The sequence below is a fragment of the Oncorhynchus clarkii genome, unplaced genomic scaffold, assembly GCF_045791955.1.
Source record: "Oncorhynchus clarkii lewisi isolate Uvic-CL-2024 unplaced genomic scaffold, UVic_Ocla_1.0 unplaced_contig_14070_pilon_pilon, whole genome shotgun sequence".
NCBI lineage: Eukaryota > Metazoa > Chordata > Actinopteri > Salmoniformes > Salmonidae > Oncorhynchus > Oncorhynchus clarkii.
The window spans coordinates 30,001-142,604 of record NW_027258094.1 but is presented as its reverse complement, the minus strand read 5'-3'; the positions used below and the strand labels follow the sequence as shown (position 1 = coordinate 142,604).

Here is a 112,604-nt window from a genome sequence, read left to right as displayed (position 1 = left end):
TCTGCAGTTCCCACTGTCTCTAGCCTTTATCTCTCTGCAGTTCCCACTGTCTCTGGATCTTCAGATCCATTTAATCCCAGCAGCAGCCCTGACTGGTCCGGGATCCCTGCTCTGCCTGGTCCGGGATCCCTCTCTGCCTGGTCCGGGATCCCCTCTCTGCCTGGTCCGGGGTCCCCTCTCTGCCTGGTCCGGGATCCCCTCTCTGCCTGGTCCGGGATCCCCTCTCTGCCTGGTCCGGGATCCCCTGCTCTGCCTGGTCCGGGATCCCTCTCTGCCTGGTCCGGGATCCCCTCTCTGCCTGGTCCGGGATCCCCTCTCTGCCTGGTCCGGGATCCCCTCTCTGCCTGGTCCGGGATCCCCTCTCTGCCTGGTCCGGGAGCCCCTCTCTGCCTGGTCCGGGAGCCCCTCTCTGCCTGGTCCGGGTTCCCCGCTCTGCCTGGTCCGGGAGCCCCTCTCTGCCTGGTCCGGGTTCCCCGCTCTGCCTGGTCCGGGAGCCCCTCTCTGCCTGTTCCTATTTCTGTCCAGCTGTTCCAGCAGAGTAGCAGGAAGCTCTCTCATTTGTCCTAGTATGGCCTTTAACAAGCATTTTCCCTCCTTTTTTCTCTCTCTGTCTCTCTCTCCTTCCTCACCCCTCTGCCCTGGCCCCATTCCCTCTATTCAGCAGGCCAACAGATGCTATTCTTCTATTCAAATCACTTATATGGAAGTAGCGGTTCTATAGTTGTCCCTATACACAGTCTCTGGGTAGGGGGATGGGGACAGAGAGGGGGGTTGACCCCAAAATATCCCCCGCCTGAAGTGCCATCACTCTTTTGTTTTGTGTATTATTTGAAAGCAGCGTGTCCCAGAAACCCCTGAGCCAACAACACCAACATGTAGCTGTCTGGGGTAGACAACACCAACATGTATCTGTCTGGGGTAGACAACACCAACATGTATCTGTCTGGGGTAGACAACACCAACATGTAGCTGTCTGGGGTAGACAACACCAACATGTAGCTGTCTGGGGTAGACAACACCAACATGTAGCTGTCTGGGGTAGACAACACCAACATGTAGCTGTCTGGGGTAGACAACACCAACATGTAGCTGTCTGGGGTAGACAACACCAACATGTATCTGTCTGGGGTAGACAACACCAACATGTAGCTGTCTGGGGTAGACAACACCAACATGTAGCTGTCTGGGGTAGACAACACCAACATGTAGCTGTCTGGGGTAGACAACACCAACATGTAGCTGTCTGGGGTAGACAACACCAACATGTAGCCGTCTGGGGTAGACAACACCAACATGTAGCTGTCTGGGTAGACAACACCAACATGTATCTGTCTGGGGTAGACAACACCAACATGTAGCCGTCTGGGGTAGACAACACCAACATGTAGCTGTCTGGGTAAGCAACACCAACATGTAGCTGTCTGGGGTAGACAACACCAACATGTAGCCGTCTGGGGTAGACAACACCAACATGTAGCCGTCTGGGGTAGAAAAACACCAACATGTAGCCGTCTGGGGTAGACAACACCAACATGTATCTGTCTGGGGTAGACAACACCAACATGTAGCTGTCTGTAGCCGTCTGTAGACAACACCAACATGTATCTGTCTGGGGTAGACAACACCAACATGTATCTGTCTGGGGTAGACAACACCAACATGTAGCTGTCTGGGGTAGACAACACCAACATGTAGCTGTCTGGGGTAGACAACACCAACATGTAGCTGTCTGGGTTAGACAACACGTAGCTGTCTGGGGTAGACAACACCAACATGTATCTGTCTGGGGTAGACAACACCAACATGTAGCTGTCTGGGGTAGACAACACCAACATGTAGCTGTCTGGGGTAGACAACATGTAGCTGTCTGGGGTAGACAACACCAACATGTAGCTGTCTGGGGTAGACAACACCAACATGTAGCTGTCTGGGGTAGACATCACCAACATGTATCTGTCTGGGGTAACATGTAGCTGTCTGGGGTAGACAACACCAACATGTAGCTGTCTGGGGTAGACAACACCAACATGTATCTGTCTGGGGTAGACAACACCAACATGTATCTGTCTGGGGTAGACAACACCAACATGTATCTGTCTGGGGTAGACAACATGTAGCTGTCTGGGGTAGACAACACCAACATGTAGCTGTCTGGGGTAGACAACACCAACATGTATCTGTCTGGGGTAGACAACACCAACATGTAGCTGTCTGGGGTAGACAACATGTATCTGTCTGGGGTAGACAACACCAACATGTATCTGTCTGGGGTAGACAACACCAACATGTAGCTGTCTGGGGTAGACAACACCAACATGTATCTGTCTGGGGTAGACAACACCAACATGTAGCTGTCTGGGGTAGACAACACCAACATGTAGCTGTCTGGGGTAGACAACATGTAGCTGTCTGGGGTAGACAACACCAACATGTATCTGTCTGGGGTAGACAACACCAACATGTAGCTGTCTGGGGTAGACAACACCAACATGTAGCTGTCTGGGGTAGACAACACCAACATGTAGCTGTCTGGGGTAGACAACACCAACATGTAGCTGTCTGGGGTAGACACCACCAACATGTAGCTGTCTGGGGTAGACAACACCAACATGTAGCTGTCTGGGGTAGACAACACCAACATGTAGCTGTCTGGGGTAGACAACACCAACATGTAGCTGTCTGGGGTAGACAACACCAACATGTAGCTGTCTGGGGTAGACAACACCAACATGTAGCTGTCTGGGGTAGACAACACCAACATGTAGCTGTCTGGGGTAGACAACACCAACATGTAGCTGTCTGGGGTAGACAACACCAACATGTAGCTGTCTGGGGTAGACAACACCAACATGTAGCTGTCTGGGGTAGACAACACCAACATGTAGCTGTCTGGGGTAGACAACACCAACATGTATCTGTCTGGGGTAGACAACACCAACATGTAGCTGTCTGGGGTAGACAACACCAACATGTAGCTGTCTGGGGTAGACAACACCAACATGTAGCTGTCTGGGGTAGACAACACCAACATGTAGCTGTCTGGGGTAGACAACACCAACATGTAGCTGTCTGGGGTAGACAACACCAACATGTAGCTGTCTGGGGTAGACAACACCAACATGTAGCTGTCTGGGGTAGACAACACCAACATGTAGCTGTCTGGGGTAGACAACACCAACATGTAGCTGTCTGGGTTAGACAACACCAACATGTAGCTGTCTGGGGTAGACAACACCAACATGTAGCTGTCTGGGGTAGACAACACCAACATGTAGCTGTCTGGGGTAGACAACACCAACATGTAGCTGTCTGGGGTAGACAACACCAACATGTAGCTGTCTGGGGTAGACAACACCAACATGTAGCTGTCTGGGGTAGACAACACCAACATGTATCTGTCTGGGGTAGACAACACCAACATGTAGCTGTCTGGGTTAGACAACACCAACATGTAGCTGTCTGGGGTAGACAACACCAACATGTAGCTGTCTGGGGTAGACAACACCAACATGTATCTGTCTGGGGTAGACAACACCAACATGTAGCTGTCTGGGGTAGACAACACCAACATGTAGCTGTCTGGGGTAGACAACACCAACATGTAGCTGTCTGGGGTAGACAACACCAACATGTAGCTGTCTGGGGTAGACAACACCAACATGTAGCTGTCTGGGGTAGACAACACCAACATGTAGCTGTCTGGGGTAGACAACACCAACATGTAGCTGTCTGGGGTAGACAACACCAACATGTAGCTGTCTGGGGTAGACAACACCAACATGTAGCTGTCTGGGGTAGACAACACCAACATGTAGCTGTCTGGTGTAGACAACACCAACATGTAGCTGTCTGGGGTAGACAACACCAACATGTAGCTGTCTGGGGTAGACAACACCAACATGTAGCTGTCTGGGGTAGACAACACCAACATGTAGCTGTCTGGGGTAGACAACACCAACATGTATCTGTCTGGGGTAGACAACACCAACATGTAGCTGTCTGGGGTAGACAACACCAACATGTAGCTGTCTGGGGTAGACAACACCAACATGTAGCTGTCTGGGGTAGACAACACCAACATGTAGCTGTCTGGGGTAGACAACATGTAGCTGTCTGGGGTAGACAACATGTAGCTGTCTGGGGTAGACAACACCAACATGTAGCTGTCTGGGGTAGACAACATGTAGCTGTCCCAGGACCAGACCAGTGTCTGGCAGCAGTACCTCTACATGAACAGTGTTGGGCTGTAGTTCAGGCATGTCCCAGGACCAGACCAGTGTCTGGCAGCAGTACCTCTACATGAACAGTGTTGGGCTGTAGTTCAGGCATGTCCCAGGACCAGACCAGTGTCTGGCAGCAGTACCTCTACATGAACAGTGTTGGGCTGTAGTTCAGGCATGTCCCAGGACCAGACCAGTGTCTGGCAGCAGTACCTCTACATGAACAGTGTTGGGCTGTAGTTCAGGCATGTCCCAGGACCAGACCAGTGTCTGGCAGCAGTACCTCTACATGAACAGTGTTGGGCTGTAGTTCAGGCATGTCCCAGGACCAGACCAGTGTCTGGCAGCAGTACCTCTACATGAACAGTGTTGGGCTGTAGTTCAGGCATGTCCCAGGACCAGACCAGTGTCTGGCAGCAGTACCTCTACATGAACAGTGTTGGGCTGTAGTTCAGGCATGTCCCAGGACCAGACCAGTGTCTGGCAGCAGTACCTCTACATGAACAGTGTTGGGCTGTAGTTCAGGCATGTCCCAGGACCAGACCAGTGTCTGGCAGCAGTACCTCTACATGAACAGTGTTGGGCTGTAGTTCAGGCATGTCCCAGGACCAGACCAGTGTCTGGCAGCAGTACCTCTACATGAACAGTGTTGGGCTGTAGTTCAGGCATGTCCCAGGACCAGACCAGTGTCTGGCAGCAGTACCTCTACATGAACAGTGTTGGGCTGTAGTTCAGGCATGTCCCAGGACCAGACCAGTGTCTGGCAGCAGTACCTCTACATGAACAGTGTTGGGCTGTAGTTCAGGCATGTCCCAGGACCAGACCAGTGTCTGGCAGCAGTACCTCTACATGAACAGTGTTGGGCTGTAGTTCAGGCATGTCCCAGGACCAGACCAGTGTCTGGCAGCAGTACCTCTACATGAACAGTGTTGGGCTGTAGTTCAGGCATGTCCCAGGACCAGACCAGTGTCTGGCAGCAGTACCTCTACATGAACAGTGTTGGGCTGTAGTTCAGGCATGTCCCAGGACCAGACCAGTGTCTGGCAGCAGTATCTCTACATGAACAGTGTTGGGTCTGTAGTTCAGGCATGTCCCGACCCCTCACCAGTAGTTAGCCTAGAAGATCAGACTGCGTGTGGTTCAGTAGTTAGCTGAGAAGATCAGACTGCGTGTGGTTCAGTAGTTAGCCGAGAAGATCAGACTGCGTGTGGTTCAGTAGTTAGCTGAGAAGATCAGACTGCGTGTGGTTCAGTAGTTAGCCGAGAAGATCAGACTGCGTGTGGTTCAGTAGTTAGCCGAGAAGATCAGACTGCGTGTGCTTCAGTAGTTAGCCGAGAAGATCAGACTGCGTGTGGTTCAGTAGTTAGCCGAGAAGATCAGACTGCGTGTGGTTCAGTAGTTAGCCGAGAAGATCAGACTGCGTGTGGTTCAGTAGTTAGCCGAGAAGATCAGACTGCGTGTGGTTCAGTAGTTAGCCGAGAAGATCAGACTGCGTGTGCTTCAGTAGTGCGTGTGCTTCAGCCGAGAAGATCAGACTGCGTGTGGTTCAGTAGTTAGCCGAGAAGATCAGACTGCGTGTGGTTCAGTAGTTAGCCGAGAAGATCAGACTGCGTGTGCTTCAGTAGTTAGCCGAGAAGATCAGACTGCATGTAGTATGGAAAATGGAGTGACCTAAACCCAAACCCCCTTCCCTCTTTTTCCAGGTGACTCAGCTCTGTTGTCCAGTTTAAAAGGAGACCTTTGAAACTCTGCAGGGTTGATGTTAACACGTGTCTGTCGTCTCTCTGTGCTGCTGACAAGACTTGTAGAGTGTATTTCCCAGCCCTGGCTGCTGCTGTGTTATAGACGACCTATTGAAAACGCTTTCAGCAGTAGCTCCCGCCCCTCCCTGTGTTCTACTGTTACCAGGGCAACGCCTTTCATAGAACCGTGTCATGTGACCCCACCGGGGGTTTGACGTCAGAGAGGAGAGGAGGCAGAGTTTGGGTGAACAGCTTTGCTCAGACATTTCAGTTAGCAGCTGTGGGGGCTTGTGAGAGAGTCTCTTCTTCTTCTTGGGTGTTGGGAAGTCGCTAGTTGTTGTCACTTCTGCCTGGTGTCTAGTCGAGCCTCTTTCTCTGTTCTGTCAGCTAGATCCTCTCCTGTTGTCACTGCTGCCTGTAGCTGACACTCTGCAAACATAGGACCTGTTGGATTATGGACTGTTAACAGACCTACGTTACTACACACCAGGTGAGGTAAGATCTCTGGTCTCGTCTTTTTGTGAAACCGGTTGTTTCTGTTTAAATGATTTGCTATATTATTTTAATCTCGGCAACACGCGCTTCTCTTATGGCTTTTGCAATGTTGTGAGAGCTGCAGGATTGACCACAGGCAACAGGCGGCAGAACATTTGCATTGTGTTGGTTTGAGTAAGGAACTGTGAAGGGTTATGAAATGTTACTTTCCCATGAGTCCAGAGACTGAGGAGTTAGAATACTGTTAGAGGGGGTTAGAATACTGTTAGAGGGGGTTAGAATACTGTTAGAGGGGGTTAGAGTACTGTTGGTTAGAGGGTTGTAGAATACTGTTGGATAGAGGGGGTTAGAATACTGTTAGAGGGGGTTAGAATACTGTTAGAGGGGGTTAGAATACTGTTAGAGGGGGTTAGAATACTGTTAGAGGGGGTTAGAGTACTGTTAGAGGGGGTTAGAGTACTGTTGGTTAGAGGGTTGTAGAATACTGTTGGATAGAGGGGATTAGAATACTGTTAGAGGGGGTTAGAATACTGTTAGAGGGGGTTAGAATACTGTTAGAGGGGGTTAGAATACTGTTAGAGGGTTGTAGAATACTGTTGGTTAGAGGGGATTAGAATACTGTTGGTTAGAGGGGGTTAGAATACTGTTGGATAGAGGGGGTTAGGGTTAGAATACTGTTGGTTAGAGGGGATTAGAATACTGTTGGTTAGAGGGGGTTAGAATACTGTTGGATAGAGGGGGTTAGAATACTGTTGGATAGAGGGGGTTAGAATACTGTTGGTTAGAGGGGGTTAGAATACTGTTGGTTAGAGGGGGTTAGAATACTGTTGGTTCGAGGGAGGTTAGAATACTGTTAGAGGGTGTTAGAATACTGTTGGTTAGAGGGGGTTAGAATACTGTTGGATAGAGGGGATTAGATTACTGTTGGATAGAGGGGGTTAGAATACTGTTGGAGAGAGGGGGTTAGAATACTGTTGGATAGAGGGGGTTAGAATAATGTTGGATAGAGGGGGTTAGAATAATGTTGGATAGAGGGGGTTAGAATACTGTTGGATAGAGGGGGTTAGAATACTGTTGGATAGAGGGGGTTAGAATACTGTTGGTTAGAGGGGGTTAGAATACTGTTGGTTAGAGGGGGTTAGAATACTGTTGGTTCGAGGGAGGTTAGAATACTGTTAGAGGGTGTTAGAATACTGTTGGTTAGAGGGGGTTAGAATACTGTTGGATAGAGGGGATTAGATTACTGTTGGATAGAGGGGGTTAGAATACTGTTGGAGAGAGGGGGTTAGAATACTGTTGGATAGAGGGGGTTAGAATACTGTTGGATAGAGGGGGTTAGAATAATGTTGGATAGAGGGGGTTAGAATAATGTTGGATAGAGGGGGTTAGAATACTGTTGGATAGAGGGGGTTAGAATACTGTTGGAGAGAGGGGGTTAGGGTTAGAATACTGTTGGATAGAGGGGGTTAGAATACTGTTGGTTAGAGGGGGTTAGAATACTGTTGGATAGAAAGAGGTTAGAATACTGTTGGATAGAGGGGGTTAGAATACTGTTGGATAGAGGGGGTTAGAATACTGTTGGTTAGAGGGGGTTAGAATACTGTTGGTTAGAGGGGGTTAGAATACTGTTGGAGAGAGGGGGTTAGGGTTAGAAGTAATGTAGGAGTGTAATGCTGTGGTGTATGAGTAAAATGCTGTGGTGTATGAGTAATGCTCCTGGAGGACTGTAGTGTAGGAGTAATGCTCCTGGAGGACTGTGGTGTAGGAGTAATGCTCCTGGAGGACTGTGGTGTAGGAGTAATGCTCCTGGAGGACTGTGGTGTAGGAGTAATGCTCCTGGAGGACTGTGGTGTAGGAGTAATGCTCCTGGAGGACTGTGGTGTAGGAGTAAATGCTCCTGGAGGACTGTGGTGTAGAAGTAATGCTCCTGGAGGACTGTGGTGTAGGAGTAATGCTCCTGGAGGACTGTGGTGTAGGAGTAATGCTCCCGGAGGACTGTGGTGTAGGAGTAAGGCTCCCGGAGGACTGTGGTGTAGGAGTAATGCTCCCGGAGGACTGTGGTGTAGGAGTAATGCTCCCGGAGGACTGTGGTGTAGGAGTAATGCTCCCGGAGGACTGTGGTGTAGGAGTAATGCTCCCGGAGGACTGTGGTGTAGGAGTAATGCTCCCGGAGGACTGTGGTGTAGGAGTAATGCTCCCGGAGGACTGTGGTGTAGGAGTAATGCTCCCGGAGGACTGTGGTGTAGGAGTAATGCTCCCGGAGGACTGTGGTGTAGGAGTAATGCTCCTGGAGGACTGTGGTGTAGGAGTAATGCTCCTGGAGTCATTTCAAGCTCCATGCGGCTCCCGAAGCCTTCTAATGTCAGTGGGCTGGAGGGATTGAGGTTGGGGCTGCAGGGATTGAGGTTGGTGCTGGAGGGATTGAGGTTGGGGCTGGAGGGATTGAGGTTGGGGCTGGAGGGATTGAGGTTGGGGCTGCAGGGATTGAGGTTGGGGCTGCAGGGATTGAGGTTGGGGCTGGAGGGATTGAGGTTGGGGCTGGAGGGATTGAGGTTGGGGCTGGAGGGATTGAGGTTGGGGCTGGAGGGATTGAGGTTGGGGCTGGAGGGCTGCGGTTAGAGGGGGGAGTACAGGGGGCAAGCAGCTGCCTCAGAGGAGGGAATGGGGTTTTAAGTGGGTGTGTGGAGGAAGAGAGGGAGGGAGGGAGAGAATCCAACAGCCTGTGGGGACCAGAGATAAAGAGGGGGGGGGGGGGGTTACATATCTCCTCTACAGACACGATATGGGGCTGGGGTTAGAGAGAGAGGGAGGGAGAATCCAACAGCCTGTAAGGACCAGAGATAAAGAGGGGCGGGGGTTACATATCTCCTCTACAGACACGATATGGGGCTGGGGTTAGAGAGAGAGGGAGGGAGAATCCAACAGCCTGTAGGGACAAGAGATAAAGAGGGGGGGGGGTTACATATCTCCTCTACAGACACGACATGTTCTCTTCTCCCTCGCTTTATATTTTCCTCTTGTTCTCCCTCTCTGTTGTAGTCAACTTAATACAGCAGTTTAGGATGTAGACTGATGAGCTGGGTCCATTACTCTGATGATGAGGTAGTTTAGGATGTAGACTGATGAGCTGGGTCCATTACTCTGATGATGAGGTAGTTTAGGATGTAGACTGATGAGCTGGGTCCATTACTCTGATGATGAGGTAGTTTAGGATGTAGACTGATGAGCTGGGTCCATTCCTCTATGATGAGGTAGTTTAGGATGTAGACTGATGAGCTGGGTCCATTCCTCTATGATGAGGTAGTTTAGGATGTAGACTGATGAGCTGGGTCCATTACTCTGATGATGTAGTTTTGGATGTAGACTGATGAACTGGGTCCATTACTCTGATGATGTAGTTTTGGATGTAGACTGATGAGCTGGGTCCATTACTCTGATGATGTAGTTTTGGATGTAGACTGATGAACTGGGTCCATTACTCTGATGAGGTAGTTTAGGATATAGACTGATGAGCTGGGTCCATTACTCTGATGATGAGGTAGTTTAGGATGTAGACTGGGTCCATTACTCTGATGATGAGGTAGTTTAGGATGTAGACTGATGAGCTGGGACCATTACTCTGATGAGGTAGTTTAGGATATAGACTGATGAGCTGGGTCCATTACTCTGACGATGAGGTAGATTAGGATGTAGACTGATGAGCTGGGTCCATTCCTCTATGATGATGAGGTAGTTTAGGATGTAGACTGATGAGCTGGGTCCATTCCTCTATGATGATGAGGTAGTTTAGGATGTAGACTGATGAGCTGGGTCCATTCCTCTATGATGATGAGGTAGTTTAGGATGTAGACTGATGAGCTGGGTCCATTCCTCTATGACGATGAGGTAGTTTAGGATGTAGACTGATGAGCTGGGTCCATTCCTCTATGATGATGAGGTAGTTTAGGATGTAGACTGATGAGCTGGGTCCATTCCTCTATGATGATGAGGTAGTTTAGGATGTAGACTGATGAGCAGGGTCCATTACTCTGATGAGGTAGTTTAGGATACAGACTGGGTCCATTACTCTGATGATGTAGTTTTGGATGTAGACTGATGAGCTGGGTCCATTACTCTGATGATGAGGTAGTTTAGGATGTAGACTGATGAGCTGGGTCCATTACTCTGATGAGGTAGTTTAGGATATAGACTGGGTCCATTACTCTGATGATGTAGTTTTGGATGTAGACTGATGAACTGGGTCCATTACTCTGATGATGAGGTAGTTTAGGATGTAGACTGATGAGCTGGGTCCATTACTCTGATGATGAGGTAGTTTAGGATGTAGACTGATGAACTGGGTCCATTACTCTGATGAGGTAGTTTAGGATGTAGACTGATGAGCTGGGTCCATTCCTCTATGATGATGAGGTAGTTTAGGATGTAGACTGATGAGCTGGGTCCATTCCTCTATGATGATGAGGTAGTTTAGGATGTAGACTGATGAGCTGGGTCCATTCCTCTATGATGATGAGGTAGTTTAGGATGTAGACTGGGTCCATTACTCTGATGAGGTAGTTTAGGATGTAGACTGATGAGCTGGGTCCATTACTCTGATGATGAGGTAGTTTAGGATGTAGACTGGGTCCATTCCTCTATGATGAGGTAGTTTAGAATGTAGACTGATGAACTGGGTCCATTACTCTGATGATGAGGTAGTTTAGGATGTAGACTGATGAGCTGGGTCCATTCCTCTATGATGTTGAGGTAGTTTAGGATGTAGACTGTTGACCTGGGGTCTAATCCTCTGAGATGATATTGAGGTCATTTAGGATGTAGACTGATGAGCTGGGTCCATTCCTCTATGATGTTGAGGTAGTTTAGGATGTAGACTGATGAGCTGGGTCCATTCCTCTATGATGATGAGGTAGTTTAGGATGTAGACTGATGAGCTGGGTCCATTCCTCTATGATGAGGTAGTTTAGGATGTAGACTGTTGACCTGTGGTCTAATCCTCTGAGATGATGTTGAGGTAGTTGAGGATGTAGACTGTTGACCTGGGGTCTATTCCTCTGAGATGATATTGAGGTAGTTTAGGATGTAGACTGTTGACCTGGGGTCTAATCCTCCTCTATGATGTTGAGGTAGTTTAGGATGTAGACTGTTGACCTGGGGTCTAATCCTCCTCTATGATATTGAGGTAGTTTAGGATGTAGACTGTTGACCTGGGGTCTAATCCTCCTCTATGATATTGAGGTAGTTTAGGATGTAGACTAATGACCTGGGTCCATTACTCTGATGATGAGGTAGTTTAGGATATAGACTGATGAACTGGGTCCATTACTCTGATGATGAGGTAGTTTAGGATGTAGACTGGGTCCATTACTCTGATGATGAGGTAGTTTAGGATGTAGACTGATGAACTGGGTCCATTACTCTGATGATGAGGTAGTTTAGGATGTAGACTGATGAGCTGGGACCATTACTCTGATGATGAGGTAGTTTAGGATGTAGACTGATGAGCTGGGTCCATTCCTCTGATGAGGTAGTTAAGGATGTAGACTGATGAGCTGGGTCCATTCCTCTATGATGTTGAGGTAGTTTAGGATGTAGACTGTTGACCTGGGGTCTAATCCTCCTCTATGATGTTGAGGTAGTTTAGGATGTAGACTGATGAGCTGGGTCCATTACTCTGATGATGAGGTAGTTTAGGATGTAGACTGATGAGCTGGGTCCATTACTCTGATGATGAGGTAGTTTAGGATGTAGACTGATGAGCTGGGTCCATTCCTCTATGATGTTGAGGTAGTTTAGGATGTAGACTGGTGACCTGGGGTCTAATCCTCCTCTATGATGTTGAGGTAGTTTAGGATGTAGACTGGTGACCTGGGGTCTAATCCTCTGAGATGATATTGAGGTAGTTTAGGATGTAGACTGTTGACCTGGGGTCTAATCCTCTGAGATGATATTGAGGTAGTTTAGGATGTAGACTGTTGACCTGGGGTCTAATCCTCTGAGATGATATTGAGGTAGTTTAGGATGTAGACTGTTGACCTGGGGTCTATTCCTCTGAGATGATGTTGAGGTAGTTTAGGATGTAGACTGGTGACCTGGGGTCTAATCCTCAGAGATGATATTGAGGTAGTTTAGGATATAGACTGATGAACTGGGTCCATTACTCTGATGAGGTAGTTTAGGATATATACTGATGAACTGGGTCCATTACTCTGATGAGGTAGTTTAGGATATATACTGATGAGCTGGGTCCATTACTCTGATGAGGTAGTTTAGGATGTAGACTGATGAACTGGGTCCATTACTCTGATGAGGTAGTTTAGGATGTAGACTGATGAGCTGGGTCCATTACTCTGATGATGAGGTAGTTTAGGATATAGACTGATGAACTGGGTCCATTACTCTGATGAGGTAGTTTAGGATGTAGACTGATGAGCTGGGTCCATTACTCTGATGAGGTAGTTTACGATGTAGACTGATGAGCTGGGTCCATTACTCTGATGATGAGGTAGTTTAGGATGTAGACTGATGAACTGGGTCCATTACTCTGAGGTAGTTTAGGATGTAGACTGATGAGCTGGGTCCATTACTCTGATGATGATGTAGTTTAGGATGTAGACTGGGTCCATTCCTCTATGATGAGGTAGTTTAGGATGTAGACTGATGAGCTGGGTCCATTACTCTGATGAGGTAGTTTAGGATGTAGACTGATGAGCTGGGTCCATTACTCTGATGATGAGGTAGTTTAGGATGTAGACTGATGAGCTGGGTCCATTACTCTGATGAGGTAGTTTAGGATGTAGACTGATGAACTGGGTCCATTACTCTGATGAGGTAGTTTAGGATGTAGACTGATGAGCTGGGTCCATTACTCTGATGATTAGGTAGTTTAGGATATAGACTGATGAACTGGGTCCATTACTCTGATGAGGTAGTTTAGGATGTAGACTGATGAGCTGGGTCCATTACTCTGATGAGGTAGTTTAGGATGTAGACTGATGAGCTGGGTCCATTACTCTGATGAGGTAGTTTAGGATGTAGACTGATGAGCTGGGTCCATTACTCTGGTGAGGTAGTTTAGGATATAGACTGATGAGCTGGGTCCATTCCTCTATGATATTGAGGTAGTTTAGGATGTAGACTGGTGACCTGGGGTCTAATCCTCCTCTATGATATTGAGGTAGTTTATGATGTAGACTGTTGACCTGGGGTCTAATCCTCCTCTATGATATTGAGGTAGTTTATGATGTAGACTGTTGACCTGGGGTCTAATCCTCTGAGATGATGTTTAGGTAGTTTGAGATGATAATGATGATACTCCTCTGAGATGATATTGAGGTAGTTTGAGATGATAATGATGGTAATCCTCTGAGATGATATTGAAGTAGTTTGAGATGATAATGATGCTAATCCTCTGAGATGATGTTTAGGTAGTTTGAGATGATAATGATGATAATCCTCAGCTAAAAGCCCTCATCTCCCAGTGGAATGTAACGCTGCTGTTTCTCTATGGGTAATGCACGTTCGTGATGATGACAGTGGTCCAGCTGTCTGTGTGTCGCTGTCTGGACGACACAGGAACGTGTGAGCTCACCTCATTGAAGTGTTTGTTTCCCACAATACGTTTTTAAAGAGGGTTACTTAGATGGACAGTAAACAACGGTTGACTAACGAGGGGAGAAACAAGTGACACTTCTGGTCGGTTCATCTCTTTCACTCCAGTTTAACCAGCTCCAAATGTGTCGATTTGAAACGGGCCACTCACTGCAGTCACAACGGAGCCTCTTCCTGTTGTGAAACCGGGCTGTGGAAATACAAGCTCTCTGTCTCTGCACAGGCATGAAGAGGCCCTTTGGAGGGAGAAGCAAAGGGGTTAACTTGGAGATTGATCTCTCTCTATCTGTCTCTCTGTATGTATCTCTGTCTGTCTGTATCTCTGTCTCTCTGTATGTATCTCTGTCTCTGCACGGGCATGAAAAGGCCATTTGGAGGGAGAAGCAGAGGGGTTAACTTGGAGATTGATCTCTCTCTATCTCAGTCTCTCTGTATGCATCTCTTTCTCTGTATGTATCTCTCTCTGTATCTGGGGCGGCAGGTAGCCTAGTGGTTAGAGCGTTGGACTTGTAACCGAAAGGTTGCTAGATCAAATCCCCGAGCTGACAAGGTAAAAATCTGTTGTTCTGCCCCTGAACAAGGCAGTTAACCCACTGTTCCTAGACCAGTTAACCCACTGTTCCTAGACCAGTTAACCCCACTGTTCCTAGACCAGTTAACCCACTGTTCCTAGACCAGTTAACCCACTGTTCCTAGACCAGTTAACCCACTGTTCCTAGACCAGTTAGTTAACCCACTGTTCCTAGACCAGTTAGTTACCCCACTGTTCCTAGGCCGTCATTGAAAATAAGAATTTGTCCTTAACTGACTTGCCTTGTTAAATAAAGGTAAATGTTTTTTTTTTTTTATCTCTGTCTCTCTGTCTGTCACTCAATTGAATTAAGTTCCATTCAATTAACTTTATTGGCACACCATTCAAGGGTTTTTCTTTATTTTCACTATTTTCTACGTTGTAGAATAATAGTAAAGACATCAAAACTATGAAATAACACATGTAGTAACCAAAAAAGTTCAACAATTCAAAAATATCTGTTTATACTTGAGATTCTTCAAAGGAGCCACCCTTTGCCTTGATGTCAGCTTTGCACACTCTTGGCGTTCTCTCAACCAGGCTTAACCTGGAATGCTTTTCCAACAGTCTTGAAGGGAGTTCCCACATTCGCTGAGCACTTGTTGGCTGCTTTTCCTTCACGCTGCGGTCCAACTCAACCCAATTGAGATGGTTTGGGTTGAAGTCGGGTGATTGTGGAGGCCAGGTCATCTGATGCAGCACTCCATCACTCTCCTTCTTGGTCAAATAGTCCTTACACAGCCTGGAGGTGTGTTGGATCATTGTCCTGTTGAAAAACAAATGATCGTCCCACTAAGCTCAAACTAGATGGGATGACATATCGCTGTTTTAGCCATGCTGGTTAAGTGTGCCTTGAATTCTAAATAAATCCCAGTGTCATCAGCAAAACACCCCCAAACCATCACACCACCACCTCCATGCTTCACGGTTGGAACCACACATGCAGAGATCATCCGTCCACCTACTCTGCGTCTCACAAAGACACAGCGGTTGGAACCAAACATATCAAATTTGGCCAAAGGACAGATTTCCACCGGTATAATGTCAGTTGCTCGTGTTTCTTGGCCCAAGCAAGTCTCTTCTTATTGATGTCCTTTAGCAGTGGTTTCTTTGCAGCAATTCAACAATGAAGGCCTGATTCACACAGTCTCCTCTGAACAGTTGATGTTGAGATGTGTCTGTTACTTGAACTCTGATGTGCAGTTAACTCTAATGAGCTTATCCTCTGCAGCAGAGGTAACTCTGGGTCTTCCTTTCCTGTAGCAGTCCTCGTGAGAGCCAGTTAACTCTAATGAACTTATCCTCTGCAGCAGAGGTAACTCTGGGTCTTCCTTTCCTGTGGCGGTCCTCATGAGAGCCAGGTAACTCTAATGAACTTATCCTCTGCAGCAGAGGTAACTCTGGGTCTTCCTTTAATGGGGTGGTCCTCATGAGAGACAGTTAACTCTAATGAACTTATCCTCTGCAGCAGAGGTAACTCTGGGTCTTCCTTTCCTGTGGCGGTCCTCATGAGAGCCAGTTAACTCTAATGAACTTATCCTCTGCAGCAGAGGTAACTCTGGGTCTTCCTTTCCTGTGGCGGTCCTCATGAGAGCCAGTTAACTCTAATGAACTTATCCTCTGCAGCAGAGGTAACTCTGGGTCTTCCTTTCCTGTGGCGGTCCTCGTGAGAGCCAGTTAACTCTAATGAACTTATCCTCTGCAGCAGAGGTCACTCTGGGTCTTCCATTCCTGTGGCGGTCCTCATGAGAGCGAATTTCATCACAGCGCTTGATGGTTTTTGTGACTGCACTTGGACAAACTTTCAAAGTTCTCCGCATTGACTGACCTTCGTGTCTTAAAGTAATGCTGGCCTGTCGTTTCTCTTTGCTTATTTGAGTTGTTCTTGCCCTAATATGGACTTGGTCTTTTACCAAACAGGGCCATCTTCTGTATACCACCCCTACCTTGTCACAACACAACTGATTTGCTCAAACGCATTAAGGGAAGAAATTCCACAAATAACATTTTAACAAGGCACACCTGTTAATTGAAATGCAGGTGACTACCTCATGAAGCTGGTTGAGAGAACGCCAAGAGTGTGCAAAGCTGTCGTCAAAGCTGTCGTCAAGACAAAGGGTGGCTACAGAGGACATGGTTGGTCTGTCAGACACTGTAGTGCTCTGCCAACCCACACAGAGGACATGGTTGGTCTGTCAGACACTTTAGTGCTCTGCCAACCCACACAGAGGACATGGTTGGTCTGTCAGACACTGTAGTGCTCTGCCAACCCACACAGAGGACATGGTTGGTCTGTCAGACACTGTAGTGCTCTGCCAACCCACACAGAGGACATGGTTGGTCTGTCAGACACTGTAGTGCTCTGCCAACCCACACAGAGGACATGGTTGGTCTGTCAGACACTGTAGTGCTCTGCCAACCCACACAGAGGACATGGTTGGTCTGTCAGACACTGTAGTGCTCTGCCAACCCACACAGAGGACATGGTTGGTCTGTCAGACACTGTAGTGCTCTGCCAACCCACACAGAGGACATGGTTGGTCTGTCAGACACTGTAGTGCTCTGCCAACCCACACAGAGGACATGGTTGGTCTGTCAGACACTGTAGTGCTCTGCCAACCCACACAGAGGACATGGTTGGTCTGTCAGACACTGTAGTGCTCTGCCAACCCACACAGAGGACATGGTTGGTCTGTCAGACACTGTAGTGCTCTGCCAACCCACACAGAGGACATGGTTGGTCTATCAGACACTGTAGTGCTCTGCCAACCCACATAGAGGACATGGTTGGTCTGTCAGACACTGTTCCTCATCCTATGACAGGCAGCAATGTAGTGCTCTGCCAACCCACATAGAGGACATGGTTGGTCTGTCAGACACTGTCCCTCATCCTATAGCAGGCAGCAATGTAGTGCTCTGCCAACCCACATAGAGGACATGGTTGGTCTGTCAGACACTGTCCCTCATCCTATAGCAGGCAGCAATGTAGTGCTCTGCCAACCCACATAGAGGACATGGTTGGTCTGTCAGACACTGTCCCTCATCCTATGACAGGCAGCAATGGTATGTCAGACACTGTCCCTCATCCTATGGCAGGCAGCAATGTAGTGCTCTGCCAACCCACATAGAGGACATGGTTGGTCTGTCAGACACTGTCCCTCATCCTATGACAGGCAGCAATGGTCTGTCAGACACTGTCCCTCATCCTATGACAGGCAGCAATGGTCTGTCAGACACTGTCCCTCATCCTATGGCAGTCAGCAATGGTCTGTCAGACACTGTCCCTCATCCTATGGCAGGCAGCAATGGTCTGTCAGACACTGTCCCTCATCCTATGGCAGTCAGCAATGGTCTGTCAGACACTGTCCCTCATCCTATGGCAGGCAGCAATGGTCTGTCAGACACTGTCCCTCATCCTATGGCAGGCAGCAATGGTCTGTCAGACACTGTCCCTCATCCTATGGCAGGCAGCAATGGTCTGTCAGACACTGTCCCTCATCCTATGGTAGGCAGCAATGGTCTGTCAGACACTGTCCCTCATCCTATGGCAGGCAGCAATGGTCTGTCAGACACTGTCCCTCATCCTATGGCAGGCAGCAATGGTCTGTCAGACACTGTTCCTCATCCTATAGCAGGCAGCAATGTAGTGCTCTGCCAACCCACATAGAGGACATGGTTGGTCTGTCAGACACTGTCCATCTTATGACAGTCAGCTATGTAGTGCTCTGCCAACCCACAGCTCTGTGTGTCCTCCCCCAACAGGACGGGTATCCTATCTTCATTCATCAAGGTCTTTGAAACCTTGAGGAAGGGTTTCAAATTTGGGGAAATTACACTCTAATTGATTCATTTAAAAAATAAAAAAAAACATTTTGTCAGGAAATGCATCTCTGTCTCGGGTTGTGCTGTGGTTACACAGCCTTTCCTCTACAGGGAGCCAGGTTCTGCTGTTGTGCTGTGGTTACACAGCCTTTCCTCTACAGGGAGCCAGGTTATGCTGTTGTGCTGTGGTTACACAGCCTTTCCTCTACAGGGAGCCAGGTTCTGCTGTTGTGCTGTGGTTACACATGCTTTCTTCTCCAGTTTAGTTTAACATGACAGTCACAGTCCCCAGAGGAGGAGTACTGATCCCCTCTGATACGCCTCTGTGTGTCCGGCGCTGTACTAAGACTGGATGTAAAGACATTGACCATCTCTCCTAATGGTGTCAGTTGACCATCTCTCCTAATGCTGTCAGTTTATCATCTCTCCTAATGGTGTCAGTTTACCATCTCTCCTAATGGTGTCAGTTTACCATCTCTCCTAATGGTGTCAGTTGACCATCTCTCCTAATGGTGTCAGTTTACCATCTCTCCTAATGGTGTCAGTTGACCATCTCTCCTAATGGTGTCAGTTTACCATCTCTCCTAATGGTGTCAGTTGACCATCTCTCCTAATGGTGTCAGTTTACCATCTCTCCTAATGGTGTCAGTTGACCATCTCTCCTAATGGTGTCAGTTGACCATCTCTCCTAATGGTGTCAGTTTACCATCTCTCCTAATGGTGTCAGTTTACCATCTCTCCTAATGGTAGCATCCAGCGTTGTATCACCGCAGAAAGACATTCACAACACCAACCCTGACCGCTCTTCAGCTCAACTTGAGCTGAAACTAAGACAGGTTTATGGGAAATACTGATTTTAGGTTGTTTTGAGGTTCACCAGAGGCACTCTGTGAATCACCCACTCTCTCTGAAAACACTCTCCCATGATTGGACCTGAAATAATGGCAGCTTTTTTCGCGGCCGCGGGTTCGGTCCAGAATGCCGCCCTTGTGGGGCCCTGGTCAGAATACATGCAGTAAATGACATATAAGGATGCAGCCTCACAGAGTTGAACCTTGCAGCACTATCAGTGGAAGCAGCTGTTGTTTGGGGGGTGATATGGAAGAGGGGTTTATTTGTTCAGCAGAGAGAGGACTCTGGCTGTGCTACATGTCTGAATGCTGTTGTCTGGGGGGTGATATGGAAGAGGGGTTATCTGGCTGTGCTACATGTCTGAATGTCAAGCTGTTGTTTGGGGGGTGATATGGAAGAGGGGTTATCTGGCTGTGCTACATGTCTGAATGTCAAGCTGTTGTTTGGGGGGTGATATGGAAGAGGGGTTATCTGGCTGTGCTACATGTCTGAATGTCAAGCTGTTGTTTGGGGGGTGATATGGAAGAGGGGTTATCTGGCTGTGCTACATGTCTGAATGCTGTTGTCTGCTCTGCTTTCTGTGTTCTGAAAAGCAGCTCTCGCTGTCACGATGACTAGCGGCTTTAGATGGTTCCTTCTGAACGGAACCACTTCCACTGTTCCCTCCAGAATTATTATTCTGAACCGGTTCCTTCTGAACGGGAACCACTTCCACTGTTCCTACCATAATTATTTTTCTGAACCGGTTCCTTCTGAACAGAACCATTTCCACTGTTCCCTCCAGAATTATTATTCTGAACCGGTTCCTTCTGAATGGAACCACATCCACTGTTCCCTCCAGAATTATTATTCTGAACCGGTTCCTTCTGAACAGAACCACTGCCACTGTTCCCTCCAGAATTATTATTCTGAACCGGTTCCTTCTGAACAGAACCACTTCCACTGTTCCCTCCAGAATTATTATTCTGAACAGAACCACTTCTACTGTTCCCTCCAGAATTATTATTCTGAACCGGTTCCTTCTGAACAGAACCACTTCCACCGTTCCCTCCAGAATTATTATTCTGAACCGGTTCCTTCTGAACGGAACCACTTCCACTGTTCCCACCAGAAAAATAAAGTTCTTGACCGGTTTGGAAACCAGGGTGTTCTGTCTGCTACAACACAGAGACTACAGCTGTAGAGTCTGACCTCAGCCTATCCTCAGCCTCAGCCTAGCCTCAGCCTATCCTCAGACTCAGCCTAGCCTCAGCCTCAGCCTATTCTCAGCCTCAGCCTAGCCTCAGCCTATCCTCAGCCTATCCTCAGCCTAGCCTCAGCCTATCCTCAGCCTATCCTCAGCCTCAGCCTATCCTCAGCCTATCCTCAGCCTAGCCTCAGCCTAGCCTCAGCCTATCCTCAGCCTCAGCCTATCCTCAGCCTCAGCCTATCCTCAGCCTCAGCCTATCCTCAGCCTCAGCCTATCCTCAGCCTCAGCCTATCCTCAGCCTCAGCCTATCCTCAGCCTATCCTCAGCCTATCCTCAGCCTATCCTCAGCCTCAGCCTATCCTCAGCCTATCCTCAGCCTATCCTCAGCCTATCCTCAGCCTCAGCCTATCCTCAGCCTCAGCCTATCCTCAGCCTATCCTCAGCCTATCCTCAGCCTCAGCCTATCCTCAGCCTCAGCCTATCCTCAGCCTCAGCCTATCCTCAGCCTCAGCCTATCCTCAGCCTATCCTCAGCCTAGCCTCAGCCTATCCTCAGCCTAGCCTCAGCCTATCCTCAGCCTCAGCCTATCCTCAGCCTATCCTCAGCCTATCCTCAGCCTGGCCTCAGATAATCCATTATATTGACCAGACACTCCATTGGCCGCTCTAACAATGCAAAGTAATGGAAGGCAGTCAGGAGGAGGCCAGGTCAGGTGGGACCGTTCCAGCCAATGAGGCTGATTACGCGTGTGATGGCAGGAACAACTCCCAGATAGTGTTGGGATGTCACGTGTCCTACGTATATCAGTACACTGATAACAACCTAATCACTACAGAACAACTCCCAGATAGTGTTGGGATGCCACGTGTCCTACGTATATCAGTACACTGATAACAACCTAATCACTACAGAACAACTCCCAGATAGTGTTGGGATGTCACGTGTCCTACGTATATCAGTACACTGATAACAACCTAATCACTACAGAACAACTCCCAGATAGTGTTGGGATGTCACGTGTCCTACGTATGTATATCAGTACACTGATAACAACCTAATCACTATGGACCTTCTATTCCATCAGAGAAGGTCACACATCCCAAATTAACCTTTTCTTTTGTTAAGTAAATTCGACACTCATTGATCTCCATAGAAAAACTCCTTGCTTGGTGAGCGTTGATGACCTGTGACCTCTCTGGGGTTGTTTCACTTCCCCCGGACTCATAGACTGTCACGTGTTTTAGTATAATGTTTGCATAGAACCATGGGAACCTCATTTAGCCTCTGTGGAAGGACTTGAGTTTGCATAGAACCATAGGAACCTCTGCATAGAACCATAGGAACCTCATTTAGCCTCTGTGGAAGGACTTGAGTTTGCATAGAACCATAGGAACCTCTGCATAGAACCATAGGAACCTCTGCATAGAACCATAGGAACCTCTGCATAGAACCATAGGAACCTCATTTAGCCTCTGTGGAGGGTCTTTCTCTGTTCCTGTTCTCATCAGTGAAGGAAGGGCACATCACCATCAAACACACAGTGTTACCCAGGTCCTAACACTGCTTATCAAACACACTGCTTATCAAACACACTGCTTATCAAACACACTGCTTATCAAACACACTGCTTATCAAACACACTGCTTATCAAACACACAGTGTTACCCAGGTCCTAACACTGCTTATCAAACACACTGCTTATCAAACACACTGCTTATCAAACACACTGCTTATCAAACACACTGCTTATCCAACACACGGTGTTACCCAGGTCCTAACACTGCTTATTAAACACACTGCTTATCAAACACACTGCTTATCAAACACACTGCTTATCAAACACACTGCTTATCAAACACACTGCTTATCAAACACACGGTGTTACCCAGGTCCTAACGCTGCTTATCAAACACCCTGCTTATCAAACACACTGCTTATCAAACACACTGCTTATCAAACACACTGCTTATCATACACACTGCTTATCAAACACACTGCTTATCAAACACACTGCTTATCAAACACACTGCTTATCAAACACACTGCTTATCAAACACACTGCTTATCAAACACACAGTGTTACCCAGGTCCTAACACTGCTTATCAAACACACTGCTTATCAAACACACTGCTTATCAAACACACTGCTTATCAAACACACAGTGTTACCCAGGTCCTAACACTGCTTATCAAACACACAGTGTTACCCAGGTCCTAACACTGCTTATCAAACACACAGTGTTACCCAGGTCCTAACACTGCCTCTGACAGGACTGACATTCATTACTAAACATTCTCACTCTTATTGTCTTATTGTTGGAAATTAACAAACAGCTACCAGGAAGTGAACTCCCCTGAGGGAATTATCAGGCGTGCTGATTGGATCCCAGTCAGCTCCCCTGAGGGAATTATCAGGCGTGCTGATTGGATCCCCAGTCAGCTTCCCTGAGGGAATTATCAGGCGTGTTGATTGGATCCCAGTCAGCTCCCCTGAGGGAATTATCAGGCGTGCTGATTGGATCCCAGTCAGCTCCCCTGAGGGAATTATCAGGTGTGCTGATTGGATCCTAGTCAGCTCCCCTGAGAGAATTATCAGGCGTGCTGATTGGATCCCAGTCAGCTCCCCTGAGGGAATTATCAGGCGTGCTGATTGGATCCCAGTCAGCTCCCCTGAGGGAATTATCAGGCGTGCTGATTGGATCCTAGTCAGCTCCCCTGAGGGAATTATCAGGCGTGCTGATTGGATCCCAGTCAGCTCCCCTGAGGGAATTATCAGGCATGCTGATTGGATCCCAGTCAGCTCCCCTGAGGGAATTATCAGGCGTGCTGATTGGATCCCAGTCAGCTCCCCTGAGGGAATTATCAGGCGTGCTGATTGGATCCTAGTCAGCTCCCCTGAGGGAATTATCACCACTCAGAGTGGGTCATCGTGCTGGGTCATCCGTTCTGTCTTAACCTGCTGGGAAGCCCTGAGAGAGTGGTGTGAATAATTATCAGGGTGGCAGTCTGGTCAGAGTTAAACAACTGTCTGTTACTATGAGGCATTGTGTTGAGAGAGAACCATGCCGGTCCCAGTCTGTGTCTGTGTCTACGAGGCATTGTGTTGAGAGAGAACCATGCCAGTCTCTGTCTGTTACTACGAGGCATTGTGTTGAGAGAGAACCATGCCAGTCCCTGTCTGTGTCTGTTACTACGAGGCATTGTGTTGAGAGAGAACCATGGCAGTCCCCGTCTGTTACTACGAGGCATTGTGTTGAGAGAGAACCATGCCAGTCCCTGTCTGTTACTACGAGGCATTGTGTTGAGAGAGAACCATGTGTTGAGAGAGAACCATGCCAGTCTCTGTCTGTTACTACGAGGCATTGTGTTGAGAGAGAACCATGCCAGTCCCTGTCTGTGTCTGTTACTACGAGGCATTGTGTTGAGAGAACCATGCCAGTCCCTGTCTGTGTCTGTTACTACGAGGCATTGTGTTGAGAGAACCATGCCGGTCCCTGTCTGTGTCTACAGCTGATTGTCCACATTAAGCCTGTCCTGCTCCTCCAGAGTTACTGTATCAGGAAGTCAGAGGACGATGAAGACCTGATGAAGACATCTGACTGCTGCTCTGTTTCAGAGGAGGATGAAGACCTGATGAAGACATCTGCTTCTCTGTTTCAGAGGAGGATGAAGAGGATGAAGACCTGATGAAGACATCTGCTGCTCTGTTTCAGAGGAGGATGAAGAGGATGAAGACCTGATGAAGACATCTGCTGCTCTGTTTCAGAGGAGGATGAAGACCTGGTGAAGATCTCTGCTGCTCTGTTTCAGAGGAGGATGAAGATGAAGACCTGATGAAGACATCTACTGCTCTGTTTCAGAGGACGATGAAGAGGATGAAGACCTGATGAAGACATCTGCTGCTCTGTTTCAGAGGAGGATGAAGACCTGGTGAAGATCTCTGCTGCTCTGTTTCAGAGGAGGATGAAGATGAAGACCTGATGAAGACATCTACTGCTCTGTTTCAGAGGACGATGAAGAGGATGAAGACCTGATGAAGACATCTGCTGCTCTGTTTCAGAGGAGGATGAAGACCTGACCTGATGAAGACATCTGACTGCTCTGTTTCAGAGGGTGAAGACATCTGACTGCTGCTCTGTTTCAGAGGAGGATGAAGACCTGATGAAGACATCTGACTGCTGCTCTGTCATGGAAACATTTCAGGAGCCATGTTTGAATGTTTCCCTCCGTTTCAGAAAGGAGTGGTCTGTGGCTGTATTCAGATGGTATGATAACAGCGGTAGACGAGTCAGCTCGACCCCTGACTTCCTGTTTCCTTGTCCTGATGCTACTTTCTCTTTGTTTGTTATTTTCCATTATGTCATATCCTGTTGCTATATTTCTGTTTGACCACAGGAAGTGGGGCTGTGTTCGTTTGGACCCCAGGGCTGCAGGGCATGTCCCTGGAGCCCCTCTTTATACCAGCATGGGTATGCTGCTGCAGTACACTCAACTAATGAGTTGGAGAGGGCTGGCTGTCTGTCCTGACGAGTTGGAGAGGGCTGTCTGTCTGTCCTGGTGAGTTGGAGAGGGCTGTCTGTCTGTCCTGATGAGTTGGAGAGGGCTGTCTGTCTGTCCTGATGAGTTGGAGAGGGCTGGCTGTCTGTCCTGATGAGTTGGAGAGGGCTGTCTGTCTGTCCTGATGAGTTGGAGAGGGCTGGCTGTCTGTCCTGATGAGTTGGAAAGGGCTGTTTGTCTGTCCTGATGAGTTGGAGAGGGCTGTCTGGCTGTCCCTCTCCTCTCCTCTCTGACGAGCCCTGGGAGGGGTTAGACATTCCTCCTTCCTGCCAATTGCCTGCTGATGGATTTAAGGAACCTCACAAGGGAACCAACACATTAGTCACGCCCCCCTCCACCCCTGCTGTAGACTGCAGAGGCTCCTCCAAACACACTGACCCCCAGCCCTCCTGTAGACTGCAGAGGCTCCTCCAAACACACTGACCCCCAGCCCTCCTGTAGACTGCAGAGGCTCCTCCAAACACACTGACACCCATCCCTCCTGTAGACTGCAGAGGCTCCTCCAAACACACTGACCCCCAGCCCTCCTGTAGACTGCAGAGGCTCCTGCAGGCACACTGACCCCCAGCCCTCCTGCAGGCACACTGATCCCCAACCCTCCTGTAGACTGCAGAGGCTCCTCCAAACACACTGACCTCCTCCTACATGATGCAGCCACTAGTCTGACCAGTACAGTGATTTCCTGCATGTGAGGGGGGGGGGGGGACCTCGTGTATTTGAAAGTGGTAACACGTGTATTTGACTCAGGACTGGTACAGAACCTCCTGCAAAACTGTTGCTCTTTACGCTCCAGAAATAGCTACTTTGGTCAACAAATACCTTGTGGTCTAATCTGGCAGTAATCCAGCGACAACGTTGTGAGGTTTTTAGTTTTAGTTGGATGACTTTTTTATGAAAATGTCTTTCTTTTGATATTTTCTTTTCTCATTTGATTTATTGTTGTTCCTCTTCTTCTGTATCAATAACAGGCTGGTTGTGCGTGCCGAGTCTGTTGCCGCGGCAACGTGATGAAGGAGCAGGCCCCTTTTTAAAGACACGGCTGAACGGAACGCCGTTAGAACCTGTAGCGGGTTCATCGAGCAGAAGCTGTTCTAGGAGAGGCATCAAACCGAACATGTTGTTAGACAATAGGCTGAAGCCATGTTGGAGTGAGTGAGTGGTGGGACTCCTTTTCAACACTGAATCAGATCCTCTAGTTGTTGACTCCTTTTAAACACTGATTCAGATCCTCTAGTTGTTGACTCCTTTTCAACACTGAATCAGATCCTCTAGTTGTTGACTCCTTTTAAACACTGATTCAGATCCTCTAGTTGTTGACTCCTTTTCAACACTGATTCAGATCCTCTAGTTGTTGACTCCTTTTCAACACTGATTCAGATCCTCTAGTTGTTGACTCCTTTTCAACACTGATTCAGATCCTCTAGTTGTTGACTCCTTTTCAACACTGATTCAGATCCTCTAGTTGTTGACTCCTTTTCAACACTGAATCAGATCCTCTAGTTGTTGACTCCTTTTAAACACTGATTCAGATCCTCTAGTTGTTGACTCCTCTTCAACACTGATTCAGATCCTCTAGTTGTTGGCTCCTTTTAAACACTGATTCAGATCCTCTAGTTGTTGACTCCTTTTAAACACTGATTCAGATCCTCTAGTTGTTGACTCCTTTTAAACACTGATTCAGATCCTCTAGTTGTTGACTCCTTTTAAACACTGATTCAGGTCCTCTAGTTGTTGACTCCTTTTAAACACTGATTCAGGTCCTCTAGTTGTTGACTCCTTTTACACACTGATTCAGATCCTCTAGTTGTTGACTCCTTTCTCCTTTTAAACACTGATTCAGATCCTCTAGTTGTTGACTCCTTTTACACACTGATTCAGATCCTCTAGTTGTTGACTCCTTTTCAACACTGATTCAGATCCTCTAGTTGTTGACTCCTTTCTCTTTTTAAACAGTCAGATCCTTTAGTTGTTCAACCCCTCCCAATGGGCCAGTCTCTGGCAAACACCCAACTCAGGCTACTTACCTGCTAGTGGCAGGGGATTGTCAGGCCACTTACCTGCTAGTGGCAGGGGATTGTCAGGCCACTTACCTGCTAGTGGCAGGGGATTGTCAGGCCACTTACCTGCTAGTGGCAGGGGATTGTCAGGCTACTTACCTGCTAGTGGCAGGGGATTGTCAGGCCACTTACCTGCTAGTGGCAGGGGATTGTCAGGCCACTTACCTGCTAGTGGCAGGGGATTGTCAGGCCACTTACCTGCTAGTGGCAGGGGATTGTCAGGCTACTTACCTGCTAGTGGCAGGGGATTGTCAGGCTACTTACCTGCTAGTGGCAGGGGATTGTCAGGCTACTTACCTGCTAGTGGCAGGGGATTGTCAGGCTACTTACCTGCTAGTGGCAGGGGATTGTCAGGCTACTTACCTGCTAGTGGCAGGGGATTGTCAGGCTACTTACCTCCTGGTGGCAGGGGATTGTCAGGCTACTTACCTGCTAGTGGCAGGGGATTGTCAGGCCACTTACCTGCTAGTGGCAGGGGATTGTCAGGCCACTTACCTGCTAGTGGCAGGGGATTGTCAGGCCACTTACCTGCTAGTGGCAGGGGATTGTCAGGCTACTTACCTGCTAGTGGCAGGGGATTGTCAGGCTACTTACCTGCTAGTGGCAGGGGATTGTCAGGCTACTTACCTGCTAGTGGCAGGGGATTGTCAGGCTACTTACCTGCTAGTGGCGGGATTGTCAGGCTACTTACCTGCTAGTGGCAGGGGATTGTCAGGCTACTTACCTGCTAGTGGCAGGGGATTGTCAGGCTACTTACCTGCTAGTGGCAGGGGATTGTCAGGCTACTTACCTGCTAGTGGCAGGGGATTGTCAGGCTACTTACCTGCTAGTGGCAGGGGATTGTCAGGCTACTTACCTGCTAGTGGCAGGGGATTGTCAGGCTACTTACCTGCTAGTGGCAGGGGATTGTCAGGCTACTTACCTGCTAGTGGCAGGGGATTGTCAGGCTACTTACCTGCTAGTGGCAGGGGATTGTCAGGCTACTTACCTGCTAGTGGCAGGGGATTGTCAGGCTACTTACCCCCTAGTGGCAGGGGATTGTCAGGCTACTTACCCCCTAGTGGCAGGGGATTGTCAGGCTACTTACCCGCTAGTGGCAGGGGATTGTCAGGCTACTTACCCCCTAGTGGCAGGGGATTGTCAGGCTACTTACCTGCTAGTGGCAGGGGATTGTCAGGCTACTAAAAGTGAAATGCTTGTGTTTCTAGCTCCAACAGTGCAGTAGTATCTAACTAAATGCTTGTGTTTCTAGCTCCAACAGTGCAGTAGTATCTAACTAAATGCTTGTGTTCCTAGCTCCAACAGTACAGTAGTATCTATCTAAATGCTTGTGTTCCTAGCTCCAACAGTGCAGTAATATCTATCTAAATGCTTGTGTTCCTAGCTCCAACAGTACAGTAATATCTAACTAAATGCTTGTGTTCCTAGCTCCAACAGTGCAGTAATATCTAACTAAATGCTTGTGTTCCTAGCTCCAACAGTGCAGTAGTATCTAACTAAATGCTTGTGTTCCTAGCTCCAACAGTGCAGTAGTATCTAACTAAATGCTTGTGTTCCTAGCTCCAACAGTGCAGTAGTATCTAACCCTTCACAACAATTCACAGGGTGGGTTAGGCTGGGTGGTTTAGGCAGGGTTGTTTAGGCAGGGTGGTTTAGGCAGGGTGGGTTATGCGGGATGGTTTAGGCAGGGTGGGTTAGGCAGGGTGGTTTAGGCAGGGTTGTTTAGGCAGGATGGTATAAGCAGGGTGGTTTAGGCAGGGTGGTTTAGGCAGGGTGGTTTAGGCAGGGTGGTTTAGGCAGGGTGGGTTAGGCAGGGTGGGTTAGGCAGGGTGGGTTAGGCAGGGTGGGTTAGGCAGGGTGGTTTAGGCAGGGTGGGTTAGGCAGGGTGGTTTAGGCAGGATGGTTTAGGCAGGGTGGTTTAGGCAGGGTGGTTTAGGCGGGATGGTTTAGGCAGGGTGGGTTAGGCAGGGTGGTTTAGGCAGGGTTGTTTAGGCAGGATGGTATAAGCAGGGTGGTTTAGGCAGGGTGGTTTAGGCAGGGTGGGTTAGGCAGGGTGGGTTAGGCAGGGTGGGTTAGGCAGGGTGGTTTAGGCAGGGTGGTTTAGGCAGGGTGGTTTAGGCGGGATGGTTTAGGCAGGGTGGGTTAGGCGGGATGGTTTAGGCAGGGTGGTTTAGGCAGGGTTGTTTAGGCAGGGTGGTTTAGGCGGGATGGTTTAGGCAGGGTGGGTTAGGCGGGATGGTTTAGGCAGGGTGGTTTAGGCAGGGTTGTTTAGGCAGGATGGTATAAGCAGGGTGGTTTAGGCAGGGTGGTTTAGGCAGGGTGGTTTAGACAGGGTGGTTTAGGCAGGGTGGTTTAGGCAGGGTGGTTTAGGCAGGGTGGGTTAGGCAGGGTGGTTTAGGCTGGGTGGTTTAGGCGGGATGGTTTAGGCAGGGTGGTTTAGGCAGGATGATTTAGGCAGGGTGGTTTAGGCAGTGTGGGTTAGGCAGGGTTGTTTAGGCAGGATGGCATAAGCAGGGTGGTTTAGGCAGGATGGTTTAGGCAGGATGGTTTAGGCAGGATGGTTTAGGCAGGATGGTTTAGGCAGGATGATTTAGGCAGGGTGGTTTAGGCAGGGTGGTTTAGGCGTGATGGTTTAGGCAGGGTGGTTTAGGCGGGATGATTTAGGCAGGGTGGTTTAGGCAGGGTGGGTTAGGCAGGGTGGTTTAGGCAGGGTGGTTTAGGCAGGGTGGTTTAGACAGGGTGGTTTAGGCAGGGTGGTTTAGGCAGGGTGGGTTAGACAGGGTGGTTTAGGCAGGGTGGTTTAGGCAGGCTTGGGGTACAGTAGTCTGTAATACAGTGGTTTAGGCAGGGTGGTTTAGGCTGGGTGGTTTAGGCAGGGTGGTTTAGGCAGGATGGTTTAGGCAGGTTGGTTTAGGCAGGATGGTTTAGGCAGGGTGGTTTAGGCAGGGTGGTTTAGGCGGGATGGTTTAGGCAGGGTGGTTTAGGCTGGGTGGTTTAGGCAGGGTTGTTTAGGCAGGATGGTATAAGCAGGGTGGTTTAGGCAGGGTGGTTTAGGCAGGGTGGTTTAGGCAGGGTGGTTTAGGCAGGGTGGTTTAGGCAGGGTGGTTTAGGCAGGGTGGTTTAGGCAGGGTGGTTTAGGCAGGATGGTTTAGGCAGGGTGGTTTAAGCAGGGTGGTCTAGGCAGGGTTTGGGCAGGGTGGTTTAGGCAGGGTTGGGGTACAGTAGACTGTAATACAGTGGTTTAGGCAGGGTGGTTTAGGCAGGGTTGGGGTACAGTAGAGTGGGCCTGGGGAGTGTCTTGCTCCTCCTCCCTCTCCTACTCCTCCTTTTCTTCCCTCTCCTCTTCCTCCTGCTCCTCCTCTTCGTCCTCCCTCTCCTACTCCCTCTCCTCTTCCCTCTCCTCGTCCTCTTCCTCCTCCTCTTCGTCCTCCTCCTCTTTCTCCTGCTCCTCCTCTTCCTCCTGCTTGTCCTCCTCTTTCACCTCCTCCCTCTCGTCCTCTTCGTCCTCCCTCTCTTCGTCCTCCTCCCTCTCGTCCTCTTTCTCCTCCTCCCTCTCGTCCTCTTTCTCCTCCCTCTCCTCCTCTTTCTCCTCCTCCCTCTCATCCTCTTTCTCCTCCTCCCTCCTCTTTCTCCTCCTCTTTCTCCTCCTCCCTCTCCTCCTCTTTCTCCTCCTCCCTCTCCTCTTCTTTATCCTCCTCTTTCTCCTCCTCCCTCTCCTCCTCTTTCTCCTCCTCCCTCTCCTCCTCTTTCTCTTCCTCCCTCTCGTCCTCTTCGTCCTTTCCCCTCTCCTCCTCATCATCTTCTATGTGAGTGTTTACAGCTTATCCCAGAGTGGCAGGCATAACAGAAACCCCTAAGCGGAGTCCCCACATCCGGTTTTCAGGGGAAACGGAAGCTGAAGATACCGTCCCTGAAAACCAGATACATCCGGTCTTAAGGGAGCAGAACATTCCCCCACAGAGCAGCTGTCGTAGTAGGGGAGGGGGAGGTGGGGGGGGAGCAGGACATTCCCCCACAGAGCAGCTGTCGTAGTAGGGGGGGGGCAGGTCATTCCCCTACAGAGCAGCTGTCGTAGTGGGGGGGGGGCAGGTCATTCCCCCACAGAGCAGCTGTCGTAGTAGGGGAGGGGGGGGGGGGGGGGGGGGAGCAGGTCATTCCCCCACAGAGCAGCTGTCGTAGTAGGGGGGGGGGGGGGGTGTGTGTGAGTGTCTGGAGCTTTGTTGTCTCAATTGATTTCACTCCTCTAAGCTGGAAATATGAGGTATGAGGTTGTCACCGTGCTGTTGTCACCATGTCACCGTGCTGTTGTCACCATGCTGTTGTCACCGTGCTGTTGTCACCATGTCACCGTGCTGTTGTCATCGTGCTGTTTCCTACCTGGACATGTCGACCCCTGTATCATCCTCTCCTCAGCTGTGGAGGCAGTGTTGTGGCTTGGGCCCTTCATGTGATCTATAGGCTATCCTTTTAGCCAGGCTAAAACCAGCTAGCTTGCCATGTTTTTAGCCAGGCTAAAGCCAGCTAGCTTGCCATGGTTTTTAGCCAGGCTAAAACCAGCTATCCCCACTAACCACCAGCCCCCCCCCCCCCCCCCCTCTCAGGTCAATCACACACACCCCACTAACCACCAGGCCCCCTCCTCTCTCAGGTCAATCACACACACCCCACTAACCACAAGCCCCCCCCCCCCTCTCAGGTCAATCACACACACCCCACTAACCACCAGCCCCCCCCCCCTCTCAGGTCAATCACACACACCCCACTAACCACAAGCCCTCACTCTTCTCCCCTCACTCACTCAGGTCAATCACACACACACACACCACTAACCACCATCCCTCACTCTTCTCCCCTAACTCTCTCAGGTCAATCACACACACACACACACACACACACACACACACACACACACACACCCCACTAACCACAAGCCCCCCCCCCCCTCTCAGGTCAATCACACACACACACACCTCACTAACCACCAGCCCTCACTCTTCTCCCCCTCTCAGGTCAATCACACACACACACCCCACTAACCACAAGCCCCCCCCCCCCCCCCTCTCAGGTCAATCACACACACACACACACACACACACACACCTCACTAACCACCAGCCCTCACTCTTCTCCCCCCTCACTCTTCTCCCCCCTCCCTCTCTCAGGTCAATCACACACACACACACACCTCACTAACCACCAGCCCTCACTCTTCTCCCCCCTCACTCTCTCAGGTCACACACACACACCCCACTAACCACCAGCCCTCACTCTTCTCCCCCCTCACTCTCTCAGTTCATCAGTGAGTCACTACGAGGGTAAGTTAAGGAAGTACTATCCCCTCCCTACATATCTCCTCCGTTCCCTACATATCTCCTCCGTTCCCTACATATCTCCTTCCATATCCCCTCCCATACCCCCTCCCTACATATCTCCTCCGTTCCCTACATATCTCCTCCGTTCCCTACATATCTCCTTCCATATCCCCTCCCATACCCCCTCCCTACATATCTCCTCCGTTCCCTACATATCTCCTCCGTTCCCTACATATCTCCTTCCATATCCCCTCCCATACCCCCTCCCTACATATCTCCTCCGTTCCCTACATATCTCCTTCCATATCCCCTCCCATACCCCCTCCCTACATATCTCCTCCGTTCCCTACATATCTCCTTCCATTTCCCCTCCCATACCCCCTCCCTACATATCTCCTCCGTTCCCTACATATCTCCTCCCTCCCTCCAGATCTCCTTCCATATCCCCTCCCATATCCCCTCCCTACATATCTCCTCCGTTCCCTACATATCTCCTCCGTTCCCTACATATCTCCTTCCATATCCCCTCCCATACCCCCTCCCTACATATCTCCTCCGTTCCCTACATATTTCCTCCGTTCCCTACATATCTCCTTCCATATCCCCTCCCATACCCCCTCCCTACATATCTCCTCCGTTCCCTACATATCTCCTCCGTTCCCTACATATCTCCTTCCATATCCCCTCCCATACCCCCTCCCTACATATCTCCTCCGTTCCCTACATATCTCCTTCCATATCCCCTCCCATACCCCCTCCCTACATATCTCCTCCGTTCCCTACATATCTCCTTCCATATCCCCTCCCATACCCCCTCCCTACATATCTCCTCCGTTCCCTACATATCTCCTTCCATATCCCCTCCCATACCCCCTCCCTACATATCTCCTCCGTTCCCTACATATCTCCTCCCTCCCTCCAGATCTCCTTCCATATCCCCTCCCATACCCCCTCCCTACATATCTCCTCCGTTCCCTACATATCTCCTCCCTCCCTCCAGATCTCCTTCCATATCCCCTCCCATACCCCCTCCCTACATATCTCCTCCGTTCCCTACATATCTCCTCCCTCCCTCCAGATCTCCTTCCATATCCCCTCCCTACATATCTCCTCCGTTCCCTACATATCTCCTCCCTCCCTCCAGATCTCCTTCCATATCCCCTCCCATACCCCCTCCCTACATATCTCCTCCGTTCCCTACATATCTCCTCCCTCCCTCCAGATCTCCTTCCATATCCCCTCCCATATCCACTCCCTACATATCTCCTCCGTTCCCTACATATCTCCTCCCTCCCTCCAGATCTCCTTCCATATCCCCTCCCGTACCCCCTCCCTACATATCTCCTCCGTTCCCTACATATCTCCTCCCTCCCTCCAGATCTCCTTCCATATCCCCTCCCTTACCCCCTCCCTACATATCTCCTCCGTTCCCTACATATCTCCTCCCTCCCTCCAGATCTCCTTCCATATCCCCTCCCTACATATCTCCTCCGTTCCCTACATATCTCCTCCCTCCCTCCAGATCTCCTTCCATATCCCCTCCCATACCCCCTCCCTACATATCTCCTCCGTTCCCTACATATCTCCTCCCTCCCTCCAGATCTCCTTCCATATCCCCTCCCATACCCCCTCCCTACATATCTCCTCCGTTCCCTACATATCCCCTCCCTCCCTCCAGATCTCCTTCCATATCCCCTCCCATATCCCCTCCCTACATATCTCCTCCGTTCCCTACATATCTCCTCCCTCCCTCCAGATCTCCTTCCATATCCCCTCCCATACCCCCTCCCTACATATCTCCTCCGTTCCCTACATATCTCCTCCCTCCCTCCAGATCTCCTTCCATATCCCCTCCCGTACCCCCTCCCTACATATCTCCTCCGTTCCCTACATATCTCCTCCCTCCCTCCAGATCTCCTTCCATATCCCCTCCCATACCCCCTCCCTACATATCTCCTCCGTTCCCTACATATCTCCTCCCTCCCTCCAGATCTCCTTCCATATCCCCTCCCATACCCCCTCCCTACATATCTCCTCCGTTCCCTACATATCTCCTCCCTCCCTCCAGATCTCCTTCCATATCCCCTCCCATACCCCCTCCCTACATATCTCCTCCGTTCCCTACATATCTCCTCCCTCCCTCCAGATCTCCTTCCATATCCCCTCCCATACCCCCTCCCTACATATCTCCTCCGTTCCCTACATATCTCCTCCCTCCCTCCAGATCTCCTTCCATATCCCCTCCCATATCCCCTCCCTACATATCTCCTCCGTTCCCTACATATCTCCTCCCTCCCTCCAGATCTCCTTTCATATCCCCTCCCATACCCCCTCCCTCCATATCTCCTCCGTTCCTTCCATATCCCCTCCCATATCCCCTCCCTCCATATCTCCTCCGTTCCTTCCATATCCCCTCCCATATCCCCTCCCTCCATATCTCCTCCGTTCCCTACATATCTCCTCCCTCCCTCCAGATCTCCTTCCATATCCCCTCCCATATCCCCTCCCTACATATCTCCTCCGTTCCCTACATATCTCCTCCCTCCCTCCAGATCTCCTTCCATATCCCCTCCCATACCCCCTCCCTACATATCTCCTCCGTTCCCTACATATCTCCTCCCTCCCTCCAGATCTCCTTCCATATCCCCTCCCATAACCCCTCCCTACATATCTCCTCCGTTCCCTACATATCTCCTCCCTCCCTCCAGATCTCCTTCCATATCCCCTCCCATACCCCCTCCCTCCATATCTCCTCCGTTCCTTCCATATCCCCTCCCATATCCCCTCCCTCCATATCTCCTCCGTTCCATACATATCTCCTCCCATATCCCCTCCCTCCATATCTCCTCCGTTCCCTACATATCTCCTTCCATATCCCCTCCCTCCATATCTCCTCCGTTCCCTACATATCTCCTTCCATACCCCCTCCCTCCATATCTCCTCCCTTCCTTCTCTCCATTTTTCCTCCCTCCATCTCCCCTCACTCTCAGGGTGTTTTTACAGCTTATCAATGGTCTCTAGTCTGTGCTGGAGGTTTCCATGGCAACTACTGAGAGAACCAGGCGGCAGTTTAAAGGTCTCCAGAATGCTGAGTGTCTCTCTCTAGGGGAGGTGGAGAGATCCTAACGGGTGTCCTGTCTCTCTAGGGGAGGTGGAGAGATCCTAACGGGTGTCCTGTCTCTCTAGGGGAGGTGGAGAGATCCTAACGGGTGTCTCCTGTCTCTGTCCATGTCTCCTCTCCTGTCTCTGTCCATGTCTCCTCTCCCTGTCCATGTCTCCTCTCCCTGTCCATGTCTCCTCTCCTGTCTCTGTCCATGGGTTTGGCCCAGCGTCGTCCGGGGTTAGGGGAGGGTTTGGCCCAGCGTCGTCCGGGTTAGGGGAGGGTTTGGCCCAGTGTCGTCCGGGTTAGGGGAGGGTTTGGCTCAGTGTCGTCCGGGTTAGGGGAGGGTTTGGCCCAGCGTCGTCTGGGTTAGGGGAGGGTTTGGCCCAGCGTCGTCTGGGTTAGGGGAGGGTTTGGCCGGCAGGAATGTCCTTTTCCCATCGCGCACTAACTAGCGACTCCTGTTGGCGGGCCGGGCACGCTGACACGGTCGCCAGGTGTACGGTATTTCCTCCGACACATTGGTGCGGCTGGCTTCCGGGTTAAGTGGGCATTGTGTCAAGAAGCTTGGTTCGGTGGTGATTCGGAGAACGCACGGCTCTCGACTTTCGCCTCTCCCGAGTCCGTACTGGAGTTGCAGCGATGAGACAAGACTGTAACTACTACCAATTGGATACCACGAAAAAGGGTCTATTTTTTTTTTTAAAGTAGGAAACGTCAGAGACGTTGTGATATGAGACAGACTTTCCGGCCGCTGAGAGGAGGATGAACACATTCTCCTGAGGACAGACTCCTCTACTCCGCAGCTGTCTGGTTCATACAGTTGGAAGTCGGAAGTTTACATTCACCTTCAGACAGTTTTTCACAATTCCTGACATTTAATCCTAGTAAAAATTCCGTGTCTTAGGTCAGTTAGGCTCACCACTTTATTTTAAGAATGTGGAATGTGGTCCCATGGTGTTGCGTAACTATTGTTTGTACAGATGAACGTGGTACCTTCAGGAAATTGAATGAACCAGACGTGTGGAGGTCTACAGTTATTTTTCTGAGGTCTTGGCTAATTTCTTTTGATTTGTCAAGCAATGAGGCACTGAGTTTGAAGGTAGGCCTTGAAATACATCCACAGGTTCACCTCCAATTGACTCATTATGTCAATTAGCCTATCAGAAGCTTCTAAAGCCGTGACATAATTTTCTGGAATTTTCCAAGCTGTTTAAAGGCACAGTAATCTTAGTGTATGTAAACTTCTGACCCACTGGAATTGTGACACAGTGAATTATAAATTAAATAATCTGTCTGTAAACAATTGTTGGAAAAATTACTCTTGTGTAATGCACAAAGTAGATGTCCTAACCGACTTGCCAAACTATAGTTTGTTAACAAGAAATATGTGGAGTGGTTGAAAAACGAGTTTAAATGACTCCAACCTAAGTGTATGCAAACTACATTCAAGCCTTTCTCTAGAGCTGCACTGTGTAAGGCCTCAGCTTAGACGCTCTACCAGCCCTTCTCTAGAGGTGCACTGTGTAAGGCCTCAGCTCTATCTGGTACATAGTAGACGATCTACCAGCCCTTCTCTAGAGCTGCACTGTGTAAGGCCTCAGCTTAGACGCTCTACCAGCCCTTCTCTAGAGCTGTACTGTGTAAGGCCTCAGCTTAGACGCTCTACCAGCCCTTCTCTAGAGGTGCACTGTTTAAGGCCTCAGCTTAGACGCTCTACCAGCCCTTCTCTAGAGGTGCACTGTGTAAGGCCTCAGCTTAGACGATCTACCAGCCCTTCTCTAGAGCTGCACTGTGTAAGGCCTCAGCTTAGACGATCTACCAGCCCTTCTCTAGAGCTGCACTGTGTAAGGCCTCAGCTTAGACGATCTACCAGCCCTTCTCTAGAGGTGCACTGTGTAAGGCCTCAGCTCTGTCTGGTACATAGTAGACGATCTACCAGCCCTTCTCTAGAGCTGTCCTGTATAAGGCCTCAGCTCTGTCTGGTACATAGTAGACGATCTACCAGCCCTTCTCTAGAGCTGTACTGTGTAAGGCCCATCCGGAAACCACTTAGGAACTTGATGAAGTTGGGTTTGGTGCTGAACTTAGTGTGTCTTGTTTCTCTTGAGCGGTAAATGACCTATGAGCTTTGTGAAGTTGAGTTTGTTATGAAGTGGTGTCTTGCACTGAAGTGGTGGATTTTGTGAATTTACTTCTCTTGTCTCATCATGAGGAGGAAGGAGCCAGGTAGCTTTTAGTGGTCCCTTATGACTCATCGCTCTGTCAACTGTTATAGTTCTGTAGTATGACTCATCGCTCTGTCAACTGTTATAGTTCTGTAGTATGACTCATCGCTCTGTCAACTGTTATAGTTCTGTAGTATGATCTCAGCACCTTTATCACGTGTTCTCTAGGCAAGCTAGCGTTCAGTAGTGTCTGTCTCCAGGTGTTTTCTACAGCCGTAGGTTCAGTAGTGTCTGTCTCCAGGTGTTTTCTACAGCCTTACGTTCAGTAGTGTCTGTCTCCAGGTGTTTTCTACAGCCGTAGGTTCAGTAGTGTCTGTCTCCAGGTGTTTTCTACAGCCTTACGTTCAGTAGTGTCTGTCTCCAGGTGTTTTCTACAGCCTTACGTTCAGTAGTGTCTGTCTCCAGGTGTTTTCTACAGCCATACGTTCAGTAGTGTCTGTCTCCAGGTGTTTTCTACAGCCGTACCCGTTCAGTAGTGTCTGTCTCCAGGTGTTTTCTACAGCCATAGGTTCAGTAGTGTCTGTCTCCAGGTGTTTTCTACAGCCGTAGGTTCAGTAGTGTCTGTCTCCAGGTGTTTTCTACAGCCTCCATACGTTCAGTAGTGTCTGTCTCCAGGTGTTTTCTACAGCCGTACTACAGCCTTACGTTCAGTAGTGTCTGTCTCCAGGTGTTTTCTACAGCCGTAGGTTCAGTAGTGTCTGTCTCCAGGTGTTTTCTACAGCCATACGTTCAGTAGTGTCTGTCTCCAGGTGTTTTCTACAGCCATACGTTCAGTAGTGTCTGTCTCCAGGTGTTTTCTACAGCCGTAGGTTCAGTAGTGTCTGTCTCCAGGTGTTTTCTACAGCCATACGTTCAGTAGTGTCTGTCTCCAGGTGTTTTCTACAGCCTTACGTTCAGTAGTGTCTGTCTCCAGGTGTTTTCTACAGCCATACGTTCAGTAGTGTCTGTCTCCAGGTGTTTTCTACAGCCATACGTTCAGTAGTGTCTGTCTCCAGGTGTTTTCTACAGCCGTACGTTCAGTAGTGTCTGTCTCCAGGTGTTTTCTACAGCCATACGTTCAGTAGTGTTTGTCTCCAGGTGTTTACTACAGCCGTACGTTCAGTAGTGTCTGTCTCCAGGTGTTTTCTACAGCCTTACGTTCAGTAGTGTCTGTCTCCAGGTGTTTTCTACAGCCTTACGTTCAGTAGTGTCTGTCTCCAGGTGTTTACTACAGCCGTACGTTCAGTAGTGTCTGTCTCCAGGTGTTTTCTACAGCCTTACGTTCAGTAGTGTCTGTCTCCAGGTGTTTTCTACAGCCGTAGGTTCAGTAGTGTCTGTCTCCAGGTGTTTTCTACAGCCTTACGTTCAGTAGTGTCTGTCTCCAGGTGTTTTCTACAGCCTTACGTTCAGTACATGGACATATTTCTGTCTGTCTGTCTGCATGGAATATTCCATCACTTCAGACAGAACAATATGTTTGGTTACATTTGAGCATGTGAAGACTCCTGGGCACAGTGAAGTACACTTCTCCCTCGTTCCACAATGAGGGTACCTTAGAAGGATACAGGCGGTTTGGTTGCATAGCAGTAGAGCGATACTGTTCTGTCTGCTTACTTTGCTGCTCTGATAACTAAGTAGTCTTCTAATGAAGCTTTCTTTGATATGCAAACAACCAAACATACGTTGTGGGTCCTTTTTCTTCTCCTGTGTCTTGTAGGATGTGCATCTCTAATTTCTCTGTACAGCCGTCAACATACAGCCAACATGTTGTTCTTTCTGTTAGCTGTTATCATCATGGTCTTCAGTACTAGTGGACATCTTCCTCTCCTTTTCTCAGCTTCTGTTTCCCCTCTCTCTCTCTCTCTTCCAGCTGTTACTATAGTAACCACCAGTCATGGGGAAGCAGAACAGCAAACTCCGCCCTGAGGTGATGCAGGATCTGCTGGAGAGCACGGACTTCACAGAGCATGAGATTCAGGAGTGGTATAAGGGCTTCCTGAGGGACTGCCCCAGCGGGAACCTCTCCATGGAGGAGTTTAAGAAGATCTACGGTAACTTCTTCCCTTACGGAGACGCCTCCAAGTTCGCAGAGCACGTCTTCCGCACCTTCGACGCCAACGGGGACGGGACGATAGACTTCCGGGAGTTCATCATCGCCCTGAGCGTCACTTCGCGGGGCAAGCTGGAGCAGAAATTGAAGTGGGCCTTCAGCATGTACGACCTGGACGGGAACGGATACATCAGCAAGTCTGAGATGCTGGAGATCGTACAGGTGAGGCAGGAACAGAGAGCTGGGATTTGTAGTTCTGGTGTGAGTTATTTGTAGGCACGGTATGCACGACCTGGATGGGAACAGATGCATGAGCATGTCTGAGATGCTGGAGCTCCCATCCCGCTGGCAGACATTCCCAGACCAGTTAGAGCTGCCAGCCCGCTGGGAGACAGTCCCAGACCAGTCCTAGCTCCCATCCCGCTGGCAGACAGTCCCAGACCAGTTAGAGCTGCCAGCCCGCTGGGAGACAGTCCCAGACCAGACCTAGCTCCCAGCCCGCTGGGAGACACTCCCAGACCAGTCCGAGTTCCAAGTCCCAGACCAGTCCGAGTTCCCAGTCCCAGACCAGTCCGAGTTCCCAGTCCCAGACCAGTCCGAGTTCCCAGTCCCAGACCAGTCCGAGTTCCCAGTCCCAGACCAGTCCGAGTTCCCAGTCCCAGACCAGTCCGAGCTCCCAGTCCCAGACCAGTTCTAGCTCCCAGTCCCAAACCAGTCCTAGCTCCCAGCCCTCTGGCAGACAGTCCCAGACCAGTTTGAGCTCCCAGCCCGCTGGCAGACAGTCCCAGACCAGTCCTAGCTCCCAGCCCGCTGGCAGACAGTCCCAGACCAGTCCTAGCTCAGTCCTAGCTCCGTCCCCGACCAGTCCTAGCTCCGTCCTAGCTCCCAGTCCCAGACCAGTCCTAGCTCCCAGTCCCAGACCAGATCGAGCTCCCAGCCCGCTGGCAGACAGTCCCAGACCAGTCCTAGCTCCCAGTCCCAGACCAGTCCTAGCTCCCAGTCCCAGACCAGTCCTAGCTCCCAGTCCCAGACCAGTCATAGCTCCCAGTCCCAGACCAGTCATAGCTCCCAGTCCCAGACCAGTCCTAGCTCCCAGTCCCAGACCAGTCCTAGCTCCCAGTCCCAGACCAGTCCTAGCTCCCAGACCAGTCCTAGCTCCGTCCCAGACCAGTCCTAGCTCCGTCCCAGACCAGTCCTAGCTCCGTCCCAGACCAGTCCTAGCTCCCAGTCCCAGACCAGTCCGAGCTCCCAGCTCGCTGGCAGACAGTCCCTCTGCTACATGTACTGTTTCAACAGGTAATTTACTCTAAAGACTTTCCTATGGCCATGTATCTAGCAGAGAAAGACTTAGAGAAAAATAATTGACTAAGGATTCAAGTATTTCCTGACAATGCCATTATCACTGGCAATGCCGTAGTCGTATTCCTCCAATAGAACCTTCCAGACCATATTCCTCCAATAGAACCTTCGAGACCTTATTCCTCCAATATAACCTTCCAGACCGTGTTGCAGAGCCGTAGTCTGGACCATATTCCTCCAATAGAACCTTCCAGACCATATTCCTCCAATAGAACCTTCCAGACCGTGTTGCAGAGCCATAGTCTGGACCATATTCCTCCAATATAACCTTCCAGACCATATTCCTCCAATAGAACCTTCCAGACTGTTGCAGAGCCGTAGTCTGGACCATATTCCTCCAATAGAACCTTCCAGACCATATTCCTCCAATAGAACCTTCCAGACCATATTCCTCCAATAGAACCTTCCAGACCATATTCCTCCAATAGAACCTTCCAGACCTTATTCCTCCAATATAACCTTCCAGACCATATTCCTCCAATAGAACCTTCCAGACCTTATTCCTCCAATATAACCTTCCAGACCTTATTCCTCCAATATAACCTTCCAGACCATATTCCTCCAATAGAACCTTCCAGACCATATTCCTCCAATAGAACCTTCCAGACCTTATTCCTCCAATATAACCTTCCAGACCATATTCCTCCAATAGAACCTTCCAGACCATATTCCTCCAATAGAACCTTCCAGACCATATTCCTCCAATAGAACCTTCCAGACCGTGTTGCAGAGCCGTAGTCTGGACCATATTCCTCCAATAGAACCTTCCAGACCATATTCCTCCAATAGAACCTTCCAGACCATATTCCTCCAATAGAACCTTCCAGACCGTGTTGCAGAGTGAAGATCTCATTTTATCATCATGGAACATTTAGAGATTCATTGTTATTTGTAGACATCTATACTGAACAAAAATATTATCGCTCCATTTTTTAAATTTTTTTTTTACATTTCTGGGATCTTTTATTTCAGCTCATGAGACCAACATTTTACATGTTGTGTTTATATTTTTGTTCAGGGTACAAGATGGTGTCTGTGTGTTTAATTCTCCAGGTGATCTATAAGATGATGTCTGTGTGTTTAATTCTCCAGGTGATCTATAAGATGGTGTCTGTGTGTTTAATTCTCCAGGTGGTCTATAAGATGGTGTCTGTGTGTTTAATTCTCCAGGTGATCTATAAGATGGTGTCTGTGTGTTTAATTCTCCAGGTGATCTATAAGATGGTGTCTGTGTGTTTAATTCTCCAGGTGGTCTATAAGATGGTGTCTGTGTGTTTAATTCTCCAGGTGATCTATAAAATGGTGTCTGTGTGTTTAATTCTCCAGGTGATCTATAAGATGGTGTCTGTGTGTTTAATTATCCAGGTGATCTATAAGATGGTGTCTGTGTGTTTAATTCTCCAGGTGGTCTATAAGATGGTGTCTGTGTGTTTAATTCTCCAGGTGATCTATAAGATGGTGTCTGTGTGTTTAATTCTCCAGGTGATCTATAAGATGGTGTCTGTGTGTTTAATTCTCCAGGTGATCTATAAGATGGTGTCTGTGTGTTTAATTCTCCAGGTGATCTATAAGATGGTGTCTGTGTGTTTAATTCTCCAGGTGGTCTATAAGATGGTGTCTGTGTGTTTAATTCTCCAGGTGATCTATAAGATGGTGTCTGTGTGTTTAATTCTCCAGGTGATCTATAAGATGGTGTCTGTGTGTTTAATTTTCCAGGTGATCTATAAGATGGTGTCTGTGTGTTTAATTCTCCAGGTGATCTATAAGATGGTGTCTGTGTGTTTAATTCTCCAGGTGGTCTATAAGATGGTGTCTGTGTGTTTAATTCTCCAGGTGATCTATAAGATGGTGTCTGTGTGTTTAATTCTCCAGGATGTCTGTGTGTTTAATTCTCCAGGTGATCTATAAGATGGTGTCTGTGTGTTTATTCTCCAGGTGATCTATAAGATGGTGTCTGTGTGTTTAATTCTCCAGGTGATCTATAAGATGGTGTCTGTGTGTTTAATTCTCCAGGTGATCTATAAGATGGTGTCTGTGTGTTTATTCTCCAGGCGATCTATAAGATGGTGTCGTCTGTGATGAAGATGCCAGAGGATGAGTCTACTCCAGAGAAGAGAACAGAGAAGATCTTCAGACAGATGGACACCAACAGAGACGGTACATCTCATCTCATACACACATTACAGCCTACAGTGGCAGCCAATAGAGGGAGTGTACTGGTATAGGGTATACCGTGTTAGTGTACTGGTATAGGGTATACCGTGTTAGTGTACTGGTATAGGGTATACCGTATTAGTGTATTGGTATAGGGTATACCGTGTTAGTGTACTGGTATAGGGTATACCGTGTTAGTGTACTGGTATAGGGTATACCGTGTTAGTGTACTGGTATAGGGTATACCGTGTTAGTGTACTGGTATAGGGTATACCGTGTTAGTGTACTGGTATAGGGTATACCGTGTTAGTGTATTGGTATAGGGTATACCGTGTTAGTGTACTGGTATAGGGTATACCGTGTTAGTGTACTGGTATAGGGTATACCGTGTTAGTGTACTGGTATAGGGTATAGGGTATACCGTGTTAGTGTATTGGTATAGGGTATACTGTGTTAGTGTATTGGTATAGGGTACACTGTGTTAGTGTATTGGTATAGGGTATAGGGTATACCGTGTTAGTGTACTGGTATAGGGTATACCGTGTTAGTGTATTGGTATAGGGTATACCGTGTTAGTGTACTGGTATAGGGTATACTGTGTTAGTGTACTGGTATAGGGTATACTGTGTTAGTGTACTGGTATAGGGTATAGGGTATACCGTGTTAGTGTATTGGTATAGGGTATACTGTGTTAGTGTATTGGTATAGGGTATACTGTGTTAGTGTATTGGTATAGGGTATAGGGTATACCGTGTTAGTGTACTGGTATAGGGTATACCGTGTTAGTGTATTGGTATAGGGTATAGGGTATACCGTGTTAGTGTACTGGTATAGGGTATACCGTGTTAGTGTACTGGTATAGGGTATACTGTGTTAGTGTACTGGTATAGGGTATAGGGTATACCGTGTTAGTGTATTGGTATAGGGTATACTTTGTTAGTGTATTGGTATAGGGTATAGGGTATACCGTGTTAGTGTACTGGTATAGGGTATACCGTGTTGGTGTACTGGTATAGGGTATACTGTGTTAGTGTACTGGTATGGGGTATAGGGTATACCGTGTTAGTGTACTGGTATAGTGTATACCGTGTTAGTGTACTGGTATAGGGTATACCGTGTTAGTGTACTGGTATAGGGTATACCGTGTTAGTGTACTGGTATAGGGTATGCCGTGTTAGTGTACTGGTATAGGGTATGCCGTGTTAGTGTACTGGTATAGGGTATACCGTGTTAGTGTGTTGGTATAGGGTATACCGTGTTAGTGTACTGGTATAGGGTATACCGTGTTAGTGTATTGGTATAGGGTATACCGTGTTAGTGTATTGGTATAGGGTATACTGTGTTAGTGTATTGGTATAGGGTATAGGGTATACCGTGTTAGTGTACTGGTATAGGGTATACCGTGTTAGTGTGTTGGTATGGGGTATACCGTGTTAGTGTACTGGTATAGGGTATACCGTGTTAGTTTACTGGTATAGGGTATACCGTGTTAGTGTACTGGTATAGGGTATACCGTGTTAGTGTACTGGTATAGGGTATACCGTGTTAGTGTGTTGGTATAGGGTATACCGTGTTAGTGTACTGGTATAGGGTATACCGTGTTAGTTTACTGGTATAGGGTATACCGTGTTAGTGTACTGGTATAGGGTATACCGTGTTAGTGTGTTGGTATGGGGTATACCGTGTTAGTGTACTGGTATAGGGTATACCGTGTTAGTGTACTGGTATAGGGAATACCGTGTTAGTGTACTGGTATAGGGTATACCGTGTTAGTGTATTGGTATAGGGTATACCGTGTTAGTGTACTGGTATAGGGTATACCGTGTTAGTGTGTTGGTATAGGGTATACCGTGTTAGTGTACTGGTATAGGGTATACCGTGTTAGTGTGTTGGTATAGGGTATACCGTGTTAGTGTACTGGTATAGGGTATACCGTGTTAGTGTACTGGTATAGGGTATACCGTGTTAGTGTACTGGTATAGGGTATAGGGTATACCGTGTTAGTGTACTGGTATAGGGTATACCGTGTTAGTGTTACCGGATGTACACTAACTATGCTTGTATAACTCTACATCCGGTAACTACTAACTATGCTTGTATAACTCTACATCCGGTAACTACTAACTATGCTTGTTTAACTCTACATCCGGTAACTACTAACTATGCTTGTATAACTCTACATCCGGTAACTACTAACTATGCTTGTTTAACTCTACATCCGGTAACTACTAACTATGCTTGTATAACTCTACATCCGGTAACTACTAACTATGCTTGTTTAACTCTACATCCGGTATCTACTAACTATGCTTGTATAACTCTACATCCGGTAACTACTAACTATGCTTGTATAACTCTACATCCGGTAACTACTAACTATGCTTGTATAACTCTACATCCGGTAACTACTAACTATGCTTGTATAACTCTACATCCGGTAACTACTAACTATGCTTGTATAACTCTACATCCGGTAACTACTAACTATGCTTGTATAACTCTACATCCGGTAACTACTAACTATGCTTGTATAACTCTACATCCGGTAACTACTAACTATGCTTGTATAACTCTACATCCGGTAACTACTAACTATGCTTGTATATCTTTACATCCGGTAACTACTAGCTATGCTTGTATAACTCTACATCCGGTAACTACTAACTATGCTTGTATAACTCTACATCCGGTAACTACTAACTATGCTTGTTTAACTCTACATCCGGTAACTACTAACAATGCTTGTATAACTCTACATCCGGTAACTACTAACTATGCTTGTTTAACTCTACATCCGGTAACTACTAGCTATGCTTGTTTAACTCTACATCCGGTAACTACTAACTATGCTTGTTTAACTCTACATCCGGTAACTACTAACTATGCTTGTATAACTCTACATCCGGTAACTACTAACTATGCTTGTTTAACTCTACATCCGGTAACTACTAACTATGCTTGTTTAACTCTACATCCGGTATCTACTAACTATGCTTGTATAACTCTACATCCGGTAACTACTAACTATGCTTGTATAACTCTACATCCGGTAACTACTAACTATGCTTGTATAACTCTACATCCGGTAACTACTAACTATGCTTGTTTAACTCTACATCCGGTAACTACTAGCTATGCTTGTATAACTTTATGAGAGGGATTTGTTTGTCTTTGCAATTCGTTTATGTACTTTTTCGCTTGTTAGCATTTAGCTAACAGCGTCAATGTGATTTTGCTATTAGTTTGTGGTAATTTGGTTAGCATTCTGGTAATAGAGGCCCAGTTGGCTTTTCTTGGTTTTTTTTAGCGCCCCCTTCTGTGCTAAACCGGTAATACCCTAAATCCTGGGATGAGAAGGATGGTATGACGATATGAACATGTGGATACTGTGTTACCACCTGTTTAATAATCCCACATCTGACTACTAGGGTTACCAGCTGTTAATAATCCCACCTGTTAATAATCCCACATCTGACTACTAGGGTTACCAGCTGTTAATAATCCCACCTGTTAATAATCCCACATCTGACTACTAGGGTTACCAGCTGTTAATAATCCCACATCTGACTACTAGGGCTACCACCTGTTAATAATTCCACATCTGACTACTAGGGTTACCAGCTGTTAATAATCCCACATCTGACTACTAGGGCTACCACCTGTTAATAATCCCACATCTGACTACTAGGGTTACCACCTGTTAATAATCCCACATCTGACTACTAGGGCTACCACCTGTTAATAATCCCACATCTGACTACTAGGGCTACCACCTGTTAATAATCCCACATCTGACTACTAGGGCTACCACCTGTTAATAATCCCACATCTGACTACTAGGGTTACCACCTGTTAATAATCCCACATCTGACTACTAGGGTTACCAGCTGTTAATAATCCCACCTGTTAATAATCCCACATCTGACTACTAGGGCTACCACCTGTTAATAATCCCACATCTGACTACTAGGGCTACCACCTGTTAATAATCCCACATCTGACTACAAGGGTTACCACCTGTTAATAATCCCACATCTGACTACTAGGGTTACCAGCTGTTAATAATCCCACCTGTTAATAATCCCACATCTGACTACTAGGGTTACCACCTGTTAATAATCCCACATCTGACTACTAGGGTTACCACCTGTTAATAATCCCACATCTGACTACTAGGGTTACCACCTGTTAATAATCCCACATCTGACTACTAGGGTTACCACCTGTTAATAATCCCACATCTGACTACTAGGGTTACCAGCTGTTAATAATCCCACATCTGACTTCTAGGGTTACCACCAGTTGGGGACCTATTTACTCAATGGTTTTCAGATTGTTGTCCAAACGTCGAGGTCTCTATTTGATAATGATATATACTCTAGTGTTTCTCCAGGTAAACTGTCTCTAAGGGAGTTCATTAAAGGTTAATCTAACCTGACTGTCTCCTGTTGTGTTTCTCCAGGTAAACTGTCTCTCTAAGGGGGTTCATTAAAGGTTAATCTAACCTGACTGTCTCCTGTTGTGTTTCTCCAGGTAAACTGTCTCTAAGGGGGTTCATTAAATGTTAATCTAACCTGACTGTCTCCTGTTGAGTTTCTCCAGGTAAACTGTCTCTGGAAGAGTTCATTAAAGGTTAATCTAACCTGACTGTCTCCTGTTGTTGTGTTTCTCCAGGTAAACTGTCTCTAAGGGGGTTCATTAAAGGTTAATCTAACCTGACTGTCTCCTGTTGTGTTTCTCCAGGTAAACTGTCTCTGGAAGAGTTCATTAAAGGTTAATCTAACCTGACTGTCTCCTGTTGTGTTTCTCCAGGTAAACTGTCTCTGGAAGAGTTCATTAAAGGTTAATCTAACCTGACTGTCTCCTGTTGTGTTTCTCCAGGTAAACTGTCTCTAAGGGGGTTCATTAAATGTTAATCTAACCTGACTGTCTCCTGTTGAGTTTCTCCAGGTAAACTGTCTCTGGAAGAGTTCATTAAAGGTTAATCTAACCAGACTGTCTCCTGTTGTTGTGTTTCTCCAGGTAAACTGTCTCTAAGGGGGTTCATTAAAGGTTAATCTAACCTGACTGTCTCCTGTTGTGTTTCTCCAGGTAAACTGTCTCTAAGGGGGTTCATTAAATGTTAATCTAACCTGACTGTCTCCTGTTGAGTTTCTCCAGGTAAACTGTCTCTGGAAGAGTTCATTAAAGGTTAATCTAACCTGACTGTCTCCTGTTGTTGTGTTTCTCCAGGTAAACTGTCTCTAAGGGGGTTCATTAAAGGTTAATCTAACCTGACTGTCTCCTGTTGTGTTTCTCCAGGTAAACTGTCTCTGGAAGAGTTCATTACAGGTTAATCTAACCTGACTGTCTCCTGTTGTGTTTCTCCAGGTAAACTGTCTCTGGAAGAGTTCATTAAAGGGGCTAAAAGTGACCCCTCCATCGTGCGTCTGTTACAGTGTGACCCCAGCAGCGCTGGGCAGTTCTAAACCGCCCTACCTTGGGGGTCAAGACAATGTAAGGCTACACTCTATTCATTTAGGTTTCCTGTTCGTTTCATTCCTGTGTATGTCTCACCCCTTAGTGTGAGATCGAAGACCCCCTCATGCTGTGTGGATCACTAACCAGTCTGTTACATCCACTAACCAGTCTGTTACATCCACCACCCTCCACTAACCAGTCTGTTACATCCACCAACCTCCACTAACCAGTCTGTTACATCCACCAACCTCCACTAACCAGTCTGTTACCTCCACCAACCTCCACTAACCAGTTTTACATCCACCAACCTCCACTAACCAGTCTGTTACATCCACCAACCTCCACTAACCAGTCTGTTACATCCACCAACCAGTCTGTTACATCCACCAACCTCCACTAACCAGTCTGTTACATCCACCAACCTCCACTAACCAGTCTGTTACCTCCACCAACCAGTCTGTTACATCCACCAACCTCCACTAACCAGTCTGTTACGTCCACCAACCTCCACTAACCAGTCTGTTACGTCCACCAACCTCCACTAACCAGTCTGTTACATCCACCAACCTCCACTAACCAGTCTGTTACATCCACCAACCTCCACTAACCAGTCTGTTACATCCACCAACCTCCACTAACCAGTCTGTTACATCCACCAACCTCCACTAACCAGTCTGTTACATCCACCAACCTCCACTAACCAGTCTGTTACATCCACCAACCTCCACTAACCAGTCTGTTACCTCCACCAACCAGTCTGTTACATCCACCAACCTCCACTAACCAGTCTGTTACATCCACCAACCTCCACTAACCAGTCTGTTACATCCACTAACCAGTCTGTTACATCCACCACCCTCCACTAACCAGTCTGTTACATCCACCAACCTCCACTAACCAGTCTGTTACATCCACTAACCTCCACTTACCAGTATGTTACATCCACTAACCAGTCTGTTACATCCACCAACCTCCACTAACCAGTCTGTTACATCCACCAACCTCCACTAACCAGTCTGTTACCTCCACCAACCTCCACTAACCAGTCTGTTACCTCCACCAACCTCCACTAACCAGTCTGTTACCTCCACGAACCTCCACTAACCAGTCTGTTACCTCCACCAACCTCCACTAACCAGTCTGTTACATCTACCAACCTCCACTAACCAGTCTGTTACATCTACCAACCTCCACTAACCAGTCTGTTACATCCACCAACCTCCACTAACCAGTCTGTTACCTCCACCAACCTCCACTAACCAGTCTGTTACATCTACCAACCTCCACTAACCAGTCTGTTACATCTACCAACCTCCACTAACCAGTCTGTTACATCCACCAACCTCCACTAACCAGTCTGTTACCTCCACCAACCTCCACTAACCAGTCTGTTACATCTACCAACCTCCACTAACCAGTCTGTTACATCTACCAACCTCCACTAACCAGTCTGTTACATCTACCAACCTCCACTAACCAGTCTGTTACATCCACCAACCTCCACTAACCAGTCTGTTACCTCCACCAATCTCCACTAACCAGTCTGTTACCTCCACTAACCAGTCTGTTACCTCCACTAACCAGTCTGTTACCTCCACTAACCAGTCTGTTACTTCCACCAACCTCCACTAACCAGTCTGTTACATCCACCAACCAGTCTGTTACCTCCACTAACCAGTCTGTTACCTCCACCAACCTCCACTAACCAGTCTGTTACGTCCACCACCCTCCACTAACCAGTCTGTTACATCCAACAACCTCCACTAACCAGTCTGTTACATCCACCAACCTCCACTAACCAGTCTGTTACATCCACCAACCTCCACTAACCAGTCTGTTACCTCCACTAACCAGTCTGTTACCTCCACTAACCAGTCTGTTACCTCCACTAACCAGTCTGTTACATCCACCACCCTCCACTAACCAGTCTGTTACATCCACTAACCAGTCTGTTACGTCCACCAACCTCCACTAACCAGTCTGTTACATCCACCAACCAGTCTGTTACATCCACCAACCTCCACTAACCAGTCTGTTACATCCACCAACCTCCACTAACCAGTCTGTTACATCCACCAACCTCCACTAACCAGTCTGTTACATCCACCAACCTCCACTAACAGGTATGTTACGTCCACCAACCTCCACTAACCAGTCTGTTACCTCCACCGACCTCCACTAACCAGTCTGTTACCTCCACTAACCAGTCTGTTACCTCCACTAACCAGCCTGTTACCTCCACCAACCTCCACTAACCAGTCTGTTACATCCACCAACCTCCACTAACCAGTCTGTTACATCCAACAACCTCCACTAACCAGTCTGTTACATCCACCAACCTCCACTAACCGGTCTGTTACATCCAACAACCTCCACTAACCAGTCTGTTACATCCAACAACCTCCACTTACCAGCCTGTTACATCCACCAACCTCCACTAACCAGTCTGTTACATCCACCAACCTCCACTAACCAGTCTGTTACATCCACCAACCTCCACTAACCAGTCTCTTACCTCCACGAACCAGTCTGTTACATCCACTAACCAGTCTGTTACATCCACCAACCTCCACTAACCAGTCTGTTATGTCCACCAACCTCCACTAACCAGTCTGTTACGTCCACCAACCTCCACTAACCAGTCTGTTACATCTACCAACCTCCACTAACCAGTCTGTTACATCCAGCAACCTCCACTAACCAGTCTGTTACATCCACCAACCTCCACTAACCAGTCTGTTACATCCACCAACCTCCACTAACCAGTCTGTTACATCTACCAACCTCCACTAACCAGTCTGTTACATCCACCAACCAGTCTGTTACATCCACCAACCTCCACTAACCAGTCTGTTACATCCACGACCCTCCACTAACCAGTCTGTTACATCCACCAACCTCCACTAACCAGTCTGTTACATCCACCAACCTCCACTAACCAGTCTGTTACATCCACTAACCAGTCTGTTACGTCCACCAACATCCACTAACCAGTCTGTTACATCCACCAACCTCCACTAACCAGTCTGTTACATCCACCAACCTCCACTAACCAGTCTGTTACATCCACCAACCTCCACTAACCAGTCTGTTACATCCACCAACCTCCACTAACCAGTCTGTTACATCCATCAACCTCCACTAACCAGTCTGTTACCTCCACCAACCAGTCTGTTACATCCACCAACCTCCACTAACCAGTCTGTTACATCCACCAACCTCCACTAACCAGTCTGTTACATCCACCAACCTCCACTAACCAGTCTGTTACATCCACCAACCTCCACTAACCAGTCTGTTACATCCACTAACCAGTCTGTTACGTCCACCAACATCCACTAACCAGTTTGTTACATCCACCAACATCCACTAACCAGTTTGTTACATCCACCAACCTCCACTAACCAGTCTGTTACATCCACTAACCAGTCTGTTACATCCACCAACATCCACTAACCAGTCTGTTACATCCACCAACCTCCACTAACCAGTCTGTTACATCCACCAACCTCCACTAACCAGTCTGTTACATCCACCAACCTCCACTAACCAGTCTGTTACCTCCACCAACCAGTCTGTTACATCCACCAACCTCCACTAACCAGTCTGTTACATCCACCAACCAGTCTGTTACATCCACCAACCTCCACTAACCAGTCTGTTATGTCCACCAACCTCCACTAACCAGTCTGTTACCTCCACTAACCAGTCTGTTACATCCACTAACCAGTCTGTTACATCCACCAACCTCCACTAACCAGTCTGTTACCTCCACTTACCAGTCTGTTACCGCCACCAACCAGTCTGTTACATCCACCAACCTCCACTAACCAGTCTGTTATGTCCACCAACCTCCACTAACCAGTCTGTTACCTCCACTAACCAGTCTGTTACATCCACTAACCAGTCTGTTACATCCACCAACCTCCACTAACCAGTCTGTTACGTCCACCAACCTCCACTAACCAGTCTGTTACATCCACCAACCTCCACTATCCAGCCTGTTACATCCACCAACCTCCACTAACCAGCCTGTTACATCCACCAACCTCCACTAACCAGTCTGTTACATCCACCAACCTCCACTAACCAGTCTGTTACGTCCACCAACCTCCACTAACCAGTCTGTTACATCCACCAACCTCCACTAACCAGTCTGTTACATCCACCAACCTCCACCAACCAGTCTGTTGCATCCACCAACCAGTCTGTTACATCCACCAACCTCCACTAACCAGTCTGTTACATCCACTAACCAGTCTGTTACCTCCACTTACCAGTCTGTTACATCCACCAACCTCCACCAACCAGTCTGTTACATCCACCAACCTCCACTAACCAGTCTGTTACATCCACCAACCAGTCTGTTACGTCCACCAACCTCCACTAACTAGTCTGTTACGTCCACCAACCTCCACTAACCAGTCTGTTACATCCACTAACCAGTCTGTTACATCCACCAACCTCCACTAACCAGTCTGTTACGTCCACCAACCTCCACTAACCAATCTGTTACATCCACCAACCTCCACTATCCAGCCTGTTACGTCCACCACCCTCCACTAACCAGTCTGTTACATCCACCAACCTCCACTAACCAGTCTGTTACATCTACCAACCTCCACTAACCAGTCTGTTACATCCAGCAACCTCCACTAACCAGTCTGTTACATCCACCAACCTCCACTAACCAGTCTGTTACATCCACCAACCTCCACTAACCAGTCTGTTACATCTACCAACCTCCACTAACCAGTCTGTTACATCTACCAACCTCCACTAACCAGTCTGTTACATCCACCAACCTCCACTAACCAGTATGTTACCTCCACCAACCTCCACTAACCAGTCTGTTACATCTACCAACCTCCACTAACCAGTCTGTTACATCTACCAACCTCCACTAACCAGTCTGTTACATCTACCAACCTCCACTAACCAGTCTGTTACATCTACCAACCTCCACTAACCAGTCTGTTACATCCACCAACCTCCACTAACCAGTCTGTTACCTCCACCAATCTCCACTAACCAGTCTGTTACCTCCACTAACCAGTCTGTTACCTCCACTAACCAGTCTGTTACCTCCACTAACCAGTCTGTTACTTCCACCAACCTCCACTAACCAGTCTGTTACATCCACCAACCAGTCTGTTACCTCCACTAACCAGTCTGTTACCTCCACCAACCTCCACTAACCAGTCTGTTACGTCCACCACCCTCCACTAACCAGTCTGTTACATCCAACAACCTCCACTAACCAGTCTGTTACATCCACCAACCTCCACTAACCAGTCTGTTACATCCACCAACCTCCACTAACCAGTCTGTTACCTCCACTAACCAGTCTGTTACCTCCACTAACCAGTCTGTTACCTCCACTAACCAGTCTGTTACATCCACCACCCTCCACTAACCAGTCTGTTACATCCACTAACCAGTCTGTTACGTCCACCAACCTCCACTAACCAGTCTGTTACATCCACCAACCAGTCTGTTACATCCACCAACCTCCACTAACCAGTCTGTTACATCCACCAACCTCCACTAACCAGTCTGTTACATCCACCAACCTCCACTAACCAGTCTGTTACATCCACCAACCTCCACTAACAGGTATGTTACGTCCACCAACCTCCACTAACCAGTCTGTTACCTCCACCGACCTCCACTAACCAGTCTGTTACCTCCACTAACCAGTCTGTTACCTCCACTAACCAGCCTGTTACCTCCACCAACCTCCACTAACCAGTCTGTTACATCCACCAACCTCCACTAACCAGTCTGTTACATCCAACAACCTCCACTAACCAGTCTGTTACATCCACCAACCTCCACTAACCAGTCTGTTACATCCAACAACCTCCACCAACCAGTCTGTTAACCAGTCTGTTACATCCACCAACCTCCACTAACCAGTCTGTTACATCCAACCAACCTCCACCAACCAGTCTGTTACATCCAACAACCTCCACTTACCAGCCTGTTACATCCACCAACCTCCACTAACCAGTCTGTTACATCCACCAACCTCCACTAACCAGTCTGTTACATCCACCAACCTCCACTAGCCAGTCTGTTACATCCACCAACCTCCACTAACCAGTCTCTTACCTCCACTAACCAGTCTGTTACATCCACTAACCAGTCTGTTACATCCACCAACCTCCACTAACCAGTCTGTTATGTCCACCAACCTCCACTAACCAGTCTGTTACGTCCACCAACCTCCACTAACCAGTCTGTTACATCTACCAACCTCCACTAACCAGTCTGTTACATCCAGCAACCTCCACTAACCAGTCTGTTACATCCACCAACCTCCACTAACCAGTCTGTTACATCCACCAACCTCCACTAACCAGTCTGTTACATCTACCAACCTCCACTAACCAGTCTGTTACATCCACCAACCAGTCTGTTACATCCACCAACCTCCACTAACCAGTCTGTTACATCCACGACCCTCCACTAACCAGTCTGTTACATCCACCAACCTCCACTAACCAGTCTGTTACATCCACCAACCTCCACTAACCAGTCTGTTACATCCACTAACCAGTCTGTTACGTCCACCAACATCCACTAACCAGTCTGTTACATCCACCAACCTCCACTAACCAGTCTGTTACATCCACCAAACTCCACTAACCAGTCTGTTACATCCACCAACCTCCACTAACCAGTCTGTTACATCCACCAACCTCCACTAACCAGTCTGTTACATCCACCAACCTCCACTAACCAGTCTGTTACCTCCACCAACCAGTCTGTTACATCCACCAACCTCCACTAACCAGTCTGTTACATCCACGACCCTCCACTAACCAGTCTGTTACATCCACCAACCTCCACTAACCAGTCTGTTACATCCACCAACCTCCACTAACCAGTCTGTTACATCCACTAACCAGTCTGTTACGTCCACCAACATCCACTAACCAGTTTGTTACATCCACCAACATCCACTAACCAGTTTGTTACATCCACCAACCTCCACTAACCAGTCTGTTACATCCACTAACCAGTCTGTTACATCCACCAACATCCACTAACCAGTCTGTTACATCCACCAACCTCCACTAACCAGTCTGTTACCTCCACCAACCAGTCTGTTACATCCACCAACCTCCACTAACCAGTCTGTTACATCCACCAACCTCCACTAACCAGTCTGTTACATCCACTAACCAGTCTGTTACCTCCACTTACCAGTCTGTTACATCCACCAACCTCCACCAACCAGTCTGTTACATCCACCAACCTCCACTAACCAGTCTGTTACATCCACCAACCAGTCTGTTACGTCCACCAACCTCCACTAACTAGTCTGTTACGTCCACCAACCTCCACTAACCAGTCTGTTACATCCACTAACCAGTCTGTTACATCCACCAACCTCCACTAACCAGTCTGTTACGTCCACCAACCTCCACTAACCAATCTGTTACATCCACCAACCTCCACTATCCAGCCTGTTACGTCCACCACCCTCCACTAACCAGTCTGTTACATCCACCAACCTCCACTAACCAGTCTGTTACATCTACCAACCTCCACTAACCAGTCTGTTACATCCAGCAACCTCCACTAACCAGTCTGTTACATCCACCAACCTCCACTAACCAGTCTGTTACATCCACCAACCTCCACTAACCAGTCTGTTACATCTACCAACCTCCACTAACCAGTCTGTTACATCTACCAACCTCCACTAACCAGTCTGTTACATCCACCAACCTCCACTAACCAGTATGTTACCTCCACCAACCTCCACTAACCAGTCTGTTACATCTACCAACCTCCACTAACCAGTCTGTTACATCTACCAACCTCCACTAACCAGTCTGTTACATCTACCAACCTCCACTAACCAGTCTGTTACATCCACCAACCTCCACTAACCAGTCTGTTACCTCCACCAATCTCCACTAACCAGTCTGTTACCTCCACTAACCAGTCTGTTACCTCCACTAACCAGTCTGTTACCTCCACTAACCAGTCTGTTACCTCCACTAACCAGTCTGTTACATCCACCACCCTCCACTAACCAGTCTGTTACATCCACTAACCAGTCTGTTACGTCCACCAACCTCCACTAACCAGTCTGTTACATCCACCAACCAGTCTGTTACATCCACCAACCTCCACTAACCAGTCTGTTACATCCACCAACCTCCACTAACCAGTCTGTTACATCCACCAACCTCCACTAACAGGTATGTTACGTCCACCAACCTCCACTAACCAGTCTGTTACCTCCACCGACCTCCACTAACCAGTCTGTTACCTCCACTAACCAGTCTGTTACCTCCACTAACCAGCCTGTTACCTCCACCAACCTCCACTAACCAGTCTGTTACATCCACCAACCTCCACTAACCAGTCTGTTACATCCAACAACCTCCACTAACCAGTCTGTTACATCCACCAACCTCCACTAACCAGTCTGTTACATCCAACAACCTCCACTAACCAGTCTGTTACATCCAACAACCTCCACTTACCAGCCTGTTACATCCACCAACCTCCACTAACCAGTCTGTTACATCCACCAACCTCCACTAACCAGTCTGTTACATCCACCAACCTCCACTAGCCAGTCTGTTACATCCACCAACCTCCACTAACCAGTCTCTTACCTCCACTAACCAGTCTGTTACATCCACTAACCAGTCTGTTACATCCACCAACCTCCACTAACCAGTCTGTTATGTCCACCAACCTCCACTAACCAGTCTGTTACGTCCACCAACCTCCACTAACCAGTCTGTTACATCTACCAACCTCCACTAACCAGTCTGTTACATCCAGCAACCTCCACTAACCAGTCTGTTACATCCACCAACCTCCACTAACCAGTCTGTTACATCCACCAACCTCCACTAACCAGTCTGTTACATCTACCAACCTCCACTAACCAGTCTGTTACATCCACCAACCAGTCTGTTACATCCACCAACCTCCACTAACCAGTCTGTTACATCCACGACCCTCCACTAACCAGTCTGTTACATCCACCAACCTCCACTAACCAGTCTGTTACATCCACCAACCTCCACTAACCAGTCTGTTACATCCACTAACCAGTCTGTTACGTCCACCAACATCCACTAACCAGTCTGTTACATCCACCAACCTCCACTAACCAGTCTGTTACATCCACCAACCTCCACTAACCAGTCTGTTACATCCACCAACCTCCACTAACCAGTCTGTTACATCCACCAACCTCCACTAACCAGTCTGTTACATCCACCAACCTCCACTAACCAGTCTGTTACCTCCACCAACCAGTCTGTTACATCCACCAACCTCCACTAACCAGTCTGTTACATCCACGACCCTCCACTAACCAGTCTGTTACATCCACCAACCTCCACTAACCAGTCTGTTACATCCACCAACCTCCACTAACCAGTCTGTTACATCCACTAACCAGTCTGTTACGTCCACCAACATCCACTAACCAGTTTGTTACATCCACCAACATCCACTAACCAGTTTGTTACATCCACCAACCTCCACTAACCAGTCTGTTACATCCACTAACCAGTCTGTTACATCCACCAACATCCACTAACCAGTCTGTTACATCCACCAACCTCCACTAACCAGTCTGTTACATCCACCAACCTCCACTAACCAGTCTGTTACATCCACCAACCTCCACTAACCAGTCTGTTACCTCCACCAACCAGTCTGTTACATCCACCAACCTCCACTAACCAGTCTGTTACATCCACCAACCAGTCTGTTACATCCACCAACCTCCACTAACCAGTCTGTTATGTCCACCAACCTCCACTAACCAGTCTGTTACCTCCACTAACCAGTCTGTTACATCCACTAACCAGTCTGTTACATCCACCAACCTCCACTAACCAGTCTGTTACCGCCACCAACCAGTCTGTTACATCCACCAACCTCCACTAACCAGTCTGTTATGTCCACCAACCTCCACTAACCAGTCTGTTACCTCCACTAACCAGTCTGTTACATCCACTAACCAGTCTGTTACATCCACCAACCTCCACTAACCAGTCTGTTACGTCCACCAACCTCCACTAACCAGTCTGTTACATCCACCAACCTCCACTATCCAGCCTGTTACATCCACCAACCTCCACTAACCAGCCTGTTACATCCACCAACCTCCACTAACCAGTCTGTTACATCCACCAACCTCCACTAACCAGTCTGTTACGTCCACCAACCTCCACTAACCAGTCTGTTACATCCACCAACCTCCACTAACCAGTCTGTTACATCCACCAACCTCCACCAACCAGTCTGTTGCATCCACCAACCAGTCTGTTACATCCACCAACCTCCACTAACCAGTCTGTTACATCCACTAACCAGTCTGTTACCTCCACTTACCAGTCTGTTACATCCACCAACCTCCACCAACCAGTCTGTTACATCCACCAACCTCCACTAACCAGTCTGTTACATCCACCAACCAGTCTGTTACGTCCACCAACCTCCACTAACTAGTCTGTTACGTCCACCAACCTCCACTAACCAGTCTGTTACATCCACTAACCAGTCTGTTACATCCACCAACCTCCACTAACCAGTCTGTTACGTCCACCAACCTCCACTAACCAATCTGTTACATCCACCAACCTCCACTATCCAGCCTGTTACGTCCACCACCCTCCACTAACCAGTCTGTTACATCCACCAACCTCCACTAACCAGTCTGTTACATCTACCAACCTCCACTAACCAGTCTGTTACATCCAGCAACCTCCACTAACCAGTCTGTTACATCCACCAACCTCCACTAACCAGTCTGTTACATCCACCAACCTCCACTAACCAGTCTGTTACATCTACCAACCTCCACTAACCAGTCTGTTACATCCACCAACCAGTCTGTTACATCCACCAACCTCCACTAACCAGTCTGTTACATCCACGACCCTCCACTAACCAGTCTGTTACATCCACTAACCTCCACTAACCAGTCTGTTACATCCACCAACCTCCACTAACCAGTCTGTTACATCCACTAACCAGTCTGTTACGTCCACCAACATCCACTAACCAGTCTGTTACATCCACCAACCTCCACTAACCAGTCTGTTACATCCACCAACCTCCACTAACCAGTCTGTTACATCCACCAACCTCCACTAACCAGTCTGTTACATCCACCAACCTCCACTAACCAGTCTGTTACATCCACCAACCTCCACTAACCAGTCTGTTACCTCCACCAACCAGTCTGTTACATCCACCAACCTCCACTAACCAGTCTGTTACATCCACCAACCTCCACTAACCAGTCTGTTACATCCACGACCCTCCACTAACCAGTCTGTTACATCCACCAACCTCCACTAACCAGTCTGTTACATCCACCAACCTCCACTAACCAGTCTGTTACATCCACTAACCAGTCTGTTACGTCCACCAACATCCACTAACCAGTTTGTTACATCCACCAACCTCCACTAACCAGTCTGTTACATCCACTAACCAGTCTGTTACATCCACCAACATCCACTAACCAGTCTGTTACATCCACCAACCTCCACTAACCAGTCTGTTACATCCACCAACCTCCACTAACCAGTCTGTTACATCCACCAACCTCCACTAACCAGTCTGTTACCTCCACCAACCAGTCTGTTACATCCACCAACCTCCACTAACCAGTCTGTTACATCCACCAACCAGTCTGTTACATCCACCAACCTCCACTAACCAGTCTGTTATGTCCACCAACCTCCACTAACCAGTCTGTTACCTCCACTAACCAGTCTGTTACATCCACTAACCAGTCTGTTACATCCACCAACCTCCACTAACCAGTCTGTTACCTCCACTTACCAGTCTGTTACCTCCACCAACCAGTCTGTTACATCCACCAACCTCCACTAACCAGTCTGTTATGTCCACCAACCTCCACTAACCAGTCTGTTACATCCACCAACCTCCACTAACCAGTCTGTTACATCCACCAACCTCCACTAACCAGTCTGTTACATCCACCAACCTCCACTAACCAGTCTGTTACATCCACCAACCTCCACTAACCAGTCTGTTACCTCCGCCAACCAGTCTGTTACATCCACCAACCTCCACTAACCAGTCTGTTACATCCACGACCCTCCACTAACCAGTCTGTTACATCCACCAACCTCCACTAACCAGTCTGTTACATCCACCAACCTCCACTAACCAGTCTGTTACATCCACTAACCAGTCTGTTACGTCCACCAACATCCACTAACCAGTTTGTTACATCCACCAACCTCCACTAACCAGTCTGTTACATCCACTAACCAGTCTGTTACATCCACCAACATCCACTAACCAGTCTGTTACATCCACCAACCTCCACTAACCAGTCTGTTACATCCACCAACCTCCACTAACCAGTCTGTTACATCCACCAACCTCCACTAACCAGTCTGTTACCTCCACCAACCAGTTTGTTACATCCACCAACCTCCACTAACCAGTCTGTTACATCCACCAACCAGTCTGTTACATCCACCAACCTCCACTAACCAGTCTGTTATGTCCACCAACCTCCACTAACCAGTCTGTTACCTCCACTAACCAGTCTGTTACATCCACTAACCAGTCTGTTACATCCACCAACCTCCACTAACCAGTCTGTTACCTCCACTTACCAGTCTGTTACCTCCACCAACCAGTCTGTTACATCCACCAACCTCCACTAACCAGTCTGTTATGTCCACCAACCTCCACTAACCAGTCTGTTACCTCCACTAACCAGTCTGTTACATCCACTAACCAGTCTGTTACATCCACCAACCTCCACTAACCAGTCTGTTACGTCCACCAACCTCCACTAACCAGTCTGTTACATCCACCAACCTCCACTATCCAGCCTGTTACATCCACCAACCTCCACTAACCAGCCTGTTACATCCACCAACCTCCACTAACCAGTCTGTTACATCCACCAACCTCCACTAACCAGTCTGTTACGTCCACCAACCTCCACTAACCAGTCTGTTACATCCACCAACCTCCACTAACCAGTCTGTTACATCCACCAACCTCCACCAACCAGTCTGTTGCATCCACCAACCAGTCTGTTACATCCACCAACCTCCACTAACCAGTCTGTTACATCCACTAACCAGTCTGTTACCTCCACTTACCAGTCTGTTACATCCACCAACCTCCACCAACCAGTCTGTTACATCCACCAACCTCCACTAACCAGTCTGTTACATCCACCAACCAGTCTGTTACGTCCACCAACCTCCACTAACTAGTCTGTTACGTCCACCAACCTCCACTAACCAGTCTGTTACGTCCACCAACCTCCACTAACCAGTCTGTTACATCCACCAACCTCCACTATCCAGCCTGTTACATCCACCAACCTCCACTAACCAGCCTGTTACATCCACCAACCTCCACTAACCAGTCTGTTACATCCACCAACCTCCACTAACCAGTCTGTTACGTCCACCAACCTCCACTAACCAGTCTGTTACATCCACCAACCTCCACTAACCAGTCTGTTACATCCACCAACCTCCACCAACCAGTCTGTTGCATCCACCAACCAGTCTGTTACATCCACCAACCTCCACTAACCAGTCTGTTACATCCACTAACCAGTCTGTTACCTCCACTTACCAGTCTGTTACATCCACCAACCTCCACCAACCAGTCTGTTACATCCACCAACCTCCACTAACCAGTCTGTTACATCCACCAACCAGTCTGTTACGTCCACCAACCTCCACTAACTAGTCTGTTACGTCCACCAACCTCCACTAACCAGTCTGTTACATCCACTAACCAGTCTGTTACATCCACCAACCTCCACTAACCAGTCTGTTACGTCCACCAACTTCCACTAACCAGTCTGTTACATCCACCAACCTCCACTATCCAGCCTGTTACGTCCACCACCCTCCACTAACCAGTCTGTTACATCCAACAACCTCCACTAACCAGTCTGTTACATCCACCAACCTCCACTAACCAGTCTGTTACATCCACCAACCTCCACTAACCAGTCTGTTACATCCACCAACCTCCACTAGCCAGTCTGTTACATCCACCAACCTCCACTAACCAGTCTGTTACATCCACGACCCTCCACTAACCAGTCTGTTACATCCACCAACCTCCACTAACCAGTCTGTTACATCCACCAACCTCCACTAACCAGTCTGTTACATCCACTAACCAGTCTGTTACGTCCACCAACATCCACTAACCAGTTTGTTACATCCACCAACCTCCACTAACCAGTCTGTTACATCCACTAACCAGTCTGTTACATCCACCAACATCCACTAACCAGTCTGTTACATCCACCAACCTCCACTAACCAGTCTGTTACATCCACCAACCTCCACTAACCAGTCTGTTACATCCACCAACCTCCACTAACCAGTCTGTTACCTCCACCAACCAGTCTGTTACATCCACCAACCTCCACTAACCAGTCTGTTACATCCACCAACCAGTCTGTTACATCCACCAACCTCCACTAACCAGTCTGTTATGTCCACCAACCTCCACTAACCAGTCTGTTACCTCCACTAACCAGTCTGTTACATCCACTAACCAGTCTGTTACATCCACCAACCTCCACTAACCAGTCTGTTACCTCCACTTACCAGTCTGTTACCTCCACCAACCAGTCTGTTACATCCACCAACCTCCACTAACCAGTCTGTTATGTCCACCAACCTCCACTAACCAGTCTGTTACCTCCACTAACCAGTCTGTTACATCCACTAACCAGTCTGTTACATCCACCAACCTCCACTAACCAGTCTGTTACGTCCACCAACCTCCACTAACCAGTCTGTTACATCCACCAACCTCCACTATCCAGCCTGTTACATCCACCAACCTCCACTAACCAGCCTGTTACATCCACCAACCTCCACTAACCAGTCTGTTACATCCACCAACCTCCACTAACCAGTCTGTTACGTCCACCAACCTCCACTAACCAGTCTGTTACATCCACCAACCTCCACTAACCAGTCTGTTACATCCACCAACCTCCACCACCCAGTCTGTTGCATCCACCAACCAGTCTGTTACATCCACCAACCTCCACTAACCAGTCTGTTACATCCACTAACCAGTCTGTTACCTCCACTTACCAGTCTGTTACATCCACCAACCTCCACCAACCAGTCTGTTACATCCACCAACCTCCACGAACCAGTCTGTTACATCCACCAACCAGTCTGTTACGTCCACCAACCTCCACTAACTAGTCTGTTACGTCCACCAACCTCCACTTACCAGTCTGTTACCTCCACCAACCAGTCTGTTACATCCACCAACCTCCACTAACCAGTCTGTTATGTCCACCAACCTCCACTAACCAGTCTGTTACATCCACCAACCTCCACTAACCTGTCTGTTACATCCACCAACCTCCACTAACCAGTCTGTTACATCCACCAACCTCCACTAACCAGTCTGTTACATCCACCAACCTCCACTAACCAGTCTGTTACCTCCACCAACCAGTCTGTTACATCCACCAACCTCCACTAACCAGTCTGTTACATCCACGACCCTCCACTAACCAGTCTGTTACATCCACCAACCTCCACTAACCAGTCTGTTACATCCACCAACCTCCACTAACCAGTCTGTTACATCCACTAACCAGTCTGTTACGTCCACCAACATCCACTAACCAGTTTGTTACATCCACCAACCTCCACTAACCAGTCTGTTACATCCACTAACCAGTCTGTTACATCCACCAACATCCACTAACCAGTCTGTTACATCCACCAACCTCCACTAACCAGTCTGTTACATCCACCAACCTCCACTAACCAGTCTGTTACATCCACCAACCTCCACTAACCAGTCTGTTACCTCCACCAACCAGTCTGTTACATCCACCAACCTCCACTAACCAGTCTGTTACATCCACCAACCAGTCTGTTACATCCACCAACCTCCACTAACCAGTCTGTTATGTCCACCAACCTCCACTAACCAGTCTGTTACCTCCACTAACCAGTCTGTTACATCCACTAACCAGTCTGTTACATCCACCAACCTCCACTAACCAGTCTGTTACCTCCACTTACCAGTCTGTTACCTCCACCAACCAGTCTGTTACATCCACCAACCTCCACTAACCAGTCTGTTATGTCCACCAACCTCCACTAACCAGTCTGTTACCTCCACTAACCAGTCTGTTACATCCACTAACCAGTCTGTTACATCCACCAACCTCCACTAACCAGTCTGTTACGTCCACCAACCTCCACTAACCAGTCTGTTACATCCACCAACCTCCACTATCCAGCCTGTTACATCCACCAACCTCCACTAACCAGCCTGTTACATCCACCAACCTCCACTAACCAGTCTGTTACATCCACCAACCTCCACTAACCAGTCTGTTACGTCCACCAACCTCCACTAACCAGTCTGTTACATCCACCAACCTCCACTAACCAGTCTGTTACATCCACCAACCTCCACCAACCAGTCTGTTGCATCCACCAACCAGTCTGTTACATCCACCAACCTCCACTAACCAGTCTGTTACATCCACTAACCAGTCTGTTACCTCCTCTTACCAGTCTGTTACATCCACCAACCTCCACCAACCAGTCTGTTACATCCACCAACCTCCACTAACCAGTCTGTTACATCCACCAACCAGTCTGTTACGTCCACCAACCTCCACTAACTAGTCTGTTACGTCCACCAACCTCCACTAACCAGTCTGTTACATCCACTAACCAGTCTGTTACATCCACCAACCTCCACTAACCAGTCTGTTACGTCCACCAACCTCCACTAACCAGTCTGTTACATCCACCAACCTCCACTATCCAGCCTGTTACGTCCACCACCCTCCACTAACCAGTCTGTTACATCCAACAACCTCCACTAACCAGTCTGTTACATCCACCAACCTCCACTAACCAGTCTGTTACATCCACCAACCTCCACTAACCAGTCTGTTACATCCACCAACCTCCACTAGCCAGTCTGTTACATCCACCAACCTCCACTAACCAGTCTGTTACATCCACGACCCTCCACTAACCAGTCTGTTACATCCACCAACCTCCACTAACCAGTCTGTTACATCCACCAACCTCCACTAACCAGTCTGTTACATCCACTAACCAGTCTGTTACGTCCACCAACATCCACTAACCAGTTTGTTACATCCACCAACCTCCACTAACCAGTCTGTTACATCCACTAACCAGTCTGTTACATCCACCAACATCCACTAACCAGTCTGTTACATCCACCAACCTCCACTAACCAGTCTGTTACATCCACCAACCTCCACTAACCAGTCTGTTACATCCACCAACCTCCACTAACCAGTCTGTTACCTCCACCAACCAGTCTGTTACATCCACCAACCTCCACTAACCAGTCTGTTACATCCACCAACCAGTCTGTTACATCCACCAACCTCCACTAACCAGTCTGTTATGTCCACCAACCTCCACTAACCAGTCTGTTACCTCCACTAACCAGTCTGTTACATCCACTAACCAGTCTGTTACATCCACCAACCTCCACTAACCAGTCTGTTACCTCCACTTACCAGTCTGTTACCTCCACCAACCAGTCTGTTACATCCACCAACCTCCACTAACCAGTCTGTTATGTCCACCAACCTCCACTAACCAGTCTGTTACCTCCACTAACCAGTCTGTTACATCCACTAACCAGTCTGTTACATCCACCAACCTCCACTAACCAGTCTGTTACGTCCACCAACCTCCACTAACCAGTCTGTTACATCCACCAACCTCCACTATCCAGCCTGTTACATCCACCAACCTCCACTAACCAGCCTGTTACATCCACCAACCTCCACTAACCAGTCTGTTACATCCACCAACCTCCACTAACCAGTCTGTTACGTCCACCAACCTCCACTAACCAGTCTGTTACATCCACCAACCTCCACTAACCAGTCTGTTACATCCACCAACCTCCACCAACCAGTCTGTTGCATCCACCAACCAGTCTGTTACATCCACCAACCTCCACTAACCAGTCTGTTACATCCACTAACCAGTCTGTTACCTCCACTTACCAGTCTGTTACATCCACCAACCTCCACCAACCAGTCTGTTACATCCACCAACCTCCACTAACCAGTCTGTTACATCCACCAACCAGTCTGTTACGTCCACCAACCTCCACTAACTAGTCTGTTACGTCCACCAACCTCCACTAACCAGTCTGTTACATCCACTAACCAGTCTGTTACATCCACCAACCTCCACTAACCAGTCTGTTACGTCCACCAACCTCCACTAACCAGTCTGTTACATCCACCAACCTCCACTATCCAGCCTGTTACGTCCACCACCCTCCACTAACCAGTCTGTTACATCCAACAACCTCCACTAACCAGTCTGTTACATCCACCAACCTCCACTAACCAGTCTGTTACATCCACCAACCTCCACTAGCCAGTCTGTTACATCCACCAACCTCCACTAGCCAGTCTGTTACATCCACCAACCTCCACTAACCAGTCTGTTACATCCACTAACCTCCACTAACCAGTCTGTTATGTCCACCAACCTCCACTAACCAGTCTGTTACATCCACCACCCTCCACTAACCAGTCTGTTACATCCACTAACCAGTCTGTTACGTCCACCAACCTCCACTAACCAGTCTGTTACATCCACCAACCAGTCTGTTACATCCACCAACCTCCACTAACCAGTCTGTTACATCCACCAACCTCCACTAACCAGTCTGTTACATCCACCAACCTCCACTAACCAGTCTGTTACATCCACCAACCTCCACTAACAGGTATGTTACGTCCACCAACCTCCACTAACCAGTCTGTTACCTCCACCGACCTCCACTAACCAGTCTGTTACCTCCACTAACCAGTCTGTTACCTCCACTAACCAGCCTGTTACCTCCACCAACCTCCACTAACCAGTCTGTTACATCCACCAACCTCCACTAACCAGTCTGTTACATCCAACAACCTCCACTAACCAGTCTGTTACATCCACCAACCTCCACTAACCAGTCTGTTACATCCAACAACCTCCACTAACCAGTCTGTTACATCCAACAACCTCCACTTACCAGCCTGTTACATCCACCAACCTCCACTAACCAGTCTGTTACATCCACCAACCTCCACTAACCAGTCTGTTACATCCACCAACCTCCACTAGCCAGTCTGTTACATCCACCAACCTCCACTAACCAGTCTCTTACCTCCACTAACCAGTCTGTTACCTCCACCAACCAGTCTGTTACATCCACCAACCTCCACTAACCAGTCTGTTACATCCACCAACCAGTCTGTTACATCCACCAACCTCCACTAACCAGTCTGTTATGTCCACCAACCTCCACTAACCAGTCTGTTACCTCCACTAACCAGTCTGTTACATCCACTAACCAGTCTGTTACATCCACCAACCTCCACTAACCAGTCTGTTACCTCCACTTACCAGTCTGTTACCTCCACCAACCAGTCTGTTACATCCACCAACCTCCACTAACCAGTCTGTTATGTCCACCAACCTCCACTAACCAGTCTGTTACCTCCACTAACCAGTCTGTTACATCCACTAACCAGTCTGTTACATCCACCAACCTCCACTAACCAGTCTGTTACGTCCACCAACCTCCACTAACCAGTCTGTTACATCCACCAACCTCCACTATCCAGCCTGTTACATCCACCAACCTCCACTAACCAGCCTGTTACATCCACCAACCTCCACTAACCAGTCTGTTACATCCACCAACCTCCACTAACCAGTCTGTTACGTCCACCAACCTCCACTAACCAGTCTGTTACATCCACCAACCTCCACTAACCAGTCTGTTACATCCACCAACCTCCACCAACCAGTCTGTTGCATCCACCAACCAGTCTGTTACATCCACCAACCTCCACTAACCAGTCTGTTACATCCACTAACCAGTCTGTTACCTCCTCTTACCAGTCTGTTACATCCACCAACCTCCACCAACCAGTCTGTTACATCCACCAACCTCCACTAACCAGTCTGTTACATCCACCAACCAGTCTGTTACGTCCACCAACCTCCACTAACTAGTCTGTTACGTCCACCAACCTCCACTAACCAGTCTGTTACATCCACTAACCAGTCTGTTACATCCACCAACCTCCACTAACCAGTCTGTTACGTCCACCAACCTCCACTAACCAGTCTGTTACATCCACCAACCTCCACTATCCAGCATGTTACATCCACCACCCTCCACTAACCAGTCTGTTACATCCAACAACCTCCACTAACCAGTCTGTTACATCCACCAACCTCCACTAACCAGTCTGTTACATCCACCAACCTCCACTAACCAGTCTGTTACATCCACCAACCTCCACTAGCCAGTCTGTTACATCCACCAACCTCCACTAACCAGTCTGTTACATCCACGACCCTCCACTAACCAGTCTGTTACATCCACCAACCTCCACTAACCAGTCTGTTACATCCACCAACCTCCACTAACCAGTCTGTTACATCCACTAACCAGTCTGTTACATCCACCAACCTCCACTAACCAGTCTGTTACCTCCACCAACCAGTCTGTTACATCCACCAACCTCCACTAACCAGTCTGTTACATCCACCAACCAGTCTGTTACATCCACCAACCTCCACTAACCAGTCTGTTATGTCCACCAACCTCCACTAACCAGTCTGTTACCTCCACTAACCAGTCTGTTACATCCACTAACCAGTCTGTTACATCCACCAACCTCCACTAACCAGTCTGTTACCTCCACTTACCAGTCTGTTACCTCCACCAACCAGTCTGTTACATCCACCAACCTCCACTAACCAGTCTGTTATGTCCACCAACCTCCACTAACCAGTCTGTTACCTCCACTAACCAGTCTGTTACATCCACTAACCAGTCTGTTACATCCACCAACCTCCACTAACCAGTCTGTTACGTCCACCAACCTCCACTAACCAGTCTGTTACATCCACCAACCTCCACTATCCAGCCTGTTACATCCACCAACCTCCACTAACCAGCCTGTTACATCCACCAACCTCCACTAACCAGTCTGTTACATCCACCAACCTCCACTAACCAGTCTGTTACGTCCACCAACCTCCACTAACCAGTCTGTTACATCCACCAACCTCCACTAACCAGTCTGTTACATCCACCAACCTCCACCAACCAGTCTGTTGCATCCACCAACCAGTCTGTTACATCCACCAACCTCCACTAACCAGTCTGTTACATCCACTAACCAGTCTGTTACCTCCACTTACCAGTCTGTTACATCCACCAACCTCCACCAACCAGTCTGTTACATCCACCAACCTCCACTAACCAGTCTGTTACATCCACCAACCAGTCTGTTACGTCCACCAACCTCCACTAACTAGTCTGTTACGTCCACCAACCTCCACTAACCAGTCTGTTACATCCACTAACCAGTCTGTTACATCCACCAACCTCCACTAACCAGTCTGTTACGTCCACCAACCTCCACTAACCAGTCTGTTACATCCACCAACCTCCACTATCCAGCCTGTTACGTCCACCACCCTCCACTAACCAGTCTGTTACATCCAACAACCTCCACTAACCAGTCTGTTACATCCACCAACCTCCACTAACCAGTCTGTTACATCCACCAACCTCCACTAACCAGTCTGTTACATCCACCAACCTCCACTAGCCAGTCTGTTACATCCAACAACCTCCACTAACCAGTCTGTTACATCCACTAACCTCCACTAACCAGTCTGTTATGTCCACCAACCTCCACTAACCAGTCTGTTACATCCACCACCCTCCACTAACCAGTCTGTTACATCCACTAACCAGTCTGTTACGTCCACCAACCTCCACTAACCAGTCTGTTACATCCACCAACCAGTCTGTTACATCCACCAACCTCCACTAACCAGTCTGTTACATCCACCAACCTCCACTAACCAGTCTGTTACATCCACCAACCTCCACTAACCAGTCTGTTACATCCACCAACCTCCACTAACAGGTATGTTACGTCCACCAACCTCCACTAACCAGTCTGTTACCTCCACCGACCTCCACTAACCAGTCTGTTACCTCCACTAACCAGTCTGTTACCTCCACTAACCAGCCTGTTACCTCCACCAACCTCCACTAACCAGTCTGTTACATACACCAACCTCCACTAACCAGTCTGTTACATCCAACAACCTCCACTAACCAGTCTGTTACATCCACCAACCTCCACTAACCAGTCTGTTACATCCAACAACCTCCACTAACCAGTCTGTTACATCCAACAACCTCCACTTACCAGCCTGTTACATCCACCAACCTCCACTAACCAGTCTGTTACATCCACCAACCTCCACTAACCAGTCTGTTACATCCACCAACCTCCACTAGCCAGTCTGTTACATCCACCAACCTCCACTAACCAGTCTCTTACCTCCACTAACCAGTCTGTTACATCCACTAACCAGTCTGTTACATCCACCAACCTCCACTAACCAGTCTGTTATGTCCACCAACCTCCACTAACCAGTCTGTTACGTCCACCAACCTCCACTAACCAGTCTGTTACATCCAGCAACCTCCACTAACCAGTCTGTTACATCCAGCAACCTCCACTAACCAGTCTGTTACATCCACCAACCTCCACTAACCAGTCTGTTACATCCACCAACCTCCACTAACCAGTCTGTTACATCTACCAACCTCCACTAACCAGTCTGTTACATCCACCAACCAGTCTGTTACATCCACCAACCTCCACTAACCAGTCTGTTACATCCACGACCCTCCACTAACCAGTCTGTTACATCCACCAACCTCCACTAACCAGTCTGTTACATCCACCAACCTCCACTAACCAGTCTGTTACATCCACTAACCAGTCTGTTACGTCCACCAACATCCACTAACCAGTCTGTTACATCCACCAACCTCCACTAACCAGTCTGTTACATCCACCAACCTCCACTAACCAGTCTGTTACATCCACTAACCAGTCTGTTACCTCCACATCCACCAACCTCCACTAACCAGTCTGTTACATCCACCAACCAGTCTGTTACATCCACCAACCTCCACTAACCAGTCTGTTACATCCACCAACCTCCACTAACCAGTCTGTTACCTCCACCAACCAGTCTGTTACATCCACCAACCTCCACTAACCAGTCTGTTACATCCACGACCCTCCACTAACCAGTCTGTTACATCCACCAACCTCCACTAACCAGTCTGTTACATCCACCAACCTCCACTAACCAGTCTGTTACATCCACTAACCAGTCTGTTACGTCCACCAACATCCACTAACCAGTTTGTTACATCCACCAACCTCCACTAACCAGTCTGTTACATCCACTAACCAGTCTGTTACATCCACCAACATCCACTAACCAGTCTGTTACATCCACCAACCTCCACTAACCAGTCTGTTACATCCACCAACCTCCACTAACCAGTCTGTTACATCCACCAACCTCCACTAACCAGTCTGTTACCTCCACCAACCAGTCTGTTACATCCACCAACCTCCACTAACCAGTCTGTTACATCCACCAACCAGTCTGTTACATCCACCAACCTCCACTAACCAGTCTGTTATGTCCACCAACCTCCACTAACCAGTCTGTTACCTCCACTAACCAGTCTGTTACATCCACTAACCAGTCCACTAAACCAGTCTGTTACCTCCACTTACCAGTCTGTTACCTCCACCAACCAGTCTGTTACATCCACCAACCTCCACTAACCAGTCTGTTATGTCCACCAACCTCCACTAACCAGTCTGTTACCTCCACTAACCAGTCTGTTACATCCACTAACCAGTCTGTTACATCCACCAACCAGTCTGTTACATCCACCAACCAGTCTGTTACATCCACTAACCAGTCTGTTATGTCCACCAACCTCCACTAACCAGTCTGTCTGTTACATCCACTAACCAGTCTGTTACATCCACCAACCTCCACTAACCAGTCTGTTACCTCCACTTACCAGTCTGTTACCTCCACCAACCAGTCTGTTACATCCACCAACCTCCACTAACCAGTCTGTTATGTCCACCAACCTCCACTAACCAGTCTGTTACCTCCACTAACCAGTCTGTTACATCCACTAACCAGTCTGTTACATCCACCAACCTCCACTAACCAGTCTGTTACGTCCACCAACCTCCACTAACCAGTCTGTTACATCCACCAACCTCCACTAACCAGTCTGTTACATCCACCAACCTCCACCAACCAGTCTGTTGCATCCACTAACCAGTCTGTTACATCCACCAACCTCCACTAACCAGTCTGTTACATCCACTAACCAGTCTGTTACCTCCACTTACCAGTCTGTTACATCCACCAACCTCCACCAACCAGTCTGTTACATCCACCAACCTCCACTAACCAGTCTGTTACATCCACCAACCAGTCTGTTACGTCCACCAACCTCCACTAACTAGTCTGTTACGTCCACCAACCTCCACTAACCAGTCTGTTACATCCACTAACCAGTCTGTTACATCCACCAACCTCCACTAACCAGTCTGTTACGTCCACCAACCTCCACTAACCAGTCTGTTACATCCACCAACCTCCACTATCCAGCCTGTTACATCCACCAACCTCCACTAACCAGCCTGTTACATCCACCAACCTCCACTAACCAGTCTGTTACATCCACCAACCTCCACTAACCAGTCTGTTACGTCCACCAACCTCCACTAACCAGTCTGTTACATCCACCACCCTCCACTAACCAGTCTGTTACGTCCACCACCCTCCACTAACCAGTCTGTTACGTCCACCAACCTCCACTAACCAGTCTGTTACATCCACTAACCAGTCTGTTACATCCACCAACCTCCACTAACCAGTCTGTTACATCCACCAACCTCCACTAACCAGTCTGTTACATCCACCAACCTCCACTAACCAGTCTGTTACATCCACCAACCTCCACTAGCCAGTCTGTTACCTCCACCAACCTCCACTAACCAGTCTGTTACATCCACCAACCTCCACTAACCAGTCTGTTACATCCACCAACCTCCACTAACCAGTCTGTTACCTCCACTAATCAGTCTGTTACAACCTCCACCAACCAGTCTGTTACCTCCACTAACCAGTCTGTTACATCCACCAACCTCCACTAACCAGTCTGTTACAACCTCCACTAACCAGTCTGTTACCTCCACTAACCAGTCTGTTACATCCACCAACCTCCACTAACCAGTCTGTTACAACCTCCACTAACCAGTCTGTTACCTCCACTAACCAGTCTGTTATGTCCACCAACCTCCACTAACCAGTCTGTTACCTCCACTAACCAGTCTGTTACCTCCACTAACCAGTCTGTTACCTCCACTAACCAGTCTGTTACCTCCACTAACCAGTCTGTTACCTCCACCAACCTCCACTAACCAGTCTGTTACAACCTCCACTAACCAGTCTGTTACCTCCACCAACCTCCACTAACCAGTCTGTTACAACCTCCACTAACCAGTCTGTTACATCCACTAACCAGTCTGTTACCTCCACTAACCAGTCTGTTATGTCCACCAACTTCCACTAACCAGTCTGTTACATCCACTAACCAGTTTGTTACCTCCACTAACCAGTCTGTTACATCCACCAACCAGTCTGTTACCTCCACTAACCAGTCTGTTACCTCCACTAACCAGTCTGTTATGTCCACCAACCTCCACTAACCAGTCTGTTACATCCACTAACCAGTCTGTTACCTCCACTAACCAGTCTTTGTCATTCTATTTCCAGTGTTTATTTGGGTGAATCCAAATAGCCCCTCCCCCCCTCCACCTTTGGAGCAAACTGATGAAGAAGACAAGCCTTCAAATGATGACACTGAAGACAACGGGCCAATGAGAGCCAGCCATGTTCTCCAGACTCCTCCTCCTCTAACCACTCCCAGCAGCGACCTGACAACATCTCCAGGCTCTCATGATCCCAGTCATGATGTGATCCAGTCCACTCGCCGTGTATTCGATAAGGGTTTACATCCCAAATCACACCCTGTTCCCTGTATAGCAGAACCTTAAGCCCGGTAGGCCCTGGTCTGCAGTAGTGCACTACGTAGGGAATAGGATGCAGTTTGAGACGTATACCATCCTGTTTTAAGGCTGTAAACTGGACTCTCTGTTTGGTTCTCAACGCTCCGTACTGGACACACCCACTGCCCTCAACTAGGTCCTCCTAGCTCTTGTGTGTATCGTAAACAGTTAGAGAGAGGGAATGAGAGAGAGAGAGAAAGAGAGGGAATGAGAGAGAGAGGGAATGAGAGAGAGAGAGAATGAGAGAGAGGGAATGAGAGAGAGGGAATGAGAATGAGAGAGAGAGAGGGGGAATGAGAGAGAGAGATGGAATGAGAGAGAGAGAGAGAGAGAATTAGAGAGAATTGTTTTGAGTTATTTTACTGTTAGTATGTGGATGTATATGTGGGTGTGTTTTTCAAGCTTGATACACTTGTGTTTTAGTTGTAATATTTTGAATTGATATTTGTGCTGGTATTTTTCAGACTCAAGTTAAATATGGGGTCTCCATATCGTACTATGCAGATACTGTTAAAGGCCTTTAGTTATGGTTTGAAGTACCTCTAGTGAATTAAAGGAAGAGGACTGTCCCCAGGGGAAGTGTCCCAAAGGGCACCCTATCCCCTATATAGTGCACTACTTTAGACCAGAACCCACCCTATCCCCTATATAGTGCACTACTTTAGACCAGAACCCACCCTATCCCCTATATAGTGCACTACTTTAGACCAGGACCCACCCTATCCCCTATATAGTGCACTACTTTAGACCAGAACCCACCCTATCCCCTATATAGTGCACTACTTTAGACCAGAACCCACCTTATCCCCTATATAGTGCACTACTTTAGACCAGAACCCAACCTATCCCATATATAGTGCACTACTTTAGACCAGGGCCCTATTCCCTATATAGTGCACTACGGCAGACCAGGGCCCTATTCCCTATATAGTGCACTACTGCAGACCAGGGCCCTATTCCCCATATAGTGCACTACTTTAGACCAGAACCCACCCTATCCCCTATATAGTGCTATCCCCTATATAGTATCCCCTATATAGTGGTCTGCAGTAGTGCACTATATAGAGAATAGGGCCCTGGTCTGCCGTAGTGCTCTATATAGGGATTAGGGCCCTGGTCTGCAGTAGTGCACTATATAGAGAATAGGGCCCTGGTCTGCCGTAGTGCACTATATAGGGAATAGGGCCCTGGTCTGCCGTAGTGCACTATATAGAGAATAGGGCCCTGGTCTGCAGTAGTGCTCTATATAGGGAATAGGGCCCTGGTCTGCAGTAGTGCACTATATAGGGAATAGGGCCCTGGTCTAAAGTAGTGCACCAGATAGGGAATAGGGCCCTGGTCTGCAGTAGTGCACTATATAGGGAATAGAGTCCTGGTCTAAAGTAGTGCTCTATATAGGGAATAGGGCCCTGGTCTGCAGTAGTGCACTATATAGGGAATAGGGCCCTGGTCTGCCGTAGTGCTCTATATAGGGAATAGGGCCCTTTTGGGACACTTCCTGTCACAGATAATGTGGTTATTGATGTTAACTACGTGGTTATTTTTTACATGTTTCTCTTAAATACTTTTGTTTTGTAAAAAAAAATGTTTTAAAAAGACTTTAAAATGGAAATGTGCATTTAAAATGTTAGAATGATCCTTTAAGCAGATCCTTCAAGACATTTGTTCACAGCCTTCGGTTATGGGCTGTTGCAGAATGATCCTTTAAGCAGATCCTTCAAGACATTTGTTCACAGCCTTCGGTTATGGGCTGTTGCAGAATGATCCTTTAAGCAGATCCTTCAAGACATTTGTTCACAGCCTTCGGTTATGGGCTGTTGCAGAATGATCCTTTAAGCAGATCCTTCAAGACATTTGTTCACAGCCTTCGGTTATGGGCTGTTAATAAGTTAAACGAGATCCCTCTCCTAAAAGTAGGAAACAGAAAGGTTGACAGAACAAATGTTATGAGATGCGTTTCCAGTTGTTTAAAGGACATCAAGCATTCTGTTGTATTTCTCATCTACTGTTGTGAAGAGAAACAACGTCACATGTCATATGTTTCGACTGGGGCAGGTTGAACACGTTTCAATCTGGGGGGGAGGGGTTTATTTTAAAAGGAGGGGTTTTGTGGCCTCCCGCCCAGTGATGTTGTGAAGAGAAACAACGGCACATTTCATTTCAGATGTTTCGACTGGGGCATGTTAAACACGTTTCAATCTGGGGGGGAGGGGTTTATTTTAAAAGGAGGGGTTTTGTTTTGGAGCAGGTTCCTGTTCGTACGGTGCATGTGTGTGTTCATGTGCTGATGGTTTTCAGTGGTGATGGACGAGCTTGTGGCCTCCCGCCCAGTGATGTTGTGAAAGTCACTGTGTTATTACGGAGAACCAACTTTTTCCTCTGGTTTGTCGACAGCAGCAAAGCTTTGTAGAGACAGCAGCTCCTATGACCAGTGTCAAGCCTTGCCACTGACCAATGGCAGGGTAGCCTAGTGGTTAGAGCGTGGGACTAGTAACCAGAAGGTTGCAAGTTCAAACCCCCGAGCTGACAAGGTACAAATCTGTCGTTCTGCCCCTGAACCCACTGTTCCTAGGCCGCAACCCCTTCGCGACAGCGCAACCCCATAGCGACAGCACAACCCCATAGCGACAACGCAACCCCATAGCGACAAAGCAAAAACAGGTTTTTAGACATTTTAAAAACTGTATTCAGACCCTTTACTCAGTACTTTGTTGAAGAACCTTTGGCAGCGATTACAGCCTCTGGTCTTCTTGGGTATGATGCTACAAGCTTGGCACACCTGTATTTGGGGAGTTTCTCCCATTCTTCTCTGCAGATCCTCTCAGGCTCTGTCAGGTTGGATGGGGAGTGTCGCTGCACAGATATTTTCAGGTCTCTCCAGAGATGTTCGATCGGGTTCAAGTCCAGGCTCTCGCTGAGCTCGTCAAGGACAGTCACTTGTCCCGAAGACCCTCCTACGCTGTCTTGTCTGTGTGCTTAGGGTTGTTGTCCTGTTGGAAGGTGAAACTTCATCCCAGTCTGAGGTCCTGAGCGCTGTGGAGCAGGTTTTCATCAAGTATCTCTCTGTACTTTGCTCTGTTCATCTTTCCCTCCATTCTGACTAGTCTCCCAGTCCCTGCCACTGAAAAACATCCCTACAGCATGATACTGCCACCACCATGCTTCACTGTAAGGATGGTGCCAGGTTTCCTCCAGACATGACGCTTGGCATTCAGGCCAAAGAGTTCAATCTTGGTTTCGTCAGACCAGAGAATCTTGTTTCTCATTTTCTCAGAGTCCTTTTGGCAAACTCAAAGCGGGCTGTCATGTGCCTTTTACTGAAAAGTGGCTTCCGTCTGGCCTCTCTACCATAAAGGCCTCATTGGTGGAGTGCTGCAGAGATGGGAGAACCTTCCAGAAGGACAAACTATAGTTTGTTAACAGGACATTTGTGGAGTGGTTGAAAAATGAGTTTTAATGACTCTGTGTGTGTGTGTGTCTATATATTACAAAAGTATGTGGACACCCCTTCAAATTAGTGGATTTGTCTATTTCAGCAACACTGTTGCTGACAGGTGTATAAAATCGAGCACACAGCCATGCAATCTCCATAGACAAACATTGACAGTTGAATGACCTTACTGAAGAGCTTTCAACGTGGCACCGTCACAGGATGCCACCTTTCCAACAAGCCAGTTCGGCAAATTTCTGCCCTGATAGAGCTTCCCCTGTCAACTGTAAGTGCTGTTATTGTGAAGTGGAAACGTCTAGGAGCAACAACGGCTCAGCCACGAAGTGGTAGGCAACATAAGCTCACAGAACGGGAAATAATCTGTCCTCGGTTGCAACCCTCCACTACCGAGTTCCAAACTGCCTCTGGAAGCAACATCAGCACAATAACTGTTCGCCGAGAGCCTCATGAAATGGGTTTCCATGGCCGAGCAGCCGCACACAAGCCTCAGATCACCACGTCTAATACCAGGCGTCGGCTAGAGTGGTGTAAAGCTCCCCGCCATCCAGCACTCTGGATCAGTGGAAACACGTTCTCTGGAGTGATGAATCACGCTTCACCATCTGGTAGACCGAAGAACGAATCTGGGTTTGGCGGATGCCAGGAGGACACTACCTGCCCCAATGCATTGTGCCAACTGTAAAGTTTGGTGGAGGAGGAATAATGGTCTGGGGCTGTTTTTCATGGTTCAGGCCCCTTAATTCCAGTGAAGGGAAATCTTAACACTACAGCATACAATGACATTCTAGATGATTCTGTGCTTCCAACTTTGTGGCAACAGTTTGGGGAAGGCCCTTTCCTGTTTCAGCATGACAATGCCCCCGTGCACAAAGCGAGGTCCATACAGAAATGGTTTGTCGAGATCGGTGTGGAAGAACTTGACTGGCCTGCACAGAGTCCTGATCTCAACTCCATCGAAAACCTTGGGGATGAATTGGAACACAAACTGCGAGCCAGGCCTAATCGCCCAACATCAGGGCCCGACCTCACTAATGCTCTTGTGGCTGAATAGGCTCAAGTCCCCGCAGCAATGTTCCAACATCTAGTGGAAAGCCTTCCCAGAAGAGTGGAGGCTGTTATAGCAGCAATGTTCCAACATCTAGTGGAAAGCCTTCCCAGAAGAGTGGAGGCTGTTATAGCAGCAAAGGGGGGGAACCAACTCCATATTGATGCCAATGATTTTTGGAATGAGATGTTTGACTAGCAGGTGTCCACTTATTTTTGGTCATGTAGTGCACACACACACACACACACACACACAGAGTATGTAACGTATAGTGTATATGACATGAGTCATCTCCATATATACACTACATACAATATTGGACATCCTCTCAGAGCTCACAGGCGTTCTCCACCCCCCCCCCAGCGTTCAGTCCTGCACCAGTTCCTGGATCAGTTATACCGTACCAGTTGCTCAGTCAGGAACCCCATTAAACCGACCCTTCCATCTCCTGTTAATTGAATGTAACTGAGGCCCCAGATCAGGGCCTAAACCAGTTGCTCAGTCAGGAACCCCATTAAACCGACCCTTCCATCTCCTGTTAATTGAATGTAACTGAGGCCCCAGATCAGGGCCTAAACCAGTTGCTCAGTCAGGAACCCCATTAAACCGACCCTTCCGTCTCCTGTTAATTGAATGTAACTGAGGCCCCAGATCAGGGCCTAAAACCAGTGGTTTCAGTTGGCTTCGTGTTCATTGGACAAATCTTGGAATGTTTTTATTTTTTTTAATAACTGCTGTTTTGTAAAGAAAGTACATTTTTAAAAAATAACTGAGGATCACAACTACTGCAATGATTTTCACATTGGAATGGCTTTTCAATGTATTTCTATATTGTTTTTAGCTGTCGGATGTAACATTTCTGTCAGAAATAAATAAACCATGGTGTCATGTGGTCATGTGCCAAATAAACACACACAGTATTGTATAAATTTATACTGTCAAATGATCTGTCGAACAAACTGTTTGAACTCCTTTGGATTTTGTAGATTTTGTAATGGTGTCCTGTATTTAGTGACCTTGTAGTTGTTTTTGTTAACACAGGATTTGTTCGTTTTTTTTTTGGTCAACTTTAAAAAGCAAGAATTAAAGCTGCGAGTTTTCTGCGCGAATTTTCGGATATCGTGTCTTCTTTTTCCAAGTCTCGTGTTTGTTGGTTCCAACTACTCACTAATAACAGATAGGCCAGAGCCAAGAGTTTAGATGGGACATTGAGGTTCCTGCGTTATGATGCACTCACACTAGAACGTTCTACGGCGGCCATATTGTCTCTCCATTAACATGACATAGAACGTTCTACGGCGGCCATATTGTCTCCCCATTAACATGACATAGAACGTTCTACGCCGGCCATATTGTCTCCCCATTACCATGACATGGAGAATATTTAAACAATGATACGGAACTGAATGATTAAAATTTCAACAATATAAAAAAAATTATAAAAGTTGGCCACCTCTCTAAATATCTGACTCTGACTAGGATTTCATAGGTCCTAGGATCTGTCTAAATGTGACTGACAGGAAGTCCTCTGTATTGAGAGGTCCTAGGATCTGTCTAAATGTGACTGACAGGAAGTCCTCTGTATTGAGAGGTCCTAGGATCTGTCTAAATGTGACTGACAGGAGGTCCTCTGTATTGAGAGGTCCTAGGATCTGTCTAAATGACAGGAGGTCCTCTGTATTGAGAGGTCCTAGGATCTGTCTAAATGTGACTGACAGGAGGTCCTCTGTATTGAGAGGTCCTAGGATCTGTCTAAATGACAGGAGGTCCTCTGTATTGAGAGGTCCTAGGATCTGTCTAAATGTGACTGACAGGAGGTCCTCTGTATTGAGAGGTCCTAGGATCTGTCTAAATGACAGGAGGTCCTCTGTATTGAGAGGTCCTAGGATCTGTCTAAATGTGACTGACAGGAGGTCCTCTGTATTGAGAGGTCCTAGGATCTGTCTAAATGACAGGAGGTCCTCTGTATTGAGAGGTCCTAGCAGCTCTTGGGGAGGAGAACATTACGGCTCTATACTGTCCTTCTACTCTTCATTGAAAAAACATTTTTTTATTTTCTGGAAACTGAACATAGCCTCTGTAGAGAAGTCAGTCAGAAAGAGAAAACAGTCAGTCAGAGCCCTATTCCCTATATAGTGCACTACTTTAGACCAGGGCCCTATTCCCTATATAGTGCACTACTTTAGACCAGGGCCCAATGGAACCCTATTCCCTATATAGTACACTACTGTAGACCAGAGCCCTATTCCCTATATAGTGCACTATCCCTCCCTAGAAAAACACAACCTTCTGGAACAATCCTTGGATAGCTTTTCCCAATCCACTGATACATTGGTCCGATAACTAAAGGCACAGAAAAACCCTAAATAACTTGATAATAGGAAATACATTTATTTCCACGACTACATTTAAAAAGCCATTTTGGACTGACCAATGTAGGTATTTTCAAATAATGTACATCCAACTTAAACGTTTTATAAATGAGAGAATTGTAATATTTTGGACGTCAGAACCATCTTGAAGGGAATCCTATTTGAGTCAGAAAATGATATTCATATATAGGTCAGCTATATGCAGAGAGCCTATCCAACTGACTATCGCTTAGATAAATAAATATAAACTACTGGAGGTTTAAATATAAACTGATATTGGCACAAGATGGAGGGAACAAAACTAAACAGATTACAGTTAACAGGAATGTACGCTTAATCCAGTAGAAATGTAATGTTTAAAAAATGTATTTTACAAGAGACAAAATTCACACATTCTAGAGCACCACGGCAGAGTCGTGTCTGCAGAGTAAAACTACCCGATAATTCACCTCGTGTCTGCAGAGTAAAACTACCCAATGACCCAATAATTCACCTCGTGTCTGCAGAGTAAAACTACCCAATGACCCGATAATTCACCTCGTGTCTGCAGAGTAAAACTACCCAATGACCCGATAATTCACCTCGTGTCTGCAGAGTTAAACTACCCGATAATTCACCTCGTGTCTGCAGAGTTAAACTACCTGATAATTCACCTCGTGTCTGCAGAGTAAAACTACCCGATAATTCACCTCGTGTCTGCAGAGTTAAACTACCCGATAATTCACCTCGTGTCTGCAGAGTTAAACTACCCGATAATTCACCTCGTGTCTGCAGAGTTAAACTACCTGATAATTCACCTCGTGTCTGCAGAGTTAAACTACCCGATAATTCACCTCGTGTCTGCAGAGTTAAACTACCCGATAATTCACCTCGTGTCTGCAGAGTTAAACTACCTGATAATTCACCTCGTGTCTGCAGTAAAACTACCCAATGACCCGATAATTCACCTCGTGTCTGCAGAGTTAAACTACCCGATAATTCACCTCGTGTCTGCAGAGTTAAACTACCCGATAATTCACCTCGTGTCTGCAGAGTTAAACTACCCGATAATTCACCTCGTGTCTGCAGAGTTAAACTACCCGATAATTCACCTCGTGTCTGCAGAGTTAAACTACCTGATAATTCACCTCGTGTCTGCAGAGTTAAACTACCCGATAATTCACCTCGTGTCTGCAGAGTTAAACTACCCGATAATTCACCTCGTGTCTGCAGAGTTAAACTACCTGATAATTCACCTCGTGTCTGCAGTAAAACTACCCAATGACCCGATAATTCACCTCGTGTCTGCAGAGTTAAACTACCCGATAATTCACCTCGTGTCTGCAGAGTTAAACTACCTGATAATTCACCTCGTGTCTGCAGAGTTAAACTACCCGATAATTCACCTCGTGTCTGCAGAGTTAAACTACCTGATAATTCACCTCGTGTCTGCAGAGTAAAACTACCCGATAATTCACCTCGTGTCTGCAGAGTTAAACTACCCAATGACCCAATAATTCAACTCGTCTCGGGAATGTTATAAAGTCCAAAAGTTATGGTCGGAGATGGAAAGATGGCTGCCAGAGGTATTATAATGTTAATTAACTTTCAATTCGTCTGTCTGCATATGTCAAGACATGGCAGTGAGAGACGCCACAGGTTGGACAATACTTTTCTCATCTATTATCTTTAAGAAAAAAAGAAAAAAAAGTTTACCTAGAAAATGGAACTCAAACTCTGTTGTTCACGCAACGGAAAGGTGAAATGCTATCAAAGAATGTAAAAGTGTGTGGGTGATGGAGAGAAACAAAATGGTGCCGTTTTGAGGCCATGTGGTGGAAAGTGATACAGGCGCTGGAGAGAAGGGTGGAGGATAGTGGGTCTGGGGAGGAGTGATATAGGGGTGGGGATAGTGGGTCTGGGGAGGAGTGATATAGGGGTGGGGATAGTGGGTCTGGGGAGGAGTAATATAGCTGATAGGGGTGGGGATAGTGGGTCTGGAGAGGAGTGATATAGCTGATAGGGGTGGGGATAGTGGGTCTGGGGAGGAGTGATATAGCTGATAGGGGTGGGGATAGTGGGTCTGGGGAGGAGTGATATAGCTGATAGGGGTGGGGATAGTGGGTCTGGGGAGGAGTGATATAGCTGATAGTGGTGGGGGATAGTGGGTCTGGGGAGGAGTGATATAGCTGATAGGAGATAGTGGGTCTGGGGAGAATTTATATAGCTGATAGTAGATAGTGGGTCTGGGGAGGAGTGATATAGTTGATAGGAGATAGTGGGTCTGGGGAGGAGTGATATAGCTGATAGGAGATAGTGGGTCTGGGGAGGAGTGATATAGTTGATAGGAGATAGTGGGTCTGGGGAGGAGTGATATAGCTGATAGGAGATAGTGGGTCTGGGGAGGGGTGATATAGCTGATAGGGGTGGGAGATAGTGGGTCTTGGGAGGAGTGATATAGCTGATAGGAGATAGTGGGTCTGGGGAGGAGTGATATAGCTGATAGGGGTGGGGGATAGTGGGTCTGGGGAGGAGTGATATAGTTGATAGGAGATAGGGGTGGGGATAGTGGGTCTGGGGAGGAGTGATATAGTTGATAGGAAATAGTGGGTCTGGGGAGGAGTGATATAGCTGATAGGAGATAGTGGGTCTGGGGAGGAGTGATATAGCTGATAGGAGATAGTGGGTCTGGGGAGGAGTGATATAGCTGATAGGAGATAGTGGGTCTGGGGAGGAGTGATATAGTTGATAGGAGATAGGGGTGGGGATAGTGGGTCTGGGGAGGAGTGATATAGTTGATAGGAGATAGTGGGTCTGGGGAGGAGAGATAGTGGGTCTGGGGAGGAATGATATAGCTGATAGGAGATAGTGGGTCTGGGGAGGGGTGATATAGCTGATAGGGGTGGGAGATAGTGGGTCTGGGGAGGAGTGATATAGTTGATAGGAGATAGTGGGTCTGGGGAGGAGTGATATAGCTGATAGGAGATAGTGGGTCTGGGGAGGAGTGATATAGCTGATAGGGGTGGGGGATAGTGGGTCTGGGGAGGAGTGATATAGTGTATGGGAGATAGTGGGTCTGGGGAGGAGTGATATAGTTGATAGGAGATAGGGGTGGAGATAGTGGGTCTGGGGAGGAGTGATACAGTTGATGGGAGATAGGGGGTGATGATGTCGTTGTTTGTATCTGTATGTTTTTGTATTGTTGATGAAATATGAAATAAAACCTCCTATAAAACAACATGAATCAGTCTTATTGAGTGCTGCTACTAGAACAGCTGTTGACTGAACTCTGAAAGCAGCAGGGCTTTGAAGCCTCAGCTGTAATGGGCCATTTGGGACTCAGCATGTTGTTCAGTGTTGTTTCCTCTCAGTCACAGAGATGTGATTTCCTCTCAGTCACAGAGATGTGATTTCCTGTCGGTCACAGAGATGTGATTTCCTGTCAGTCACAGAGATAGCAGGAGCCCCGGCGAGATGGAGGTTGGGATCAGGATCATGTTCAGAAGGCACTAACTGGGAGGAAACTAACGGAACCATGCTGGAGAGAGCGAGGCAGACCAGAGCCCTAATGTCCCACTCTCCTGGAGTCCCAATCTCCACCTGCAGGGGGGAGCTATGGAGTTACCACAGGGTTCTTTTGGTTGAGCCGATCACCACTGAGAACAACGCAGTAAATCCACGTCCCACTCTCCTGGAGTCCCAATCTCCACCTGCAGGGGGGAGCTATGGAGTTACCACAGGGTTCTTTTGGTTGAGCCGATCACCACTGAGAACAACGCAGTAAATCCACGTCCCACTCTCCTGGAGTCCCAATCTCCACCTGCAGGGGGAGCTATGGAGTTACCACAGGGTTCTTTTGGTTGAGCCGATCACCACTGAGAACAACGCAGTAAATCCACCTTCTGGAGGGAGAGCATTGGACTCTGAGGTGTCGGTGCCGTCCAGTGAGGTTTGAGATGGGGCCCCTACTCCCTCACAAAGGGTCAGATCTCTGCCAGCGTGACCCGGAAGCAGTCCGCTGACCTCTCGATGGACAGGATGAAGGTGTCCTCGTTGGAATAGTGCTCTATGATATTGTCATTCATGTTCACCAGGATCCTGAGGGAGAGAAGAAAAGGTTCCTGTTTCACAAGCAAAAAAAAAACAAACGCTTTTGTACATAGTCCTGGATCTTCATCGATGGAATGACTCTCCCTCTGTTGTTCTGGTAGATGTTGGTCTTCATAGATGGAATGACTCGCCCTCTGTTGTTCTGGTAGATGTTGGTCCCCTCACGGGGTACTGCATACTTCTCTGTTGTTCTGGTAGATGTTGGTCTTCATAGATGGAATGACTCGCCCTCTGTTGTTCTGGTAGATGTTGGTCTTCATAGATGGAATGACTCGCCCTCTGTTGTTCTGGTAGATGTTGGTCTTCATAGATGGAATGACTCTCCCTCTGTTGTTCTGGTAGATGTTGGTCTTCATAGATGGAATGACTCGCCCTCTGTTGTTCTGTTAGATGTTGGTCTCCTCACGGGGTACTGCATACTTCTCTGTTGTTCTGGTAGATGTTGGTCTTCATAGATGGAATGACTCGCCCTCTGTTGTTCTGGTAGATGTTGGTCTCCTCACGGGGTACTGTATACTTCTCTGAGATCTGTGAGAACAGTTACAGAGGACGTCACATGTTTAATTACAGTTATCCAGGTTTCCAGTGTATCTGAACAGAAACAAGTAAAGTGTTGGTCCCGTGTGTCATGAGCTGAAATAAAAGATCCCAGAAACGTTCCATACGCACAAAAAGCACATTTCTCTCAAATCTTGTGCACAAAATTGTTTACATCCCTGTTATAGTAAGCATTTTATCCTTTGCCAAGATAATCCATCCACCTGACAGGTGTGGCACATCAAGAAGCTGATTAAACAGCATGATCATTACACAGGTGCACCTTGTGCTGGGGAAAATAAAAGGCCTCTCTAAAAATGTGTAGTTTTGTCACACAACACAATTTCACAGATGTCAAGTTTTGAGGGAACGTGAAATTGGCGTGCAGGAATGTCCACCAGAGGTGTTGCCAGATCATTTAATGTAAATTTCTCTACCATAAGCCGCCTCCAATGTCGTTTTAGAGAATTTGGCAGTACGTCCAACCGGCCTCACACCCGCAGACCACGTGTGTGGTGTGGTGTGGGCGAGCGGTTCGCTAATGTCAACGTTGTGAACAGAGTGCCCCATGGTGGCGGTGGGGTTGGGCAGGCGTAAGCTACGGACAACGAACACAACTGCGTTTTATCAATGGCAATTTGACTGCACTGAGACACCACGTCTCCTGTCTACATCACTACAGACAAAAAGCCCATTGTCGTACAATTCATCCGCTGAGGGAGACGTGTCGCGCTGCCCGAGGCAAACGGTCACACCAGATACTGACTAGTGTTCTGATCACACCAGATACTGACTGGTTTTCTGATCACACCAGATACTGACTAGTGTTCTGATCACACCAGATACTGACTAGTGTTCTGATCACACCAGATACTGACTAGTGTTCTGATCCACACCAGATACTGACTGGTTTTCTGATCACACTAGATACTGACTGCTTTTCTGATCACACCAGATACTGACTGCTTTTCTGATCACACCAGATACTGACTGGTTTTCTGATCACACCAGATACTGACTGGTTTTCTGATCACACCAGATACTGACTGGTTTTCTGATCACACCAGATACTGACTGGTTTTCTGATCACACCCGATACTGACTGGTTTTCTGATCACACCAGATACTGACTGGTTTTCTGATCACACCAGATACTGACTGGTTTTCTGATCACACCAGATACTGACTGGTTTTCTGATCACACCAGATACTGACTGGTTTTCTGATCACACCAGATACTGACTGGTGTTCTGATCCACACCAGATACTGACTGGTTTTCTGATCACACCAGATACTGACTGGTTTTCTGATCACACCAGATACTGACTGGTTTTCTGATCACACCAGATACTGACTGGTTCTCTGATCCACACCAGATACTGACTGGTTCTCTGATCACACCAGATACTGACTGGTGTTCTGATCCACACCAGATACTGACTGGTTCTCTGATCCACACCAGATACTGACTGGTTTTCTGATCCACACCAGATACTGACTGGTTCTCTGATCACACCAGATACTGACTGGTTTTCTGATCCACACCAGATACTGACTGGTTTTCTGATCACACCAGATACTGACTGGTGTTCTGGCCACACCCCTACCTTTTTAAATAAAGGTATCTGTGACCAACAGATTCACGTCTCTATTCCCAGTCATGTGAAATCCCAAGATGAAGGCCTAATTAATTCATTTCAATTGACTGATTTCCTCATATGAAATATGTTTGAAATTGTTGCATGTTGCGTTTCGATATTTGTTGTTGTACTTACAGCTTCCAGCAAGGCTATCAGGGTGGGAGACGTCAGCATCAGGGCGTCAAACACCTCATCTGACTCCTTCCTCACGTACAGCAGGACTGTAGAGACAGGGAAGAGAGCTCGTATTATGGTCAACAGGGCTGAGTGACACCTCATCTGACTCCTTCCTCACGTACAGCAGGACTGTAGAGACAGGGAAGAGAGCTCGTATTATGGTCAACAGGGCTGAGTGACACCTCATCTGACTCCTTCCTCACATACAGCAGGACTGTAGAGACAGGGAAGAGAGCTCGTATTATGGTCAACAGGGCTGAGTGACACCTCATCTGACTCCTTCCTCACGTACAGCAGGACTGTAGAGACAGGGAAGAGAGCTCGTATTATGGTCAACAGGGCTGAGTGACACCTCATCTGACTCCTTCCTCACATACAGCAGGACTGTAGAGACAGGGAAGAGAGCTCGTATTATGGTCAACAGGGCTGAGTGACACCTCATCTGACTCCTTCCTCACGTACAGCAGGACTGTAGAGACAGGGAAGAGAGCTCGTATTATGGTCAACAGGGCTGAGTGACACCTCATCTGACTCCTTCCTCACGTACAGCAGGACTGTAGAGACAGGGAAGAGAGCTCGTATTATGGTCAACAGGGCTGAGTGACACCTCATCTGACTCCTTCCTCACGTACAGCAGGACTGTAGAGACAGGGAAGAGAGCTCGTATTATGGTCAACAGGGCTGAGTGACACCTCATCTGACTCCTTCCTCACGTACAGCAGGACTGTAGAGACAGGGAAGAGAGCTCGTATTATGGTCAACAGGGCTGAGTGACACCTCATCTGACTCCTTCCTCACGTACAGCAGGACTGTAGAGACAGGGAAGAGAGCTCGTATTATGGTCAACAGGGCTGAGTGACACCTCATCTGACTCCTTCCTCACGTACAGCAGGACTGTAGAGACAGGGAAGAGAGCTCGTATTATGGTCAACAGGGCTGAGTGACACCTCATCTGACTCCTTCCTCACGTACAGCAGGACTGTAGAGACAGGGAAGAGAGCTCGTATTATGGTCAACAGGGCTGAGTGACACCTCATCTGACTCCTTCCTCACGTACAGCAGGACTGTAGAGACAGGGAAGAGAGCTCGTATTATGGTCAACAGGGCTGAGTGACACCTCATCTGACTCCTTCCTCACGTACAGCAGGACTGTAGAGACAGGGAAGAGAGCTCGTATTATGGTCAACAGGGCTGAGTGACACCTCATCTGACTCCTTCCTCACGTACAGCAGGACTGTAGAGACAGGGAAGAGAGCTCGTATTATGGTCAACAGGGCTGAGTGACACCTCATCTGACTCCTTCCTCACATACAGCAGGACTGTTGAGACAGGGAAGAGAGCTCGTATTATGGTCAACAGGGCTGAGTGACACCTCATCTGACTCCTTCCTCACATACAGCAGGACTGTAGAGACAGGGAAGAGAGCTCGTATTATGGTCAACAGGGCTGAGTGACACCTCATCTGACTCCTTCCTCACATACAGCAGGACTGTAGAGACAGGGAAGAGAGCTCGTATTATGGTCAACAGGGCTGAGTGACACCTCATCTGACTCCTTCCTCACGTACAGCAGGACTGTAGAGACAGGGAAGAGAGCTCGTATTATGGTCAACAGGGCTGAGTGACACCTCATCTGACTCCTTCCTCACGTACAGCAGGACTGTAGAGACAGGGAAGAGAGCTCGTATTATGGTCAACAGGGCTGAGTGACACCTCATCTGACTCCTTCCTCACGTACAGCAGGACTGTGGAGACAGGGAATAGAGCTCGTATTATGGTCAACAGGGCTGAGTGACACAATTATTTTGTTGATTTACAGCAAACCAATTGAGACGTAATTTGAGTAGACTTGAAACAAACATGGGACATTTTCTTTATTACAGAGACGTGACTGATGTTCCCTGTAGACAGGAGACATGACTGATGTTCCCTGTAGACAGGAGACATGACTGATGTTCCCTGTAGACAGGAGACATGACTGATGTTCCCTGTAGACAGGAGACATGACTGATGTTCCCTGTAGACAGGAGACATGACTGATGTTCCCTGTAGACAGGAGACATGACTGATGTTCCCTGTAGTGATGTAGACAGGAGACGTGACTGATGTTCCCTGTAGACAGGAGACATGACTGATGTTCCCTGTAGACAGGAGACGTGACTGATGTTCCCTGTAGACAGGAGACGTGACTGATGTTCCCTGTAGACAGGAGACATGACTGATGTTCCCTGTAGACAGGAGACATGACTGATGTTCCCTGTAGACAGGAGACATGACTGATGTTCCCTGTAGACAGGAGACATGACTGATGTGCCCTGTAGTGATGTAGACAGGAGACATGACTGATGTTCCCTGTAGACAGGAGACGTGACTGATGTTCCCTGTAGACAGGAGACATGACTGATGTTCCCTGTAGACAGGAGACATGACTGATGTTCCCTGTAGACAGGAGACATGACTGATGTTCCCTGTAGACAGGAGACATGACTGATGTGCCCTGTAGTGATGTAGACAGGAGACGTGACTGATGTTCCCTGTAGACAGGAGACATGACTGATGTTCCCTGTAGACAGGAGACATGACTGATGTTCCCTGTAGACAGGAGACATGACTGATGTTCCCTGTAGTGATGTAGACAGGAGACATGACTGATGTTCCCTGTAGACAGGAGACATGACTGATGTTCCCTGTAGACAGGAGACATGACTGATGTTCCCTGTAGACAGGAGACATGACTGATGTTCCCTGTAGACAGGAGACATGACTGATGTTCCCTGTAGACAGGAGACATGACTGATGTTCCCTGTAGACAGGAGACATGACTGATGTGCCCTGTAGTGATGTAGACAGGAGACGTGACTGATGTTCCCTGTAGACAGGAGACATGACTGATGTTCCCTGTAGACAGGAGACATGACTGATGTTCCCTGTAGACAGGAGACATGACTGATGTTCCCTGTAGTGATGTAGACAGGAGACATGACTGATGTTCCCTGTAGACAGGAGACATGACTGATGTTCCCTGTAGACAGGAGACATGACTGATGTTCCCTGTAGTGATGTAGACAGGAGACGTGACTGATGTTCCCTGTAGACAGGAGACACTGATGTTCCCTGTAGACAGGAGACGTGACTGATGTTCCCTGTAGACAGGAGACATGACTGATGTTCCCTGTAGACAGGAGACATGACTGATGTTCCCTGTAGACAGGAGACATGACTGATGTTCCCTGTAGACAGGAGACGTGACTGATGTTCCCTGTAGACAGGAGACGTGACTGATGTTCCCTGTAGACAGGAGACGTGACTGATGTTCCCTGTAGACAGGAGACATGACTGATGTTCCCTGTAGACAGGAGACATGACTGATGTTCCCTGTAGACAGGAGACATGACTGATGTTCCCTGTAGTGATGTAGACAGGAGACGTGACTGATGTTCCCTGTAGACAGGAGACATGACTGATGTTCCCTGTAGACAGGAGACATGACTGATGTTCCCTGTAGACAGGAGACATGACTGATGTTCCCTGTAGACAGGAGACATGACTGATGTTCCCTGTAGACAGGAGACATGACTGATGTTCCCTGTAGACAGGAGACATGACTGATGTTCCCTGTAGACAGGAGACATGACTGATGTTCCCTGTAGACAGGAGACATGGCTGATGTTCCCTGTAGACAGGAGACATGACTGATGTTCCCTGTAGTGATGTAGACAGGAGACGTGACTGATGTTCCCTGTAGACAGGAGACATGACTGATGTTCCCTGTAGACAGGAGACGTGACTTCCCTGTAGACAGGAGACGTGACTGATGTTCCCTGTAGACAGGAGACGTGACTGATGTTCCCTGTAGACAGGAGACATGACTGATGTTCCCTGTAGACAGGAGACATGACTGATGTTCCCTGTAGACAGGAGACATGACTGATGTTCCCTGTAGACAGGAGACATGACTGATGTGCCCTGTAGTGATGTAGACAGGAGACATGACTGATGTTCCCTGTAGACAGGAGACGTGACTGATGTTCCCTGTAGACAGGAGACATGACTGATGTTCCCTGTAGACAGGAGACATGACTGATGTTCCCTGTAGACAGGAGACATGACTGATGTTCCCTGTAGACAGGAGACATGACTGATGTGCCCTGTAGTGATGTAGACAGGAGACGTGACTGATGTTCCCTGTAGACAGGAGACATGACTGATGTTCCCTGTAGACAGGAGACATGACTGATGTTCCCTGTAGACAGGAGACATGACTGATGTTCCCTGTAGTGATGTAGACAGGAGACATGACTGATGTTCCCTGTAGACAGGAGACATGACTGATGTTCCCTGTAGACAGGAGACATGACTGATGTTCCCTGTAGACAGGAGACATGACTGATGTTCCCTGTAGACAGGAGACATGACTGATGTTCCCTGTAGACAGGAGACATGACTGATGTTCCCTGTAGACAGGAGACATGACTGATGTGCCCTGTAGTGATGTAGACAGGAGACGTGACTGATGTTCCCTGTAGACAGGAGACATGACTGATGTTCCCTGTAGACAGGAGACATGACTGATGTTCCCTGTAGACAGGAGACATGACTGATGTTCCCTGTAGTGATGTAGACAGGAGACATGACTGATGTTCCCTGTAGACAGGAGACATGACTGATGTTCCCTGTAGACAGGAGACATGACTGATGTTCCCTGTAGTGATGTAGACAGGAGACGTGACTGATGTTCCCTGTAGACAGGAGACGTGACTGATGTTCCCTGTAGACAGGAGACGTGACTGATGTTCCCTGTAGACAGGAGACATGACTGATGTTCCCTGTAGACAGGAGACATGACTGATGTTCCCTGTAGACAGGAGACATGACTGATGTTCCCTGTAGTGATGTAGACAGGAGACGTGACTGATGTTCCCTGTAGACAGGAGACATGACTGATGTTCCCTGTAGACAGGAGACATGACTGATGTTCCCTGTAGACAGGAGACATGACTGATGTTCCCTGTAGACAGGAGACATGACTGATGTTCCCTGTAGACAGGAGACATGACTGATGTTCCCTGTAGTGATGTAGACAGGAGACGTGACTGATGTTCCCTGTAGACAGGAGACATGACTGATGTTCCCTGTAGACAGGAGACATGACTGGTGTTCCCTGTAGACAGGAGACATGACTGATGTTCCCTGTAGACAGGAGACATGACTGATGTTCCCTGTAGACAGGAGACATGACTGATGTTCCCTGTAGTGGTGTAGACAGGAGACATGACTGATGTTCCCTGTAGACAGGAGACATGACTGATGTTCCCTGTAGTGGTGTAGACAGGAGACATGACTAATGTTCCCTGTAGACAGGAGACATGACTGATGTTCCCTGTAGACAGGAGACATGACTGATGTTCCCTGTAGTGATGTAGACAGGAGACATGACTGATGTTCCCTGTAGTGATGTAGACAGGAGACGTGACTGATGTTCCCTGTAGACAGGAGACATGACTGATGTTCCCTGTAGACAGGAGACATGACTGATGTTCCCTGTAGACAGGAGACATGACTGATGTTCCCTGTAGACAGGAGACATGACTGATGTTCCCTGTAGACAGGAGACATGACTGATGTTCCCTGTAGACAGGAGACATGACTGATGTTCCCTGTAGACAGGAGACGTGACTGATGTTCCCTGTAGACAGGAGACATGACTGATGTTCCCTGTAGTGATGTAGACAGGAGACGTGACTGATGTTCCCTGTAGTGGTGTAGACAGGAGAGAGATGAGGAAGTTCTGATAACCACCTCTCTTCCTGGTTTCTGGTTCGAGGTGTTTGGCAGGAGGCGGACAGACGTGTTCCTCAGCAGGTCGTGACACCCTCTTCATCACGACACCCCTGACACACAGGATTACATCAAAGTGGGAACAACGACGAATAGGAACCCATTTAAGGGTTTAAACAGCAGCCAATCAGCAGCTCTAACTCCTCATCAGTCCTTTTAACGTTGTAAATGAAGACCCAACTAGTGAGAAATAGTCACAGCATTGAAGAGGATTTCATTACATGCTGTTTAAATAGAGACCTACATCAGAACATGGCCATTATGTCACCATGGAAACATGGCCATTATGTCACCATGGAAACACATAGGAGCTTATCGAAGCAGCCACTGGAATGTGTGGAATTAATATTCTTCCAACCCTCTCTCCTACCCTCTGTCCTACCCTCTTCTCCTACCCTCTCTCCTAACCTCTTCTTCTACCCTCTCTCCTACCCTCTCTCCTACCCTCTTCTCCTACCCTCTCTCCTACCCTCTTCTCCTACCCTCCTCTCCTACCCTCTCTCCTACCCTCTTCTCCTACCCTCTCTCCTACCCTCCTCTCCTAACCTCTCTCCTACCCTCCTCTCCTACCCTCTTCTCCTACCCTCTCTCATACCCTCCCTCCTACCCTCTTCTCCTATCCCCTTCTCCTACCCTCTCTCCTATCCTCTTCTCCTACCCTCTTCTCCTTCCCTCTTCTCCTACCCTCTCTCCTACCCTCTCTCCTACCCTCCTCTCCTGCCCTCTTCTCCTACCCTCTCTCCTACCCTCTCTCCTATCCTCTTCTCCTACCGTCTTCTCCTACCCTCTCTCCTACCCTCTTCTCCTACCCTCCTCTCCTGCCCTCTCTCCTACCCTCTTCTCTTGCCCTCTCTCCTACCCTCTTCTCCTGCCCTCTCTCCTACCCTCTTCTCCTACCCTCCTCTCCTACCCTCTTCTCCTACCCTCTTCTCTCTTACCCTCTTCTCCTACCCGACATCTTATTCAAATGTGTTCACGTACACCCCCAGGAAGACAGCTGTTTTTACATTTTCTGTCAAGCGAACACTTAGATGAGGTCATTGTTACGTTTTCATAGGTTGATAGTGTTTGGGAATGACTTAGAGTAAGGTATTTGTCCAGTACACAACACACCTTTATCTGCTATAACAACACTTTATCTGCTATAACACTTTATCTGCTATAACACACCTTTATCTGCTATAACAACACTTTATCTGCTATAACAACACTTTATCTGCTATAACAACACTTTATCTGCTATAACACTTTATCTGCTATAACAACACTTTATCTGCTATAACACTTTATCTGCTATAACAACACTTTATCTGCTATAACAACACTTTATCTACTATAACACTATCTGCTATAACAACACTTTATCTGCTATAATAACACTTTATCTGCTATAACAACACTTTATCTGCTATAATAACACTTTATCTGCTATAACACTTTATCTGCTATAACACTTTATCTGCTATAACAACACTTTATCTGCTATAACAACACTTTATCTGCTATAACAACACTTTATCTGCTATAACACTTTATCTGCTATAACAACACTTTATCTGCTATAACAACACTTTATCTGCTATAACAACACTTTATCTGCTATAACACTTTATCTGCTATAACAACACTTTATCTGCTATAACACTTTATCTGCTATAACACTTTATCTGCTATAACAACACTTTATCTGCTATAACAACACTTTATCTGCTATAACAACACTTTATCTGCTATAACACTTTATCTGCTATAACAACACTTTATCTGCTATAATAACACTTTATCTGCTATAACAACACTTTATCTGCTACAACACTTTATATGCTACAACACTTTATCTGCTATAACAACACTTTATCTGCTATAACACTTTATCTGCTATAACAACACTTTATCTGCTATAACACTTTATCTGCTATAACACACCTTTATTTGCTATAACACTTTATCTGCTATAATAACACAACACGTTATCTGCTATAACACTTTATCTGCTATAACAACACTTTATCTGCTATAACACACCTTTATCTGCTATAACAACACTTTATCTGCTATAATAACACAACACTTTATCTGCTATAACACTTTATCTGCTATAACAACACTTTATCTGCTATAACACACCTTTATCTGCTATAACACTTTATCTGCTATAATAACACAACACTGCATCTGCTATAACAACACTTTATCTGCTATAACACTTTATCTGCTATAACAACACTTTATCTGCTATAACAACACTTTATCTGCTATAACACTTTATCTGCTATAACAACACTTTATCTGCTATAACAACACTTTATCTGCTATAACACTTTATCTGCTATAACAACACTTTATCTGCTATAATAACACTTTATCTGCTATAACACTTTATCTGCTATAACAACACTTTATCTGCTATAACAACACTTTATCTGCAACAACACTTTATCTGCTACAACACTTTATCTGCTATAACAACACTTTATCTGCTATAACAACACTATCTGCTACAACACTTTATCTGCTATAACAACACTTTATCTGCTATAACAACACTTTATCTTCTATAACAACACTTTATCTGCTATAACACTTTATCTGCTATAACACTATCTGCTATAACACTTTATCTGCTATAACAACACTTTATCTGCAACAACACTTTATCTGCTATAACACTTTATCTGCTATAACACTTTATCTGCTATAACACTTTATCTGCTATAACAACACTTTATCTGCTATAACACTTTATCTGCTATAACAACACTTTATCTGCTATAACACTTTATCTGCTATAACAACACTTTATCTGCTATAACACACCTTTATCTGCTATAACACTTTATCTGCTATAACAACACGTTATCTGCTATAATAACACTTTATCTGCTATAACACTTTATCTGCTATAACAACACTTTATCTGCTATAACAACACTTTATCTGCTATAACAACACTTTATCTGCTATAACACTTTATCTGCTATAACACTTTATCTGCTATAACACTTTATCTGCTATAACAACACTTTATCTGCTATAACAACACTTGATCTGCTATAACACTTTATCTGCTATAACACTTTATCTGCTATAACACTTTATCTGCTATAACACTTTATCTGCTATAACACTTTATCTGCTATAACACTTTATCTGCTATAACAACACTTTATCTGCAACAACACTTTATCTGCTATAACACTTTATCTGCTATAACACTTTATCTGCTATAACACTTTATCTGCTATAACAACACTTTATCTGCTATAACACTTTATCTGCTATAACAACACTTTATCTGCTATAACAACACTTTATCTGCTATAACACTTTATCTGCTATAACAACACTTTATCTGCTATAACACACCTTTATCTGCTATAACACTTTATCTGCTATAACAACACGTTATCTGCTATAATAACACTTTATCTGCTATAACACTTTATCTGCTATAACAACACTTTATCTGCTATAACAACACTTTATCTGCTATAACAACACTTTATCTGCTATAACAACACTTTATCTGCTATAACACTTTATCTGCTATAACACTTTATCTGCTATAACACTTTATCTGCTATAACAACACTTTATCTGCTATAACAACACTTGATCTGCTATAACACTTTATCTGCTATAACACTTTATCTGCTATAACACTTTATCTGCTATAACAACACTTTATCTGCTATAACACTTTATCTGCTATAACAACACTTTATCTGCTATAACAACACTTTATCTGCTATAACACTTTATCTGCTATAATAACACTTTATCTGCTATAATAACACTTTATCTGCTATAACACTTTATCTGCTATAACAACACTTTATCTGCTATAACACTTTATCTGCTATAATAACACTTTATCTGCTATAACACTTTATCTGCTATAACAACACTTTATCTGCTATAATAACACTTTATCTGCTATAACACTTTATCTGCTATAACAACACGTTATCTGCTATAACACTTTATCTGCTATAACAACACTTTATCTGCTATAATAACACTTTATCTGCTATAACACTTTATCTGCTATAACACTGTATCTGCTATAACAACACTTTATCTGCTATAACAACACTTTATCTGCTATAACACTTTATCTGCTATAACAACACTTTATCTGCTATAATAACACTTTATCTGCTATAACAACACTTTATCTGCTATAACAACACTTTATCTGCTATAACACTTTATCTGCTATAACAACACTTTATCTGCTATAATAACACTTTATCTGCTATAACAACACTTTATCTGCTATAACACTTTATCTGCTATAACAACACTTTATCTGCTATAACACTTTATCTGCTATAACAACACTTTATCTGCTATAACACACCTTTATCTGCTATAACAACACTTTATCTGCTATAACACTTTATCTGCTATAACAACACTTTATCTGCTATAATAACACTTTATCTGCTATAACAACACTTTATCTGCTATAACAACACTTTATCTGCTATAACACTTTATCTGCTATAACAACACTTTATCTGCTATAATAACACTTTATCTGCTATAACAACACTTTATCTGCTATAACACTTTATCTGCTATAACAACACTTTATCTGCTATAACACTTTATCTGCTATAACAACACTTTATCTGCTATAACACACCTTTATCTGCTATAACAACACTTTATCTGCTATAACAACACTTTATCTGCTATAATAACACTTTATCTGCTATAACAACACTTTATCTGCTATAACAACACTTGATCTGCTATAACACTTTATCTGCTATAACACTTTATCTGCTATAACACTTTATCTGCTATAACAACACTTTATCTGCTATAACACTTTATCTGCTATAACAACACTTTATCTGCTATAACAACACTTTATCTGCTATAACACTTTATCTGCTATAATAACACTTTATCTGCTATAATAACACTTTATCTGCTATAACACTTTATCTGCTATAACAACACTTTATCTGCTATAACACTTTATCTGCTATAATAACACTTTATCTGCTATAACACTTTATCTGCTATAACAACACTTTATCTGCTATAATAACACTTTATCTGCTATAACACTTTATCTGCTATAACACTGTATCTGCTATAACAACACTTTATCTGCTATAATAACACTTTATCTGCTATAACAACACTTTATCTGCTATAACAACACTTTATCTGCTATAACACTTTATCTGCTATAATAACACTTTATCTGCTATAATAACACTTTATCTGCTATAACACTTTATCTGCTATAACAACACTTTATCTGCTATAACACTTTATCTGCTATAATAACACTTTATCTGCTATAACACTTTATCTGCTATAACAACACTTTATCTGCTATAACACTTTATCTGCTATAACAACACTTTATCTGCTATAACACACCTTTATCTGCTATAACAACACTTTATCTGCTATAACAACACTTTATCTGCTATAATAACACTTTATCTGCTATAACAACACTTTATCTGCTATAACAACACTTGATCTGCTATAACACTTTATCTGCTATAACACTTTATCTGCTATAACACTTTATCTGCTATAACAACACTTTATCTGCTATAACACTTTATCTGCTATAACAACACTTTATCTGCTATAACAACACTTTATCTGCTATAACACTTTATCTGCTATAATAACACTTTATCTGCTATAATAACACTTTATCTGCTATAACACTTTATCTGCTATAACAACACTTTATCTGCTATAACACTTTATCTGCTATAATAACACTTTATCTGCTATAACACTTTATCTGCTATAACAACACTTTATCTGCTATAATAACACTTTATCTGCTATAACACTTTATCTGCTATAACAACACGTTATCTGCTATAACACTTTATCTGCTATAACAACACTTTATCTGCTATAATAACACTTTATCTGCTATAACACTTTATCTGCTATAACACTGTATCTGCTATAACAACACTTTATCTGCTATAACAACACTTTATCTGCTATAACACTTTATCTGCTATAACAACACTTTATCTGCTATAATAACACTTTATCTGCTATAACAACACTTTATCTGCTATAACAACACTTTATCTGCTATAACACTTTATCTGCTATAACAACACTTTATCTGCTATAATAACACTTTATCTGCTATAACAACACTTTATCTGCTATAACACTTTATCTGCTATAACAACACTTTATCTGCTATAACACTTTATCTGCTATAACAACACTTTATCTGCTATAACACACCTTTATCTGCTATAACAACACTTTATCTGCTATAACACTTTATCTGCTATAACAACACTTTATCTGCTATAATAACACTTTATCTGCTATAACAACACTTTATCTGCTATAACAACACTTTATCTGCTATAACACTTTATCTGCTATAACAACACTTTATCTGCTATAATAACACTTTATCTGCTATAACAACACTTTATCTGCTATAACACTTTATCTGCTATAACAACACTTTATCTGCTATAACACTTTATCTGCTATAACAACACTTTATCTGCTATAACACACCTTTATCTGCTATAACAACACTTTATCTGCTATAACAACACTTTATCTGCTATAATAACACTTTATCTGCTATAACAACACTTTATCTGCTATAACACTTTATCTGCTATAACAACACTTTATCTGCTATAACAACACTTTATCTGCTATAACACTTTATCTGCTATAACAACACTTTATCTGCTATAACACTTTATCTGCTATAACAACACTTTATCTGCTATAACACACCTTTATCTGCTATAACAACACTTTATCTGCTATAACAACACTTTATCTGCTATAACAACACTTTATCTGCTATAATAACACTTTATCTGCTATAACAACACTTTATCTGCTATAACACTTTATCTGCTATAACAACACTTTATCTGCTATAACAACACTTTATCTGCTATAACACTTTATCTGCTATAACAACACTTTATCTGCTATAACACACCTTTATCTGCTATAACAACACTTTATCTGCTATAATAACACTTTATCTGACTGTATAGGGGCTGTATAGGGACTGTATAAGGGCTGTATAGGGGCTGTATAGGGGCTGTATAGGGACTGTATAGAGAGACAGATTGTCTCATGGATGGGAGGGAGACAGATTGTCACCTGGATGGGAGGGGGACAGATTGTCACCTGGATGGGAGGGGGACAGATTGTCTCATGGATGGGAGGGAGACAGATTGTCACCTGGATGGGAGGGGGACAGATTGTCTCATGGATGGTAGGGAGACAGATTGTCACCTGGATGGGAGGGGGACAAATTGTCACCTGGATGGGAGGGGGACAGATTGTCACCTGGATGGGAGGGGGACAGATTGTCTCATGGATGGGAGGGAGACAGATTATCTCATGGATGGGAAGGAGACAGATTGTCTCCTGGATGGGAGGGAGACAGATTGTCTCATGGATGGTAGGGAGACAGATTGTCTCATGGATGGGAGGGAGACAGATTGTGACCTGGATGGGAGGGGGACAGATTGTCTCATGGATGGGAGGGAGACAGATTGTCTCATGGATGGGAGGGAGACAGATTGTCTCCTGGATGGGAGGGAGACAGATTGTCTCATGGATGGTAGGGAGACAGATTGTCTCCTGGATGGTAGGGAGACAGATTGTCTCCTAGATGGGAGGGAGACAGATTGTCTCCTAGATGCGAGGGAGACAGATTGTCTCCTAGATGGTAGGGAGACAGATTGTCTCCTAGATGGTAGGGAGACAGATTGTCTCCTGGGTGGTAGGGAGACAGATTGTCTCATGGATGGTAGGGAGACAGATTGTCTCATGGGTGGGAGGGAGATATAGAATACTCTCTATCACCTCAGACTCAGGGGGGAGGGGTTCTCACACTTCACTGGTCTGAAAGGAAATTACTGGAGAGAGAAATGACTGGCACAGATTCATAGAGTTGTATGAAGCAGATGCATTATGTCAGTCTCAGTGTCTTCCAGTACTCTGCCAAAATAACTTTGATGAATGATGGTGCCAGTCCTAAACTCTGCCCTAGAGAGGTGTGACCCAACTGTGTCTGTCTGTAGGCTACACAGGGCCTGGTGTTTAGGGGGTTACACAGGGCCTAGTGTTTAGGGGGTTACACAGGGCCTAGTGTTTTTATTTTTTTTATTTTTTTATTTTACCTTTATTTAACCAGGCAAGTCAGTTAAGAACAAATTCTTATTTTCAATGACGGCCTGGGAACAGTGGGTTAACTGCCTGTTCAGGGGCAGAACGACAGATTTGTACCTTGTCAGCTCGGGGGTTTGAACTCGCAACCTTCCGGTTACTAGTCCAACGCTCTAACCACTAGGCTACCCTGCCGTAGGGTGTTTAGGTTACACAGGGCCTAGTGTTTAGGTTACACAGGGCCTAGTGTTTAGGGGGTTACACAGGGCCTAGTGTTTAGGCTACACAGGGCCTGGTGTTTAGGGGGTTACACAGGGCCTAGTGTGTAGGTTACACAGGGCCTAGTGTTTAGGTTACACAGGGCCTGCTGTTTAGGGGGTTACACAGGGCCTAGTGTTTAGGTTACACAGGGCCTGGTGTTTAGGGGGTTACACAGGGCCTAGTGTTTAGGTCACACAGGGCCTAGTGTTTAGGTTACACAGGGCCTAGTGTTTAGGGGGTTACACAGGGCCTAGTGTTTAGGGGGTTACACAGGGCCTAGTGTTTAGGTTACATAGGGCCTAGTGTTTAGGTTACACAGGGCCTAGTGTTTAGGAGGTTACACAGGGCCTAGTGTTTAGGAGGTTACACGGAGCCTGGTGTTTAGAGATCTATACCTGTGTTTCCTGATGCACATGGCGGGTGGGCCTCAGGCCTTAGCCCAACCTGGACCCAACCTGGACTCAGGGGTAGATATGTTATGCTTCATATCGTATCTATTCATTTGTGGATGTCCTTCATCCATTTAGTAGGATATGTTCTGAATTACAATTCGTATGTTATGTTATGATATATTATGAGCATAGAAGGCATTTAGCTAGTCTGGTAGGCTAGCGTCACTTGGCAGCTCGCGGCTGGGTCTCCCTTTGTAATCCGTGATAGTTTGCACGTCCTGCCACATCCGTCGAGAGTCAGAGTCGGTGTAGTAGGATTCAATCTTAGTCCTGTATTGATGCTTTGCCTGTTTGATGGTTCGTCGGAGGGCATAGCGGGATTTCTTATCAGCGTCTGGATTTGTGTCCCGCTCCTTTAAAGCGGCAGCTCTATGGCCTTTAACTTGGTGCGGATGTTGCCTGTAATCCATGGCTTTTGGTTGGGATATGTACGTACGGTCACTCTGGGGTCGACGTCTTCGATGTTAACGGTGGAATCCCGCAACATATTCCAGTCTATGCTAGCGAAACAGTCTTGTAGCTTAGCATCCACTTCATTGAACCACTTCCATATTGAATGGTACTTCCTGTTTGAGTATTTGCTTGTAAGCAGGAATCAGGACGTTAAAGTTATGGTCAGATTTTCCAAATTGAGTGCGAGGGAGAGATTTCTACGCATTTCTGTGTTTGGAGTAAAGGTGGTCTCAAGTTTTTTCGCCATTAATTGCACAGGTGACATGTTGGTAGAAATTAGGTAAATACCCCCAAAAAAATTGTATTTCTGTTTTCTTGCGTCAAAAACACCGGCCACTAGGAGCTCACTTCTGGATGAGCCTTTTCTCATTCGCTTATGGCCTTATACAGCTCGTCCAATTAGATCTTAGTGCCAGCATCACTTTGTGGTGGTAAGTAGACAGCTACGAAAGTCTACAGCTTATCATGAGATACTCTACCTCAGGCGAGCAGCACCTCGAAACTTCCTTAATATTAGAGCTCACACTCCAGCTGTTGTTAACAAAGAGACACACACACACACCTCCGTTGAGCTTACCTGACGTTGCCGTTCTGTCCTGCCGATGCGTAGAGAAACCCAGCTAGATGTATATTATCCATGTCCTTATTCAGACACGACTTCAACAAACACAAGATATTCCAGTTCATTTTTCTGTTTCCGAGTCTCTGGGATTAAGGTCCTGGTCCAGGGTGAGTAGTACGTCCTGTTCCTCCGACTCGTTGAAGTAGGGCCAGTTGTAAATGAGAACTTGTTCTCACCTGGCCTACCTGGTTAAATAAAGGGTTAGGGTGTGTGTATGTGTATATGTGTATATATATATAAATACCTGGTTAAATAAAGGTGAAATTAAAAAATTATTGACCAATAGCCTGCATCTTTAGGGATGCTCTGAGCCAGGATGCTGCCGATGGTAGATCAGTTAGATCCTAACACAAGGTGAGACATCCTAACATGAGCGAATCACAGTGTGTAAATGCATTTACGTCTGAGACAGAGAGTTTTGATACTACAGTAAGTGGATGGACAGGACCGCTCTCTGGGGGGGGGATGACAAGTTGTTTTCAGGGATATTCTGCCACCTAGTGGAACATATTTGTACTACATCTCTGAGAATTGATTAAAGGGAAGGAAAACGGATTTCAGGACATGGGCTGATTGGCCGTTGTCAGAGGGGCTGGACCATCTTGGACTGAGGTGGGCTGATTGGCCGTTGTCAGAGGGGCTGGACCATCTTGGACTGAGGTGGGCTGGACCATCTTGGACTGAGGTGGGCTGGACCATCTTGGACTGAGGTGGGCTGATTGGCCGTTGTCAGAGGGGTTGGACCATCTTGGACTGAGGTGGGCTGATTGGCCGTTGTCAGAGGGGCTGGACCATCTTGGACTGAGGTGGGCTGATTGGCCGTTGTCAGAGGGGCTGGACCATCTTGGACTGAGGTGGGCTGATTGGCCGTTGTCAGAGGGGCTGGACCATCTTGGACTGAGGTGGGCTGATTGGCCGTTGTCAGAGGGGCTGGACCATCTTGGACTGAGGTGGGCTGATTGGCCGTTGTCAGAGGGGCTGGACCATCTTGGACTGAGGTGGGCTGATTGGCCGTTGTCAGAGGGGTTGGACCATCTTGGACTGAGGTGGGCTGATTGGCCGTTGTCAGAGGGGCTGGACCATCTTGGACTGAGGTGGGCTGATTGGCCGTTGTCAGAGGGGCTGGACCATCTTGGACTGAGGTGGGCTGGACCATCTTGGACTGAGGTGGGCTGGACCATCTTGGACTGAGGTGGGCTGGACCATCTTGGACTGAGGTGGGCTGGTCGAAAAATATATATATATATTTGGTTTTAAAAAAAGTTGTATTAAGGATTTTTGCGCAATTTCTCTGTTCTCTGTAATAATAATCTATATTGAGCATTTGGCTGACCAATGGTGGCCGAGCTGAGGTTGCGCTGAGATGGCTGACCATTGGTGGCCGAGCTGAGGTTGCGCTGAGATGGCTGACCATTGGTGGCCGAGCTGAGGTGGCTGACCAATGGTGGCCGAGCTGAGGTGGCTGACCATTGGTGGCCGAGCTGAAGTGGCTAACCATTGGTGGCCGAGCTGAGATGGCTGACCAATGATGGCCGAGCTGACGTGGCGCAAATTCACATTCAAAGTCAAAAGCACATCATCAAAAAGTTGAGAGACTAACAAAAGGAAGTTTGAGGCCAAAGCTGATAAATGTGTGAAATTAATCGATTGATTTGTTTCTGCTGGTCCAGTGTCTGTGTCTGTGCCTGTGCCTGTGTCTGTGTCTGTGTCTGTGTCTGTGTCTGTGCCTGTGTCTGTGCTGTGCTGTGCCTGTGTCTGTGTCTGTGCCTGTGTCTGTGTCTGTGTCTGTGCCTGTGTCTGTGCCTGTGCCTGTGCCTGTTCCTGTTCCTGTTCCTGTGTCTGTGCCTGTGTCTGTGCCTGTGCCTGTGCCTGTGCCTGTGCCTGTGTCTGTGTCTGTGCCTGTGTCTGTGCCTGTGCCTGTGCCTGTGTCTGTGTCTGTGCCTGTGCCTGTGTCTGTGTCTGTGTCTGTGTCTGTGCCTGTGTCTGTGCCTGTGTCCGTGCCTGTGCCTGTGCCTGTGCCTGTGCCTGTGTCTGTGTCTGTGCCTGTGCCTGTGTCCGTGTCCGTGCCCGTGCCTGTGCCTGTGCCTGTGTCTGTGCCCGTGAGAAAAAGACAGATCAGTTGCTGTGGTGCAGTGGAGGTAGGGAGGAGAACAGAGAAAGACACTCACGCACACTGACACAGATCATGTAGCTGTGGAGGTAGGGAGGAGAACAGAGAAAGACACTCACGCACACTGACACAGATCATGTGGCTGTGGAGGTAGGGAGGAGAACAGAGAAAGACACTCACGCACACTGACACAGATCATGTAGCTGTGGAGGTAGGGAGGAGAACAGAGAAAGACACTCACGCACACTGACACAGATCATGTGGCTGTGGAGGTAGGGAGGAGAACAGAGAAAGACACTCACGCACACTGACACAGATCATGTGGCCCGGGGCTGGTGTTGTATTTGTACTGATTTAACCTTTATGTAACCTTCATTTAACCAGGCAAGTCAGTTAGGAACACATTATTATTTACAATGACGGCCTACCAAAGGGCAAAAGGCCTCCTGCAGAGACGGGGGCCTGGGATTAAACAATACAATATAGGACAAAACACACATCAACATAAAGAGAACACATGGGAGCAACACAACATGAAAACACAGCAGGGTAGCAACACAACATGAAAACACAGCAGGGTAGCAACACAACATGAAAACACAGCAGGGTAGCAACACAACATGAAAACACAGCAGGGTAGCAACACAACATGAAAACACAGCAGGGTAGCAACACAACATGAAAACACAGCAGGGTAGCAACACAACATGAAAACACAGCAGGGTAGCAACACAACATGAAAACACATCATAGTAGCAACACAACATGAAAACACAGCAGGGTAGCAACACAACATGAAAACACAGCAGGGTAGCAGCACAACATGAAAACACAGCAGGGTAGCAACACAACATGAAAACACAGCATAGTAGCAACACAACATGAAAACACAGCAGGGTAGCAACACAACATGGTAGCAACACAACATGGTAGCAACACAACATGGAAACACAGCATAGTAGCAACACAACATGAAAACACAGCATAGTAGCAACACAACATGAAAACACAGCAGGGTAGCAACACAACATGAAAACACAGCATAGTAGCAACACAACATGTCAGCAACACAAAGCATGGTACAAACAATATTGGGCACAGACAACAGCACAAAGGGCGAATGGGTTTCTGAATCTCAGTCTCTTCAGTCCAGCGAATGGGTTTCTGAATCTCAGTCTCTTCAGTCCAGCAAATGGGTTTCTGAATCTCAGTCTCTTCAGCCCAGCGAATGGGTTTCTGAATCTCAGTCTCTTCAGCCCAGCGAATGGGTTTCTGAATCTCAGTCTCTTCAGCCCAGCGAATGGGTTTCTGAATCTCAGTCTCTTCAGCCCAGCGAATGGGTTTCTGAATCTCAGTCTCTTCAGCCCAGGGGATGGGTTTCTGAATCTCAGTCTCTTCAGCCCAGCGAATGGGTTTCTGAATCTCAGTCTCTACAGTCCAGCGAATGGGTTTCTGAATCTCAGTCTCTTCAGTCCAGCGAATGGGTTTCTGAATCTCAGTCTCTTCAGCCCAGCGAATACAGGACTAAGATCGAATCGTACTACACCGGCTCTGACACTCGTCGGATGTGGCAGGGCTTGTGAACTTTTACGGGCTACAAAGGGAAACCCAGACGCAAGCTGCCCAGTGACACGAGCCTACCTGACGAGCTAAATCACTTCTATGCTCGCTTTGAGGCAAGCAACACTGAGGCATGCATGAGAGCATCAGTTGTTCCGGACGACTGTGTGATCACGTTCTCCGTAGCCGACGTGAGTAAGACCTTTAAACAGCTCAACATTCACAAGGCTGCATGGCCAGACAGATTACCAGGAAGTGTACTCCGAGCATGCTCTGACCAACTGGCAAGTGCCTTCACTGACATTTTCAAATCAAATCAAATGTATTTATATAGCCCTTCGTATATCAGCTGATATCTCAAAGTGCTGTACAGAAACCCAGCCTAAAACCCACAAACAGCAAACAATGCAGATGTAGAAGCACGGTGGCTAGGAAAAACTCCCTAGAAAGGCCGAAAACTAGGAAGAAACCTAGAGAGGAACCAGGTTATGAGGGGTGGCCAGTCCTCTTCTGGCTGAGCCGGGTGGAGATTATAACAGAACATGGCCAAGATGTTCAAATGTTCATCAATGACCAGCATGGTCAAATAACAATAATCACAATGTTTGTCAAGGGTGCAACAAGTCAGCACAGCCAGGTGGACTGGGGACAACAAGGAGTCATCATGTCAGGCAGTCCTGAGGCAAGGTCCTAGGGCTCAGGTCCTCCGAGAGAGAGAGAGAAAGAGAGAAAGAAAGAAAGAAAGAGAGAAAGAAAGAAAGAGAATTACAGAGAGCATACGGGGGGGCCCATCAGGAAGTCCAGGATCAAGTTGCAGAAGGAGGTGTTTAGTCCCAGGGTCCTTAGCTTAGTAGATGAGCTTTGACGGTACTATGGTGTTGAACGCTGAACTGTAGTCAATGAACAGCATTCTCACATAGGTGTTCCTTTTGTCCAGGTGGGAAAGGGCAGTGTGGAGTGGAATAGCGATTGCATCATCTGTGGATCTGTTTGGGCGGTATGCAAATTGGAGTGGGTCTAGGGTTTCTGGGATGATGGTGTTGATGTGAGCCATGACCAGCCTTTCAAAGCACTTCATGACTCATGACGTGAGTGCTACGGGTCTGTAGTCATTTAGACAGGTGTTCTTGGGCACAGGGACTATGGTGGTCTGCTTGAAACATGTTGGTATTACAGACTCGGTCAGGTATATGTTAAATATTGGCTCTCTATCCACCGGATGTGTACCAAACTGGTCTCAGTAATACTAGTCTTAGCAGCACAGACAGTGTGGTGGTTTCCTGGTCTCCTGGTCTCCTGGTCTCAGTAATACTAGTCTTAGCAGCACAGACAGTGTGGTGGTCTCCTGGTCCCCTGGTCTCCTGGTCTCAGTAGTCTGTGGTGGTCTCCTGGTCTTCTGGTCTCAGTAATACTAGTCTTAGCAGCACAGACAGTCTGCTGGTCTCCTGGTCTCAGTAATACTAGTCTTAGCAGCACAGACAGTGTGGTGGTCTCCTGGTCTCCTGGTCTCAGTAATACTAGTCTTAGCAGCACAGACAGTGTGGTGGTCTCCTGGTCTCCTGGTCTCAGTAATACTAGTCTTAGCAGCACAGACAGTGTGGTGGTCTCCTGGTCTCAGTAATACTAGTCTTAGCAGCATAGACATCTCAGTTGCTGCTGCAGCAGTCAAGTGTAGTGAAAACAGAGAGACACACTGACACATTTAGTCAGTCTTTTATTATATATGTAAACAAACAGGAAACAAAACACAACACATAATTACATAATACACTACATAACACTACATAACACACTACATAACACTACATAACACTACATAACACTACATAACACACTACATAACACACTACATAACACACTACATAACACTACATAACACACTACATAACACACTACATAACACTACATAACACTACATAACACACTACATAACACTACATAACACACTACATAACACACTACATAACACTACATAACACACTACATAACACTACATAATACACTACATAACACTACATAACACACTACATAACACTACATAATACACTACATAACACTACATAACACACTAGATAACACTACATAACACACTAGATAACACTACATAACACTACATAACACACTACATAACACTACATAACACTACATAACACACTACATAACACACTAGATAACACTACATAACACACTAGATAACACTACATAACACTACATAACACACTAGATAACACTACATAACACTACATAACACACTAGATAACACTACATAACACACTAGATAACACTACATAACACTACATAACACACTAGATAACACACTACATAACACTACATAACACACTAGATAACACTACATAACACACTAGATAACACACTACATAACACTACATAACACACTAGATAACACACTACATAACACTACATAACACACTAGATAACACTACATAACACACTACATAACACTACATAACACTACATAACACACTACATAACACACTACATAACACACTAGATAACACTACATAACACACTACATAACACTACATAACACACTAGATAACACTACATAACACACTAGATAACACTACATAACACACTAGATAACACTACATAACACACTAGATAACACTACATAACACTACATAACACTACATAACACTACATAACACTACATAACGCTACATAACGCTACATAACACACTAGATAACACTACATAACACACTAGATAACACTACATAACACTAGATAACACTACATAACACTACATAACACTACATAGCACACTAGATAACACTACATAACACACTAGATAACACTACATAACACTACATAACACTACATAACACTACATAACACACTAGATAACACTACATAACACACTACATAACACACTAGATAACACACTAGATAACACTACATAACACTACATAACACTACATAACACTACATAACACACTAGATAACACTACATAACACACTACATAACACACTACATAACACACTAGATAACACTACATAACACTACATAACACACTAGATAACACTACATAACACTACATAACACACTACATAACACTACACTACGCCCGGTTTCAGGATGTTGTGCTGCTTCACCTTTCAAACTCCGCAACAATATTGTGACTCTTCTCAAACCTGATCTAAAAACGTGAAAATACATTGTTCAGTCACTGATTTGTAATTTATTTTTTACCAGTGGCCAGTGGTCTCTGAATAAAGGACATACACTGTCTCTGTCAAGTGACCCAGTTGTATCTCCCAACCTCTAAGTTCCTGTCTCTGTCTCTCTGTTGTCCTTCAGGGACCATCTTTCTCACAGTTAATTGCCTTTTTTCCGAGTGACCTAGATCAGTGTTGTTTAACCTCATTTAACAACCTTACGACTGAAAGATGAATCTATCCCAGTACTGTAACTCTGTTTGACCAGAGGGGGAGAGACACATCTGCTCATGAGAGTTTTGTCTTATCTCAGTGGATCTGGATCTACTGCTGTCTGTACTGATGGGAGTGCTGTACCTTAAGGCCCAACACCTAGGGTGATCTACTGCTATCTGTACTGATGGGTGAAGGGGGGGTGCTGTATCTTAAGGCCCAACACTGAGGGTGATCTACTGCTGTCTGTACTGATGGGGGAAGGGGGGGGGGGTGCTGTATCTTAAGGCCCAACACCTAGGGTGATCTACTGCTGTCTGTACTGATAGGGGTTCTGTACCTTAAGGCCCAACACCTAGGGTGATCTACTGCTGTCTGTACTGATGGGGGGTGCTGTACCTTAAGGCCCAACACCTAGGGTGATCTACTGCTGTCTGTACTGATGGGGGTGGGGGGGGGGGGGGGGGGGGGGGGGTGCTGTATCTTAAGGCCCAACACCTAGGGTGATCTACTGCAGTCTGTACTGATGGGGGTGGGGGGGGGGGGGTGCTGTATCTTAAGGCCCAACACCTAGGGTGATCTACTGCTGTCTGTACTGATGGGGGAGGTGCTGTATCTTAAGGCCCAACACTTTGGGTGAATCTCAATTGTATCTCCTTGATTCCTCACATCTTCCCTCCTCATCTCTTTTTTAAAAGAATATTGGAGTCGAAGATCTGAGCTTCCTCCCTTCTGATCTTCTCCACCAACGTATTTAGAGAAGGAAGCAAGGAGACAGGACGTGAGGAATCAAGGAAGTAGAATAGAGGTCCGGCCGTTCTCCTCAGCGGGTGAATATTGTTCTGTTTGTTTTGCCGTTGATGATGTCCTGGTATATACTGACACCAGATGGATGGAACAGGACTGTTCTGCCAGGTCAGTTTCAACTGTAGCTACAGCTGGTGGGAAGAACAGGAAATGGAATGATTTCCGACACCCCTCCTCCCCCTCCTCCTCCCCCTCCTCCCCCTCCTCCTCCTCCTCCTCCTCCTCCTCCTCCTCCCCCTCCTCCTCCTCCTCCTCCTCCTCCTCCCCCTCCTCCTCCTCCTCCTCACTCCCATCCCCCTCCTCCCCCTCCTCCTCCTCCTCCTCCTCCCCCTCTTCCTCCTCCTCCTCCTCCTCCTCACTCCCATCCCCCTCCTCCCCCTCCTCCTCCTCCTCCTCCCCCTCCTCCTCCTCCCCCTCCTCACTCCCATCCCCCACGTAGCAACATGTTTTTTTGTGGACCAGACCAATTCAAATGATGATTCCAAATGTAGAGATCAAACAGGGCCGTTTTCAAAGCCGTCACTCGTTCCCACGCCAAGTACACGCCTGGTATGTGACTATTCATTAGCTGCTGCTGCTCGTCTCAGCAGTAATATCCTGTATTCCCTGTAGAGGTGCTGTGGGTTTGTGACCCTGAGATGAGTCCTCGCTCTTTATCGTTACTTCAGGCCCCTTGGCTGTGTCCTAAATGGCGCTTTGTTTTCAGAAATAGTGCACTATTTCTGCCTTATGGGCCCTGGCACCCTATTCCCTATGGGCCCTGGCGCCCTATTCCCTATGGGCCCTGGCGCCCTA

General features: G+C 47.0%; 1 protein-coding gene across 3 annotated transcripts; it reads left to right on the top strand.

Moving 5' to 3' along the window:
• Positions 1 to 431: 431 nt before the first annotated feature.
• On the top strand, positions 432 to 75,455 carry LOC139395358 (neurocalcin-delta A). 3 transcript variants are annotated; one of them, XM_071142925.1, is made up of 5 exons: positions 432 to 566; positions 39,603 to 40,004; positions 43,193 to 43,298; positions 48,666 to 48,791; positions 74,540 to 75,455. In XM_071142925.1, exons 2-4 carry the CDS (start codon positions 39,627 to 39,629, stop codon positions 48,761 to 48,763), a joined length of 582 nt encoding a protein of 193 aa, XP_070999026.1. In that variant the 5' UTR covers positions 432 to 566; positions 39,603 to 39,626; the 3' UTR covers positions 48,764 to 48,791; positions 74,540 to 75,455. The 3 variants fall into 3 exon arrangements, with proteins under 3 accessions (XP_070999026.1, XP_070999025.1, XP_070999024.1); XM_071142924.1 differs by lacking the exon at positions 432 to 566 and adding an exon at positions 6,182 to 6,452; XM_071142923.1 differs by lacking the exon at positions 432 to 566 and adding an exon at positions 6,217 to 6,457.
• The last annotated feature ends 37,149 nt before the right edge of the window (positions 75,456 to 112,604 follow it).

Excerpts from the sequence above, each read along its gene's own strand:
- LOC139395358 (XM_071142925.1), top strand. The coding sequence starts at position 39,627 with ATGGGGAAGCAGAACAGCAAACTCCGCCCTGAGGTGATGCAGGATCTG. Across the intron at positions 40,005-43,192 it reads AGATGCTGGAGATCGTACAG|GCGATCTATAAGATGGTGTC; the intron begins GTGAGGCAGGAA and ends TTTATTCTCCAG. Across the intron at positions 43,299-48,665 it reads GATGGACACCAACAGAGACG|GTAAACTGTCTCTGGAAGAG; the intron begins GTACATCTCATC and ends GTGTTTCTCCAG.